Here is a 121,712-nt window from a genome sequence, read left to right as displayed (position 1 = left end):
TTTTTTTGTACATAATGCATAGTCCCTCCTTGGATATTGGCTATATATTTGTGTTACCAAAGCAGTTGAACAAGCATACCTAATAAAGTTGCAGGTGAGTATATGGCATATATCAGACACCTTTACGGTATGCACTGGCACTTCATATTCTCTGTTTTCTTCGGGATTGTTTCTCTGTCTCCAAACATCTTTCTTTTTTTCTTACAGTTGTTTTCTCATCCCATATTGTCTGCCTAACTCTGCGGCGGCCGGATCTTTCTCTCTCAATCTCCCTGTGACACACTGAAGTGGATGTGCCAAGCCCCGACTTGTTCAGAGAGAGGCACCAATTTATTACCGCCAATCCGCTGTTACTCTAGGTTTGTACAACAAAAAAACACCCTTAGGTCTGTAGCACTGAGGATGCATCTCTCACTGCAGTTTATTGAAGGGCAGTGACGTCAGGAGCCTGAGGCCCTCAAGCCAAATAGATAAAATCAATGTGCGAGGTTGTTCAGTCACAGACTAGACATGTTGCTCTTGAACATTTTAAATTGACTGCACTTTTTTTGTGTCTACTTCAGTTAGATCATTAGATGGTTTCTACGGGCACCTCTGTGCTCCTGCCTCCTATCTGCGAATTAAGTGCTAATCAACACAAATGGTGTCATCAGATTGTTAATTATATTTCTTGCGTGTGAAAAAAAAATGACAGTGTTAGAACTGATGTTGTCGTCATTGTGGTTTATGTGTTGTGACATTAAGAATTAATTCACCATTCAAACACATTTAGCTGTTGTGCTGTAACGCAAGACCGGTGTTGGGTAAGTTATAGGGATGTAACAGTATCAGAATTTCTCGGTACGATAATACCACGGTATGAATGGCACGGTACGGTATTTATTGAATAATTTACAGGAAACACAAAACTAATGAAAAGACTCGAAAAAAGTGCCAAAAGTGTTTATTTACCTTAGCACTGAACATATCAATGGCATACAAATTAGCCGTCTATCTGTAAGTTTAGAAACAGGTACTTCAATTTTTCAATTTTAATAACAAAAAACTATTAAACCATAAAAAAAAAAAATCAAGTTTCAATTTAGTATTGTTGAAAACTCATCACATTTAATCACTCAATCACTTAGATAGAGATGGGTTTTTAAGGAAAATTATCATATAACTATAATCTGGTAAAAGCTGGGATCTCTGGGCATGTCCCCTGCAACAGAAAAAAAAACCCTCTCATTTGGGACTAAGGTTTCTGGGACAGAGAGATATGATTTAGCCAAGGTGGACAGCAGTGGGTCACCCTGTGCATTGTCTTTCCACCACTTGAGAGGACAAGCCATGAGTGAGATAGAGGTCTCTTTGCGGTACAAGTCAATGTCTGCATCAATCTAACAAGTGTGCTGTGTTCTGCAGTCCCCATGACTGTTTTTAGTCATATTCCCCGACTTATATTTCACCACAGTCTGGCAGTGCCTGCATACTGTTTTTTTCTTTGTCTGTCACCTTTTCTACTTTTTCATATCTTTTTAGAAAGAAACCGAAATGCTTCCACACATCCCATTTAAAACCCGCTTTAGGTTCCATCATTTCCAGCTCTTTTTCTTCCCCGCTACTAGCAACACACTCCATTTCCGCATTACTGGATCTGTAGAGACAACAGACCGCAAAGGATGATGGCCACGCCTAGGCTGATGAGAATTGTAGTTCCCGCTACCTCCCGTTCGCTTCATTCGCCTAAGCAAACTTTTCTCAGAAATATAGTTTTATTGAGTCATGCGCCTATGGTAATATTGAAAAAATTACTATTGCGGTATGACAGTATTTACAATATTGTTACATCCCTAGTAAGTTACTTTAAAAAGTAATAGATTACAAATGACTGATTACTACTGGAAAATTGTAATCTGATTACATCACTAACTACTTCATGTAAAAAGTAATCAGATTACTAATGACTTTACTTTGAAGTTACTTTTAAAACAAAATAAATCTATAAAAATACTAAATAAACTGCAGCTCTTTCAGTCATTTAATTGTAAGAATGGGTTTTAAACCACAGCGGTTCGAACTGTAGTTCTGCCGACTAAAAAATTATCAGCATGGTGGTAAAAAAACTGTACATTTCTAGTTAAACCATTCTTCTGCAATCTCATACCAAAAACGGAAATAAGGGCATTAATAGCTATAAATGTGGGAGAGCGTTGATATTATGTGATTGTATTGTATTGCAATACACAATTAAATGTTGATGTTAAATCAAAGGAATTCACAAATACTTGGAAATAAGATGATTTAATGACAATAATTCTCTATGGTTCCAACTGAATTAATTACAAAATAATTGTATAAAATGATCAAATATGAAATGATAAAACATATGATATAAATTGTACCCAGCTTAAATGTGAAATTAAAGTCACCAGAGGTCGAAGTAGAGACACGGGGGTGAGGGAGAGACAAAGAGAGCAGGCCCAGAAGTTAGCCTGATTGCAGTAGAGTCATGGACTCCAGAGGAGGAGAGGAGTAGAGCAGGAGAGAAGCAGATCAGGAAAAGACAGGGCAGGCAAAGAGACAGAGCAGAGTTTTACACCTATTTTGTATCTTTCTTGACCATGTGACCCAAATGCTGAGACATTCAAACTGACCAGTCAACATTTGACCACATAATAAAACCCCTAGAGTCAACATACCAGGCCCTGATCTTATCAGTATCTGCCTTTGGAGTCAGTATGGACCTTCTTGATGAAAAAAGACATGTTTTGTCATATAAAAAAATGCATATGATAATTCAGCCTCTTACATAATATTTAATGAAAAACATTACAAAGTGTTGATCACAGCAGCTTGAAGTATTAAAAAAAAACTTAAAATTCTCTCATTATTTACTCGTTCCACACCTGTTTGGAAAGAAAACTGGATACCTGTAATCATTGACATCCATAGTATGAAAAAGCACTGCATTGTTTGGGTGTTCTGTGCTTGTCTGAGTAATTAGTCTACCTAAATGTGTACAAACCCGATTCCATAAAAGTTGGGACACTACCAGTTGTGAATAAAATTTGAATGCAATGATGTGGAAGCTCCAAATTTCTATATTTTATTCAGTATAGAACATAGATGACAAGTCAAATGTTTAAACTGCGAAAATGTAAAATTTTAGGGAGAAAATAAGTTGATTTTATATTTCATGGCATCAACACATTTCAAAAAAGTTGGGACAAGACCATGTTTACCACTTTGAGGCATCCCCTCTTCTTTTTATAACCGTCTGCAAACGTCTGGGAACTGAGGAGACAAGTTGCTTAAGTTTAGGAATAGGAATGTTCTCCCATTCTTGTCTAATACAGGCTTCAAGGTGTTCGACTGTCTTAGGTCTTCTTTGTTGCATCTTCCTCTTTATGATGCATCAAGTATTTTCTATGGGTGAAAGATCTGGACTGCAGGCTGGCCAATTCAGTAACTGAATCCTTCTACGCATCCATGATGTTGTAATTAATGCAGTATGTGGTCTGGCATTGTCATGTTGGAAAATGCAAGGTCTTCCCTGAAAGAGACGACGTCTGGATGGGAGCATATATTATTCTAGCACTTAGATATACCTTTCAGCATTGATGGTGCCTTTCCAGATGTTTAAGCTGCCCATGCTACATGCACTCATGCAACCCCATACCATCAGAGATGTTTACATTGTTTTCCAGTTACATTTAAGACATTTTTTTCTGTTATTTATTTAGAATAATCATTGTTTGATAATAATATTAATAACAATGTTATTTATAATAAATATTAATATATTTAATAACCCCAATTTTGGTTTGTCCATATTTTACCCAAAGTTGGGTTAAAACAACAATTTAAAAAAATTAATTGTTTAATAGACTTGTTTTTATAACTTGATGTTTTTTTGGGTGGTGTTGAGAGGTGTATATTCAATTCAATTCAATTCATCTTTATTTCTGTAGCGCTTTTACAATGTAGATTGTGTCTAAGCCACTTCACATAGAATATTCAGAGAATTGAAACAGTGTAGTTCAGTTCTTACAATTTAAGTTCAGTTCAGTTCAGTTTAGATTAGCTCAGCTCTACAAATCCCGAACTATGCAAGTCAGTGGCAACAGCGGTGAGAAAAATACTTCACCATTTTGAAGTAGGCCAGTAATTAGCTTGGTTGCTATATGGGGTAATTTGCCCAGAGTGCTGTTTATTCTAGAACCGCCACTGGTGATGAGTATTATCGTAGAATGCTTTCTATTCAAGTGCTTGAAGAAGTTGCTAGTTGAGTTAAAAGCAGTCAAAAATGTTTTAAAGACTGGACATAGACTGCATTTCACAGAAATTTTTTCAGTTTTTGCGCTCAATGAAATCAAAGTAATGTCTGTATTTTCACTTGAAGAAGCAGCTGCTCTTCACAGCAAGCATTTTAACTCACGTTCACCAGCAATTTAAAAGCATATGCTTATTAACTAACATTGCAGCAGAAAACACGATTTAAAAGAAGCATTTTTTTCCCCAAAAGATATATTTGTAATGCAAGTAACGCAATTGACTTTAGTAACTGTAATCAAATTATTCAAATGTAAAATGTAATTTGTTACATTACTGCTTTCCTCTAAGTGTAATGAGAATACAGTAACGCATTACTGTGGAAAGCCCTACACACAAGTCTACCCAAGACACATACAAGAGCAACTGCCCTGAACTGATCTGATAGTTTCTAACATTATAGTGATAGTTTGATTACTAAACCACATTTTTATTACTATACCACAGTACAGCAGGTACAACATGGTGATTTTGGTAGCCCAAATGAAACAACAATAGCCCCAGGACTTCGGACTACCTGATTTTGCAAGCCCTGTGATGGCTGCTTAAAGTTGATGGTCCCATGGGGAAATATTGTTTCTGTAAATCAACAGTTATCCTGTCCTTCAGCAAGACACTTAATCGAGAACTATTCTTGTAAAATGCGGAAGTGTGCCTGTTTTCGCGATCGTTTTAGAACTTCTCAGTCGCCTATGGGAGAAATTACTTGGAATAATAAACGTCAGAAAACGGTCAAACTATTTGCTCTACAAAGAAATGTTTGCATGACTATACAAACCAAGTAGAATGATATAATAAGAAAATATCAGTTTGCAATATCAAACAGCAAAAAAAGCCGTTTTTAATGTCTAAAAATGAATGGAAGTGAATGGGACTGGAAGTCTCGAGCCAAAAAGATTGAAAAGGCTGCGCCCGCTCGTCAGTGAAGAATAAGGTGAATAAAATTAACTGTAAAGTATATAATACATTTCTACTGGGAGTATTATAATCTACTTAGAAGAAAACTGTGCTAAAAGACTACTTTGAAAAAAAAAAAACGTATTTGCATTTGTGTGTTGTAAATACAGACTCATGAGCCATGATTTATGAATTAGGCAGCTATGGCCCAATGTATAGACAGTTGCACTTGTGATCCAAAGGTGGCAGGTTCAAGTCTCAACACCGGCAGGGATAGTACTTGGAGTAAATTTTAGGGGGAGTGAATAACCAGCACTCTCTCTTTCATCCTCAATACCAGGGCTGAGATAATTCCCTTAAGCAAGTGACTGTACCCCCAACTGTTCCCCGGGCAGCCCACTTCTCCGACTGTGTTTACAGATGTGAGTCACTTTAGATAAAAGCATCTGCTAAATTCTAAATGTAAATGAGCCTAATTATTATGACCAGACAGAGTTGGTGAAAATAATTACTCATCTCCTAACAGGGCCACATATTAAGGTCTAGAAGACGGATGCAGGAAAAATGGACAGGAAAAATACTTAGGGTCCAATTGTTATAGCAAAGCTGACTGGGGCTGAAGTTTGTGGGTTGCTACTATAGTCAGAAATGACAAAAAATAAATAAATTCAAGGCAAGGTCACACCACAAACTGATAACAGAGTGTTGGTTGTGCAGTGCTCATCTATGTGTGAGGGCAACAAAGGCTATCCCATCTAGCTCAAACCAACAGAGATTCTACAATGTCATAAGTCACAAAATGTCAATGGTTATGTGAGAAATGGATCACATCACAATCTCATTTCGTTCAATTCAAATAGCTCATCACTATGCCCTAATCCGTTCGAACAGGTTTACTATCTAGAGTGAATCTGTGTAATACAGTGTTTGATGCCAAACAACTACCCTGCACAAAGAATCATTGGGGCTTGAAGTGTTGTACCCTTTAGAATCCTTCATTCAGCAGGGCCTTTTGAAATGGCCAGATTTTAACACTTTGGTTTGGAATGACCGTGCAATATGGTGGCCGTAATTGTTTCTAAAGGAACAAAGAGTCTGCTAGTTATGGGGATTGTACTGGACAACCCATCAGAGTGCCTACGATGACTCCTGTCTCTGTTAGAAGGTGCCTACAAAGGGTGCACAAGCTTTGGCAATAGACTTTGGAGCACTGGAAAAAGTTTTTGTTTTACGTCTTGTCGATGATCATGTATGTGTGCTCCACATACCTATGGAAGTGATTGGAGCAGCTGGGACAGTGACACGCTTGTTTGTGTGATCCCCTCTGAGTAGTGTTCTGCTGTAAGACCCTGGGTCTGGCCATTCATGTGGATGTAAATTTGACATATGGTATATGAAAATTCAGTCTTCAGGTGGAAGTGGTCGGGATTATAAACCTTGCCACACTGCACAAATTGTTCAGGATTGGTGCATGATGGAGGTTCACGGTGTTGCTCCTGTCGCCAAATTCAATCTCCAAATCTCAACCAACTGAGCTTTGGGGTGCGCTGGAACAACAGATTCAATCCTCAGTGCAAACCTTTAGGATTTGCTGCACACATCCTGGCGCAAATCCCACAGTTTACATTCAAGAGTCTTTTGATGTGCATGTTGCGCTGGGTTGGCACATTTTAGCTATCCTGGTTTAACACCATGGCATAATATTTTGGCTCACCTGTGTATAGGCACATTAAAAACTTTACATGCGTACCCACTTAAACCACTAAGCAACCCACTTAGATCAATAAGCAACTGTCTTGTCTGACTTTCTTTCATACTAAAGTGAGTGGATGAAGTAGATTCTGGTCTTTTGACTGAGAGATGAGTCACAAATTCTGATTTTCATGACCTTTGCTAGTGTCTTCCTCACTTTTTTTTTTTAATTAAAAAAAAATTTTTTTTTTGTTTAGTTTATTTGTTTACAGGGTCAATGCACATTAATAAAAATTACTGTAACATGTGCCAGAATTAGCCAAGAATGGCTATTTTTCATCCGTAGACCCTTTACAGAACGTTAAAAAGTCACACCTAAAATAGAAGCACAACATTAAACATTAAATACACTTTCATATAAAAAATACAGTTAAAAAAGTAAAAAAAAAAAAAAAGAACAGACTGAATGGCAGCAGAGGACAAAAAGCCAAAGACAACAGTACAAATGTGTCAAGAATACAGTACAAATGCTGACAATGCTGATTTGTCAAAAAGCAATTTTTAACATGAGACTGAAAAGAACGAAAAGTGCATGATCTTCTAATTGTTGGTGGGATGGAGTTCCATTCCCTAGCAGCTTTTACTGAAAATACAGATTGACTGAATTTACTTTTTTTGAGAGGAATAATGCAGTCCCCTCTGTCACCTCCTAGTAGTTTGGTGAGCAGTCGTTCTAATATTTAATACTCTGATGTCCTAGCAGGAATATGGGATATCATGGATGCTTTTTTCTGATTTGCTGTTTTTGGTTTATAGCAAGGTACATGAGCCATAACTGTTTTTAATAACAGAACAGTCCTCTCTGTACATACAGTACAGACACCCACACAACTGGACACAAAATGAACACTGAGATCCCAGCTGGCTCTTTGTGCATCAGAGCTAGGGTATTATATGTGTACATCAGCAGAAAAAAACTAAGAAGAGGTGTTTGCTTACATAGATTTTGGTGAAAGTGTTTGTTAGTGTAATACCCACACACTGCGACCAGAAGAATCATTTGGAAACTTAAAGGGATAATTCACCCCAAAATTAAAAGTCTGTCATCATTTACTCATCCCTTTCTCGTTCAAAACCATTTCAAGAGTGCACTTGATGATTGATAACAAGGCGTGTTTAGCACGCTGTCCTGAGAGAGCCCTGAGCTCAGAAGATCCTCGAGCCCGGGGCTCCCACCCATTTCGTTGGTCGAGATTGGATTCTGTGCTCAGGTAGGTCTTGAGAGCTTCCCTGAGTTTGTTCTTTGGGTCTATTATTGATTACTGAAAGTGTAAATTCGGTGACTCCACACAGAAAAGGCAACTGGCCTGGCCGGAACTCGAACTGGTGACCTTCTTGCCTCATCCTGGATTAGTCTAGGAAAGAGGAGGGGTGGATGGGGGGATTCTTCAAGATGAAAATAACTAAGGTAAGAAAATCTTGTTATTTATAGTGTGTTTGGATTCATCTGATTGGCAAATCATGTGATAGCTAATACCATACCAGACAACACATTTTTCCCAGGAGTCTCCCGTATTTCACACCTATCTCCTGTATTGTTCTGTCTCCCGGAACAATTGCAATTTTTGGGTGAACTTTTTAGGGGTGCATTTAATGCAGATAAGGCGACGCAGTAGGTAGTGCTGTCACCTTACAGCAAGAAGGTTGCTGGTTCAAGCCTCAGCTGGGTCAGTTGGCGTTTCTTTGTGGAATTTGCATGTTTTCCCTGCGTTCGCGTAGCTTTCCTCCGGGTGCCCCGATTTCCCCCACAGTCCAAAGACATGCAGTTCAGGTGAATTGGGTGGGCTAAATTGTCTGTAGTGTATGAGTGTGAATGAGTGGATGTTTCCCAAAGATGGGTTGCAGCTGGAAGAGCATCCGCTGTGAAAAAACATATGCTGGATAAGTTGGTGGTTCATTCCGCTGTGGCGACCCCGGATTAATAAAGGGACTAAGCCGAAAAGAAAATGGATGAATGAGTAAATGCAGATATTGACATTCTTAAGCTGTTGTATGTGTGAAAAGCCAAGATGTGCAAGGCAAAGCCTTAATGACAGTGAAGGTGTCACAGTGGACAGCTGGATTAGCTGTTTTGCTTTGAGGCATGTTTTTTACCTCTTTCCCAGACCCCTCCAGCTTGAATGAGCGCTCCAAGGCTTCTCGTTTGGGTAAACAGAGCTCAATAATTCATCTGTCAGCATATGGGAGAGCTGCCAGGCCTTCATTCACTCCCTGGGCTCGGCTGAGGCAGCATGCTCATCTCCCGGCCCTACCTTACCTCACAACGTCACATTTAGATGAATGAGAGCAGCCTGTTCCAGAGCGCTGATGGCGAGCTGTAAAATCATACACAATGAGACAGAGAGTGACTGGAAATAAGTTGTAGAGTTGTAGTAAACATTACATGACGGAATCTTCAGAACAGCCTATATATTCTCTAGATACTCCAGAGCAAGGATGGACAATTCTGTATCTGGAAGGACACCCTTCTACTAAGTTTAACTCCAGTCCACCCCTCTGATATTGAAGTCCTCGATTCACATATTCAGTTGTGTTTAATTAGGGTTGGATATGAACCACTGGTTGATGTCCGACCAGGGGCAAGGTTTGACTAATCTAAAGCAAGTATGTCCACTCAAAGCAATCCTTCCTGCAGAATTGAACTTCGGCCTGCTCCAGTACACCTATCTGGAAGTTTCTAGCGATTCTGAAGACCTTGTTTGACTAATGGGGCAGGGTGAGTCAATGCTCTGAGTGGTAATGAGTGACACATGCACCTGTGTCCAACATAGGAAAGAAGGAACAACAGTGAAGACAGAGAAAAGACTTATTTTTGTTTTGTTGGTTTGTTATAATATTTTCTTCATTCTCTGGTTCCTGACTGCTTCCCTTGGTCAAAGTCCCTTTAAGGCAAGTCATTTCACTCGGACACCCTCTTTGAATCGCTCTCAGGCAGTATGCTCGGGCATTTTTTCTAAATTTCTAAAACTGTTTGCCAAGCTTCGATTACATTACGTATTTGTAATCACTAATAAAATTAAACAACAACTGTCTCATAAATTTAGTTTCTAAACATTCAGATCAAACAAAATCTTCATATTTTCAGGTTGCTTAAGCTAACGTGCATGCACACTCAAAATGAACAAGATCACAACACCAACGTCATGTATGTACGTGTTACACATTATCATTCTCTGAGTAATGATCGTCTAATCGCACTGATCTTCTGAAGCAATCAACAACTTGGTCTTGATGGAGAATCTCCTCCAGAAATGACAGCGACTTTTTGTTTACAAGTTTGTGGGTGTTTGAGTAGTTGCTGTCATGTGACGTGTGTTTGACAGGACGGACTGTAAATCGCTTTCATTTCATACAGATTACAAAACTTATTTCAAGATTTATGTGGATTTATTTCTTATGTCTGTGAAGCAAATATTTGCTGAGATTCCAGTGTGTTTGTTGACCACAAAACTGTCGTAAAAGCTCACATCTGGTCTGAGCTTTTCCCCCGGAGAAAGTCTATAGCTGGAACGATGACTTCGGTGATTGACTCTCGGATTAGTTGGGGCTTCATTTGTCATATTGACCGTTACACTTTTCTCCATTCAAAAATATACGAGTGACAAGTCTTGTGTATTCTAGAGTCTTTGCTTTGGTGCAGTACAGTTGAAAGGACGTTATTTGTACCTTACCTAAAGTACCCATAATAGGTGGAACCTAGGGGTTTACTCACATTAGATACAGATGGCTTGAACTGTATGAAAGCGCGATTGTCCCCCATCCCCTCTCCCCCTTAGCCTGCACTCACTTACCATTTTTTACCTACTGGACCTGAGCAATCTTACATCATCGATGATGCGACTCATTCAGTTTACATGAAGAGAAACGGTCTCACTCAGCACAGTGGAGATTGCTTTTGTTATATCATTTTGTATTGTTTTTAGTTGTTCGAAATGCAGTGACACGCAGCGAAACACTTCGCCTGACAGTTCCACCACTTCTGACACTCATAAATTATCATAAATGTTCTCGTGTTCCAGGTATAAGGAGGTTTCTGAAGCTGCAGTGAAGGTTCTGCGTCTTTAATAATCTATGACAGTTTGCGTTTAATTAAAATTAAGAATGATTAATAAATCCATATGAAACAGTCCCCTAAAAAGGATGTTGCGTCTTCAGTTTCAGGCTCAAGCACTTTGCACTCAAACTACAAGTGAACCGCGCCCGAAACAGAGCACTCACACTTCTCAAACGAATCGGGAAACGCACCTGAGCACGTGAGTGCACCCTTAGACCAGTTTTTCTCCATTCTGGCTCTCAGTATCTACTTTCCAGCAGGTTTGAGCTTATTTTATCCACTTTCATAATCGCCATCTTACCAACATGCTATTATAATGAATACAATTTTGCACTTTTACCAAGACATGACTTGACATGGTTCCATGGCTTTGGAGGTCCTCAGCAGTCTCAATCCTGCATCTTGCTCATCATTCGGCTCTGTCATTTTTAGATCAGACATAGGGGAATATAGTTGTTCTCCAAGATAAGTTGCTAACTTGCTGTACCCTCAAAATGGTTAAATAAGTTTAATGCAACAGACCTTCTTGTGTGTCAAATCTCCTTGTGAAGTCCACCTGTTACTTTAATAGCTCTTGCCAGTGTTGTTTTTTTATTCCAGCCAATTGGCTTTGAACTCCTGAGTACAATTGGTGTGTGCTCCCATCATTTATCTGGATCTTTATATAAATATTACTGAATATAATGCATAATTCATAGAACTTTTTGCAGTTACAATATGTGTACATTAGTATTGAACACCCTTCTCCATCTGTCTCCCACATACCTTTACATATCATCCTCCTCCCATCTCCATTCTATTGTTCTCACACACTCTCTCTCTCTCCTTTTCTCCCAGCTGTTCCATCCCGTCTCCCTCCCTCCTTGGCAGAAATCAGGCCACGTGGTCGCAGCCAACAGCAGGAAGGGGTGAGAGAGTGTAAAGCAATAATCTCCCTGCAACATGCATCATTCTCCTAGAGCCTCATGTCATGGTGAGATACAGGCGCCAGCCAGTGCGAATATTCACACATGAAGCACACACACAAATCATGCCACTGTTTGTCACCGTACTGTAGCGTTCAGCTATTGCGGCATGTGCCAAGGTGAAACAAGGAGCTGATAGACATGAGACTCACGTACAGTTCGAGGGCTCCCTCTCTCTGGCAGGATAATCCAGCAGGCACTAATGGTGCCCGTCTCGGTGCTGCAGCACTGATGACATTGCCGGAGTTGTTCAGAAAGGGGCACCAGCTTCAGACGCTCGAGGAGATTAACACATACTGGACATATTAGGTGATGTTTGACCTTTGGGGCTTAGGCACGATCGAAAAAGATTTTGTTAAGAACTATGTGGGAAGTTCAGAGAAGCCATGAATGTCAGATTTTCAAACGCCATATACAGTTACAAACAGTTAAAGACTGTTTCTGTTCCATTCAATTGTACCCTGTCTATCTGTTTAAAGTCCATATGATATTGTTTATTTTACACAATATTATAGGGCGGCTCATTTGGCAGTTTAGCGCTCCCAAGTGCCCTTGATACTGCCTCACGCCAATCCTGATTTAGTTCACAGTGGACAGTCCTTGCAGCGTCTAGGCTTGGAGAAGGATTATGGAGTCTAAGGATGCCATTTGAAAGGGTGCCAGTGGTGACGTAATTTGCTATCTGATGAATTTTGATCATGAATACGGATGCTATAAACACTGAGGCTTGAGAGTACTGATGCTTGAAAATCAACGCAGGTCTTTAGTGTGTTCGTGTAACTTTTGAGCTGAACATTGCAGACTGGTTTTCAGTCTGTGCAATATCTTTAAAAGTCATTCAGTTGTGTTTTTAGGATTGATCACTGCTGTCACTTCTCGTGCCCATCCCGGGAGTAAACTTGTTAGACTGTAACCTAAGCCTGACAGGACTTAAATGTAATGTCTCGCACTCATTGCTCTATTTATTTAGTTGGAGCCTGTGAAAAATCTGTGCATCTGGGTCTACTCACTTCGAAATTAAAAAAGAAAGATTGATATAAGGATCAGCATTATTGGCAGGTAGGGAGGAGGTTTGGAATATTGTAGGCCTAATTTTAAGTGTTTGGACACAAGTTTAGACGCAATCCTTTTTGTGCAGGTTGTGGTGATTTGTAAATGACAAGAATGTCTGGATGTAAATTATGACCGTTTTAATGACATATGGTGTGTCATAGTGCTTAATAACTGACATTATGATAAAAATACTAGTATGTTTCATTGTTGTGCCCCTCTAACATGGGTTTTGTCACATCAGTGACTTTGTACAGAACAGCTCCAGTGCTCCTATTAGTTAAAGTGTACAAGCATGGTGAACCATGAGGAAACAGTGAAGGAATAGTTCATGGAGCTATGACAAAAATACTCAATTTCACTAAAATTGGTGTCAAAAAAACACATCAAAAGTTGTTGATTTTCAGACACTACATTAAACTTAATGATACACACAAGTTTTAAAATTGTGCAACCGAAACCTTGATGTCAAAACGACTTTTTTTTTTTTACTAAACACAAAAATCCAAACCTATTTGATGTCAATTGACTACCTTGATGTCAAAACAACATCAAATTGACATCCAAAATTGGTGACAAAAACGCATCAAAAGCCCTTGTTTTTCAGTCATTACATTAAACTTTATGACATCCCACAAGTTTTAAAACTGCCTTGCCAACACCTTGATGTTAAAACGACAATAAATAAATAAATAAAATAAAATGTTGAAAAACACAAAAATCCAAATCAATTTGGTGTCAATTGACTACCCTGATGTCAGAACAACATCAAATTGACATCTAAAATTGGTGATAAATACATCAAAAGTCGTTGTTTTTCAGTCACTATATTGAACTTAATGACATCACACAAGTTTTAAAGCTGCGCAACCAACACCTTGATTTCAAAACAACTTTTTTTTTAGTGGACACAAAAATCCAAATCAATTTGATGTCAATTGACTACCTTGAACTTAAAGCAACTTCAAATTGACATTTAAAATTGGTGTCAAAAATTCCATCACATTTTTTTTACTTAATGACATTATGCCTGTTTTAAAACTACCAAGCCTACACTTTAATGTCAAAACAACAACAAAAACATACTGACACCAAACACAAAAATCTAAATCAACAGCTTGAAAGCTTAAATTGGATAGAAAACACATCAAAAGTCGTTGTTTTTTAGTCGCTACATCAGTTTTAAAACTGTGCAGACAACATTTTGATGTCAAAACTTTTTTTTTGCTATACCTAATCATCGCAATCAGTTTGATGTCAATTGAATACCTTGATCTCAAATCAACTTCAAATTGACATCTAAAATTGGTGTCAAAAACCCTCACAGCATTAAACTTAATGACATCAAGCATGTTTAAAAACTGCCCTACTGACCACTTTGATGTCAAAACGACAAAAAAGTTGCACAACATAAAAATCCAAATCAATCTGATGTCAATTGACTATCTTGATCTCAAAACAACATCAAATTGACATCTAAAATTGGTGTCAAAAATACATCAAAACATTTTTTTAGTCATCATATTCAACCTAATGAAATCATGCCTGTTTGAAAACTGCCCAACCTACACTTCGATGTCAGAACGACAAAAAAATAAATGAATAAATAAATAAAAAAATGCTGCACAACACAAAAATCCAAATTAATTTGATGTCTATTGACTACCTTGATCTCAAAACAACATCTAATTGACATCTAAAATTGGTGTCAAAAACCCTTTAAAAGTCGTTGTTTTTTCAGTCACTACATTGAACTTAATGACATCACACAAGTTTTAAAACTGCCCTGCCGACATTTTGATGTTAAAATGACAAAGAAATTGTTGCGAAACAGAAAAATCCAAATCAAATTAATGTCATTTGGCTACCTTGATCTCAAAACAACATCAAATTGACATCCAAAATTGGTGTCAAAAAAATCATAGATTTTTTAAAGTGCTGGCATCAAGGTAGTTTACATGCATTGTAGGAATACAAAATCTAGTGTCAATTTACAATTGAAGCTTTCAGATGAATAAACCATTTTCATATTATACTTTTTGCTTTATTATTTTGGAACTCAAAAAGGCATCAAAGGGACGTCTTTTTCAGATCTGATGATTTTCAAATCTTAATTGTTTTCAAATTGTTTACATGTTTTTGATGACGTTTTGACATCAAAGTGTCCATACTTGTCAAACTAGTATAATCTGACAGAGTTACTGTCTAAAAAAACGATGCAGTCTGAACCCAGCATTATGGAACTAATTTGGGATGTCATGGCATTAGACAGAAGACACGAAATAACCCAAAAACGAATGCTTCCCTCTCCTAAAACGTTATTTCCAGACACTCATACTTTTTAATTGTGGCTCAAGTACTCAAATTCTGAAACAAAGAGAAAACAAAGGCCTGCCAAGAGCAAAGTCATTGAGTCCTTGTGGCCATGAATGAGAATGACAATTTGGATGAGATTTAGATTCTCATTTAGCTGCGCTGACCTGCAGTAAAAATCCCCATAACTGAGGCAATAATCCTGATGGTATCGAATCGATGGGGCTGGGGTGTGTGTGTGTGCGCGCGGATGTATGTGTGTTTGCGTGCTTCGCCTTTTGTCCATTTGTCAGTCTGAATCAGAGTGCTGGACTTTAGTGAATGTGAGTGTTTAACCTTCTCTGAAGTAGTCATTGTGCTGCCGTCTGAAGGGTTCTTTGTTTTCGCTCTCCATTCGGCTCACTATTTAGCAAAAGGGCACTGAGGTATTATGTATATAAAGCTAGCTAAATGTTCACCTGTCGAGTCTGCTTGAATAAGGATTATTATAAACCATTAATTTTCACACTTTCTTAGAAAAAATTGTGATTATTATTTTTATTATCTTAGAAAAAAGTGATTGCTAGTCTAAGATTGTTGTTGTGGATGGTTGCTAGGTTGTTGCTTTTTGGTTGCTAGGGTGGTCTGGGAAGTTCTTTGTTCATTGGTTAAAAGTTTATCAAAAGACATTGTCTAAGATATGCCTGGGTTTGCTTTTGCAATATTAGAATATTCATTTCATTTTCGCCAGATTAAAAAAAATGTACCTGGCAAAAATCAGTCTTTCTGCTCAGAAACGTAATAGCAGGTTTTACTTAAAGGTGTTCGCAAGGAAATTAGATTTCAGAGCTGTAGTGGGGGAAGAGTTCTCAGCAAATTACTTGCAGTTTAGCCTGTTTCTTGCATAAATCATATGGCATGACTATTATGGTGTTTTTTTTTCATTTTTAGAAGTTGAACAGCACAAATCATTTGTTTTTCTTACTCAATGAACAAGAGCAGACAGAAAGTAACACAAGGCTCAGCACACTTACATGCACAATATGTTACGTGCACATTATTACATACACACTTATTGAATACTGTTGTCCTGGTTAACATCTAAAACAATTGGCCCTTTTCACATTTCCAGCTTTCTCAGCAACAGACTTCATCGTAATTGGGTAAGCATAGAACACAGTGAATATGAGAGGACAAAAGTATTTTTTTTACAATCCTATTTGCTCAAATAATGAAAGAAAAACCCAATGATGGTGTTATCAAGACTTTCAGAAAAAGCAAAAAAAAAAAGATTTTCGAGATTGATTATGGTAGCCAAAAGAAAACAACGTCAAATTAACGTCCTGCCTCATAGACGCTGAGTTAGAAACACCTCACATAAGCAGTCATTAGTTTTTTGTAATTTGATGCAAAGATGATGTAAAACATACACAAATACATATAGATGTAAATAGTTAAAAAAAAAAAAACGAAATATTCAAAACTTTCAAGGGTTTAAGATGCTGATAACCGTTAAATGTCTTGTGAAAAGGGTCCCTTACATGCTTATTAACCAGTCTGGGCTCAATTATCTCCGAGCTCAGGGTTTTCACCCAAGACAGCATGCAAAACCGGCTATTAACATCAAGCAATATCTAAGTGTCAACTCTTGAACTTATATTCACGTATACAGATATTTGTTAAACTGATTTCCATGACTTTTCCAAAACTTTGTAGGTTTTTCTGTTTTTCCAGACCTTTAAAATGTCACGTCAAAATTCCATGACCTTTCCAGGTTTTTCATAACATATAAACCCTGGAGAACACACATTTTAATCATTTTTTGGGGTATATATGAGCATTCCTATCACATGCACTTCGGAAAACCAACAGAAAGCGTTTTTTAATACTGGCATGCTTTTTTAGCTTTTTAGGCATTATTGCATTACAAATGTACATGTAAAGTCACGACACTGTAAAACCCAAAAAGTTAAGGTACAGTAACTCAAATCATTTGAGGAAATCGATTGCAACAAGCCAGTTAAGTTCAAAAACCAATCCTAATGAGAACTGTGAACTCAATCCATTTAATAAACTAAGGAATTTGAGAACAGTAAAACCCAATAAGTGAAGAGAACTCAAACCAACTGAGTACTGGAAAACCCAGAAAAATAAGGCAACTCAAACTGTTTGAGGAAACCGTTTGCTAAACCATTTGAGTCCAAAATATGAGTACTGTGAACTTACTCCACTTAAGTTGAAGTAATGAGGTATTTAATTAACTCATAACCTTCAACACTGAGTTCAAAACTGAATTTTTATTCTGGGATTAAACTGTTACTTTGAATAGAATTATAAATAACTGCAAGTGAACAACTCTAAGCCATAAATAACAACTGTCCATTAAAATGTTTTCCAGCACCACGGGGTGCAGTTGTTAAATTTTGTGGTCCTTCTGTTTTCGTCATTCCTCTGTGACTAAAGCTGGCGATAGTGACAGGTTTCAGAGGAGAAGGTGGAGAGTCGGGGGTGTGTGCATATGACTCAAAAGAGTATCCGGGGGGATCTTGCTGTAATTATCTGTTTAATGATGTGTATATCCTGGCTTTCTAAATAAATCAACACCGCTGCCTCCTTGCTGTAGTGTCATCTGGAGAGTGAGACCGTATATGTGGCTTTTCCTGTCACCCAAAATCACTTATTTTAAATAAATTTCTGTTTAAAATAATAATAATAATGCTTTCTTCTGCATCATTACCTTTTCATTACTGGCAGAGCTGGGAGTTATGCTGATTCTGAAGCGATGTAAGCTGACCTACATTGCTAACCAGACTATTCAGTGTTTTATTTTCTTTCCATCGGCTCAGTGGAATATGTGTCTAGCCACACACCCAAAGCGCTACACAATCATGGGGGGTCTCTCCACACCACCACTAGTGTGCAGCATCCACTTGGATGATGCATTGGCAGCCACAGGACAACAGCGTCAGTGTGCTCACCACACACCAGCTATAGGGGGGTGGAGAGACAGTGTATCATATGATAATATAAATATTATGAGCGCAATAATTAGGTGGGCAGGTTGCATTGTAACCCTGTGTTCTAACAACACGCTTCATGATTTGCAGTGATAAGCATTTTGGCTGTTTGCAACAGATGAAATGCAACATAAATTTAAATACAGCCATTCAGCACAGAATATGCACTCACTCATGAAGTTTATAATGTTATTAATAAATGTTAAACATCTTTAAAATTATTTCAAGAATTTATATTTAGCTCATGATTTATACATAGCTTGTTTTGCATGCTATCCCGGGTGAGAGCCCTGAGCTCAAGGGATCCTTGGGGATTAATCGCGATTAATCGCATTTAAAATACTGAAACTTGTAATTTTGCCTATTTAAATGTAAAATTAATGTAAACGCAAGAAAAAATATTTAAATTCAAAATATTATTGTTTAATAGAATTTTTGTTTAACTTGTAACACAGATTTTTTCATGTAAACAACATACCCACAATACACCATCAAGATCTTGGCTTGACAGCCATATTGATTACAGAAATTAAAACACAGGCATGTTAATGACATTTAAATTTCAAAACAATCAATGCCAATAATGAAAACATTGATTTCCATGTTGGATTCTAAGTGGACTGCAAAAAATGCCAAAATACAGGAATTGCAGATATGGAAAATGAAAAATTATAATAATAAACTATAGAATACAAACTCTTGCACTCATTGTAAAGTTTTATTGCTGTGAGTTGAGAACAGTAGTTATAGAGTAGAAACAATTTTGCTTAATCCTCCTTTACATTCATCCAATTGCTAAGACTAGGAATATCCCGCAAGTGCACAGAGACTCCCAAATGCCCGCAAATGAATGATAATTTCTTGCAAACCGGTCGTTCAATACATTGCACACGACTCTCGCCCCTACTCCACCCCTGACACCTCTCAACGGGCCTGACACAGACAGACACACACAACGACCTGCAGACGTTTTGTCCCCAACGGCCTTCCATACTGGAGCGACTCCCCTCAGATTCAACACGCATGATCACGTTTATCAAATTTGGTAAGCGTCCTAAACTAAGCGTCCTAAAGTGTTACTGTATTTCACAAGGATTCTGATACAACAACGCGAAGCATACACTTTCGTTTCGTTTAATGAGGAAACACGCTAAACTTGGAGGGCTCATGCTGAAAGGCAGAGTAATGCCCTGTCTTTGACAGCTCGCGACTTCATCAGACGTTCTGAGTACATTTACATAAGACACCAATACTCTGATTTTAATATGATTAAGATTATACTCTTATTAAAATTCTACCGTGTAGCCTTAAAAGGAACCTTACCTTAAAGAAACACTGAGTCACGAAATGCGGAGGATTTTCTTTCTGTTCGCCATGCGGTATCAACTTACAACAGATGTCGAAAGTTAAAAATGAAACACCCGGAATTGCATGAAACTCTGGATAACTTGTGATGCAAGTAATTGTTTTATACTGGAAGTTGCCTTCAAAAAGTGCTTCCTTGGTCTTATCCACATTTATTGCATGTTGAACACACGTCCACCACAACAGGAAGTAAAAAAAACCTGAACTGCGTTAATTGCGTAAATTTTTTAACGCGTTAATTATTTAAAATTATTCGCATGCGTTAATGCGTTAATTTTGACAGCACTAATATATATATATATATATATATATATATATATATATATATAGTGGCTTGGGATCCTTCGATTGGAGGATCGTGATTAGCTAATGTGGGCCAGCTGGGTCAATCATGAGCACGTGCTACTTTCGAAATTAGTTTAATAATAATAATAATAACAACAATTCCTTACATTTATATAGTGCTTTTCTGGGCACTCAAAGTACTTTACACACAATGGGGGGGATCGCCTCATCCACCACCAGTGTGCAGCATCCACCTGGATGACGCGATGGCAGCTATTTTGTGACAGACCGCACACCACACACCAGCTGATTTGTGGAGAGGAGACAGTGATGAAGCCAATTGGAATATGGGGATGGTTAGGAGGCCATGATGGACAGAGGCCAGTGGGCAGATTTGGCCAGGATACCGGGGTTAAACCCCTACTCTTTTCGAAGGACATCCTGGGATTTTTAACAACCACAGAGAGTCGGGACCTCGCTTTAACGTCTCATCCGAAAGATGGCGCTCACTGAGCAGTATAGCGTCCCCGTCACTATACTGGGGCATTAGGACCCAAACAGACTGCAGGTTGGGCGCCCCCTGCTGGCCTCACTAACACCATTTCTGGCAGCAACCTAGCTTTCCCATGTGGTCTCCCATCCAGGTACTGACTACTTAGCTTCAGTGGGCGACCATGTGAGAGTTGCGGAGAGCTAGCTGCCGGCAAGTTAGTTTAATAGTAAACTTCAGTATATCAATAAGTGAACTCATTTCGAGAGGATCGCATGATTATGATTGAACACGGCTGGTTTTGGATTAACTATGTATGATCCACCAATCAGACGATTCCTAACCCACTATAAAGAGCCGGGGTTTCTCACTACAGTCATCTTGAAGAATCGATTTGAAGAATTCCCCCTTCCACACCTACTCCTCCACCCTTCCCTTCATTGGGCGGCACGGTGGCCCAGTGGTTAGCACTGTTGCCTCACAGCAAGAACGTCACCGGTTCTAGTCCTTTAACAGGTTGGCTGTCATTTCTGTGCAAAGTTTGCATGTTCTTCCTGTGCTCGCGTGGGTTTCCCCCGGGTTCTCCGGTTTCCTCCCACATTCCAAAAACATGCTCTACAAGTGAATTGATCAATCTAAATGAAGCACTACAGTCAAACTCTCATCCAGCAGTATATCTCTTCATAGCAAAAATTTTAGTCATCAGCTCTTATCAAAAAGAGGGAGTTGACGACATCTACCAGAGCTCAAAGCTCCCCTCTCGCCCTGCAAACGAGAGGGAGCCCAGGGCTCAATGACCTTTTGGGCTCAGGGCTCACTCCCGGGACAGCATACCAAACTTGCCTATAATCAATCATCAGCTGAGTGTGAACTCTTGAAATGTCATGTAAAATGCCATTCAAACTCGCATTGTTAGCATTTAATGCAGAATGAAGCACATGAGGTGAATATTGTCAGTTTTCTGTTGTTCAGGTGCAAGAAAAGAATCTATCTATCTATCTATCTATCTATCTATCTATCTATATATATATATATATATATATATATATATATATATATATATATATATATAAATTCGAGGTGTTGGTTAGGATAAAAACTCCTTTTAATATGTAGATATGTTCCCTCAATCGCTTGCCGTTACTTTGATTTAAATCACTCTTAAGGCTCTAGTCAGACTCGCTCCTGTTGGTCCTCAATCTGGCAATCAGCGCTGGCCTTTGATTTGATCCAGGAATGCAATGCCTAGTTCAACCACTGGGTATCAAACTACCTATTGGTTGTTTATTAGTACTTATAAAATATATAAATATTCTGCATGATCTCATTCTACATCCTTAATGCTACCCAATACCTAATGACTATTAATAAGCAGTAAATAAGAAGCTTATTGGGCTAAAATGGTTAATCAATGGTTTGTTAATAGCGAGAATTGTACCTTAAAATAAAGTGTGACCATTTTAATTAATCATTTGATTTTTCTTGCAAAAATGTCCAACCAGTCTACAGGCTTTCAAAACTAAAGGCCTCTTTTCCCCTCAAGCTATTCACAAATTAGCTATAAAAGCGATTAATGCATGAGACATTCTTAAATATGGCCTCTTCAAATTACTATGATGATGAAACGAAACTAATTATTATTTCTCCAGAACTTTTCCTGAAACAGACCCTGTGACAATCTGCTTGAGATCACTTCCCCCGTTGTACCTACATGATTACCAATTATTGTATTATTCAAATGAAGTTTCAAATTATGCAAATTTGAAAAGCGGCAAAGATAGCAATCTCTCTGTTGCAATTATCCCAGCAGGTTTTAAGGATGGCTTTCCTTGCTGGTGTCAATGGGAGTTTATGAGATTTTGCGTGCCGTTATTAGCGATTGTCAATACACAGATGTGATGTAGCAGAGGCGGGAGATCTGGCACACAATGAAACAGTGGCATAATGGAATACGAGTGTTTTGGCTGACCTTGTTGGGTTATTTGTGTTGAAACAGACAGTGAGTGATGGGAACAGCAGTGCCCCCCTCCAGAAATCATCCAGGTGTTTTGTGCAAGAGCCCAGAGCACAAACAGGGCATCCTGTCCGGAAGAACATGTTGCTTCGTCAACTAAAACAATGACAAAAAAAAACACAAATTCAATGTCAAAAAATCATTTTGTGATGCATTAGATGATGAGCTTGTGTCAATTTTCATTTGTCTTTTCAGAGGATGTTTCTTACTAACACTGAAAAAAACAATCGGTGAAATGTATAGAAAAAATAAAACAGCATATGAGGTTGCCAGTGTTTTACTGTTAAAAATATTGTACAAACCTTAAAATAAATTGACCAATATAAGTAAATATTTATAAAAAAGTAAACTACTGTATTTCTGTATTTTTTAAACCGTAAACAACAAGATTCTTCTCATTTATAATGTTAATACAACAATGTTTTGAAGTTAACGCGTGCGTGCGTGCGTGCGTGCGTGCGTGCGTGCGTGCGTGCGTGTGTGTGTGTGTGTGTGTGTGTGTGTGTGTGTGTGTGTGATTGTCACAATCAAACAAACGGACCTCCAGGACCGAGTTTGAGAACCCCTGATATATATTAAGGAAACGTACTGTTCACCAGGTTACAGATTTTTGCAGATTTTGCATTTTTATTTTTGCAGCCAAATTTAACAGTAAAAACCTCAGGCTTCACAATAGACAAGATGTTTTATTCAGTTAGCAAAAAATGTCAATTATGTGGAGTTTTTAATTTTAATCTGTAACGCTTAGCTGTGCGTGAGGTGAACATGCGCTGCAGTCTGTGTGAGAATAATTAACAGATTCTGTGGGCTTTATCATGCTGTACACAGCGCTGCACTTCTCTGCTCACTGTTAAAGAAAAGGGCATTTTGTCATTCTTTCATTTCTGTTTTTCCTCCCTTCATCGGCAGTCACACCACGCACACTCACAGCCCTGGGCTACCGTGGATTATTTACTTAAAAAAATACCATGAGCTACAGAAGGAGGAAAAAAATAGCTGAGAAGCTCTGTGATATATTGTTCTTCAATCCAGCTGCTTTCCATCTGCCTCACTATATGACACAGAAACATGAAATGCAGCTCTTCAGATGATCTTACTGTGTAGTTTCTAATTCATATGTGGTTTAGTGATGCTGCTGCTGCTGCACTAAAGCCCTTGTTTTTCTCTTCTTGTTTGTCTAGCCGTCCTACAGCAGAGGGACGCTTCGTCTGTTGTGTGTCTGCTTCAGTGAGGAAACCGCAGACAGTTAACAGGCTGTTATGGAGCGAGGACACACTGCTGTACTCCAGACACGTGTGTGTCTGTGTGTGTGTGTGTGCACACAGTGGTACAGTCTTTTTCATTGTACTGAAACCCTGTGAAGGTACTTATGCAAATGTGAGGTGAGGAATTGTATTTTCAACAATTAGATAGATCAATGAGCTATTTGTCCCTGATTTAGTGTAACCTAATATTTGCATGTTGATTATGTTCATTCAATATGATTTTTGTTTTATAGACTTGATTTAGATTTGAACCATTTGATTTCAAGAGATGGATGAATGGATGAATAAACATATAGGTGAACTGACAAAATGATGAATGGATGGTTAAAAGGATGGACTAATGGATGATGAGATGTATGGATATAGAGATGGATGAACTGATGGATGGCTGGAAGGATAGACTAATGGATAATGTGATGCATATGAAGATAATGGATGGATGGAAAGATGAAAGGATGGACTAATGGCTGATGAGATGGATGGATGGATGGATGGATATATAGATATGGAGCTGGATGGATGGATGGATGGATGGATGGTTGGAAGGAAGGATGGACTAATGGATGGATGGATGGATGGATATGGAGATGATGGATGAATCAATGACTGGTTGGCAGGATGGACTAATGATTAATGGAATGGGATGTATGGATATGGAGATGGATGGGTGGAAGGATGGGCTAATGGACGATGAGATGAATGGATATGGAGATGGATGGACTGATGGATGGCTGAAAGGATAGACTAATGGATAATGTGATGTATATGAAGATGGATGGATGGAAGGATGGACTAATGGATGATGGGATGGATGGGGATGGATGGATGGATGGATGGATGGATGGATGGATGGATGGATGGATGGATGGATGGAAGGATAGGCTAATGGAAATTGGGATGTATGATATGGAGCTGGATGGATGGATGACTGGTTGGAAGGATGGACTAATGGATAATGGGATGTATGGGTATGAAGATGGATGGATTAATGGATAGGTAAACTGACAAAATGGTGAATGGATGGTTGGAAGGATGGATAAAAGGATGGATTAATGGATGATGGGATGGATGGAGATGGAAGGATGAATTAATGGATGATGGGATGGATGGATATTGGAATGGTTGGATGGCTAGAAGGATAGACTAATGGGTGATGGGATGGATGGATATAGGGATGGATGGATGGCTAGAAGGATGGACTAATGGATAACGGGATGGATGGATATAGGGATGAATGGATGGCTGGAAGGATAGACTAATCGATATTGGGATGTCTGGATATTGGGATGGAAGGATGGACTAATGGATTATGAGATGTAAGGATATGGAGCTGGATGGGTGGCTGACGAAATAGACTAATGGATAATGGTATGGATGGATGGCTTGAAGGATGGAGTAATGAATAATGGGGTGGATGGATATTGGGATGGAAGGATGGACTAATATATAATGGGATGGAAGGATATGGACCTGGATGGGTGGCTGAAGAGATGGACTAATAGAAAATGGGATGTATGATAAGGAGATGCATGGACGGATGGATAGATGGATGATTGGAAGGAGAGACTAGTGAGTGATGGATGGATATGGTGATGGATGGATGGATAAATGATGGATGGCTGAAAGTATGGACTAATGGATAATGGGATGTATAGAGATGGATGGATGGATGGGTGGATGGATAAACAGATAGGTGAACTGAAAAAAAATATGATTGGATCTTTGGAAGGATGGACTAATGGATTATAGGATGGATGGATATGGAGATGGATGGATGGATGGACAGATGAATGAATGGATAAATGAACAGATGGATGACAGGACAGACTAAAATATGGTGGACAGACGAACAGAATGAAAAAGATGAAGATGGTTTGATAAACATACAGGACATACAGACATACAGACAGATACTGTAGATGTATGAAAGTTTGGATGGATAAACGGATGAATGAAATGTAATTGGATGAACAAAGGACACTGTTGGACAGACAAGTAGGTGAAAGTTTGGGAGGACAAACAGATAGATAGATAGATAGATAAATGGACAGACTGAAGGATAGACAGGCAAGACAGATGAATTGATGTAAGAATAGTTGAAAGAATGAATAACTGGTGAATGGATAAATGAATTTAAAGATGAACGGATAGCTCAATGGCCTTATTTGGAGTAATCCAAAATAAGGAGAATTGGAGAATTTGGATAATATTCACTCATCCTACAAAAGATCACATGACTATCAAGTTAATTTGTTAACACATTAAACATATTAAGTCTACAAAAGAAGTAACAGTAATGTTACAGAGCAAGGTCATATTCGAAAACGACGTTCCATCCGATTAATGAAAGCGGGAAAATTCAGCCAATCGGAGTTTAAAACGACAAATCTGCAGCGCGCGCTTATATTGAACAGAACATCAATGCGCGCGTGGCCGCCAGTACGTTAGTTAGTCTATTTTATAGTTATGGGGTTTGTTGTGGAGTGGACGCACCTTAATTATTGCACCATTTTGAAGAAATCAATTTGGTGATGGCTATAAAGCATTCTGGTTCTGGTAAGGGAGGTAGTTTTGCGCGTGTGTTCCGGTCAGTCCAGCTCATTTTGTACCTGACATTAGCGCTGGACCTGCTGCACGGGAGTGGGTGGAATTGGAGGAGTGGTCGCTCCATATATGGTTCCCACAGGGCTTCCTGTCTGGACCCTCACACACTCCCACTACCATAAACACTCTTCAAACCATCGTGCCTTTCTCATCTCAATGAACAGACATACAGAGAGAGAGAGAGGGAGAGAGACGGAGGAGGGGAGGGACCTGCTTGAGCGTGTGTTTTTTCTTTAACTAGTTGACACTGGCAGGAGGAGACGGCAGCATCCTCTGTCCCGCATCACCTCCTGAATTTTGCGTTATGACACAAAGAGACCTTAACGTAAACGCAAAAGGATCCGCAGTCTAAAAGCCATCTGTTTCATCGTATTTTTCCACGCGTTTTCATCCCATGCTTTGACATCTGGAATGTGTGGTTTTCCTGCAAGCGTTGTTTCCATGCCAGCATGGGAACTGCAGTGTCCAAAAGGAAGAATCTGAGAAATGATGCGATTTCTTCGGTGGCAGCCAAAGTTAGGTGAGTGACTGTGTGTGTGTGTGTGTGTGTGTGTGTGTGTTTTTCTGTGAACTCGTTCTGGGTCCTGCACTGCATGAAGCCCGTCAGCTGCATTCGTACGTGTGGCTTCAGAGCTTTAAGTTACAAAACGGCGCATGGGGGTCTGAACTCCTATTCATGTGAAAATTCGGGTCTGCCTAAACATATATATTTTTAAAGACCTGTCATTTTGAAGAATGACGTCTTGAGCGCGAGTGTATTTGTTAACGGGTCGTTTCATTTGTAAATAATGTAAAGATTTAGTGTGCTGATATCAACATGTTAAAAACGATTGCAAAAATATAATTCATATCGTCGTTTAACTTTTTTTATGTTATTCCAAATCTCCTTAGCTATAGTATAGTGCTCAGCATTGAGTACACCCCATTTTGAAAATGAATATGAATTTTATCAATTTCTCAGTGACTATAGGCAATGTATTTTGGTGCATTTAAACAAAACAGATTTATTAAACATACATTTATTAAAATCCTATTTTAGTCACCAAACATATTTTGAATTTAATTTATTCATCTTTCAATTTCTATCAAAATATTGAAAAAAAATACAAACTACAAAATTTCAACAAATTTTTAAAAATGTTTTGCTTCTCTTGATTTTTCCTCTTTATTAAATTTGTATTTAATATTTTTCTATAGCATATACATTTGGGTGTACTAGTTTTTGGACCAGTATCGTAAGTTTGGCTTTAGTACTGACTAATCTAATGTATATGCATAAATATAATATTGTAAAGCTTCCTATTAAAAATTGTGAATTTAAGAGATAGATTTGTGAGTGCTGTATATATCTGCATAAAACAATAAAGGGCATTAAATGGCATATTATTGCCTCATAAAAGTATCATACAAGTCTAAATATAAATCCGGGGGAAATAAAAAATGTTTTTCACGTTGATGCTATATAAAAACATTTAGGTGTACAGTTCTTCAAATAATAATATATTTCTTAACAATTTGAAAATCCTTTCCCACTACAAACAGCTTTTTGTGGCATAAAAAGTTTCCATGGATGTTAACTTTTGTTCGTGGAACCATCGAAGCCAAAAAAGAACCTATTTTATGTGTACATTCTTTTAAGGAATTAAATTATGACTTGGCCGATAAACCATATTATTTTAAATCACAATAAAATTTATGTCATTAACTATGACAAGCTCTGGACTTTTTTAGTCTGTATTGATCTAAGAGTCAATCACATAGAAATGTGCAACAGTGGGAATCTTAAAGTATGTTGATATTAGAGATGTACCAAATGTTCGGCTAACAAAATTTATCGGCCAAAAATATGATAGATATATTTATATATGTTAATATGACATTTAATGGACCCTCTAATTCTTTTGTGGCTTCAGGCACTGTTGGTTTTAATCTGTTAAATCTGGAAGCAGTTAAACATGAAGCAAATATTAAATAGGAAGCAATGAAAAATACATCATTATCGTTCAATATGGAAAATAAGTCGAGATCGCCTGGCCCTAAATTAAATGCTAATTTAGTGAAAGTCCTCCTTCAAAGTCCTTGATCAAATTTGAAGTGCCAGATTTCATAGAATTGACAAAACTGAATTATTTATTAAAAGTAAGCTATAGTTCACACTAGGCATGGGACGATAACCGTTTACAAGTTTTTCAACTGTTTGGAAAAGTCAAGGTTTTAAAACCGCCAAAACTTTCTATAATACCGTTCCTAGCATATGTGTACGATTTTTTATTTATTTATTTATTTTTACTTTTTTTTAGTTTTGTTTTTAGGACAACAGTATCTCCAGCAGAAAATTTATCCATTTTAAATCATAAAGAAATCTGTGTTTTTTAAATTAACGAATACAGCAGAAATGATTTATTTGAATTATTTATTCAGACATGTTTACTGCTCCAAAATATTTAAAATGTTTCTCAAAATAAAATATATTGTGTTCAAAGGGGGAAACGTTGTTTTTTACCCAGACATTTAAAAATAATATTTCTTAGACCAGTAATCCCAATACCGTGATCATTAAAGGTCATCACTCCGTCAGAATCTTATACCGGCCCATGCCAAGTTCACACACCAATGAAAATGTACTTTTCATTTTCTCACCCTAAAGTGGTTCCAACCCTTTATTAATTTCCCTTTTTCTGCTAACACAAAATAAAATATTTTGAAGAATGTTTGTTTGTTTAGACTTTATTAATGCCAAAGGGAACTTCACATCAAGCTCTCTATACTAAAAAAATAAATAAATTACATATGTAAAAAGACAATAATATTAATACAATTACATTCAAATACTGCACACCTTAGTTTCAAACAACAAGTAAACAATTATTCCATAACCACAGTATTAATGCTATTAAAATTCAGCATAATTTATCTTCTATGACTTTGGTTATACAATCTGATCCCTATTGGTACACTGTAAAAAATCCTGGTTGACTAATCTAACTAACCTAAGTTAATCTAAGTTAGAGCATAATTATCCTAGTTTAATAAGTTACAATGAACTAAAAAACATGCTGTCAGGACTAATTAATCGTATAATTTTTTATAATGTAAAAATTACATCCTGTATCATTTCTTGAACACTGGGGCTGAATTAATATTGAGCTAAAAGAGCTTGCACATGCTAGGACTATACAAAAGGGAATTTTGGAAACTGGTAGCTGTTGACTACCATAGGAATGAAGTCATTTTTTACCAATTTTTGACATTCTTCAAAACACAGCATCTTCTTTCAAGGTCAATTGAAGAAAGTAACTCAAATGCAACGAGGGAGCAACGAGGGAATTATGTAATGAGTAAATATTGAGATTTTACATTTTTTTAACTGTCCCTTTAAGAATCTGAAGTTTAAATCTTCAGTTCAGTAGAGATTATTGATTAAACATTTTTAGAGCTCATGTTATGACACAGTTAAGGTGTTTTAGCATCCCTAAAGTAATAGTTACCAGGACATTCTTCAAAATGTCTCCTTTTGTGCATTTTGAAAGGACATTTTTTTATTTTAAATCTTAAAGAGTCCAACAGTTTAATATATTCAATTTATAGCCTAATTAAAATATTATTAATTCTGAAATGTATTTAGTTCCTAATGACTTTTACATGTGTGAGTGCAGTTGAAAACTTTATCCTTGACCACCAAAAGCTGTTGCATGTGTGAGCTGGTCAAGCCGGTGCTAATGATCATCTCAGACCATGTTGCACCAGCTTAAACTGTATTTTCCAGCACACTGCATCAGCAATATATCAAAGCATTGACAGCGTCCTTCACCGCTGATGTGCTTGCAACAGGCATGTATGCAAGACACTGACTCCATCTGTCAATCATCCTTGACAGTCTGATGCTGCCCCTGGTGTTCTTGTGCCACAGTAAATTATATCATCGTATGTAAACTGACTGGCAGTCGTGTAACCAAGAAAATGAGTTCGTCACCACAAGCAAGAAATCAAGACAATATTCTAAGACAGCATAATTGAGGCAAGTTTTCATTGTTCATTTGAACGCAAACCCATATTTTCCGATCACTTGTCTTGACTGCATATTCTTATGTAACTAGAGCCTGTTTAGATCTCGAGTGTATCATCATGTCTGTCATAATTTATAAGATGGCAGGTGCTTTACCTTCTCACCCTCATGTCTAGGCCTCGGGGATGCTGTGAGTCATTGCATCCTGAATGTTTGCATATGGATTGTTGCATTCGAGCAGATAAACTTTCCGCTGTAAATAGAGGTCATTGTAACGACCTTGTCAAAGCCTGCTGTAGACATGCAGCATTCAGCCACGGATGAATGTGATGAATGGGATGGCATTCCTTTACCTTGGTGCATTTATGTGTGTGTGTCATAAGAATGAACGAGCGACTGTTCAGTATTCAGGACAGGTATATCTGTGCAAACGGCTTTGCATGCTGAGCAGAAATGACCGATGTAACAGAGACAGCATCCTAAACAGACGCGACACATTAACTGCAGGAGCAGACACACACTAATTTTTACAGTTTGCACTAGTTATACACTGATAAATATATTAAGAGTAATCTGCATACTGTGTGCTGTATATATTCATATTTTTGATTAATTATGACCTATTAACTAGTAAAAATCTCTACAGACTTGCTTCAGGAGAGTGGTTTTCACCAAGGGTAGCAGGGGGTCCTCTAGGGGTCTTACCTCACCTTTTCAAGTTAGCTATAAAAGAAGAGATATACGTAGTGTTGCAGTGAAATCATATTTATTTAACAATTGTGATTTTTAATTTTTCTTATTTAGGAATCATGTACACTCACCAGCCACTTTATTAGGTACAACTTACTTGTACAGGGTTGGACAGTCTTTTGCCTTCAGAACTGCCTTAATCCTTCATGGCATAGATTCAACAAGGCACTAGATATATTTCTGCGGCTCACTGGATATTTCCTCTTTTTCAGGTTTCTGTAAATCCTATAGATGGTTGATCAGCAGTTTCTGAAATGCAGTTTCTGAAATGCTCAGACCAGCCTCTGGCACCGACAACCATGTCTTGTTCAAAGTCACTTAAATCACCTTTCTTCCCCATTTTGATGCTCAGATTGAACTGTAGCAGATCACCTTGACTATGGCTGCGTCCGAAACCGCATACTTCCATACTATATAGTACGGTAAAATCAGTATGCGAGCCGAGTAGTATGTCCGAATTCATAGAATTCGAAAATCAGTATGCGAGAAGTACCTGGATGACTTACTACTTCCGCCGAGATTCTGGAGTGCGCATCCCATGCACGCTGCGCTATCCCATAATGCCCTGCGAGAGAATTCATGAATGGAAGTGAGGCGACGCAACTGACGCAGGTAGGTCACGTGATTATGACAAAATGGCGGATGTAGTACGTCCGAACTTCATTCATACTTTTCACATTCATACTGTATAGAACGTACTTTTCTAACGGCCGAGTAGTACGTTTACATTCAAATGCAGTATCGACTGAGTAGTAGGCGGTTTCGGACGCAGCCTAAACATGCCTAAATCCATTGAATTGCTGCCAAGTGATTGGCTGATTAGATAATTGCATTAACGAGCAGTTGGACAGGTGTACCTAATAAAGTGGCTGGTGAGTGCATTTATTTGCCTGATGTAGTTCTAAACCTTTATGAGTTTCTTTGAGTTTATTTCTTCTGCTGAACACAAAAGAAGATATTTTGAAGTAGGGCTGCACAACATATCGTTTCAGGCTTAACTAGGTTAATTAGGTTAACTATTCAGGTTAGGGTTATTAGACAAGTTATTGTATAAAGATGGCTTGTTCTGTAGACTATCAAAAAAAGTTGCTTCAAGGGGCTAATAATTTTGTCTTTAAAATGGTGCTTGAAAAATTTAAAACTGCTTTTGTTCTAGCCAAAATAAAACAAATAAGACTTTCTCCAGAACAAAATTTTTTATCAGACATACTGTGAACATTTCCTTGCTCTGATAAACATCATTTGGGAAATATATAAAAATAAAATATTCAAAGAGGGGCTAATAATTGTGACTTCCACTATCTGTAGATTTTGAAGGGTGAGTAAATCATGGCAGAATTTTCTTTGGGGAATTTCCAATTTTCTTGCAGCCTAAAATGTTTAGGTTTTGTTTCTGTCAAATAAACTAAAGTGCCTTAAATTGAAATGAAAAGAGCAATCAGACAGTTTCCAGACTTCAGATGTGGACTCTTTTAAATAAGCTGCCCTGCAGGAAGAAACCACTCATTTGCAAAGGAATTAGTCATTGCCCTGTGGCAGTTGTTACTGTTATTATAGACTAAATTATAGTGTTTCCGAGCACAGAAAGAGTTGTTGTGCTGTTGAACAATTGTCAGGCAAAGCCCAATTTAAATCACAGTCACATTGTGATTAGACATTTGTCAGAAAAATGACTCTAATGTCGTAAGTTAGTTTTTTCCCCAGCACAAATTGGAATAATTTGCATGCATTGTGCTGACTTACCATTGAACGTCCCTTTCAGCAGTTCAGCCTCTGAGTTGGCATTGTCCGGAGGACTGTTGCTTTATGTGAAGGCGGTCTCTGGTATAATCTGCTCTTTCTCCAGACACTGGGTCATGAGCACTGAGGTGTTCAAAAGCTCAATCTGTAGGTGGACCATGTGCTGTGAATACAAACGAGATCAATAGTACTCTACCCCACTCTACACAGACACACTAAAAAACAGGAAGTACTCTAAAATCATTTAAAGTTCTTTTCAAATTTGCCACATCATGGATATTGTAATGGTTTTCTCTGTGTAACCCTTAGATGTGTGGGGAAAAACATATTTTTTGGCTAAGATGCACCCTGAGAGTTGAAAATCTGAGCTGGCAGCTGAAATATTGGAGCTGTAAACCCCTCAAGTGGTCATCTTTAAAAGGAGCAATTCACTGAAAATATATATATACAGTCAAGCCAGAAATTATTCATAACCACAGGTGTATGAATCATTTCGGGCTTGACTGTATATACTATACTCACCAACATGCCATTCCAAACTTGCAATGCATTTCCTCCATGAAAATAAGATATGTTGATGAACATCCAAAGAGCAGAAGACCCTAAACAGCAACTTTACCTTTACGGAGAAAATAAATCAAATAAATGTTGAGGCCATTTTCTGTTTTACAGAAGAAAGAAAACTACAGATCTGTGACGATTTTTCAGTTTGTTAGCTCACATGGTTTGTTTTGTGGTGAACAGTTAATCTGTGCATGTCATTAACAGAATAAAAAAATCTTTTCTCTTGCAATCTGAGACTGAAATCTGAAAATGCAACAAGCAGAAATGGTGAGAAGGAGGTGTCTGAAAAACCCTTTCCCCGATATTTCTAAATAAAACGCCTACTTTACTACATCCAATCAGCTCACAGTAGAAAACCAAGCCACACCCACTGTTTTCTCATTTATCATTCATTTTATCTAGGAACTGCGTCATGAAAAAAAAACAAAAACAGTTACAGTCTCTGTTTCATGCAGACTTTAAAGTTGTTGTGGACTTACAACACTTTAAAAAGCTATTAGTTACTTTACTTAAAAAGGGAGCAAATCTGTTGCCCTAAAAGTGACAAGCTGACCTTTTAAGTTACAAGGAGTTTATTTCATAGTCCCCAGGTAACTAGGTAGATAGGTGGATCAGAGTGGGACCAAGCTGGAGCGCTCACTCTGATGCCCTGGGCTCTGCAACGGTTGAAGAAATTCCAAATTAAACCAGAACAACTGATTACAATTGGTTTAAGATTGGAAATGAAAATTAGGGAAATGAGTCAACCAGCAGAACCTGGAAAGTTTGGGGAAAAAAACTAGGAAAAAACTAGGTAGCTAGGTAACAATGCTGCATAATATTGCATTTACTGCAGCGGTAGCAACGTTTTTTAAATATTACCCTAGAATGAGAGTAGAGTTCCTAGACACCTTGGCCTAAAAAAACATAATGATGTAAGAATTATCAAAAAAACATTTGGAAACTCAAGGGTGTCTCATTCATCATTTTAGCTTTCATAAGGCTGCTCAGGAGAGCCCCCTTTGCACCTGTTGTGCACTCTTGATGGACACTATTGCTGACTTCAAGCAGATTCTGCCCAACATTTAAAGCTGCATTATTTCAAAAAATTGTGGACTAAGACTGCACATGTTTAGGATGCCATCTGAGACTGGGTCACTGCTACATTCCATTCTAAAAGTCTCATCCTTGTGCCCTAATCCACTTAAAAAGTTTACCCTCCAACCAAAAAAAAAGGTCTGTTAGAACTCATCTCTGCACTATATTGCATCGTCTGTGTCATAAATTGAAAAATGTGCATCATCATGGTGAGTAGGAGGTTAGGTTGTAATACCTCCCCCCAAACCCTTTTCCCAATATTTCTGAATGAAACTTTACTACATCCAATGAGCTCACAGTAGAAAAAACAAGCCACGCCCACTGCTTTCTCATTTAATATTCTGTATCTATAGGAACTAGTTCCCAAGTAACTAGCTAGCTAGTTGGATCAGGGTGGGGCCAAGTTGGAGCGCTCACTCTGATTCCCTGGGCTCTGCAATGGTTGGGTAAATTTCAAATTGAACCAAAGCAAACGATTACAGTTGGCTTTAGTTTTTTCAATTAAAAATTCAGAAAATGCGTCAACCAGCTGAACCTGGGAAGTTATAAAAAAACAACTAGCTAGATAACAGCGCTGCATAATATCATTGCATCTACTGCAGCGGCAGTAAAGTTCCTTAAATATTACACTAGAATGAGAGTATAGTTCCTAGACACATTGGGCTAAACAAGCATCTTAGTACATGATATAAGAAAATCCTCAAAACTCTTTTTGGAAGTTTGAGAAAGATGCTAATGGTCTAATCAGATGCAATGATTTATGCTAAGCTAAGCTAAAAGTGCTTCTGCCAGACCCAGAGATTGGCTGATTAGATAAAAAAAATTGGCAAAACTCAGCTGTGGGTGACTTGTAGAATGAGTTTATTTCCTAAAATAGTAAATGGCAATGAATTTACTCACTTATTTGAAAGTAAAGCTAATAAGTTTTTTACAGTGAAAGATCATCATGTGCGTTTGTCCATCTGGAAACTATAGGGTGTCTCATTCATCATTTTAGCTTTCGTAAGGCTGCTCAAAAGATCCTCCTTTGCACCTGCTGTGCACTCTTGATGGACACTATTGCTGACTTCAAGCCGATTCTACCCAACGTTAAAAGCTGCATTATTTCATAAACTTGTGGACTAAGACTGCACATGTTTAGGGTGCCATCTGAGACTGGGTCACTTGCTACATTCCATTCTAAAAGTCTCATCCTTGTGCCCTAATCTACTTACCCTCCAACCTAACATATTGTCCTTTAGAACTAATCTCTGCACTATATTGCATCAGCTGTCATAAGTTGAAAATGTGCATCATCATGGTGAGTAGGAGGTGTCTGTTAGGTTGTAATAACTCTCTCCAAACCCTTTCCCCAATATTTCTGAATGAAATGCCTACTTTACTACATCCAATGAGCTCACAGTAGAAAAACAATCCAAGCCCACTGTTTTCTCATTTAATATTCTGTATCTTTAGGAACTAGTCCCCAGGTAACTAGCTAACTAGATGGATCAGGCAGGGCCAAGCTGGAGCGCACACTCTGATCCCCTGGGCTCTGCAATGGTTGGGGATGCATTAACAAATGCATTAACCAGCAGAACCTGGGAAGTTCACTCCACTTAAAATGTTTACCCTCTAACCTAAAAAAGTGTCATCTCTGCAATATATTGCATCATCTGTGTCATAAACTGAAAATGTGCATCTTCGGGGTGGAAAATGTCCACCACTTACCCATGTACCCCTAAAATCCCTGATTCCAAAGGGGCAATTGTAGTGGCCAGTTTTAACTTTGCTTCAGATCTAACTTTTAATCTGATTGTTCACACTCGGAAGGCAGATTTATCGCGTTTGTAATGACTGCGAGATTTACGTCTGACTGAGGCAGTTTCTTGAACGAGAAGAAAAGTGCAGACCTTGATTTTGTCCATCGGGAACTGATTGAACCATTGTTGTTTGCTATCGGTCTCCTGTGATAGACAGGTTTTGCCAGCTATTGAGCCGGAAGAGATGTTGAGGAAGGAAGGGAAGTTATTTTGAAGAACGACGACGAGGGCACATGCATTTTTAAAAAATAATGATGTGCGTGGATAAATCATTTATAATAAACAGTGCAGTATTCCATAAATAACTAAATAACTGTCTATTTTGATCTCATAATGACTTTAACATTTGGATGAACTTTCCGTTTAGCTTTCGCCATTGTACTCTCTTACTGTTTGTCCTGTTTGTGCAGCAACAAACATTCTTATCTTCTCAAAATCACTTCTTTTAGCTTATGCAATCGGTTGGCCTTTTTTTTTTGTGTGTGTCTTTTTTTTTTTCGTCTGAGTCATTTTTAGGCTGAATGCTTTAAGGGCCAGTGGGTCAGTGTGGAGAGCCTGGTCTGTGCAGCGTTGTATGCTAATCATGAGCGATCCACAGAGTTCCACTTGATGATCATCCACTCTGATTTATGAGCTGAGAGGCTGAGTCACCGCTATGCTAACACGCCGTCTCATCTTCAGAGACACATGCTTATATCTGTTTGGTGAATCTTTGGGGTTTATTTAAGGCTTGAACTCAAGTTTTGGCAGTGTACCATCCATTTATTAATTGTGTTGCAGTGTTAGAGATGGCAGATTAAATAAAGATGTTGTAAAGGGATAAGGAGTGAGATGTGTCTTCGCTGCCAAGCTGAATGTTGTGTACTTGCTGTTCAGTGAGATGTCGTGCTGTTATGAGGGTGGATGACTGACCGACTGCAGTGTGGTGTGAATACTTTAACACAACAAAATATTTGAAACGCATATTTTTATATTGTTTTCCTGTAGAATAATCTAAGAAGCAAATAGCGTAATACGAGATATTAGGACTTGTTTTTGTGGGTAGCAAGAAACTCACTATTTCGAGTCCTAGCAGGAGGCATTTCTGTGTGCATGTTCTCCCAGTCTTTAAGTAGGTTTGATGTGGTTTCCAAAGACATGCTTTATAGGTGAATTGGATAAACTTATGTTGGCCGTAGTAGTATATGTGTGTGAATAAGAGAGTGTATGGGTGTTTCCCAGCATTGGGAACTTCATGAGTAAGTGTAATATCAGTGCTGGGTTGCAGCTGGAAGGACATCTGCCACATAAAACATATGCCAGAGTACTGTAAATGGTGGTTCATTCTACTGTGGCGACCCCTGATAAAGCAGGGACTAAGCCAAATGAAAGTGAGGGAGTGACTTGTTTTTGTGAGATCAAACACTGGGTACTTTTTTAAGTTACAGCTTGCTAGTACTAGGTTGGACTACAGATGTAATGGCATAAAAATTTCATATCACAATCATAGTGAATAAAATAATCACTATTATTTGATGTATTATCATCACTGTTTTGTTAAAATGACAAAAACATGTTAAGGCATGCCACCAAGATTTGTATGTAAAAATCAATAAACAACAAATAGCATAATTTGCAGCTTTATGCTGTTTCACTACAAACAAATCTAACATGGATGAGTGCATTTTGTATTTGTTTACTTGTGTTTGTATTTTATCATGTACTCTGTTTTTTAAATGTGTTTTAGATATATTTATTATGGGCTTTTGATTTTCTTATTCAATGCATTGTTTGTTAAACCTGCACTTGGAATACTACCTCACAAAAACATATTCATGTTTACATTTTATTTTTTATTATTTTTTTTTTTTAGAAACATTGCATAAAGTTGCTCTATAACAGCTGAAAGGAATAGTGTGATTTGCAGAAAATTTATGTTGCAATTAGATTTAATGTTTGGAAGTCAAGCAGGACAATATTCTCAATAGTTTGCTGTAAATGAAACTTTAAACGAAAGGAATACAATATATATTATGTATACATAAATAAATATATATGAGCAGTATCACACGAGCAGTAGTGTGATGTGGCTGTATATTGGCACTGGTGGCAGCCTAGGCCATAGGCTGAGTGCCTTAGTGTTCCACTTATTGTTCCATAATCGTGTATATACAAAAGAAAAACAAACACAGAGTGTCAAAATCCTTTTATAAGAGGAACTACTTTCTCCTGCCATTTATTCACATCTGCAGCTGACGTCAGAACAGGAACAGTTGTTCAATTACAAACGTAACTTTAGAGCTAGTGTTTGAATGATTCTTTAGCATAATGTCTAAAGTGATGACAAAACAGCTGATTTTGCTGACTTTTTAAGATTACAGGGCTAAACTGCATGACATGTCATCAGTCTACAGAGATTTCCCAGTATTTCTCTGTTGCAATCGGAAGAAACCAATAATTAACCCTTAAAAAAGCAATGCAATCTCTACTAGATTACTGTTGTGTTTGTGATAAAGAAAAAAAGCTAAACACGTGGGTATTTCTTCTTTTTTTCTGTTTACTGAACTAGTCTGCAGTAACGAAAACAGGAGACTCATTAGGAACAGGTGGCCATCTCCAGTTTTAAGACTTAAAGATGAGTTCAATCTCAGACAATTACTATGGTATAAATACAGCACTACAACATACAAAAGAGAGGAATCAACTTAGAAAGTCACTTACAGTACCTGTTTAGTAATGATTTGATCGGTTTAAAATTATGCTGAATTTTTCCTCGTCTAAGGGCTTAATATACTGTCTCTGTCGCCATCTTGTGGATGGACAACGTCAAACGTCTTTGGCCTGCTCAATGACAGGCTAATGGCTGTGGACGTGGTGTCTCTCAGAAATTATAAATATTTTAAAACATGCACTATCCTTATAAATAAACTGCATAGTTGCAATCTGAAAAACTACGTTCTCGACTAAAAAGCCTCAAAAATACATTATGTTGTCCAACACCTGCAATATTTGTCAAACTGTAGAGTGTCCTCTGCTTGATGCTGTATGTGGGCAGAGTAATACACAAGGGTAAAGGGTTAAGAGGCGGTACCAGTGCTGTTACTCGCAGAATATCGCATGCAATATATATATATATATATATATATATATATATATATATGTTATATAACTATATATATATATATATAATAATATATATAATATAATAACTCTTTATATATAAGCATGCATTTACATTGCAGCCTCTTAAGATTAGCTTATTATAATGTTAAAGGATTTACCTCAGTTTACCTGAGTTTTTAATTTGTGTTAAAAAGATTGTGATAACCAAACACGGTTTTAATGATAATCAAATGTTCGAACAAAATTTTAGCTTGGTTTACCTTGAAACCAGTAATTGTGACAGCACTCGCTTGAACCCATTTCTCCCTTCAGATCTGCCTTAATGTTGGCTGCGCATGCATGATGTGAATCTCCCATTTTGCCACATCCCGAAGGTGCTCTAATGGATTGAGTGACTGTGGAGGCCATTTGAGTACAGTGGACTCATTGCCATGCTCAGTCTGAAATGTTTTGAGCTTTGTGACATGTTATCCTCCTAGAAATCGCCTTCACAAGTGCACACTGTGGTTATAAATGGATGAACATACTCAGCATCAGTATCAAAGGGACCCATTACACTACCACCAACAGCCTGAACCATTGATACAAGACAGGATGGATCCATGTTTTCATGTTGTTTTGCCCAAATTATGATTCTACCATATGAATGCTCCAGCAGAAATCGAGATTCAACAGACAGTTTTTTTTCAATCTCCTATTATACAGTTTTGTTGAGGCTGTTTAATCTTAGTTTGCTGTTTGTTGACTGACAAGATGGTCATCACTGTTCTCTTCTTCTGCTGCTGTTGTAGCTCATCTGCTTCAAGGTTTGTCATTTGGTGTCTTTATAAATCCTAATATGGCTGTGCGTGTAAACCCCGACAGTTTCTTAAAAATTCATATCAGCCTGTCTGACACCAGTAATCATACCATATCAGAATTCACATATATAACTTTTTTCTCCATTTTGATGCTCAGTTTGAACTTCAGCAGATCATCTTGACCACTTCTAACTTCTTCGAGTTTCTGCCATGCGAATGGCTGATAAAATATATTTCCATTGTTTGTTCAACTCGTTTCAGATAAATCTTATTTACTAGTTAAATCCACATGAACACCACCACAAAATTGTTATAAGTGGAAAACTCAACATTTTCTTTAATCTCAGAGTTTCCCAGTTGTAATGTGTCAGTGAGAAACGTCAAAATTCATGGATGCAAAATCAACTTGTGTTGTAGGTGACCTTTTTTACTCTTTCTTTCTTTCTTTCTTTCTTACTTTTCTTTCTATAACAGTTAACACGGCTGTATTTTCTTTTAATTTATCAGATTTTTTAGCTGCACATCCATGATGCAAATCTCCCATTCCACCAAATCCCAAAAGTGCTTTATTGGATTGAGTTCTGGTGACTGTGGTAGCCATTTGAAGTTCAGCTTTCATGTTGTTGATGCCAAATTCTGACCCTACCATCCAAATGTTGCAGCAGAATTTGAGACTAATCAGACCAGGCATCGTTTTTCCAATCTTCTAATGTCCAATTTTGGTGAGCCTGTATGAATTGTAGCCACAGTTTCTTGTTCTTAGTCGACAGGAGTGGGACCCGGTGTAGTCTTCTGTTGCTGTAGCCCATCTGCCTCAAGGTTGGACGTGTTGTGTGTTCAGAGATGCTCCTCTGCATACCTCTGTTGTAAAGAGTGCTTATTTAAGTTAATGTTGCCTTTCTATCAGCTCAAACCAGTCTGGCCATTCTCCTCTGACCTCTGGCATCAACAAGGCAACAAGGACCATTCTCTGTAAACCCTAGAGATGGCTGTGCGTGAAAATCCCAGTGGATCAGCGGTTTCTGAAATACTCAGACCAGCCCGTCTGGCACTGACAACCATGCCATGTTCAAAGTCACTTAAATCACCTTTCTTCCCCATTCTGATGCTCGGTTTGAACTGCAGCAAATCGTCTTGACCATGCCTACATGCCTAAATGCATTGAGTTGCTCCTATGTGATTGGCTGATTAGAAATTTGCGTTAACAAACAGCTGGTCAGGTGTACCTAATAAAGTGACCCGTCAGTGTAATGTTCACTGCTATAAATATAATTTGCCAAAAGTTGAGATTTTCTAGGCCGATATGGCTAGCAACTAAACTTTTATTCTTGCATAATAATCAAAACATGTTGCTGCCCTACCATATCTGCAGCAGGTGCAATCATATTACACCCGAAAATACTCCCCAGCTAGGTCATTTTAACATTTTCAGTTTACATATGTTCCATCAGTCTGAGTGTGATGCTAATGGTCTAATCCGATTCATTGATTTATGCTAAGCTAAGCTAAAAGTGTTCCCGTAAGACCCAAAGATATGCTGAATGTATTGAAACTGCCAAAACTCGACTAAATTAGCCTATTTTCAGACAAGTGGGATGTTCCTTTAACCATAATGAGTCATATTTCAATACCCTTTGAATTGAACATTCTTCTTTTGACCTGGAATCAGAATATCCTACGCTGTCCACTTCTCAGGGCTCTTACCTGAATGGAACGAACCTCTTAAGCAGGAAGAGAAACTGACAAAAGCAGTGGGTCACGATGACCAGGATTGAAAAGTGCTATTCTAAACTAGTGAGAGATGCTTAAAATAGAAATGAGAGATGCTTAAAATGTTTCTTTGCAATAAACAAAGATCAAAGTTTTATTTTATTTTTTATTGCTGGCTGATGTAAAGCACTTGGCTATCTTAGACGGAAATAAAATCAGTTTGGTTTTCAAAAGAAACATCATGAGAAATGTTGAACCTGACTTCCCTGGCACCCTCGAGGCTGCTGTCAGCTTTGCAAGGCCAGTGCTGCGTAATCTCAAACTGTGCCACTTAAAACAGAAATGCATTGACCTGTGTGGGACCTTTAAAAAGGAAGCATCCCAGATATTCTCTCATGCTTGCAGTATCTGAAGAGACTGCCTTTCTTTAAGCCCAAGTCTAAGATATGTAGTTGAATGTGTGTTTTTATTCAGCACGCTGAAGTCGGATGAGATCTGACTCATTGATCTTTAGGTCTCGCGGAAATCTGCCGAATGCTGGCATTTCAGATGTACTCATAGTTTCTCAAACAGGATATACAGCCATAACCCTGTTGTCACCCTCCTTCCAGCATAGTAAAAATAGCATGTATACTCATATAATATATCAAAGCAGAAAATTTAGGAGGGGTTCATACTTCATAAAGTAGTTTTTCTTTTTCATTTATTATTTATTATTATTTATTTTGATAGCTTCAAAAATAATAGTTTTTATTGAGTCAAGTACAGTACATGTTGTGTAAAATAAGTTTACTTAATTTTTTTTAAAATAATTTATTATAAATATATAACCGTTATTTATTATTATAAAAAAGTGCCAATACTAGCATTAAAGTTCATTTGTATTAATGTCCATGTTGAATGAAATAAAACAATAATTTCCATAGCAAACATGCAAAAGATATAGCCATTTTTAAAATAATTTGCTGTAAATGTTCTTATTTGATTAATTTCACAATCCGGCCCTTGCAGAGACTTTCCAACACTGTCAGAAAAAAAAGGTACAAAATTGTACCTTTTAGGGTACAAGTATCCCGTCACTTGGGTGGTACCCTAAAGAGTACAATTTTGTACCTCTATTTAGCCGAGACCCGAGAGTCAGACAAAATCAACAGAACACGGCTTCACATGAAAAATGAGACTGGGAATATATCATTATTACATGTTTACCTGAAAAGTGCGGACTCCAAAACAGACTTTTCTTTAAAAATCATGCAAAGTTCTGTGTGAACAGCCAGGATAATACTCGACCGCCTCAGACTCAGAGTAACAAACACTACCAACGTCTCAACAAGCCCAATTCTTAAAGAGACAGCAACATCACTACTTAAATGATGATGCTGTCACTCTACATGGTCCTTATTCTACATCCCATTTAGGGTCTTAAACAATTAGTTAGCAAAGACCAGTATTTACATTTTTAATGATTAAAAGTACATTCAATTATGCATTAATTTATTAATTTTTTTAGGAAAAATTTTATTTGAATACATGAAGTAAATTAAATTATTAAAATATTTAATTCAATCAATTTATTAACTTTATATTTTTAAATTATGTATTTTAGAATTAATGTTTAGTAATAATACATTTAAATTAGTGTTATATAGTGTCTTGATCTTATCATGAGCTGATTTTTTTCCTATAGGGGAACAAAATATATAATTTTACCTTTAACGTGTCAAATTCGTCCTTTACGGTAAAATTTTGTACCCAAATGTGGTATAAAAGGTACAAAAATTTACCTTTCAAACCTAAATCTGGATGTTTGTACCTTTATAGTCCATTTGGGTACAAAATTGTACCCTAAGGACCAATTTGGGACCTTAAAAGGTGCAATTATATATTTTGTTCCCTCTAGGAATAAGAGAGCACTTCACATCATTTTGGATCATTCACTTTCTATCCAAAATTAAAAAGGGCATGTGCACTGCACAGGTTTAGCCCTATGTGTGCACATGCCTGTTCACAAAGCAATTCTGAATACAACATATTACTGTACATTTTCAAAGTTAAATACTGTAAAGTGATACTAATGTAATTCACTGTGAAAATTACAATAACGTGAAAATCTGGATTTTTTTACTTTTTTTTTTTTTTTTTTTTTTACATTTTTCAACAGCAAAATCATATTGGGGTGGCCACAAGGGTGGCCAGAGTTGAGGGGCGCCCCTGTTTACATGTGATCCTTGTTTGAAAAAAAAGCAGCTTTAAAATACATCAAAATTTCTCCTTTCCACAGAAAAATAACAGCATACGGATTTGGAATGACATGAGGGTGAGTAAATAATGACAGAAATTTTTGTTTTTGGCTGATGTATGGCTCTTTTTTCCCAGTAGGTAAGACTTAACTAATCCTTTTTTATCCTAATGCCAAAAGAACAAATCCTAGATAATACCTTCCACTATGCAAAACGGTTAAATCGTAACAGCCTTACAGTTTTAACTTCTTTAATTGCAAAGAGAATATCTTCTTAAATACTCAAAGTCATTCGGCATGTGCTGCGTCTTCCCCCTTCACTTCCTACTCTATTTATTATCTGCTGGCGGAGATGAGCCCGTGTCCTGTAATTAGTCTGACCGTTTGAGATAATGCAGATCTCAGGATGACTCTGACACTCTGCCATTACGCCTTTGACATTGTTGTCTCTGCTGTTATGCAAGAGAGAAAAGGACAGAGCGAGAGAGGGTTTGCTCTGGGTGAAGGAGGGCTCCAGGCGTCATTAAGCCCCGATCTCAAAGCGTAGAAGAAAGAAGGAGGGTGACATTTTAATCTGTGGTCTGTGCTGAAGCGCAGGTCCCATACGCTGCTCTACGAAAACATGCCATTATCCGTGCTGCTGTTTTACTGCCTCGTAATATATCAGAGGATATATTTGAGGATGATTAGTTATGCCGGACTGTTCGGTTGTCCCTGGACTCATATTAAATGCATGTTATCCACTCCTCACCTTTTAATTGTTCTCAAGGACCGAACTGAATTAAGTGCGTAAGGATCTCTGGGAAATATGCCAGTGTTTGCCTTGGAGAAGTGTTTTAAAGTGAAGATGTTGCAGGCTAGGCAATCAGTTTACTTAAATCATTTACTACATAAGGTTGTCCGTCCGTCCGTCAATTCATTCATCCATCCATCCATCCTGATAATTAGCACTTAAACTTACACTTTACAAAGAGACCCACGAAACCATTGGGATGACATTACAGAATTAACTTTGTACTTGAATTTGTTTTTAATTGAAAAATAAGTTAAAGATGACGTTCAATGCCCATTTTACACAGTTCAAATGATTCTTTTGGGTCTGAAAAGGCTATAACTTGCTGTTCACACTAATGCATTTTCATTTTAAAATGCACAAGTTTTGTTGTGGTTACACCTGGAGTTCAAACACTCCATCATTTTCAAATAGGGCTGCACAATTGATCTTTTAGCATTGATATCACAACGTAAGCATCTCCCTACAGTCACATCGCGGGATCTGCAATGTCAAATATGATTATAGTTGACCAAGGGCCATAGTTGAATGTGTTCGTGTTTTTAAGGAGTGTGATTGTATAAGCGTTAAAAACTTTTGTGCACAAGAAATGATAATGTTTTTAACTTTAAGAAAGATTAATTGTATTTACGTATATATAGACACAACGAAAACTACACTGTTATGTAGTGAAGTGAAATATCCACCTAAGGCTTAAATCTGTAAGTTTACAGTGTTTAAAACTGTCGATTAATCTGTAAAAGAGTCAACTCATAGTGTCATAGTGCTTCAAACGAGTCATCTTGATAACGAGTCATTAGGTGTTTCGCGATGACACGGCTACGAAACACAAGCCCCGCCCAGTAGTTGCGCGCGAAAACCTGGGAGAATTGAAACCTGCGGCCCCGCCCACTAACACAGAAAAAAAGGATAGACACACAGACGCCAGTTGAATAAAGTCACGCTGTGCTCAGCTGGATATTATTGAAAGTCTCTAGTGTGTGCTGTGCTGGTAAACCTCACTCCTCTGACCTCTAAGGCCCCGTTTACACTAGTGCGTTTTAGTTTTAAAACGGCGTTGTAGAATGAAAACGATCCGCGTCCACACTCGCGTTTTACCCAGCGTTTCTGAACAGCTCTCCGTCCACACCAAAACGCTGAAAACGCACATCACGTGACCACACACACACTCTCGGGCAAGCGCTCCAGCATTTCTACCCAGATGAGAGCTCTGCTTGTCGGACTGCTCATCACGCATCTCCCGCTGGATCTAATCTCGCTATATTTGCTAAACGTGATATTTCATTCATGTTGTTGTCTTTATCTAACGACATAGGCCAATTCCCTGACTTTGGTCATTGGAATCTATTAAGTTACTTGTTCACGGGTAACATGTTTTGGTTAAGTGCAAAGATAAGTTAATGATTAATCCAGCTACATTGACTGATCGCTCGTCTTTATTTCCTACAATGTATAAACTTATTGTATGTTATACTTTTATAATTATCGATTATTAAAACTGATATTCAGCAAAAGAGAGAGACCCGTTTCATATTTTCACTGAAATTGAAAGGAGGCAGTTGTTATAGGCTCCGTTTTGTTATAAATATCCACACAGTGAAGATGACGCTCATATATGCAGCACTGCGCCTCAACATTTCTGCTGTCTAAGTTGCTAATATTAAAAAGAAAATAGGCAGTTCCTTAAATCATGTTTACATTTTATTGTTGAGAAAGTGAAACAATGTAGCCAAGGTGATGTGAATGAAGTTATAAAGTACACTGTTCCCTTTGAAGATTTACCCGTGTCCTCGGTATGTTTTCCATATCAGAAGGGGGAGACTGCAGCCTTGATCAAACTTGCGAAGTCTTAACTTACAAGAAGATGATGCGAGACTGAACTGTGTGTGGGCTACTTAATATTGAGGAAAAGCCCCAATCAGATAGGCGAACGTTTGCAGCCCCGCCTCCGTTTTCAGATGTCTCCGTCTTTCCCCATCCACACTGAGACGGAGCAGCAGCGTTTCAGAATGAAAACGGCCTTTCCAGCGTTTTCGAAACGCTCCGTTTTCGGTGCTCGAGAACTCCGGCGTAGTGTGGACGGATGGCGTAACCGTAGCAAAACTTATGCGTTTTCAAACTAAAACGCACTAGTGTAAACGGGGCCTAAAGGTGCTCTAGCGACAGACACTAGAGGCCATGGTCCTTAGCCTCCATGGTAGAGCGCCCGATTCCCATGCGGAAGGTCGCCGGTTTGATCCCAGCTCGGAGCGAGTTGGGTGGTGTAGGACCGGCAAGGTTACATTGGTGTCGTGACCCGGATGAGAGTGAGGTTTAGGGGAGTGAGTGTAACAGAGGCCAGTATGTGCTGTGCAGGTAAACCTCACTCCTCTGACCTCTAAAGGTGCTCTAGCGACAGACGCTAGAGGCTATGGCCTTTAGCCTCCTTGTTAGAGCAACCGACTCCCATGCAGAAGGTCGCCGGTTTGATCCCAGCTCGGATCGGGTTGGGTGGTGTAGGACTGGCGGGGTTACACATGCTTATTAGACTGTTGTTGGAGACCCTTACAAACAAAATATGACCCTATTTCATGTATAATATGGGCTCTTTAATGCAGATGAACTCTACAAAATCATTGTAATCAATTATGTAAATTCTTTCCAACTAGAGCTATTATGTCCTCTAGTAAAATTTTTAACAATGTATTGCATCAAAATAAAATATTGCTGTCAATTTTTTTCCAATATCGTGTAGCTCTTTTTTTCAACCCATAAAAATGGAGCAATTTAAAAACACTAAAGACACCATTTTCATTTGGAAATGTTGATGTGTCCAGCAATGTTGATGTGTCCAGCATAAACCACGGCGAATGAAGTTCTGCACAAGACTTTTGGCCAGTGGAGAAATTAAAATGGTCGTGCCCAACTGAGTCTGGTTCTCTCAAGGTTTTTTTTCTTCACTCCCATCAGGTGAAGTTTTTTTTCCCTCTCCGCTGTCGCCACTGCCTCGCATGGTTCAGGATTGTTAGAGCTACGCATCGATGAATTGACTCTTCAGTGTTTGAACTCTCAGTAATGATTAAATCACACTGAACTGAGCTAAACTGAACTGAACTGAACTTAAACACTAAAACCTGAACCACACTGTTCCAGTTACTATGACCATTTATGTGAAGCTGCTTTGACACAATCTACATTGTAAAAGCGCTATACAAATAAAGCTGAATTGAATTGAATTGAATGTTCTTCTTCAGTATTGATGGACTGAAATGTATTGGCTAGCCACAAGCACTCTCTGATTGGTCTTCTGGACTATTTCGTATCATTCCCAAATTCGTCATGTCCCGATCATATGACCATTACACTAGCGGTAGACTGTAATTGCAGATGCCAGAAAAATGCTGATTTCTGGGACACAATAATAACAACAGTCTGGACAAGGAGCATCTCATTCTATAAACACTATTTTAGAAATCTTAAAAAGCACTAACCTGTTAAAAATATCTATTACCAGTTTCTGTATTTTGGGTTTTGTGTTTATTTCCGGTTGTGAATTGCATTATGGGATGTTGATCTCTGCTCTGTCGTCTTTTGGTGTTGAAAATTCAACTCTGTCATTTAACAAAGTGACTTTTATTGCCATTTAAGTAGTTTGAGACAAGATATTGTTTAAGAAATAAGATATCGAGAAATAAGTCTGTAAAATAACAGAAAATGTACTGGCAGCTTATTTCCAGGTTTTTGCAGCAAAATATACAACACCAACCCAGACAATATATCACTTTAAACTGTTAAACATTTTCATAAAAGACACTTTTTCTAACTTTGTAAGGTCAAAAGTTGTTGGGGGAAAGACTAAGGTCCCATAATGCAATTCAAAAGCCTAAACAAGTGGGGGAAAAAAACAATCACAAAATACAGAAAAAAGGCAATTTATAGATACTTTTTACATTGAGCTTTCTTCGACCATTTTTACCCTGTCAAAACACCTCAGTTCACAATGACCCATTTCATTTTATGTTTCTTCAAACCATTTTGAGCTGCTGCTCACACCGCCCCTCTTGATTACAGAGAAGGGAATAAACGAAGGTCCAAATGGGCAGGTCAGCTCCAAATAGGTGGGACTCGATCTCCAAGTTGGCTGTACACACCTTCGGGAGATTTAATTAAGTTATTTAATCTCTTGTACATGACATGAAGTCCAACCTCTTGTGTTTTATTAATGTCTACACTTACCACAACCCTAAACCCAACCTCACAGTAAACTGCTGTTTTATTAATGTACATGGCAAAACCCAAGCAACTTGTGGGGTAACTCCCTCCCACTTGGAGGTCTCAGGGCTGCAGCGATACCTACTTGAAATTTTTTCAATAGCACAGTAAATAAACACTCTTGTTACCCTGTTAAAAACACCTCAGTTCACAATGACGCATTTCACTTTAGGTCTCTTTAAATGGTAATGAGCTGCTGCTCACCCCACCCCTCTCTGAGGCTGGTTCACAAATGGATGGTAGTGATCCTTTCCTGAGGGAGCAAAACTAGCGCAGCACAAACAGCCCTTAGCCGAGCCTCGAGTTACTGCTGAGACTAGGCCAATCAGAATAGAGTTGGGTTTTAGAAAGCCGGGATTTAGGGAGATCAGATCCTTGAAAAAGAGCTGCTTTTTAAATGTCTTTTTTTTTTACCTTAGATGGTTGTAAACCTCTTGTTGTAGACCTCTAAACCTTTAAAACAGCACAACAGGGTTTTTCTTAACAACTGCTCATGCTGTTATGAACAATTGATGTTAAATTGTGTAAATAGCATGTGATTCATTTAAAGCACGTAAACAGAAGTGTAGTGCATTATGAAAATGCAGTGTTGGAGAGAGGCTTCCAGTAAGAATTTTGTGCGTGTGCGTGTGCGTGTGCGTGTGTGTGTGTGTGTGTGTGTGAGTACAGTGTCATGGATTCTGTCTCTCCTACTGTGTCTGTGCTTTTATGTGCTGCTTCGGTTGAGTTGCGCTACAGAAAGCAAAGAGAAAGAAACAGCAGTGCTCTGGATTATTCTGTTGTTCCACACCTCTGTGACTTACTTTTTTGTGACATAATGTACAATGAAAGCACTTTGAGTTCAGTGTTGTTTTGGACCCCACTGATGTTCATTTTATGGATAAAAACAGTCATTTCATTCATTTATTCATTTTCTTGTCGGCTTAGTCCCTTTATTAATCCGGAGTCGCCACAGCGGAATGAACCACCAACTTATCAGCACATTTTTACGCTTCCAGTCGCAAGCCATCTCTGGGAATCATCCACAAATTTACACACACACACTCATATCCTACAGACAATTTAGCCTGCCCAATTTACCTGTACCACATATCTTTAGACTGCGGGGCAAACTGGAGCACCCGGAGGAAACCCACGCGAACATGGGGAGAACAGGCAAACTTCACACAGAATATAAGTATAAGTAAGAATTATAATTATCAATTTCTATTATTATTATTATTATTATTATTATTGTAGCACAAAAAAATATTGTTATATAATAAACAAATAATTGTTATCTCTAATGATTTACCTTAGTTAATATGATTATTGACCATCACATGCAATAATAATAATTGTCCGGATACATTATAGTGATATAGATTATCATAGTTGTATTATTAATGAAGTTTAGTCTGTGGAGGAAGTAGTTGTGTTTCTGGCTCTGGAAATGACTGAGTTTCCAGCATCTTCTCTGACCGCATTTCATACGCTTTCATGTTTAATGTTCCTCTCAGCGCTCATGTTTTTCACCTGCCATGTTTCTCTGACCCAGTGGAATTAATCCTACACTGGAGCTTCAAAACACACACACACACACACGTTTCAGATATTCCTCTTCTTGTTCACATTCATCTTTTTGAGTCACGTGTGTGGAAGCATGTTAAATTCCTTTTTATTGTTTCGTCGTCACCTTGTGGCTCCTCTTTTTTTCCCTCTCTCTCTTTCTCTCCTTTCTCATTTTCTTCCCCTCCCTTCTTCCCTTTGGCTCCCCTTCCTTCCCTCTTATCTTCCTGTATTTCTTCTGATATTTTATTAATATGATAATTCCCCCAGCTTGGGATGTCTAGCTGATGTTAATCAAAGACCCAACAGAAAAAAAGAAGCTGTGTAAAAATGTATCATGCGAGAGAGGATGGATAACTTCCTAAAATTTTATTTTAATTTATACAAGCCTTAAAATCAGCATTACCAGCTATACCTATTGTGTATATACTGTATATTACACAGGGCGGCAGTGTGGCTTAGTGGTTAGCTCTGTCGCCTCACAGCATGAAAGTCACTGGTTCAAGTCCTGGCTGGGTCAGCTGGCATTTCTGTGTGGAGTTTGCATGCTCTCCCCGTGTTGGCGTGGGTTTCCTATGGGTGCACTATTTTCCCCCACAGTCCAAAGACATGCAGTATAGGGGAATTGGATTGACTAAATTGGCCATAGCATATGTTTGTGCATGGGTGTGTATACCCCCATATTGGATTGTGGCTAAAAGGGCATCTGCTGTGTAAAACATATGGTGGAATAGTTGGCGGTTCATTCCGCTGTGGCGACCTCTGATAAAAAAGGGAATAACCCAAGGGAAAACAATGAATGTATCCATTTAAACCAATAAAAATTCTGGGAAATATTTGGTGTGTGTTGTTTCATATTATTTTATATGAAGTTGACAAAATGATTAGCTCTTTTTCAAAATATTACCTAAGAATTGTTTAATTCAGTTAATTTAGTTCGGTTAGATTATTTTAATTAATTCAGTTTTAATTCAAATTTTTACAACTATTTTTTTTGTTTTTGCTATGTTGACAGTACTTTATATTTTATAATTCAATCTAAAGTGCAAATAAAAATAAATAAATTAAAAAAAATTTTTTTTTACATTTTAAACATATTTTTTATTCCAGCCAAAAAATAAATAAAATTTTCACCAGAAGACATATATAATAGGAAACACTGAAAAATGTCAACATCACTATTCAGGGTATATGCAGGAATCCTAACTGTAATTTCAATACCTTTTAAAGACTTTTTAAAGACCTTCTCAGAGTATTCACAGACCTCATCGTCACTTCAAGTTCTAATCAGCATCAAACCAATAACTTAACAAACAGGTGTTAATAAACAGTTGTCGTTAAATAAATCAACGGAGCTCAACCATGCAACAGAACTCAGATAAGCTCCGAAGAAGCAAAGCTTGAGAGAATAAATTACACGGTTGTTTTCAGTGACAGGCCACTGTTTAAACTCCTCTTTCTCCAATCAGGAGTACGCAAACTTACATTTTCCCATTTTGCCATCTGTTTTAATCTATAGTTTCGATACATGTGGAGAGCGTCACATGACTTTCATGTGTTTGTTGCAAATTATGTGACATCACCCAGACAGAGAAGCTTGGCCGATGTGCCCTGGCCCGAACCAATTGCGTGGTTTGAGCATGGCGTTGTTAATATTAGGAGGAAAATAAATATATTTATCGAGTCAAACACTTTAGACAAGGCTTGAACAAAATTTAAGACCTCTTAAAAACATGATTAAGACTTTTTAATACCTTTTAAGGGCCTTAATTTCCTCATAATTGATTTATCAACTTTTAATACTTTTTAGGACCCCGCGGACACCCTGCTATTTAAACATCACTTCAAAAATATTTCAAAAGAATACAAATTTTAAATGTTTGCACTGTAAAAATATCATGACAAGGCAAGTGATATTTTTATGTTGCTTTAATTTGTTTTAAAAAGTTATTAAAGTTTCAACAATATTTTTTAAGTAAGACAAAGTTTACTTTTTTAAAACATTTTCTTTATTATATTTTTTACATCTGTAGAAATTATAGCTTTAACATATGTATAATTTTCTCTTTTAAACAAAAAGTTGTTTAAAGGGGGGAGTACTAAATAGGGGGGGGGGGGGTTTCAATCACTGCTGTCTTGTTAAAGTACTCAACAAATCTTTGAGATCATCTTTGAATTGCTTTCTGTCTGAATGTGGAAACATCAAAATCTCCAAAACTGTTTGCTAAGCTACAATTACATTACATATTTGGAATCACTAATAAAATTAAACAACAACTGTCTCATACTTTTTAGTTCGAAACATTCGAATCAAACAAAATCTTCATTTTATCAGGTTGCCTGAGATGGTGCTAGGGGCTCAATTTGTTTCCGGAACACGCCGGATCCAGCACCCCTGAAATCTGATCCGGCACCTCCTTTTACCGATCCCCCTCCTCAACCGCCATTCTCCCCCGTCCGCTGTTTACTTTCGCTTTCTTCCGCGAATACCCAACCGTCTTCACTGTCGTCCGCAGCACATCCGCCCTGCTCACTTTCGTCCATAACACCACATCTCATACAGATTACAAAACCAATATATCCTTTATTAATATATTGATTTGCTCAATTGAACATTTGATTTTGGTTGATTTTGGTTCATTTGATTAAACCATGCATTTTTTAAACTTTTTTTTATTTAATTGAATTATTTGAGAAACTGTAGTGGGATTTTCTACCCCTAGCGCCCAACCCATTTTATTAGCCAAATGCTGCTTGGCTTTGTTGTTTGTGGAAGTCCCAAGCAATTTTTGAGCAGGAAAATAATTTTTAAAAAAGAATATAATTTCTGAATTCCAGAAACACTAAAACATTAAACTCTTCAAAACAATTCTAAATTTGTTGCGACAATAAACACAGTAAAAAATGAAGGGTTTCACACAACTCCATCATGTTGTCCCAACAGAAATTGAATAAATCAAGTGGATTGAACATAAAACAATTAAGTTTCCCCCAAAAAACTCAAGAATTGTGATATTTCAGCCCATTTTTGATAAGTAGTTTGAACAAGCAGCATCATTTTTGATAATTTTTGATTTTCATATTTATGAGTGAAGTATTTCAGTAGCAATCCAAAGATAGCATGGAAAAGTATTGAGCAGTATACAATATAGTACTGTAAATAATAACAACATGCATGTAAAGCGAGTTGAAAACAGAGGTGTTTGTTACGGCAGAGACACCATGTCATTAGCTATTTATCCACCCTCAGGTAGAGTACCACCAGCCCCTGCTCGTTTCTTCTCTCTTCAAGTCAAGCATGAGGCTCTTCAGACTCGACCGGCTCTCCAATTAACCCTCCTGTACTAGAGCATGCTTGTTACCGATGACCCGATTCACCACGAGCTGTAATGGTGAAAGTGGATCATTTCAGGCGCTGTCGCAGGTGTCGCATTGTTGAGCGTTACGTCAGGAGAGCTGAAGGCCGTCAGGGATTCCTGTAGGACCATGACAGTTTCTATGGAGGTGGATGCTAGATTGAGATGCGAGTGGGCTTTCCGTGTGTGTGTGGGATGGTTATTGTGTGGAGCTAGATCATTAGATACATTAAAGGTGGATGCATGTGATGGTGACTGCATATGGCAAGTCTTTTTAACATTTAGCCTAAAAACCAAACTATTTACATGTTACCGATTGCTACTGGCATGGTGGCTCAGTGGTTAGCACTGCAGCAAGAAGGTTGTTGGTTCGAGTCCCAGCTGAGTCAGTTGGCATTTCTGTGTGGAGTTTGCATGTTCACCCTGTGTTTGCGTGGGTTTCCTCCAGGTGTTTCGGTTTCCCTCTTGTCCAAACTCATGCACTATAGGTGAGCTGTGTAAACAAAATTAGTTTGAAAAAAATAGTTTGTTTAATGTGTTTACATGTCTGTATTGCACCTCAATAATGCGACTACAATCGGCATACTCCACATGTCTTAATCTGATTTCTGTTTAGTTCGATTATGACTTTAGTCGGATTAAGGTCATCAAAAATCACTGTTTACATAGTAGACTCTTAATTAGAGTACAGTCTTAATCATATTAAAATCGGATAATTGGTGTCCATGTAAACGTACTCAGTGACATTTTAAGAATGTCTATTTCCAGCTAATATTTGATCGTTTGAGTATGTTTGTAAACACAGCTGATTTGCCATTGTGTTCACGTGCTCAACAGGTATGACTGTGATTGGCTCTGACGGTCATCACTTAAAGCCTAAACACAGTTACCCAGATAATGGAGCATTTAAAATCTGCGTCCATCAGCTGATCCGTGAGTGTATAGCTCATATATCTGCTCATATAAGCAATACCAATATAGGCATTAACCCCTTATTTTCACCACTTGTATACAAAATTCCATTCATTTTTGTCTAGGACGTCATAGAGCCACGAGTCAGCTCTGTGTATAGGTATTCAAAGGGGATAATGTACATCCAGCCGGTTGTTCTCACAGAACCCAATAGTCGAGAGGATTTGAAGTACTTGAATGAGGCTGTGTTATTAGTTTCAGGAGCTGTCACAATAGCATACCATGAAGTGTCACGATTGACCAATCAGAATCAAGTATTCCAGAGAGCCGTGTAATAAAAGGGAAAAATCACTAATAGCTAATGAATAAAGTGCTAGTGCTTCATGGGAAAGATAAGTGAGCCAAAGAATACAGTATTAGGATGAAAATAGACACTTCTACGTTTTTATAGATTGAATGTTAAAACGGCCTGCCATAGACTGCAAATATTAGTCTGTGTGGCGAAAATAGGTTCAGCCGGAGCGTATTAAGGACTCATTCGTCATGTCTCCTACAAGATTGAATCAGCTTCCCAAAAAGCAATGACTCACCCAGAGATTTACACTGTTGCGAGTGCCAGAGCCACCGTATGCTGAACAGAATAAGCTGTTGTTCGCTTATTATCAAGGCGTCCATTTGCGCTTCTGAAAGTCTCTTCAGTTATGCAGGCCTCATTATTTATTTAAATGGCAATCGGATGTTCTGATTGGTTAAGTCATTTCCCGTGATTCTCAGCTGGAGTCATCGATTGTTGCTGATGGTCTTCCCTTCAGGCTCGAACTAATTAGTGTTTCTCTTTCTGTCTCTTTGATTCCTGCTGTTTACGAGGGGCCAGTGGTGACAAATATTTCCTTTGGGAAGCGATGTGACGTTCACTTCTCAGTTTTTATCCGTCTTCTCGCTCTCTCTGTTTCTGACACTCTCTTTATAGCTGCCTGTGAATTAAGTGTCAAATTAGTGCTTGTTTTGATGTGCTGGTATGAATGAGGTTTTAGAGCATCTCTCGGGGTTATCGAGCTACATCATATGAGCCTTTAATACAAGGAAATCAAAGTTGTTTTTCCTTTTTACATTAGTTCATACAAATATGCAAACCAATGTGATGTGCCATGCTATGCTCATTTGAAACAGTTTTACATTAATTTGTTCATTTATTTATTATATTTGCTGAACCACATACAGTACTTGTCATTTAATATTTTACACTTTTTAATATTTATTTTAGTAGCTGAAGGATTTTTGTAGTTAAATTATACTTTAATTAGTTTTTTTTATTTATGTTATTAATATAGTTAACATGACATGTTGAATTTTCTTTTATTTATTGTAGTATAACATTGTAGTTTTATTTTTATTATAGCTCTCAGGTAGTAACAATACTCAGGTAGGCTGTGGCGATGACACAATGCTCAATTGGTACTAATGGGCTCAAAGTGTGCCAAGAAAATTTCCCCCACACCATTACACCACCACCAGCAGCCTGAACTGTTGATACAAGGCAGGATGGATCTATGCTTTCATGTTGTTGACGCCAAATTCTGACCCTACCATCCGAATGTCGCAGCAGAAATCAATAATCATCAGACCAGGCAACGTTTTTCAACTTTCTATTGTCCAATTTTGGTGAGCCTGTGCCAATTGAAGCCTCAGTTTCCTGTTCTTAGCTGACAAGAGTGGCACCCAGTGTCTTCTGCTGCTGTAGCCCATCCACCTCAAAGTTGGAAATGTTGTGCATTTAGAGATGCTCTTCTGCATACCTTGGTTGTAACGAGTGGTAATTTGATTTGCTGTTGCCTTTCCTTCAGCTGGAACCAGTCTGGCCATTCTCCTCTGACCTCTGACATCAACAAGGCATTTGCGCTCACAGTACTGCCGCTCACTTGATATTTTCTCTTTTTCAGACCATTCTCTGTAAACCCAAGAAATGGTTGTGCATGAAAATCCCAGTGATCAACAGTGTACTCAGAAAATACTTAGACCAGCCCTTCTGGCACCAACAATCATGCCACGTTAAATTACTTTTCTTCTCCATTCTGATGCTCGATTTGAACTGAATATACTGTATATACGCATGTATTTGTTTATGTAATTGTTTTATTCTTGTCTTTTTCAGTTGTACCTCTCTCATTTGTCTTTTTCCTTCTTTCCACTTCCGTTTATCGCCATGTCAACATTTGTCCCTTTCTCACCCTTCATTCTCCCACATTCTTCCTCTCGGCCTGAAAAGATAAAAATGCTCCATCTGAATCTGTGGGTGGCACTGAAATACAAAGCAACCAATTACATTTACACAGCTCTCATATCTCTGTTCCTCCTCCAGCTCATCCTCCTCTATTTCTCCCTTCCTCTCCGTCACTCTTTTTTCCACCTTTCCTTCTACCATATGCCCTCTTTTTTACAGTCACATGCGTTTCCGCATGCCTGCCCCTCATTTCAGCCTTCACTCTGCAGAAATCCAGCCACGTTCTCCAGTTTGAGAAGTCCAGCTTTCAGAGCTCTCAATGCAGTCGGAGAATTACTCATATCCCTGAGAAAGCCCTTTATACCCGAGGCTGGTGTCAGCTTAGCAGGTGACATTAAGAAGCTAAGAGTAGTCCGCTCTGGGCCTGTCATTGCTCAAATTGAAAACGAAGTGAGAGAAACTGACAGCCCGATCCGGGAGGAGGAACAGTTAAAAGACATTTAAGGAATTGTCGTCTATCTTCACTGATCTTTTCCTTTTTTTGTTGGTTGAGTACATTTAAAGGTGGCCATATTATCAGACATGTAATTTGGTTGATGTCTTTGTATGTAAAAGAATTTAATGTGCCAGTTGTGAGCAAAGAAAAGTGTTGAAACATGTAGGACATTTACATAAAAGTCTATAAGGCACAGCAGCAAATGAACTCTCATGCTTTTCATGGACATTTTCATGCAAAAGCTACACTCAGAAGAACAACCTGACTGATAAATATTGATGTGTTTTCTTGTAGTATATGCATGTTTTAAAGTGCAAGCTGACATTAGTGGTTGGTTGAATGCTCTGTGGTTCTTTTTAAAGAGACAGCGTGATGGGTTTAATTCATTAAAATAGGATTTAAGTAATGAAAGGGTTGCAGTAAATGTTAAATGTGATCAGCTGCTGACAGGGTCACTGGATTATTTGGGGCTGGATTACACTGTGTGATGCTTCTGTGGTTTTTGTGTCCCAATGACTAAGCTGATTTCAGGGGATCTGTGGGAATCTATTGAATAGATTTCACATAGCAAAATGTTATGCTTTAATTAAAATATATATTTTACTTGTAGAGCGACACGGTGGCTCAGTGGTTACCTTGCAGGCAACATGACGTCATATTTGGCGTTGTACCCCAATGTTCCCCTAACGTCATAGGGACGTTGGATTTTGCTTGGAATTGAAAATCAGGTTGACGTCAGAACCCAACGTCAGGCTGATGTCAATTTCCAACTTAAAATCAACCAAGTATCAATGTCTAATCATGTTACACCTTGACGTTGTGTGGATGTTACCAATATGACATCTATTAAACATTGGATTTTAGTCACTTTCCAGAAAAACCTAAAATCAACCAAATATCAATATAATTTGACATCATTATTGGACGTCAAAATAACGTTGTCCTTAGATGTTGGCTAGGCATTGAATTTTGGTCACCTGATGTCATAATCTAAGTCTAACCTAATATTAACGTCTTATGATGTTGGTAGCACGGTCACCTCATAGCAAGAAGGTCACTAGTTTGAGTTCCGGCTGGGCCAATTGGAATTTCTGTGTGTGAATTTGTGTGTATGAATGTTTCCCAGTACTGGGTTGCAACTGAAAGGGCATCCGCTGTGTAAAACACATGATGAATAAGTGTCACTAAGTGACAGTTCATTCCATTGGGTGACCAATGATAAATAAAGGACTAAGCTAAAGGAAAATTAATTAATTTTACTTGTACACTTCCAGTCAGCCAAATATACTGTTATGGTAATTATGAAATTAGATGAACGCAACTGCTGGTCCTCCATGGACAGGTTTGGACAACCCTACCATGAAGTAGATAGTTTTAATTAAAGTAAATGATTAGAATGATTAGAAAATTTATTCATCGTAATGTCGTTACAAACTTGTATGAAAGTTCAGAATTAAATTTTTTGCACGAAATTGTTCTCAATCAGTTTTACAATGTCAGAATTCTTCCACCTTTGGTCTTGTTAATTTTTGTTTTGATGGCAGAGTCCAGACACTAGTCCTGTCATGTCTTTTATGTTGTGCTCGGCTCGAGTTTCCTCGGGTTGAGCACTCATTTTTTGTCATTGTGTGCTGTCTTGGCCTCGCTTTTGCTTGATGCGGGTGCTTGAGGTCCTGGCAGGCTTAGGATGCGCGTTCCCGTCCTGGTGTGTTTGTTGTTTTGTTCTTGGCATGGTGTATTCATTCACAGAGCTATGTCTAGTTGCTTTCGGTTTCGTTTGGCACTTGGAATCGTGGAATGTGTACTCATGTCTTGCATTTAGTCTTCTGTTGGTGTTGTTAAAACGTGGCCTGGTTTGTTTAAGTGTCGTGTCTCACAGGATAACAGTGCTATATAATTTAATCATAAATACAAACACAACACTGGACATAAGAATTATTTTTTTTAAACTTAACCTAACATATACTAAAAGATACTTAACTATGCACATAAGACCAGCTATACAAGTGCTTTTACATGAACACACAGCATAGAACCTCCAGACAATTGTGTAAGAGCTGGCTAGGGCTAAAGTCTGGAGGAAGCCTGCATCCATGAGGAGGATTGGGCACCCTTGTTTTAAACAATTCATTAATAAAATGACTCATTTTCTTGTGACTTCTCAGCATGTCGTTCCTAACACCATCCTTCAGCCGTGACTGTATTCTCAGTGTGTGGCCGGCATTGACCAGTGCGTGTGTGCTTTTTTGCAGAGCAGCTCGTGCATTTGGAGAGTACCTTCACACCCATCCTGAGAACTGCAACGGATCAGGTCAGACATCTCCATTCCTCTTTCTTTCTGCTGTTAATCTTCGTACTTCTTATTTCTGATCCACCTATAGATTGTGAAATTTGTTAGACTCCAGGCGCATTCATGTTTCATGAGGAACTGTGCCACTCCTTAACAAAGCATTTGTTACCTCATTCGTCTTTTTTCTCTGTGCATCTCTCTTGTTCTTCTTTCTTTCTTTCTTTCTCTCTGCATCTGTCCTAATGTTTGATTTGAAGATCACTTACTGTCTGACACCCTCGTTGGCCACGACTCTGACTCCCCAGACAGCCTGTGTGCTCAGAACAACAACCACAGCTGTACCCTCCAGGGCTCCCCCATCAGCACCGACGCCAGCCTGATCAACCCCGCCCTGGGTCTTCTGGAACCACCACCCCCTACAACATCCTCCAAGAGCCGGTTATCCCTAGAGCGCAGCTTTTCAGCAGAGGAGGACCAGCAGAAGTGTGTGGAGTGTGCCCTGCAGCCTGCTCGAGTCTACACCATCACCGGAGAGAGCGGAATGCTGGGAACCAGTCGGGGAAGCAAAGAGAATCTGGAGCTTGAGGTCTTGAAAGAGGCTCTCTCCCAGCCCTCGACATCATCCAACACGTCATCTCCAACCCAGCGACACCACCACCATGGAGGCGGAGGTGGAGGCGGAAACCATCATCACAGCAATCACCATCATTCCAACCACCATCATGCCAACACCAGCGGTAGCAGTGGAAATAGCGGATCAACCCCCCAGAATATCTCTGGAGCAGGAACGTCACACCATCACCACGTGGTGTCCCATCACCATCACCACCTTTCCCAGCCACTCCAGAGTTCAGTCAGCGCACACAATCTTCGTGGCTGGGGAGAGGGAAAGGAATGCGGCCTGGCATGTGAGAGCTGTCCTGGGGCTCCATCACGCAGCCAGGGCTCCCTGGACCTGGAAAGCAGCACCCGAGAGGCAGGCAAGCAGCGCCGGCCCCCTCTAGAGCGGATGTGCAGTGTGGACCGCGTGACTGGGCTGGAGCGAGGTGAGAGGGGGAGAGCGACAGAGGAGAGAAAGAGTGAGAGAGGCTCTGGCCGAGGGGAAGGGGTGGGGTTCAGCCAACAAGGGGGCGTCGATGTGTTCGATGTGCCGTGGTCTGTATTTTTCCCAATCTCCTGTGTCTCTCTCCTCTCTCCTCTGTGTCTCTTTTGTGCTCTCTCCCTCTGTGGAGTGGACTATGTGTGTGTGTGTGTGTGTGTGTGTGTGTGGGTGTGTGTGTGTGTGTTGTGGATCTGCACACAGTGGCCCCAAAAATATTTGGACACTTAAACTACATCTAAATGAATGTTTCAGGTTCAAATCTAAAGCTCAGAAGTCAGTATGTGGGCTTAATCTTGATCCTCTAGACCAGGGATGGGCAAACTCGGTCCTGGAGTGCCGGTGTCCTGCAGAGTTTTGCTCCTACACTATTCAAACACACCTTAAACATGCTAATGACTGTCTTCTAGATCACTAGAAAGTTAAAGGCAGGTGTGCTTGATTAGGGTTAGCTAAACTCTGCAGGACACCGGCCCTCCAGGACCAAGTAAGGTATACATTTTACCCATACATGCTTTCCTTTAGAATCAAGCCTATGACTTGGCATTGCTAGTCCCATTGTATAGTTCATGGAATGGGTTTGAGGGCCAGAATCTAGTTCAGGGATCACCAACCCTTTTCCTGAAGATCTACCTCCCTGAAGATTCAGTTCCAACCCTTTTTAAACACACCTGAACCTATTAATTAGGACCTACAGGTGTGTTTGGTCAGGGTTTCAATTGAAATCTGCAAGAAGGTTGCTCAACAGGAGCAGGGTTGGTGGCCCCTGGTCTAGTCCAGTCTGATCTAATGCAATCGCCTGGAAGTTCCTTTCCTTGTCTGTCTGAAGACCTTGATTAGCTGGTTCATGTGTGTTTTTTTTTTTTTTGGTGGGGGGTGGGGGGGGTTGGGGTAAAACTAAACTCTGCAGTACATTTGCCTTTCAAAAGCAAGTTCGAACACTTCTTATCAAGGGGTCCCAATCCAAGTGTTAAGGTACCCCTAATTGCTCCAAATAAAACACATCTGATTCAACTGGCAATTGGTCCATATTCTAAATTTCTGTCCAGGGAGTCATGTTTTGATTTTAGATTAGTCTTATGCAGTCAAGTGATGGGATTTCGCAGGTCAGAGTTCACCAAGCTTGAACTTTGCACTGCAGTGAACTGCGAAACTTGCCACATGAGCTTGCGTTTCCAGTCTGACACATTTGCGTGCATATGAATGGAAGTCCGTGGGGAAAAAAGTGCAGTGTGACAGCAGCTTTACACGCTATGCGGCTTACAAACTCCAGACAATTTTTCATGTCATAAAAGAATTTGTGTGTACAGTCAAACAAGCAAATCTGTCAATTGATCTGAAATTGACCAATCAGGAGGAATTTGCCAGTATATCACTGCGTCTGAAGGGTTTTCACATAAACTCACTCGTTTATAGGGACAAACAACCATCAGAAAACTTTTGCCCATCAAGCAGAGATAAAGTTTTTTTTAGTAGTCTTAATGTCTAATCAAATTTTGCATCAATGTTTTGCATTTTGCAGACTTTCTTTGCATTAATTTATGGGTTACCCTAACCCTGACAACTGAAACCAGACAGAAAACACACTTAATCTGTTCTGTCCTTACCTGACAATGCGTCTTTGTTGATGTACTGACAACAGACCACAGATACACAAATGTCTTTGATGAATAACTACAAGTAGAGGAGACCAGCAGACCTTTCACTCACTGAAGAAAAATAAAAGCAACATTTTTATTGTTTTTTTTTTGCTGTAACCGATTGTATGCAATTGAGCTTGAACCTAAAACATTTATTTAAAACTGTAGAAATTATTAAACCAAATGGCATTTATTTGTAAACAAAACAGCACAAGGGTACTTTTCAAGCCAAAATGTCAGACATTTGATAGGATTTACAAAAGAATAGTATAACTACCATTATTTGGATGCTGATTTGGTTTGATATTTTGTTGTCTTTCATGGCATACATGTTCAAATAGATTTTGGGGCTACTACATAATATATATATATATGTTCAGTTTATATATGTTCAGCTATCTTTAAAACCATACTAATGTGATCCATTATGTTTGTTTTTAACCAGACGATAACAGTTGGTTCCCTAAAGAGAACATGTTCAGCTTTCAGACTGCTACCACAACTATGCAGGCGTAAGTACTCACTTCATCTTACACACACACACACCAAAGCCATCTATATACCAACCTAAAGTACAGATGGCACAACAGGTGTCTCACCACTAACACACTTTCATTTAGTGACATTTACTGTCAAACTGACTCACAAAGCTGACAAGTACACGATGACCACACAGTTTTTTTTTTTTCCAACATGGTTGTTATCTAAGCTTTCTGTCTGTCTTTCTCTCTTCTTTTTGTCTGCCCTGCCTCGCCACTCAACAGGATTTCGTGAGTATCCCCCTTTTGTACCCTTTAAATGTCACAAAATGACAGCGTGTGATGTCAAACGCTAGCTTCCGCACCACAGCTCGTCCCGCCATCCATGCAACTTTACCAGTTTAGATTTATGTACAATATTCAATGTTTGAAAGGGAACAAAAAACAATCACAGCAATCACTGATGTTCCTGTCTGAATAAGATTACATTTCTTATTTCTCTTTTTTTTCTATAATTGTGTGAGAAAACGCAAACCTTGTTTAAAAATCACATGACATTTATTGAATGTGCCCAGAATGAATGGCTCTGTTCAAATAGGGTTTGTGTGTTTGAAGTCACAGAGGAAGCTGTCGTTTCACGGCCGTCAGGATGATGAAACTGAAGTAAAATTATTTTACCTTGATGTATGAATGAATCACAATGCGCTTGATTTGAAAACCTGAGGCAAAGATGGATGATGTTGCTTTAGTGGTTTGTAATGCAGCGGTGCGTTTCCATTCATGAAATGGCTTTGAGAAGCATCTGATAGGCCGATCTGGATGATTCTGATTACCTCAGCCAGAGACACAGATGTCGTTGTCTTGGATGGTTTAGAAATGCTGACAGATGCTGATCATTTTAACAGTTAAGTTGATTATCTAGAAATGTTGAGTTGGAATAATTTGGTGGAAAGAGCTTGTTCAGTGCTCAGTGTCTTTTCATATTTTATTAACATTTTTTATTTAATTGTAAGGAGCAATTAAATCTCTAAATGTGGACTGTAATTCAGCTCTTAGGTGACACTGTGACACTGAGTTATTCTCCAATCAATACAAAATCATTGTCTGCGCAAGCGTGTGTCCGCATGAATCCTGTTCATTTATATTTTAATCTGACCTGAGGCTCTGTTGATAGCTGAACCTTTATTTGTGTGGAAGGAGCTGCTCCTGCTTAACCCCAGGCTAAAATGTGTGCTTCATGAGCATGGCTCAGGCTGTAACCTCTAACCGCACTCAAACTCGCCCTCGCCCTCTCTGCGATTAAAGCTATGTCGCACCCTGGCAGGGTTTTCCGGAGTCTAGCTGAGAGACAGAGGAAAAAGAGCGAGGTGGAGTCAGCTGCCATCATCCAGAGGTACTTTGTTGCAGGATTGTTAATTCTGCCTTTATTCTTCTCAGATTTGGCAGAACTGTCTATCTTGCATCAGTCTGGCCAGTTACTGCACCCATCGTCCCTCCATCCATCCATCCATCCATCCATCCATCATGTACTATCCATCCATCTGTCCTTTCTTCGATCTAACTATCCAGCTAATGTTTTGTCTCTCCAACCTTCCATCCATCCATACATACATCATGTATCCACATTTATTTTTATCTTTAAATATATTTATATACATCTGCCTAATGCTCAGGCATACATCCTTCCATTCATCTATTCATCAAATGTTTTGTCTATTCAACCTTCCATCCATCCATCCTTCTATCTGTCCATTCATCCATTCATATATGTTCTGTCCATCTGTCCTTTCTTCCATACATCCATGCAAAGTTCTGTCACATTCCATTCAACCATACATAGATCGTTCTATCTGTCCATGTATCCATGACTATACATCTGCCCATTCATTCATCCATCTATCAATCCATCTCTATTCATCCATACATCTATCCATATATGTTCTATCCATCTGTCCTTTCTTCCATACATCCATCTGTCCATACAAAGTTCTGTCTTTCCAACATTTTATCTATCTATACATAGATTGTTCTGTCTGTTCATGTATACATGACTATACATCTGCCCATTCATTCATCTATCCATCCACCCACCTATCCATCCATCTATTCACCCATCTATCCATATATGGTCTATCCATTTGTATTTTCTTCCATACATCCATCTGTCCATCCAAAGTTCTGTCTATCCAACATTCCACCCATCTATACATAGGTCATTCTATCTGTTCATGTATACATGACTTTACATCTGTCCATTCATCCATCCACCCATCCATTTATTCTTCCTTCCATCTCTATCCATCTGTTCATATAAAGTTCTGTCTATCCAACATCCCATCGAACCATACATAGATCGTTCTATCTGTTCATGCATTCATGACATCTGCCCATCCATCCATCATTTCATTCATCCATCTCTATCTATCCATCTGTCTATAAAGTTCTGTCTATTCAACATCCCATCGAACCATACATAGATTTTTCTATTTGTTCATGTATTCATGACTATACATCTGCCCATCCATCCATATTCCATCCATATCTATCTATCTATCTATCTATCTATCTATCTATCTATCTATCTATCTATCTATCTATCTATCTATCTATCTATCTATCTATCTATCTATCTATCTATCTATCTATCTATCTATCTATCTATCTATCTTTCTGTCTGTCTTTCTGTCTGTCTGTCTGTCTGTCTGTCTATCTATCTATCTATCTATCTATCTATCCATCTATCCATCTATCCATCTCTATCTATCTATCTATCTATCTATCTATCTATCTATCTATCTATCTATCTATCTATCTATCTATCTATCTATCTATCTATCTGTCTATCTGTCTGTCTGTCCATCTATCCATCTATCCATCCATCCATCATCCATCCATCCATATATGTTCCATCCATCTGTCCTTTCTTCCATACATCCATCTGTCCATCCAAAATTCCATTTGTCTATCCAACATTCCATCCATCCATACATAGATTGTTCTATCTCTTGTATCCATGACTATACATCTGCCTCTTCATTCCTTCATTCATCCAACCATCCATCTATCCATTCATTCATTCATTCATTCAGTCAGTCAGTCTGTCCATACCTCCATCAATTTATCCATTATTCCAGTCGTCCATCTATCTACGTATCCATTCATCTATGTGTCCTTCTATCTATTCACTGTAGTACCTATCATATTATCTATCTGAAGCTGAGAGCTGTGCATCCATATCAATATGAGTTTTTCTGTGTGAGGACTAAGATGATAATTGACACGTTCATTATTCTTGGACATGAACCACCCTAAGCAGTTTAGCCTCCTATTTGCTGTGTGGTTGGGTTCAGACGAGAGTCAGATTCAATGTCTCACCTCCACAGTTACAATACACCCGGAAATTGCTTTTTGCTTCACAGCCACAAACCGACTTTTCTACTGTTGTGCAACTGAGGCGTGACTGAACTATGCAAGTTGAGAGGAAAATTGCTATTGTTTTCTAACTTCAGAAATTGCTAGTGGCCACTTACCTGCTTTTCAGCAAATCAGCTACGACTTGTGGATGAGCATTACATCATCTAATTAATATTCATGAGGCATGCTAATAAGATTTATAATCCCCTCCACACACACAGGCATTTTTATCATCATTTCTAAGCCTCAGATTTACTTAGCTACACAAGGGAAAATCGCTACATGGTATAGATATATCATATGAATGATGTATTAGCGTATTCTTCATATAATTAATGAGGTCATTTTTACATAGGATGTTTCCCTTTTTGTTTTTAAGTCAGCATGTTTCATTAAAAAGTCCTCTCTAAGGATTGGGGGTAATTGAAACAGGACAGATGGTCGCAGTAGCAGTAGATGATTCAGGAGTGTATTGTTAGAGAGGGGTGGTGTGATGTGCCTGTGTAAAGTCAACCCTATGAGACAAATGATACACTGCCATCATACTTTCACGAGGCGGCGGCAAGGACATAGAAAGATAATGAACCCGAGACATGAAAGGAGGAGAGTGAGAAACTGAATGAGACGAAGACAAGGCAAGCAGACGATTGCGTAATCAGAGTTGCGGACGAATAGGAGGTCATATTGGACAGCAGTCTGGAGCAGTCGGCCAGATGTCTCCCACAATGCACAGCTGCTGTAGAGAAAAACAATATGGTGAGGAAAAAACACCTGCATAATTGCTGAAAGCAGAGGTGACCTGAAATAACAGAGTCTCTGACCCTGATGACTTCCCTTTAAAGAGATAATTCACCAAAATCAAAGTCTGCAGTCAGCTACACCTCTCTTTCCAAACTTGTATGACTGTCGTAGGTAGAATGCAAATAAAAACTATTTTGCAGAATGTCCAGGCTGCTGCTGTTGGTACAATGAAAGTGAATTTGGTTTGTCAGGGTGCACAAAATGTAATGGAAAAGCATTATTAAAGGGGGGGGGTTTACCCAAAAGTTTAAACTGTGTGATCATTTACTCACCCTTCACTTGTTCAAAACTTATTTGAGTTTCTTTCTTCTGTTGAACACAGAATAAGATACTTTGAAGAATGCTGGTTGCTGGGACCCATTGACTTAATACATAGATTTCTTTCATCCTACTATGAAAATTGATGCATACCAGCATCCAGCATTCTTCAAAATATATTCATTTGTATTCAACAGAAGAAGGAAACTCATAAAGATTTAAAATCACCTGAGGGAGAATAAATGATGAGTTTTTTTTTTTTTTTGAACTAATCCTTCAATGTAATAATTCACTTAACTTGCTTACAGGTTTTCTGCTGTTTAAAAGCTTTTTTATATTGTAGAAAAAGTTATAATTACATCAGATTTTAATTAACAATGAAAAGTTGTGTTAGTTTCATTAGAACTGTTTTTGCCACGTCAAAGAGACCAGTTTTACATTCACAGACATAGCTAACATTACAATAACTTTGTGTGTGTGTGTGTGCGTGCGTTTGATGTAACCTTATGTGTATTTGACACTTGACACAAATGAGAACGGGAAAGTTTAATAATTATAAGATGTGCCTTCTGACAGCTGGCTATCTGCACATGTTATTTTATGTTCAGAAAAGCATTTATCAACAGACAAAATGGGATGTTTGCTGGCATAACTGTGGCATGTGATGTAACACATTTCCTCCTCTGGAAATGGAACAGTGCTCTGCAGCTAATTTGCATTTAAAGAGACATGCCTGCTTATTATTAATGTTCAGAGATATAACTTTATCTCAGGAGTTTCCCTAAATGAGACAATGAATGTAAACATTAACATGAAAATCTTAATAAAGGCATAAACACATTAAGGATGTTTATTTGCTGAAATTCATGTTAAAATCTATTTTATTTTTATCGTGCTAAATAAATTTGTACAATTTTTGTGCATGGTACATATATTGAAAGGGGGAAACACAATAAATCATTGTATGAATGCTGTAATGTTTAAATAATTTTTGGGTAAAGATGCGCGAGGGTCATGTGACCATCAGTAAGAATGCAGCATCACATTTCTCTCACGATGCATTCTCTGTTCAAGCGGTCTCCCAAGTTCGTTCTTCTGAAGTGACCTGGCAGGAACAGTCTTTACGAGAATGCAAGTCCGTTCTCTGCATTCTTGGAATTGAGAAACAGCCTCTGTCATCATTTACTCACCTTTGACTTGTTGAAAACCTGTTTGAGTTTCTTTATGCAGTTGAACACAAGAGAAAATATTTTGAAGAATGTTGAAAACCAGTAAAACTATGGAAGTCAGTGGTTATCCAACATTCTTCAATATAATCTTCTGCGTTCAACAGAACAATAAAACAGGTTTGGATCAAGCCAAGTGTGAGTAAATAATGACCGAATTGTCATTTTTGGGTAATTTCTCCCTTTAATTAAAAAAAAAAAAGGTGCTAAAGTGTTAATGATAGTCAATGCGTTAACTAATATCCCCTAATAGGAGCGCTTATTATTATTATCATAATGCTCTTAATACATGCTTAAATAGCAAAGAAAAAAAAGTTCCTTCGATGATGTACTGCAGAAAGTCACATGAGTTTGGAACAACAGGGTGAGGCAATGATGACAGAGGTTTTATTGTGGGTGAAGCCTTCTTTTAAATTAGAAAAGGGACATGCAGAATTATTTAACAGCACAAGAGAACTGGTGCTGATGAAATTAAAGAGCTAATAGAAGAGCAGACAAGGGACGAAGAGAGTGAGAGAATGCAAAGAGAGACGTTGGAGAAGAAAGCCTCTGACTCATCCTCAGCTGCGGGGGCGAGGGAGGTTTCTCTCCTTCTCTCTCTCTTTCTAATGCATGTGGGAGTAAATAAGCCGTAAGACGGACAGAAAAGGGAGATTTCTCCATATCTTCTTCCTCTCACAGGTGGGCACAGCTCTGGCACGTGTGTAAACAGAGGCCTTTTCTGTCCTCCTCCTTTGCTTCTGCCTCTCTCTTCCTGTCTCCTCATTGCTTGCCTTGTGATTAATCATGATCCGCAATGTAATTATGCCACAAAACAGGACACTTGGAGAAAAACATATTGAAACAGACTCAATAAAATGCCGAAATTAAATTTTCATACACAATTCGCCAGCTAATGAGGATACGCTTCCCCTGGTGTGCTAGCCATGTGTAGCGCTGCGTTTCTGTAATGATTGTTGTTTTCTTTGAACCAAGGAGCATAAGGCGTAAAATATAGATTAGCACATGAACAAAAATGCAAAAAGGGGCAACACGGTGGCCTCAAAGCAAGAAGGTCACTGGTTCAAGTCCCGGCTGGGTCAGTTGGCATTTCTGTGTGGAGTTTGCATGTTCTCCTCGTGTTGGCGTTGGTTTCCTCCGGTTTCCCTCACAGTCCAAAGACATGCGCTATATTCTTGCCTAGCAGGTTTCTGACCTAAAAACACTTGTCTTCTCATGTGTTGATTTTTCCTATCATCTCTCTCTGTCACCTCTGTCCACCCCTTATTAGTGTTCTCGGGCATTATAATTAAGCGTCCAGTTGTCATGGAGCCGTGTTAGAGCTGTGGGACAGACTCTACTGCAGTGGCATTTTTCTCCGTCGGCTTTCTCAGTCGGATGGAGAGATGCCAAATGGCTCAAAGAAAGCACACATTTGCTGGTTCAATACCGCAACACAAGCAAGGACGTCTGCTGGTGTCTCCGACAGCCTACGTGGTGCAAATATTTAGCAGTATACCAAAATAAACAAGCGCTTCAGTTTTATATGGCCTTCAAATATGCTTGCGCTTTAGAAAAACCAGGGGAAATCTCGAAGCGTGGATATAAGATGAGTGTTTATTGACTGCAGCGCCAAAGGGGTTTGATGTAAGGTCACACACAAACATGCTGTTTCTTGTTGTTTTATCCAAGTGATTAGTCTTCTAGGGTTGGATACTGAAACCTGAGTTTTAATCTGCAGAATCTCCAGAATTGGTATGTACTGATATGTACGGTCCTAAATCAGAAAGCAGAAATCAATACCTCATTTTGGTGCTACTTAAAGTTCAACCAAAAGTTAATTACTGACCCATGTCATTCCAAACCATTAAGACCTTCATTCATCTTTAGAACACAAATAATGATATTTTAGATGAAGTCCAAGAGCTTTCATCCTCCAAACAGACAGCATTAGTCCCAAATATTTCAATGTGCAGAAAATTACCAAAACAAAATCCTCAAAACACTCCATATGCCTTTAGTGGTTCAATCATTGTATCATCAAGCTACAAGGATACTTTTGTGCGCTATTGTTTTCCTCAGTGTCAGTATAGGGCGCATGTTCACAAGAGAGATATGCTCTGTATGTTTATCGCACTTCGACACACTGCTTTACTTTACAATAGTTGCATGATAGTGAATACGACCACATTAATGTATATGCTTGTCTGTCAAGCTACTGTTATTCACTGTTTGGTGCCACTATGTGACTAAAAAATATGTAGGTTAATGAATGCTTCATTCAGCCGTTTTTGTTTTTGTCCGATTTGTGTTTAATTAAAAAAAGTAAAAATGATTATGGATCAGAACAATCTTTTATGTCCAATTCTTTGCATTTTGTTGCAAGGAGCCCTTTGTGTACTTAGCTTTGGGCTGCTGATAAGCATGTTGGGCTTTATTCTGCGATAACAATAGTCTGGATGTACTTAATCCCTTACTTATATTATAGTAGCTGGTTTAGGTGGCTTAGGTTTATTGTGAATTTGTTATGTAAAGTTGTTTTGTATTTTTCGTCTATTTTTATACTTAATAGTTTAAGCTTTAAACACATTGTTTCTTAACCACGATCACTGGGAAAGAGGAGAGTTTGAGCTCAGGTAGGTTTTTAGAACTCCCCTGCTTGTGAACGTGTAAGGAATAGCTGAGATATAGCTGGCTATGAGTTTGTCTTAAGATGCTACTTTGGAGTAGTCAGTTTACTTATGATGCATGTCTTTGGACAGTCAGTATTTATCTGATTGCCGCAATATGTTATAGCTGATGCGGGACCAGGCGTGATTAATCATAAGCATGTGTTCCTCTCAAAATTAGTTTATAAATAAACCGCATTTAATATATTGTTTCAATTTTGTTTGTTTTTTTATCATTTTTATCAAAAGTATCACTTCAGGCATGATATCGCTTTAAAAGTTTTGATTTTGGTCGGTGGCACTAATGCTACATTAGTCAATACACCAACATTTATAGTGCAACTGCATTGCAGGCGTCCTGAGTTTCAGTCCTAATCAGGTCCCATCGAAATTCACTTCCTGTCAATATCTACTGTCTACTATATTACTAGAATAATAAAGGCCAAAAATACAAGTTACACACACACATACACACACACACACACACACACACACACACACATATATATTTATATTTATATATATATATATATATATATATATATATATATATATATATATATATATATATATAGTTGAAGAATAATTAGCCTTCATGTGAATTATTTATCTTTTTCAAGTATTTCCCAAATGATGTTTTACAGAGCAAGGAATATTTTGCAGTATTTCCTATAATTTTTTCTTCTGGAGATAGTCGTATTTGTTTTATTTTGGCTAGAAGAAAAGCAGTTTTTAATTGTTTTAAAACCATTATAATCTCACTATTATTAGCCCCCTTAAGCAATTTTTCTTTCGATTGTCTGAAAAACAAACCATCGTTATACAATAACTTGCCTAATGTCCCTAACTTAGCTAATTAACCAAGTTAAGCCTTTAAGTGTCTCTTTAAGCTGAATAGTGTCTTAATAAAGATCTAAAATATTCTTTACTGTCATCATGACAGATAAAATAATTCAGTTATTAAAACTATTATGTTAAGAAATGTGTTGAAAAATCTTCTCTAAGTTAAACAGAAATTGTGTAAAATAAATATACAGTGGGCTAATAATTCAGGAAGGCTAATAATTCAGACTTCAACATAGTAATTTTACTACCGCTATTGTACAAAATCATACAGTAACTAACCATTTTTTGAGACATGTGTCTTTTCATAACTCTTTTTTTCCCCTCTTTTGCAATTTCCAGAAACTTCCGGAAGCATTTACGAATGGTGGGCAGCAGACGAATGAAAGCACAAAGTGAGTCTCCGTGTGAGAGTGTAGTACGGATAAATGCACAGCTCCATTTGTGTTTGTCTTGTGTGTTATTATTTGTACACATGATGCATTGTGTTGTGCAGCAATGCATGTTGACATGTGCATGGAGGATGATTGACAGTTCTGAACAAAAATAAATCAACGGTTGAGGACAAGCGTTGGTCCATTTTGCTTCTGTGTGTGTTTCCAGTGTAGCAATGGAACTAAATACACATTGAAGCTTGTGAGAAATGTTTGTGTAGCTGGTTGGTGGTGTGGTGTGTTGGTGTGTGTGTGCTGAGGCCCTCGGTCTGTGAGGATTATGGGACGTTGCGCGTGTGCGTGCGTGCGTGCGTGCGTGCGTGTGTGTGTGTGTGACCATCTCTCCAATTCACTAGCATTTGCAGAGCGCAGGGCGAAGAGTTTCAACCGATCCTGGAGCGATCCAACCCCTGTCAAACAAGACTCTCTAACCGACTCAAAAGACAGTGAGTCCACCTGTACACACACACACACTCACACACACACACACACTCACACTTAGAGTTCCCATATCTCAAGATGACTACATAACATGCGGGAAAACTCAACATTAGTTAGTTGATAAGCAGTTGTCAGTTCATATCTGATTATTTGTGTATCTGATTGGAATCTGATCTAAATGATTGACAGTTCATGTTGCTCTTTTGTTTTATAGAATATCGACATGATTTTCTATGGCATTAAATAAGTATTTTATTGGTATTACTAACTAAAATTCAACGACAACAATGGTTGCAATATACAATACCTGACAAAAGTCTTGTTGTCAACCCCAGTTGTGAGGGCATCAAATAATATAATTTGGTAAAGTGGCAGAAGGTAGATCTTTCTGATAAATCATCTGTTGAACTGCATCCCAATCATCACAAATACTGCAGAAGACCTTTTGGAACCTGCATGAACCAAGATCCTTATCGAAATCAGTCAAGTTTGGTGAAGGAAAAATCATGGTTTGGGGTTACATTTAGTATGGGGGCGCGCGAGAGATCTACAGAGTTGATGGCAACATAAACAGCCTGAGGCATCAAGACATTTGTGCTGCCCATTACATTACAAACCACAGGAGATGGAAAATTCTTCAGCAGGATAGAAGTAACCCATACTTCAGCTTCCACATCAAACTTCCTGAAAGCAAAACAGGTCAAGGTGCTTCAGGATTGGCCAACCCAGTCACCAGACATGAACATTATTGAGCATGTCTGGGGTAAGATGAAGGAGGAGGCATTAAAGATGAATTCAGGGTGTCTTGATAAACTCTGGGAGTCCTGCAAGAATGATGTCTTTGCCACTCCAGATGACTTTATAAATAAGTGATTTGAGTCATTGCAGAGATGTATGGATGCAGTCCTTCAAGCTCAAGGGAGTCATACACAATATTAATTCTTTTTCCACTGAAGCATGACTTTATATTCTATACTGTACATTATTTCTATTTAGTGACAAGAATTTAGTTTAAGAAAAGTCTGATCTTACTTTCCTAATTAAATAATTATAAATCAAGGCATGATTATATTGTATTTTGGTAAAATAAGCATTGTCTAGAGGTCTTTGACTTTCATATAAGCGACTTCTGATACCAAATGATCAACTAGAAGTCAAGTTATTATTTGTTGTTCCTAAAACTTGGATAGGCGACAAGACTTTTGTCAGGTGGTGTACATGTCCTACAACATGACAAAATATCATAGTTGTGCTGGATTATTGTCATATAAGGGGATCACAAAAAATGTAGCATTCAAAGTGTTGTGTTGTTGAACTGTGTTGTGATGTCTTTTATGATTTTTTTTTCAATATTAAACAATGTTTGAGATTTAAACAGTGTTTTAGTGCTGGTATCTTGGCTAGTATCTTGCCTTACGTGGATAAATCATTAAAACACTAAAACCAGTGTCATATAGTGGCAAGTCATGTCTTAATAAGTGATTCAAAGAATAATTCTTTTAAAAAATGTAAATCACTGATTCATTAAGTAATGTCACTGTCTTGAATGGATCATTGAATCATTCTCAATATGTGTTTCTATTTTCTTTAGTTTTTAGATAATGTAAGGTCACACATCTCTAAAACAGCAATTATGAGATTATTGGATATGATATACAGTTGAAGTTAGACTTATTAGACCACCTTTGATTTTTCTTTTTTTAATATTTCTCAAATTATGTTTAAAAGAGCAAGGAAATTTTCACAGTATGTCTGATAATATTTTTTCTTCTGGAAAAAGTCTTATTTGTTTTATTTCAGCTAGAATAAAAGCCGTTTTTAATTTTTTAAAAGCCATTTAAAGGTCAAAATTATTAGCCCCTGTAGGCTATATTTTTTTCCGTTAGTCTACAGAACAAACCATCGTTATACAATGCGTTTGCCTAATTACCCTAACCTGCCTAGTTAACCTAAATAACCTAGTTAAGCCTTTAAATGTCACTTTAAGCTGTATAGAAGTGTCTTGAAAAATATCTAGTCAAACAGGGGGCTAATAATTCTGACTTCAACTGTAAATTTCTTTTCTTTTTTTTTTTTTACAAAGGTTGTGCTATGTGTAACGTGTTTTGAAGAAATCAGTCAAATTGAGCAGTCAGAACAAACTGAAATCTAATTCAATAGTTCACACTTAGATATTGCATGTTGCTATTTGCAGATTTTGCATGCTGTCCCGGGAGAGAACCCTGAGCTTGGAGATAATCAAGCCCAAGGCTCCTGCCTGGTCAATTAGCACATAAGGAGATCATATCGAGAGCTCCTGGTAAAGGGAGGAAATGGGGTGGAAGAGGGTTTCTTCCAAAATAAAGCTAAAGCAGTAGGGGGAAATCAGTCTATTTATTGTATAGGCTTCAATCAGTCTGATTGGATTATTGCTGATTACAGATGAGAGGCCAGTCACGATCAATCACATGCTTCTCTTGAAATTAGTTTGTAAAACTTCACTAAATGTGATTCGAAAAATATTCCAAACCACATTCAGTATGAGTGTAGGATTTGTACATTTCTTTTGGTTATTAAGCGCTTGATAAGTATGATTGGATTCCATCCAGATATGCACAAAAATCTGATATGGATTTACAGTCTGAGCAAAGGTACATTTACACTACTGTTCAGAAGTTAAGGGTCAGCAAGGGTTATAAATGTTCAACTAAAATTAAGCACATTTTGCTTACCAAGGCTGCATTTATTTGATCAAAAACATAATATTAGAAAATGAATTAGGTAATTAGGTAAAATATTATTATAACTATACAATGAAATTGTATTTTAATATGTTTTAAAATGTCATTTATTCCAGTCATTGACATATTCCATGTCAAAGCTATATTTTCAGCCTCACTACTCCAGTCTTCACTCCTCGGCAATCCAATATGCTGGTTTGTGGTTAAAAAACATTTAATAATAATAATAATAATAATAATAAGAAGAAGAATTATTATTATTATTTTTTTTTTTTTAAATTACAAATCTGCTTAATATTTGGCGACAGGGTGGTGCAGTAGGTAGAGCTGTCGCCTCACAGCAAGAAGGTCGCTGGTTCGAGCCTCGGCTGGGTCAGTTAGCATTTCTGTGTGGAGTTTGCATGTTCTTCCCGCATTCACGTGGGTTTACTCTGGGTGCTCCGGTTTCCCCCACAGTCCAAAGACATGCAGTTCAGGTGAATTGTGTAAGCTAAAATTGTCTGTTTGTGAATGGGAGTGTGTGAGTGTTTCCCAGTGATGGGTTGCAGCTGAAAGGGCATCTTCTGCATAAAACATGTGCTGGATAAGTTGACGGTTCATTCCGCTGTGGCGACCCCAGATTAATAAAGAAAATGAATGAATGAATGCTTAATATTTCTTAAAGTAGATACTTTAAAAAGCATACTTTTCTGAATTCTTTGATTAGAAAAATCTAAATTATTTTGAAATAGCAACATTGTAACTTTACTATTACTTTTTTTTAAATTCTTATTTTATTGAACATTTTGATTTTGAACTAAGCCCGAGATCCACCCAACAAAATATGTAAAATAAAAATAAAAAACAGTAATATCGTATTAATAAGTACAAAATCAGGATTGAAATATAAATGATTCAGTCTCTCTCATATTTGACCAGAGTTTTTTTTTTACTGGCTTCATTTATTTTGGCTGTGGTGTATTCCAGACTAATAATGTCCAGTAGATAGAGCCTCCAGGATAGATCAGTTGGAGCAGATGGATCCAGCCATAGTTTCAGGATACTTTACTGTTACTTTTGGTCAATTAAATGCATCTTTGCTATTTATTTTCTTTGGATTTCTTTTTTTTCTTTCTTTTTTTAATCCTGCCCCAAACTTTTGAACATTTTACATAAAGATAAAACTCAATCCCCAGTAGTCAGAGGTGTTGTTGTACAGTCTGGCAGTGTTAAAGCTGATGCTGTTTGTCTGTGTTCCTCTGAGCTTCTTCTGTCCCGAATCTGTGCCCCTCTCTTTCTCTATCTGTGAGTATCTGTCCCGCCTGGAGCGTCTGGACTCCGGAGACACCACTGTTTGTGTGTGTGAGAGTGTGTGCGTGCGCGAGTATGTGTGTGTGTGTGTGTGTGTGTGTGTGTGTGTGTGTGTGTGTGTGTGTGTGTGTGTGTGTGTGTGTGTGTGTGTGTGTGTGTGTAATTCTGTGTCAGCATGTTAACTGTGTATAGTAGTTTGTCTTTGGACTTATTTTTGTCTTCATGTTTGTTTTTGACACCTGTGTCTTCGGGGAGCGTGGTGAACGATTGTGAACATTTGACTTACAAGTGTAATATTTGTGTGTTTTCTCTGTCTGTTTTCTCTCTCTCTCTCTTTGCAGCTGGAGTTTTTCTCTGCTTTTTAATCTCTGTCGCATTACAGTCTCTTGTTACAGTTTAATATTTATACGCTATAGTTATGTATTCAAATGGACTGCAGTCAAACAAGTAATTGGGGATTCATCGTTTATTATTTTATAATTGAAGTTAAGAGGTTTGTTTATCAGTTAAAGGGTCAGTTCACCCAAAAATGAAAATGCTCTCATCATGCTCTCATCATTTTCTCATCATTCCAAACCCCTGTTGTTTTTTTTGTGTGGAAATTGTTTCAAACACCGGCTATTTAGTTGCTGGACAAGAAGGACAGCTTTTCTGTTAATGCGCAGCAGTTACAATGAAAAAAAAACAAACCTTTCTTTTTCTTTGTAATTCAAACAAGATTATGAGTGTTTGTTTTTATAGGCCTATAATGTTGATTATGAGTGTATTGTTTCTTGTCAGTTATTATGTTACTTTTTGCGCAGGTTTTACTTATTTGAATATCATTTTATTATGTTTTTTTTCCCTTTAATTTAATTAAAAATATTTAATTTTTACTTAATTTAAATGAACAGTTAAATTTAATTTAAAAAACATGTAATTTAAGTTAAGAGAATTTTTACTTTCTAAAATGATGGAAGTATATTGCACAGTTTAAGTCAATTATTATCCCCACTTAGATTTTTTTTTCCTTTTTTAATTATTTGCTAATTGATGTTTAACAGAGCAAGTACATTTTCACAGTATGTCTGATAATATTTTTTCTTCTGGAGAAAGTCTTATTTGTTTTATTCCAGCAAGAATAAAAGCAGTTTTCAATTTTTATGAACCATTTTAGGGTCAAAATTATTAGCCTCTGTAAGCTATACAGGTACAGTGTTTTTCGACTGTCTACAGAACAACACTGTTATACAACACTGTTATAAAATAACTTGCCTAATTACCCTATCCTGCCTAGTTAACCCAAGTAACCTAGTCATCATGACAAAGATAAAATAAATCAGATATTAGAGATGAGTTATTAAAACTATTTGGTTTAGAAATTTATTAAAATCAATCTTCTCTCCATCAAACAGAAATTGGGGAAAAAATAAACAGGGTGGCTAATAATTCAGGGAGCTAATAATTCTGACTTTAACTATATATTCTTTAAAAATAAGTGACCTTCACAGCCCGATGGATATATTAAGTGGTTCTCAGAGCAGACAAGAAGTATTGCATTAAATTCTATTTTTCCCTGCCATCTCTTTAAAATATGAAAATGTATTTTCGCCTGCTGCCACTGACGGCGCTAGAGTTTACACAATCTATTTTCTTGTTTTATGCTTGAACAACTAAATCAGGGGTGGCCAACCCTGTTCCTGGAGAGCCACCTTCCTGCAGATTTCAGTTGCTACCCATATCAAACACACCTGAACCAATTAATTAGGACCTGAACACCACATGATAATTACAGGCTGGTTTGTTTGATATGGGTTGCAACTGAAATCTGCAGGAAGGTGGCTCTCCAGCAACAGGGTTGGCCACCCCTGAATTTAATGAATGTTTAAGTTTATTTAACTGTTAATAAAATTGCAACGTTGATGCTGTAAAAGGAACTTTATAAAAATAAAAAAAATTAAATCCCATTAACCTTATAGCAGAAGTTGAGAAAAACACTAGCTTTTCATAAAGCCCATTGCAAACAATATAAAAACAACATAATGCTATAAAACAAACATGGTTGTGTTTGACATATCTAGAGCAAACTATCTTTCAACGGGACTTTCTCAAACATTCTCTTTACATTTTTCCACGTAAAAAATAGCAGCATGAAGGTCTGGAATAACGTTTTTAGGTGGACTCCTCCTTTTATCTGGATGTTTTTTAGTGAGCAGAAGCAAAACTAAAAATAAAAGCCGACAGTCCATGTAGACAGATCTGTGTCTGTGTGTCTTCTGATTGCATTGTCATGTCTCTATGGTGATGGTGTGTGTGTTGTGTTGCTGTGACAGGTGGAGAGCTGCAGGGCACCTGCTGCACCCCAGATGAGGCCAGATGTGAAGACATGGACTGGGAGGAGGAGAGAGAGATGGAGAGACTGGCCTGTGAGGGAGACGACTTCATCCCTCCCAAAATTATGGTGCAGTATTGATTTAAAATGTATTTTATTGTATGGTCTAGTGTTCATTCATTTGACTCTTGGTTCATTTGTTTTTATTTGACTTAAGCTCAATTGCATTTAATTTCAAACTTTTTATGTAAATAACTAGGGGAGAGGGTGTCGGTCTAGGTTTTTTATTTTTTAAATGCTTATTTATTTTTAAAATAAATTCATAAAAATGTATCATTTATATTTTCTAGTTTTATAAACTGTTATACAGTATATTTACTTTTATTTATTATTTTATTTTATTTTTACTTATAACAACTTATAAAGTAAAACTTTTTTTTAAATTTATATTTACTTTAATTAAAATTTTCTTTTTTTTTTTAGTAGGGGAACAGCTGCATGCCATCTCCATATCCATTTCAGAACTTTTCTAAGCATAATAGTTTTAAAATCATATTTCTAATAACTGATTTATTTTATCTTTGTCATGATGACAGTAAATAATATTTTACTAGATATTTTTCAAGACACTTCTATACAGCTTAAAGTGACATTAAAAGGCTTTACTAGGTTAATAAGGTGAACTAGGCAGGTTAGGGTAATTAGGCAAGTTATTGTATAACAATGGTTTGTTCTGTAGACTATTGAAAAAAAAATAGCTTAAAGGGGCTAATAATTTTGTCCCAAAAATGATTTTCAAAAAATTAATAACTGCTTTTATTCTAGCCGAAATAAAACAAATAAGACTTTCTCCAGAAGAAAAAATATTATCAGACATACTGTGAAAATTTCCTTGCTCTTTTAAACATCATTTGGGAAATATTTAAAAAAGAAAATAAAAATCAAAAGGGGGCGAATAATTCTGACTTCAACTGTGTGTATATATATATATATATATATATATATATATATATATATATATATATATATATATATATATATATATATATATATATACAACAGTTCTGTCTGGTTCTTGAATCTGATTGGCTGATAGCATTGATATATTTAAGTAATATCAGCACCCGTACAGCCTCTTTACCCTTTGTGTATTACTCCGCCCACATACAGCCAGCAAAAAGCAGACACTACAGATCTGAAGTTTAAAAGATGCACGCTCAACTGTTTTAACTGTCAACTTATGATTTGAATCCAAGGCAGAAGAAAGTAGTTCCTCATACAAAAGTGTTTTTGAGACTCTCCATGTTTGATTTTGTTTTTATATACACAATTATGCTGTCAAACTGTTGTATAAATGCAATATCACACTCGTAGCAGCGCAATATGGCTGTATATCGGCACTGGCCATATTGCACTGCTACGAGTGTGATATTGCTCATATATATATATATATATATATATATATATATATATATATATATATATATATATATATATATATATATATTCATTAATTTTCTTCTCGGCTTAGTTTCTTTATTAATCTGGGGTTGCCACAGCGGAATGAACCGCCAACTTTTCCAGCATATGTTTTATGCAGCGGATGTCCGTCCAGCTGCAACCCATCCCTGGGAAACATCCATACACACTCATTCACACTAATACACTATGGACAATTTAGCCCACGCAATTCACCTATAGCACATGTCTTTGGACTGTGGGGGAAACCCACGCGTACGCGGGTAGAACATGCAAAACTCCACACAGATACGGCCACTGACCCAGCCGAGTCTCGAACCTGTGACCTACCTACTGCCACACCAAAAATTATATATATATATATATATATATATATATATATATATATATATATAAATTAACTTATTATTCTAATCTTTTATTCATTCATTTATGTACTGTTTGTTATTCTAAATTTAATGTACTTTATTTCTATAGATATTTATTTGCTGTTTTACATTTTTTATTTAATTTACCCTAATTAAAATTTAATATCAATTGTTATTAATATCCAGTTAACCCGTATACATTCATTCAATCATTCATTTTCTTTTCAGCTCAGTCCCTTTATTGATCAGGGATTGCCACAGTGAAATGAACCGCCAACTTATCCAGCATATGTTTTACACAGCCAATGCCCTTCCAGCTGCAACCCAGCAATGGGAAACATTCATACACACCCATTCACACACATACACCATGGACAACTTACCTCACCTATTTAAACTATTGTATAGCACATGACTTTAGACTGTGAAAAAGCCGGAGCACCCGGAGGAAACCCATGCAAACACGAGGAGAACATTTAAACTCCACACAGAAATGCCAAGTGACTCAGCTGAGGCTCAAACCAGCGACCTTCTTGCTGTGAGGTTACTGTGCTACCCACTGCACCACCGCGCCACCCTAATTTACCTGTATATTTATTTAAATATTTAATTTAATTTACATTACAAATGAATTCCTAGATCCTTTTTCATCTTTTTATATAAAGAAAGGTACAACCTCCATCTCTCCATCTCTTTTCAGTGTAAGACCTCTCCATCTGTCACTCTCATATTTTCAATGTTTATTTGTATGTTTTACAAAATTTCCCTATGCTCATTATTTTCATCTCTACAATTTGTATTTTCAGCTGATCTCATCTAAAGTTCCCAAAGCCGAATATCTTCCCAACATCATCAAAAGAGACGATCCTTCTATTATCCCCATTCTCTACGTAAGCCAAGTTTTTACTCTACATCGTTTATTGTCATGATTGATCATCCAGATAAATATACATGATACAGTTTCCTTGTCAATTTGTAAAGCTTGTAAAGTGTTTGTTTTGTCCTGTGCAACAGTATACAGTTGAAGTCAGAATTATTAGCCCTCCTAAGTTGTTACCCCCCTTGTATGTTTTTGCCCTAATTTCTGTTTAGATTTTTTTTCAACACATTTATAAACATAATAGTTTTAATAACTCATTTCTAATAACTCATTTCTTTTATTTACTGTCATGATGACAGTAAATAATATTTCGCTAGATATTTTCAAGAGACTAGTATTCAGCATAAGGGGACATTCAAAGGCTTAATTAGGTTAATTAGGCAAGTTAGTGTAATTAGGCAAATCATTTTATAACGATGGTTTGTTCTGTAGATAACCGAGAAAAAAAGTATTGCTTAAAGGGGCTAATAATTTTGACCTTAAAATGTTTTTAAAAAATTGAAAACTGCTTTAATTCTAAAACAAATAAGACTTTCTCCAGAAGAAAAAATAGTAAAGGAAATACTGTGAAAAATACCTTGCTCTGTCAAACATCATTTGGGAAGTATTTGAAAAATAAAATTCAAAGGAGAGTGAATAATTTTGACTTCAAACTGTAGGTTGAGATACAGCAGAACACAATGCATCTCTTCAGAAATCCAACCGATGGTCAAACCAATAGAAAATACAATATGGGGTTGTTTACATCTGCTCACTTGATGTGTTTTCTGCGATCGTATAGCTATCTGATTCGTGAAAATGTTTCCATTTACACTTGACCACATAAAGACACTCTCCGTTAAACAGATATGATTCTGATCTTCAATTTCCGTGCTATATGCAAATGTAAGTTATGTTGATTAAATATACCTTATGTTTTTTTAAATAATATAATTTTACAGAAACGTAAGCTATATATTATTTGCTAAATTCGCATGATTTTACATGGCTAAAAGAGGCTTTGTAGGCTACCTCAGTCACGAGCACACATATGGCTAGTTCCATGATTACTGTCATTAGGCTAAAAGTAGCTACATCTGTTTTTGTTGTACATGCAAGAAATCATTTAAAACTGTAAAGGGTTTACGTTTATTTTTGTAGAATCTAGTCTCCCAAAAAACAAATGATTCTAACTGAAAAAAATGCTTTAGCTTATTTTTTTTATTAATTTTCTCTATGTTGAGAGAGACTCTACGTGTGCCTGATGTGTATCTGTTGTTAATGCTGCCATCTGATATTAATGTAACATTATAATTTGATCATTTAATGAAGAGCTATAATGAAAATAAAATAAAATGAAAAAAATGTATCAAAATGAATTGAATATTCCAAACTCTCACATCACATTGTGTTTTGCATTAGCAGTGTTGTATCTTTATGTACTGTTTATACACACCATAACATAGTCTAATGTGTTAATTTTGTTTTACATTTTGGGTGGACTAAAATTGATGTGTTTTCAACAACCAGGCGTTTGGTCCAAGACCTGTTTTTATTTATCTGGAAAACACCTCCTGATGTGGATTGACGATCGGACTTTCTATTTTTCTCCAATGTGTTTCAGAAATACACATATGAAGTGACCAGGTGTAAACAGCCCCATTGACACAGAAAAAGTTATCTGAAGCACAGAGATTACAGCAGAATTCAGATTTAGTGTGTTAGATGTAGCCTTATCTGTGCGTGTGTATTGATGGCTTTTATAATTTTTTTCTCCAGGATCATGAGCATGCCACGTTTGATGATATTTTGGGTATGTACAACAAAATCTGTGTGTGTTTGAATCTCATTATTTCGGCATGTGGGATGAAGGCGAATTTACTATTGATTTTTACATTAAAAAAACGAATGGGGTTTCTGATAAATGACACTGGATCAGAGAAAAAAAATGAATTTTTTAGTGTGGCTATTTTTCATTCATAGTGTTTTTAAGTCGAAGAAAATACCAAATTTATCATTTAGTTCTCATTTTTTTTATCAACAGTGGCTATAGTATTAATGATTATTTGACCAAATGACATGTAACAAATTATGATAACTATAAAAAATCGTTCATTTTAAGAGCCAGTAATAGATTAAGTAATATTAATCAATTTTGTTTAGCATTGCATTGTAAGTAATGGTTCTTCAGTGGCTTGTCATGTGTTAAAGGATTTTAAATGCACAATATGGATTTAAAATGCTTTCACACATGACAAGCCGTTGATTATTCCACTTGTACCATGGTCCTTTGCCAAGTTAAACACAAAAAATTAAACCAATGTCCTGTCAAAAATTTTCCTAAGTCCTAAGAAAAGGGTGTACAAACTCAGTCCTGGAGGGCCGATGTCCTGTTAGTTACAACCCCAATTAAACACACCTGAACCAGCTAATCAAGCTCTTACTGGGTATACTAGAAACTTTCAGGCATGTGTGTTGAAGGAAGTTGGAGCTAAACTATGCAGGACACCGGCCCTCTAGGACCGAGTATGGGTGTATGGGTGTTTCCCAGTACTGGGTTGCAGCTGAATAGGCATCCACTGTATAAAACATATGCTAGATAAGTTGGCTGTTCATTCCCCTGTGGCGACCTCCCTGACAAATAAAAGGGACTAAGCTAAAAGAAAATGAATGAAATAAACACTGAAGGTACACTGTAAAAAGTGCTACACTCACAAAGTTGGTTCTATCTACTTTAAATAATTGCAATCTAGTTAATTTTATTTGTTTTATACCAAAAAAATTTAATTTGCTTCCTCTTTACTTAAAATATATCAGTTTTTATATAACTGTATATTTTGAATAAAACTAATGCAATTTATTTGAGTAGATTTTTTTACGTGGTTATTGTGTAGAATAAATGTTATAAAAGTGAGTTGACACAGACAATTTATTAGAGCAGCTGTCGATGTGGGCAGGTGTTCATAAAACGTGATTTTTATAGTTTTGCGTGACTCCTTTTTCATTGCCCGGGATTTAGCAGGCAGACGCAGCTTCTGCAATGATCGACATTAACTGCTCCCAGCAGCGGATCTGATTAACACGGTAAGTTGCAAATTTAGCCAAATGATAATTGTAAAGTCATGCAAAACTGCTGTCTTCGCTAGGCAGGTGAGGTTTTAGCTTTGTAAATTGTACTGTAGCCTCAGGTATGTTAACAGTTAGACTGCTCTCACATGGAAAGCTAAGTTGGCTAACGCTAACCAACGCTAGTTTATGCTAATGATTAAAAGTGATATTATTGAGAAAAAATAGTGAAAGTAGTTTTAAAACACTTAGTAGGTATAACTAACGTTGCAGAACCGATTAACAAGGTCACTGGTGGGCGGTCGGGGTGTGGGGGTTCAGTTTGCTAGCGCTAACTTAGCTAAAGTTAGCTCACCTAAGTTATAGCAGCACATTAAGGATGGATATTAAATGCAGAAACGTATGCAACAGTTAAGTAGTTTGTGTTTAACGTAAGAGAAAGTATAACTTAAAGTTTGTGTTTTAGAGATTTAGTCCATAAGTTTTTTTTAATGCTGCATAGTGAATAAATTACAGATTTACAATTTATTTTAACTTAAATTACATTTACTACTGATGTTTACAGAACCATTTAAACTGTATGCACCTCATTCTAAAATGCATGTTCTTGGTCTTTAGATACCAAAGTGATTTTGTTACCTGTGGATCTTCAAACTTCACATCCAGGTAAGAAAAACATTAGATACAACTACAGCTATAATTATTTGCAGGCAAGTAAAACATTGGTAAAATTGCAAACAATAGTGGGCTCCATAGAATTAACTTACATTTGATATCTGAAGTGCAACAGTAATTTTTTACTGTTTTTTTTACACAGATATTATGTGTGCAACAGTAAAAACAGTATAAAAATATCCTAATGCAGTTTCTTATTATCTGTCAGTCTTTCAATAAAGCTAACTGATAACACTGAATCACTGAACTGTCATTTGCCAGTGACATTAAATTTGAAGAAAAAGTCAATTAAATGTAGCTTTAGCAAAAATTTAATGTAAACCTTAATGTAATGTGTAAAATGGCAATGTATTTATTTATTTATTTAATAAAATTTGTATTATGACGTGCAAAGTTTGGTGCAAAATGAAGATGACATTTAAATTATAGAACTTGTATTCTATAATTTTCATATAGCCATTTTCAAACAGTTTTAATATCTAAATTAAATACACATTCTTATGCTTTATAAGTTGCCAAAATAAACAAAAAATGTAATACCTAAATTTTAACAATTCTTTGATTGACAGGAAAACACAATGACATGCACTGTTACACTGAGTAAAATCACAGTTTTCTTTAAAATTTGATAACTAAAAACACCTGGAATAATGTAATTACACAACCTCTATAACCTTTTTTTCTTTTTTAAATAGAAGTTAGGTAATTTTAACTAAGGTAATTTTTAAATGATAAACTAAGGTGTTTCATCCATGCATCATTCTCACTGGACTTTTGTAACTTCACTTGTAGTTATTTCCTATTCAGTATTTAGCTATTTAATGTTGTTTGGTAGCAACCACCTGAACTCCTGTTTCTTTTTGTCTCTACCAATAGAGTTGTGAGGAATCAGAGGTGCATGCGGCTGCCCACGGGAAAAATTTGCCATCAGCCCAACACAGTTTGGATTATCATAGGACTGTCAGAGGTTTGCCAAACCTGTCAAATGCATGATGGCTCCTGTTTGGACTTACCGATGTCCTCGACTTCAAGTATCCATCAAAACTGTATACATTTGAGATATATTAGAGACTCTTTTTGGGACTGGACATTATGCATCCTAAATCTTCATCAAAATATGCAAATCTCCTCACTGAGTTGCCTTGGATGATTTCTCAATAGGATCTGGTATTATTAATGTTTTTATTTATGTATTGTGTATGTGTAGCCACATTAATGGCCTATTTTGTAGTCACTATTAAAAGGAACATCGATTGATATTGAATACATGTTATGGTCTTTAATCCATCTTCCCATTCTTATTTAATTGTTATTGACAGGAAAGTCTGTTTATCTGTGTTTACTAGTGTATATTGTGCTTACAATATAGAAACGAAGATTTATTTTCTGAGGTTACAGCCTGAAGTCAATTAAATTAGTTTTAAATGACATATGCATGGTTAATTTTATTTAGATCATTAAGTTCATAATACTTAATTAAAATGAGTACAGTCAACATATAGCAATGTATAAGTAAGTTAAGTTTAACAAAAAAAGTAAGTTTATCTGATTTGAGTATTTTTAGAAATATTAGTTGGCTCAACTTAATTTTATTGCATTTGTTTTAAGCAATGTTTTAGTGTTTAAAATACTTAAAAAAGGCTGGAAGTTGAATCAACCTAAAACGTCCGATGCAACCACTTGCCTCACTTTTTATAAGTTAGATCTAAGTAACATTTTTTACAGTGTATTAATTAAGTTGTAAAAAGATTGATTTTGTTTCTGTAGATAATATCCTTGGTTACAATTTAACAACAATCCTGCCAGTGTGCTGCCATGGGAACGAAAACAGAATAAGTCATAAAATATTTACGATTGGTAAAATTAAATGCTTCAATGCAACCATATAAATATAATATATGGAACATTTCAAATATTTTACCCACAGAATAAAAAACAACCCATGTCAAGTGGATAAAAGTACCATGAGAAATGTTAAAATACTTTTTTAATGAACTATATAGTACAGAAGTCTGCAATTTTAGACGCAGCCTGACTAGATCTACTGTTCATTAACAAATTTATTGCACACCTTCCAGCCAATCAGAATCAAGAATTTCAACAGACCTCGAAATAAATATAAATTATCTTTAGAAAAATGTTTGAGAGGGACAAAAATAGCGTATTTTGTCATTGTCAAAGTGTGTTGATTCTCTTCAGATTTAATCAATCCAAATATTTCTGCGTTATATCATACACTCTCAGAAATAAAGGTACGCGAGCTGTCACTGGGGTGGTACCTTTTTAAAAGGTACAAATTTGTACCTAAAAGGTCCATATTAATACATCAGTATTAAAGTACAGCAGTGTTCCTCTTCAATTTTTTAGGTACTAATATATACTTTTGAGGCACCAGTATGTACCCTTTAAGTACAAATGGGAACCTTTTGAAAAGGTACCACCCCAGTGACAACTCATGTACCTTTATTTCTGACAGTGTACTCATAGGCTGGATTAACCTTTATTTTTTACTCTCAGGAATAATTTATTTATGTGTCATATTATTGTGTGTCATGACTATGAAATGTCATGGTTGTCAGCATTACCAGTACACTCCGACACTCCTAATTAACATTATAATGATATTTCTGTCTTTTTTTTTTAATTTCACAATGCCAGTACACTACCGGGCAAAAGTCTTGTCTGTGATCATGCTTGTAAGAGCAACAAATAATAACTTGACTTCTAGTTAGTCATTTGGTAAAGTGGCAGAAGGTAGATTTTTCTGATGAATCATCTGTTGAACTGCATCCCAATCATCACAAATACTGCAGAAGACCTATTGGAACCCGCATGGACCCAAAATTCTCACAAAAATCAGTCAAGTTTGGTGAAGGAAAAATCATTGTTTAGGGTTACATTCAGCATTGGGGTGTGCGAGAGATTTCCAGAGTGGATGGCAACATCAACAGCCTGAGGTATCAAGACATTTGTGCTGCCCAACACATTAAAAACCACAGGAGAGGGACAATTCTTCAGCAGGATAGCACTTATTCGCATCCTTCAGCCTCCACATCAAAGATCCGGAAATCAAAGGAGGTCAAGGTGCTCCAGGATTGGCCAGCTCAGTCACCAGATATGAACATTATTGAGCATGTCTAGGTAAGATGAAAGGGGAGGCATTCAAGATGAATCCAAAGAATCTCAATGAACTCAGGGAGTTCTGCAAGAACGCTTTCTTTGCCATTTCAGATGACTTTATTAATAAGTGATTTGAGTCATTGCAGAGATGTATGGATGCAGTCCTCCAAGCTCATGAGAGACATACACAGTATTAATTCTTTTTCCACTGCACCATGACTTTATATTTTTTACTGTACATTATTTCTGTTAAGTGACAAGACATTTGTCTAAGCAAAGTCAGACCTTAGTGTCCTAATTAAATAATAAAAAATGATGGCATGCTCATATTTTATTTAGGTAAAATAAGCATAATCTAGAGGCCTTTGCCTTTCATATAAGCCACTTCTGATGGCAAATGATCAACTAGAAGTCAAGTTATTATTTGTTGTTCCTTTGTTCTTGTTCTTAATGTGCAAAACATAGATTTCAATCTGCATTTAAAATTCCACAATCTTTATCCAATAAAATATGTTATTTTTGAGGAAAAGGTCATTTAAAGGCCTTAGATGTCAACTCATGCATAATTCCTGTAAAATATCATGGTCATCCTGACAGTCTGTTTGTTTCGTGTGCAGAGGAGATTGAGAAGAGATTGACAGCCTACAGAAGGGGCTCTAAAATCTGGCGAATGCTGATCTTCTGTCAGGTGAGAGATAAACAAGGCGTCCAAACCCACACAATGACAGAAAAGAAGACTGTAAGTGCATTTGAGTGAATCGGCAGCAGATAGTCATGCACTGCTGCGTTTGATGTTGGTAATGGTTTTGTGTTCAGGTGGACAGCAATTCACAAGTCTCTGTTTCTCAGTTCATGGGTTCTGATCTCCTGTTGTTTGAGTTTGATGTTATGTAAGGTTGTCATTTTCTGTCTCAGGGAGGCCCAGGGCACCTCTATCTGCTGAAGAATAAAGTGGCCACGTTTGCCAAGGTGGAGAAAGAGGAAGACATGAGCCAGTGAGTGGGGTCTATGCTTTTCTTTTCTGTCACATTATATTTCTTTAGTGTTTCAAGGGATCCTAATATGTTCTTTTTACAAGATGTGACATATGAAGTCTCGAGTGTCTCCAGAACACACTTTTGAAGTGTCAGCTCCAAATACTTCCTAGATGATTTTTAAAACATGCTTAAATGCAGCTTTTTGGGTCAAAGCAAAACAAGCTGCTTTTGTGTTTGGACTGGTGCATCGTCAAGGATATGCATGACAAAAAAAAGAATAGATTTAGTATTGTCATCATTCAGAATGCAGGAAACATTCTGACATTTACATTTGACATTAAACATTTATTTGTTTTCCATGGACCTCTTGTTATAAAAACTGCAGTGTTATCAAATCTGTTACATTTTTGAGCCAAATCTTAAAATTGTCCTATGATGTGACTGTTTTATACAGAGACCCGGTAGGGACATGGAAAAAACTGCGTGGGAGAAAAAAACTGTGATAGGAAACTATATTTTTTATAGTTTTTGCGTTCCCTTGCAAAGATGTTTTGCGGTATCTCGCAGAACTGTTATTCCATAAACACGTCCTGTTCACTTCATACATGTCAACCCTCCAGTTTTTGCCAGGATTCTCCCATAGTTTACCACTCTTTTCCGCTATCATCCTATCATTAAGTATTTTCCCATATTTCTCCCATATTTTTAATCTTGAAAGCATGTTGAAATTATTAGAAAAATGTCTGCATTCATTTTATTAAAACTTTTCGCCCTTTATATGCAACCTGAATTGCATATGAGTCTGAATCAGCCAATGCATGAATAAGCGCTGACTGACTTATGTGCTTCTGTTCCCAGATTAGCTTCTTTAAGTGAAGTTTATTTATAAACTACTTTCGAGAGGATCATGTGCTGATGATGGAACACAGCTGGTCATGCATTATCCAATTCAAGATTCACCAATCAAACCATTCCTAAGTCACTATAAATTTCTATAAAGTTCCATGTAACAGCCATCTTCGTTTTGAAGAATCCCCCTTCCACCCCTACTGCTCCTTTTTTCCTGGATGGGTGGCACGGTGGCCCAGTGGTTAGCACTGTTGCCTTACAGCAAGAATCCTTACCAAGGCAGCCAACGCTTCTGTGCGGAGTTTACATTCTCCCCGTGCTCACGTGGGTTTTCCCCCGGGTCCCCCTTTTTCCTCCCACCGTCCAAAAACATGCAACTTAAGTTAATTGACTAATCCAAATCTGCACCATAGACATGCACCTACACTCTCAGAAATAAAGCTATGCAAGTTGTTACTTAGGTGGTACCTTTTCAAAAGGTACACATTGGTACCTCAAAAGGCGTGCCCAACCCTGTTTCTGGAGATCGACCTTCCTGCAGATTTCAGTTGCAACCCATATCAAACACACCTGCCTGTAATTATCAAGTGCTGTTCAGGACCTAATTAATTGGTTCAGGTGTGTTTGATCAGGGTTGGAGCTGAACTTTGCAGGAAGGTCGATCTCCAGGAACAGGGTTGAGCACCACTGTACCTAAAAAATTGAAGAGGTACACTTTTGTACTTTTCAGGTACTAATTTGTACCCTTGATGTATTAGTATGGACCTTTTAGGTACAAATTTGCAACTTTTGAAAAGGTACAACCCCAGTGACAGCTTGTGTGTCTTTATTTAGAGTGTTGTAAGTAACAAGCATGAATTAGGATTTGAATTTAGTGTGTCGACATATTAGCACCAAGGTACTCACAGAGACCCAAGTTCAATTCCCGGCTTTGAGGTCCGTTGCCGATCCTTCCCCTCTCTCTGCTTCCCATGATTTCCTGTCAAATCTCTACGCCAGGGGTCACCAACCCTGTTCCTGGAGAGCTACCTTCCTGCACATTTCAGTTGCAACCCTGACCAAACACACCTGTTTGTAATTATCAAGTGCAGCTTTAGGTACTATTAATTGGTTCAGGTGTGTTTGATCAGGGTTGATACTGAATTCTGCAGGAAGGTAGCTCTCCAGGAACAGGGTTGGTGACCCCTGCTCTACACTGTTCTATCCATTAAATCACAGGTGTCAAACTCAGTTCCAAAAGGGCCGCAGCTCTGCACAGTTTAGTTCCAACCCTAATAAAACACACCTGATCAAACTAATTGAGTAATTCAGGCTTGTTTGAAACCTACAGGTAAGTGTGTTGGAGCAGGGTTGGAACTAAACTGTGCAGGGCTTCGGCCCTCCAGGAATTGAGTTTGACACCCCTGCATTAAATATTGAAAACCCCTAAAAACAATAAACAAATTAAAATGAGATAAATACATGTATTGCTCAGTATCATTTTATGTTAGTCAATACATACTAGTGTAACCTTATTGTATATTGTGACCAAAAAAGCACAGTTTTATTCTATATAATATAATAACTATTATTATCTGAGGGTTTTGCTCTTGTGTTTGTGGTGTACATGCAGATTTTGGAAACGCCTGAGCCGGTTTATGAGTAAATTAAATCCAGCGCCGAACCTGATCCACATCATGGGCTGCTACGTGCTGGGCAATCCGAATGGAGAAAAGGTACAGTATTTCAAGTTCTGCAGTATTTATGTAGTATGTGTACCTTGACTTTCTGCATTATATTTAGAAATGGTCCCTGTGGGCCCTGCCGAGGCCATGTTCAGTGCTCATCTCTTTAGACACAGACATGCACTAGCTCCATCTTTCCATTTTTCTATACAACACCTCTCTGTCTGTCACTATCATGCCTTGACAGTCTTTTTCCCCAGTTATGTAACCTAAAATAACTCGTTCCTGTCCAGCACAGTATATATACTTGGGCTAAATAGCATAGACTGTAAAAAAAAAAACAAAGGATTCCTTCCATTGTGTAAAAAAAAGTGACACCTTGGTGTCAAATCACAACCAAACTCCAGAGGACTCCAATCGCAAACATTTTTGTTGCATTAAAAAATGGAATATAAGCAAATGTATTTAAACACAAACACACAAATACATCAATGTAACAGGTTGTGGAGGAATAAAACATTTTTTAATGTTCTTTATCATAAAATAATCATTAAAATGCATCACGTTTTACTTAAAATATCGCACACAGAGTTGGGTTTAACGTGTTACTGTATTCCAATTACATTTTTGAGGAACGCAATAATGTAACAAATTACATTTTACATTTGTGTCATTTGATCAGTTACTAAAGTCAATCTAATTGAGTTACTTACGTTACAAATATAGTTTTTAGAAGAAAAAAATGCTTAAATAATGTTTTCCGCTGCAGCATTAGTTTGTATGCATGTGCTTTTAAATAACTGGAGAACAAGAGCTGAAATGGCTACAGTCGAGAGCAGCTGCTTCTTCAAGTTGAAATACAGACATTACTTTGATTTCATTGACCGTAAGAACATTAATATTGCTGTGAAATACAGTCTCTAAATAATTTTGGACTACTTTAATCTCGACCAGCAACTTGTTCAAGCATTTGAATAAAAAGCATTCTATGACAATATTCATCACCAAGAGGAACACCCCGGCTCACCCAATTGAAAACCGGGAGTCATGTGACAAACACTGCAGTGCTTTTTCATACTATGGATGCCAATATTTACAGTTATCCAATTTTGTTCTAAATGTCAAAAAAGAAAAGAAAAAAAAAGACAAACAGGTTTGGAACTAGTGAATGATCAGAGAATTTTAAGGTTTGGGCGAACTGTCTCTTTAAGTCTTTTGAATATGTCAAGCTGCTATTATCAATCCATTATTTTTAGTGAATGTTAAATGATTGAAAGTGCTGCAGTTTATTTTGTATTTCTATAGGTATATTTTATGTTTTAAAAGTAGCTTCAAAGTAAAGTAATAAGTAATCTGATTCCTTTTTACATTGATTTATTAGTAGTGTAATCAAATTACAATTGTCCTGTAGTAATCAGTAATTTGTAATCTATTACTTTTTAAAGTAATTCACTCAAAACTAGTCGCGCATAGCTTTTATCATTGACAATTAGGGTTATTGTTGTGAATCACAACTGTAATTAAAACTACAATAATTAAATGTTTACTTTAACAACATTTTTTTTTACAATATTTAATTATTTTATTTCAGTTAGTTGCTGAGGTCTAAACCAAAGCTGAAATAAAATGTATATCCTGTATATATTAAAAAAGACTTTAAAAAAATTCAAAATGACTAAACCTTTAAAATTAAGAACACGACAAACATATACATTTCTAATGTTTATAAAAACCAAAATGGGAGATTGTACAAAAATAGTAAACTCATACAATAATAACACTGATATAATACTGAATATTTAGAAACCTTCCTTGTGCAGCAAAAAAGCACATTAAAATGATTTTCGAAGGCTATAAACATTCAGTCATCATTGGAAAAAATTACATTCATAAATATATTAAAATTCATTCATTCATTTTCTTTTCGGCTCAGTCCTTTTATTAATCAGGTGTCACCACAGCAGAATGAACCGCCAACTTATCCAGCATACGTTTTACACATCGGATGCCCTTCCAGCCAAAACCCATCACTGAGAACACAGATACACACCCAATCACACACATACACTACAGACAATTTAGCTGACCCACTTCACCTACAAAACATGTCTTGTGGGGGAAACCGGAGCACCCTGAGAAAACCCACGAGAACACTGGGAAATATATATTAAAATTCAAATTTTTTTTATTAATTGTAATTAAATTTTAGTTAGCTTTAATTAAATAAATGCAACGTTGACGAGCAGAGGAGCACATACAGACCCCAATTGTACAGCATTACACATGAAACCTAAAATGTTCAGCTGTCAACATAGGAATAAATTACATTGGGAAATATATAAAAATTCCAAATGGTTATTTTACAATTTTACTGTATTTTTAATTAAATAATTGCCACGTTGATGAGTAAAAAAAAACAAAAAAAAACAGACCCCAAACATATCACAAGACACCCAAACTAGTTCCTGTGATCGCTAACATCTGATCTGAGACGCTCTGACTGTTGGATTTGAGACGTCTGCGTCAGTCCTGTAGGGTCGGCCTTGACTTTGAGCTCGCTCCGTCTGTTCGGTGGCCTGATGAGTGTTTTATGACAGGAGCCCCGAGATTAAGCCCCGAGGACACATTCATGCTGCCCTTGGAACCGAATGTACGATAGCACTTCTATGGGGAGACGGGTTCAGCGTAAATCTCATTCGCCGTGCGTCATTGCCCGACAGGCCACCACCGTTCCTGAGAAATGCATTTATATGTGTTCTTGTGATTGACACACGGATGACTGACTCGTGTGAGTTTGTGAACATGTTGGGTGATCAACCGACAGAAATATGGCTAAATATGACGAGCTTTAGGAATGTTTTAGCATCAGGTTTGTGGCGTCCTCTTAATGTGGTGGTTACATTCTCGTCTTTATTAGTTCTAAAAAATTATTCATTGCATTTACTATTATTCTTTAAAGGTAAGTGGTTGCAAACAAGAAATATGGGCTGAATTTAAACAAATTAATTTAATTTTGTAATGTTCAGCTTAATTTGTTTGCTTAAATTCAGCCCATATGAATTGTTTGCAACCACTTACCTTAAAAAATGTAGTATATCCCATGAATATTTTTTTTTAAATGTATTGTATGTGTGAGCCAGAAGAGAAAACCTGTGTATATAAACTCATTCTTAAAGGGAAAGTTCACCCTTCGCTTCTCACACACCTGTTTGAGTTTCTTCTGCTTTAGAACACAAAAGAGAACATTGAAAAATGTTGAAAACCGGTAACCATTGACTTACATATTATTTGTTTATCCTACAAGTGACGTGAACATTTTTCTACTGTATCAATTCATGATTTGGTGACACAGTGGCTCAGTGGTTAGCACTGTTGCCGAGTCACAGCCAGAAGGTTTGACTCATTTTGTACTAGTTTTGGTGGTTTATAAGGACACAAATTTGTATAATGACATGGCCATAACTTACAAAGTTGAGGTGGTTTATGAGGGGATGCTCTGTGTCCTCATTATTCAAAACACTTAAACATAATAATTAAAAGGTTGGTGTAACGGTGGCTCAGTGGTTAGCACTGTCACCTCACAGCAAGTAGGTTGTTCGCGTGGGTTTCCTCCGGGTGCTCCGGTTTCCCTTATGACATGTTTTCAAAGACATGTGGTATAGTTGAATTGAATAAATTGCACATAGTGTATGTGTGTAAATCTGAGAGTTGTATCAATTCTGTTGTTTCCCAATTCTGGGTTCCAACTTTAAAGGCTATCCACTGCGTAAAACATATCGGTTCATTCCGCTGTGGCAACACCTGATGAATAAAGAGACTAAACCAAAGGAAAATGAATGAATGAATGAATTTATGATGTCAAGCAGGAAAATACGCTCTTTTTACACTTTGTAAAAACAAGCTTTAAAATATTTTTGTCAGTAAATCCAATAGATATCATTGTTTGATTGTTATTAAGTATATGTATTTTTATTTTTGTGTGTTTTTCAATTGTTGTTTAATATACAAAATTGTTAATAATTTTGCACCTTCACCATTAAAGGATTCTGTTTCTGACTACAAAAAACTAACTAGAGCTTCATCAAGAGGTGATTGAAGAATTTTAGAGAGTACTGATTTTGGTCATTCTGCTTTTTCTGTAAGAGTTGTTAATAATTAGGATAATTTACCAATTAACATTAAACAAAGTCTTACTTCAGCACAGTTCAAGCTGCATTTGAAATGCTGGTTAAACTGCATTAGGTGTGTGAGCATTAAGTGGGAGCTTATCGTTTAAATTTTTGATGTAATTTATTTTATTTTGATATTGTGTTGATGTTTTTGTTATGTGATTTGTATCTGTATTTGTATCCTGCCCAGGGGCTGCAGATGAAATTTAGCTAAGATCAGATGTGCTCCAACAAATTTTTTATCTGTTATCTTGTTTCTTTTGTTTATGTAAAGCACTTTGAATTGCCATTGTGAATGAAATGTGCTATTTAAATAAACTTGCCTTGTCTAAGTAGGTAAATCTGGGGGAGTTCTCTGACCATCTGTAGTAATGAATAAATTAAAAATCATTCAGGGCTGCACGGTAGCTCAGTGGTTAGTACTGTTGCCTTACAGCAAGAAGGTCGCTGGTTCAAGTCCCGGCTGGGCCACTTGGCATTTCTGTGTGGAGTTTGCATGTTCTCCCTGTGTTCATGTCGGTTTCCTCCGGGTGCTCCGGTTTCCCTCCACAATCCAAAGACATGCAGTATAAGTGAATTGAATAAACTAAATTGGCCATAGTGTATGAGTGTGAATGTGAGAGTGTATGGGCATCCGCTACATAAAACATATGCTGGAATAGTTGGCAGTCCATTCCGCTGTGGACCCCTGATGAATAAAGGGACTAAGATTTTGGAAACTGAATGAATGAATTAAAAAAATCATTCAAATCTGTTATGATTACCAAAAAAGAGAAAGTCATAAATATTTGTAACCACTTTAAAGTGAGTTAGATTTTATTTTAGGGTGAACTATACCTTCTGTGATGAGTTCACCAAAAAACCAAAGCTGTTAACATTTACTCACCCTGCACTACTTTTCCTGCTCTATATGTTTAATCTATAAATGCTTATTTTCTTTCTGTAAAATTCTGCCATTCATATTTTAAATATGTGCATATGACAGAACAAAGCTTTCAACTTTGGTTCCACTTTCTTTTTTCTGTTGAACAAAAAAGTATTTTGAAGAATGTATGGGTTATTTTATTTTTTATTTTTTTGAAAAAATATCATCTATCGACCATTTGTGGTTTCTGGGTGAACTGCCCCTTTAATCCCAGAAGGCTCTTAGAGCGGCACGTGGATGTTCAGATTTAACAGAGTTCTTTTGAAGGGTCTCGTTTGCCCTTGCAGTTGCCCGTGTGAGATTTATCCGGGGCCACAAAGACTGAGGCTGTCATTATCCCTAACTAACCTCCTCGAGTCCTAGGAGAGAGTGTGTGAAAGCGAGAGATGTGCGAGGGGGTGAAAAAAAAAGAGGATTATTAATGTCTGGGCTTATCATGTGCCAACAGCTGTTCCAGAAACTGAAGAACCTGATGAGGCCTTATTCTGTCACGTTTGAGTCACCGCTGGAGCTCTCCGCTCAGGGTGAGACCAAACTGCTGAAATCAGCTTATGCTCACACTCCTACACACTTACAAACACATGAATTGAAATCAAGTGTTTGTTAATGAAATGTATGGAAAATGTACATGTTTACTGATCTGCATACTGTACACTGCATGCTAAATTTTTCACCAACAATGTGAGTTCTGATTTTTAGGTACCTTTATGACATTCCAAACTTAAGCAAGCTTGTTTCCAACATGAAATAAAAATATATATATTGGTTTATTACATGGGAGAAACAAGCTGGCGAACAGCCATACAAACAAAATTGTACATCTTTTGTTGTTGTTGTTGTTGTTGCTTTTTTATATATATATTTTCTCATACATAGCTATTATTAAATCTAATGTACTGCATGTATAAAAATTTTTTTTATAGTTTTATTTATAGGTAGGTTTACTGTTTTTATCTTAGTGAGGTTTCAAGACTTGTATGACATGGCAACCAGTATGACAGATTTGTACTTTTATAATAAACTACACTCACTGGCCACTTTATTAGGAACACTTTACTGGTACCTGGTTGGATCCAGTTTTGCCCTCAGAACTGCCTTAATCCTTCATGGCATAGATTCAACAAGGTACTGGAAATATTCCACAGAGATTTAGGTCCATATGACCATGATAGCATCACACAGTTTTGACGCACACTGCAGATTTGACAGCTGCCCATCCATGATGCGAATCTCCCGTTCCACCACATCCCAAAGGTGCTCTATTGGATTGAATCTGGTGACTGTGGAGGCCATTTGAGTACAGTGAACTCATTGTCATGTGCAAGAAACCAGTCTGAGATGATGATGAATGGGATGACTGTTATGATAACTGTATGGCATGGTGTGTTATCCTGCTGGAGGTATCAGAAGATGGGTACCCTGTGGTCATAAAAGGATGGACAGCAACAATATTTAGGTAGGCTGTGGCTTTGACATGATGCGTTGGTACTAATGGACACAAAGTGTGCCAAGAAAATATCCCCCACACCATCTCCACCAGCCTGAACCATTGATACAAGGCAGGATGGATCCATGCTTTCATGGTGTTGATGCCAAATTCTGACCATACCATCCGAATGCCGCAGCAAAAATCAAGAGTTACTTTGAGTTACTGTTGCCTTTCTATCAGCTGGAACCAGTCTGGCTATTTTCTTCTTACATCTGGCATTAACAAGGCATTTGCGCCCACAGAACTGCCGCTCACTGGATATTTTCTCTTTTTCTGACCATTCTCTGTAAACGCTAGAAATGGTTGTGCGTGAAAATCCCAGTAGATCAGCAATTTCTCAAATACTCAGACGAGCTCATCTGGCATCGACAACCATGCCACATTCAAAGTCACTTCAATCACCTTTCTTCCCCATTCTGATGCTCGGTTTGAACTGCAGCAGATTGTCTTGACAATGTCTACATGCCTAAATGCATTGAGTTGCTGCTATTTGATTGGCTGATTAGAAACTTGCTTTAGCGAACAGTTGGATAGGTGTACCTAATAAAGTGACCGGTGAGTGTATATGTTTATAGCAATTCATTTTAGTGCAGTTTTACAACTAATTGTGACTAATTGCGTACAAAATAAGCATTTATATTTACATAATATATTTGCGTCTACTGTGTATATTATTATGTGTATGTAAATGTACACATATATACTGAAAAATAATTAGACATTAATATTTCTATATAATTTATGGTATATGTAATTATTTTATAAATAAATAAAAAAACTTTCATCCATATATATAATATTTAAATATCCACAGTACAAACAAGATTATTGTGTAAATGTGAACTTTTAATTCATCATTTTAAATCGAATTAATCGATTAAACAGCGCTAATCTATTTAACAACAGTTTCATTTTTTTTATCTTAATTTTCCCTACCTGTCCTGATCTGACATCCCCTCTATTCTCTGACTTTCAATTTTCTTTATCATTTCTTTCTCATCTACATTGTCTCTCACATCATGCTGTTTTCCAATTACCAGCAGAGCGAATCTGCGTGGAAGTGTCTGTTCATCACAGAAAGAGACGTGCTCTCATTGACATGTAGTTCAGAATCATATCTTCTTCTCTATTCTACCTCTCTTTTTCTTTTAGGCAAAGAAATGATTGAGATGTACTTCGACTTCCGCCTGTTTCGACTTTGGAAAACCCGACAGCACTCAAAACTCCTCGACTACGAAGATCTCTTGTGACCCCGCGCAGGTCTGCGTGTAGCATTCCGGGCAGGACGTCCCACTGTAAAACTCCATTCCACCAGCTTTCATTTCAGAAAACGGGAGGAAGAGGAAGACGAGTGGAAACGGACGCAGCCACTTTGCGTCTCAAGTCTTATTTCAGCTCGCCGTTGTGGATTTCAGCCACCTCTGGACGGTAACACACAAAAACAACTGACAAACGCTCCAAAATCCAAGACAAACCGGGATAGAGCAAAGGGAAGGTGTTCTTCTGAACTAGCTGTCAGTCTGTTGACTGTTTTTAAACTAACATATCGCCTACAGCTATTGATCACTAGCCAAAACAGTTGTGCTTTTGAACAAGTCCTGCGTGCAATATCGAGTCAAGCGTACCAACCAGAACCCACGGAAACCGTCATATACGAAATAACAACTAATATATTGGTATACATACAGGATAAACATCTCATGAGTATATAGAGTAGCTATAGTCATGCAAATAATCTAAATGTCAATGGTACAATGATGTACTTTTTCAATGTTTATTGTTGTGGTCTTTCTAATGAACTATTTGGAATAACTCAGGTTTTAGCCTTTACGAATATGTTAGATATTCCCTCCTTTATTCCAGTCATTTAGGTGGAAAGAATGTACATTTTGTCGACCTGCTTATATGTGATTGCTTCTGAGGTTTAGGGTTCTTCACGTTTTGACTTGCATCTCCTTATTACAGCAGCGGAAATAAGTACCGAACACGTCATGTTTTTTTCCTGGGAATAATATTTCTAAAGGAACTGTTGACTTGGAATTGAACCAGATTTTGGTAAAAACCCAAACAATACAAACATAAAAATAAAACAAAACAAAAAAAAAATCTGAACAATGAGTTATGTGTAATAACAATGGAATGACACAAGGAGAAAGTACTGAACTATTCAAATGTATTTAATACTTTTTATCAAAAGGCGTGTGATGGCGGCTTAAAGGTGCCTCTCATAAAATCTTGATGATTCTGTGGGTCTCGTCTATCAAATCTGATCTATTTTTCTATTTTTTTTTTTTTATCTATTTTCTATTGGATTCTAATCAGGTGATTGACTGGGCCATTCTACAGCTTGATTTTCTTTCTCTGAAAGCATTTTGAGAGTTTCCTTGGCTTGATCATTGTCTTGCTGAAATGTCCACCCTGTATTCATCTTCATCATTTTGATAATGTACAGTAGACATTGGACTGAAGCAGCTTAAATCCATTTACAATGAGGAAGGGCAGAGGGTAGCTGAAGAAAAACTGCAAGATTTCAGCTGCTGTCTGGACTTTCTACACCTCAGTTTCTTTATGTGTTCAATACTTTTTCCCTGTGTCATTTCAATGTATTACACATAACTTAATTTGTAAACTAGGTTAGTTTTATTTGCATATATGGATTTCTTTGGTTGTTGCCAACATATGAGGAAAATTTCAAGTCATTAGCATCTTTAGAAATGTTTTCAGAGAAAAATGGTAACATGTCAAATACTTATTTCCCCCACTGTAAATGCCGAAAACACATAGATCCATGTTGCAAACACAGTGCCCAAACTGAAAAATCGTGACTTACAGTCGTACAATAATAGAAACACTGACCTCAATATAGGCAGACGTCTTTGCCAGGTGCACCTGGAGCGTCAGCAGGATTACAGCGAGGTGTTACAGATTTGCTCAAATAAGCGCTTATGTCAGTGTGTTCATAATAATTAGGCTGTTTTCATGCTCGCTTTGATTGATGGTCTCAACCTGTCCTTCTTAAAACATAATATTTTGCTCCAGCACTTTCACTGTGTGTGAAACACATGTGGTACCAGTCAAAACATTACTCTGTTTTTAAAACATTAAAAACTATAGGGTCAGTAAAATAGGACTACTCCTTGTTTATGACCCAAAGACAAATAGAGCTATGGGATAAAAATTAGACCCCAAAAATTCTGTTTCTCTGAATTCATGATTTCCAGTTATGTTTTTGAGTTAAATGCATTGTTTTATTATGTAAACTAATGATTGAATTTCTTGTAAAATAAAAATGTTTACTGTTTTCTGGTCAAGTAAATATTGTATCTGAGAACATCTGAGACTTTTTAAAATAATCCAAAACCTTTGAACAGTTCACTGAAGGCAAAAGTATTAGCCCTTTTGTGAAAGTGTATTTATTTCCGAAGTGCTGTTTAACTGAGAAAGTGCATTTTCACAATATTTGTTGTTTTGTTTTTTCTTCTGTAGAAAGTGATTTGTTTTAAATCATTTGAATATTTTTATTTTTCACAAAATAATTTAATGTGAAATAAAAGCATTTTCATTTTGTTCATATTTTCATTTTATGAATATCATTAGCCCCTTAAGTAAATGTTTTTATTTCCAATTGGACACAGAACAAACCACTGTTGTCCAATGACATGCCTAAATAACCTAACTTCCCTAATTAACCCAATTAGCCCGGGTAATGCCGCGGTCACACTTAAATTTGTGCATATGAAAAGAGGCTAGATTAAACAAAATGATTAGACATTTAAAAAAGCGAGCGATTGGTCCATATTTTAAATTTCTGTCCAGAGAGGTCATGTTTCAATCTTCGATTGGTCTCACGCACATACCTGATGCAATTTTGCAGGTCAGAGTTCACCAAGCTTGAACTTTCAAATGCAGCGAACTGCAAAACTTGTCGCACGAGCTTGCGTTTCTGGTCTGACGCTTTCGCATGCATATGAATGTAAGTCTATGGGTCGAAAAGTCCAATGTGACGACAGATTAAGCCTTTTAATAGAATATCTAGTAAAATATCAAGTATATCTTCTTTATATCAATATATAGTATATCTTCTCTCCTTTAAACAGCACTGAGGAAATTTTTCATAAAGAATGAAAATTTTACAGGCAGTATGGTGGTGCAGTGGGTAGCTGTTGTTGCCTCACAGTAAGAAGGTTGCTGGTTCAAGCCTCGGCTGGGTCAGTTGCCATTTCTGTGTTGAATTTGCATGTTCTCCCCGTGTTGGCGTGGGTTTCCCCCACAAGCCCAAAGACGTGCTAAAGGTGAATTGGATAAGCTAAATTGTCCTTAGTGTATGTGTGTGAATGAGTGTATGGGTGTTTCCCAGTCATGGGTTGCAGCTGGAAGAGCATCGTTGCGTAAAATATATGATGGATAAGTTGGCGGTTCATTCCGCTGTGGCGACCCCTGATTATTAAAGGGACTAAGCCGAAAAGAAAATGAATGAATTTTTGACAGGAGAGCTAATAATTTTGTCTTCGACTGCATGTACATATATATGTCGCCAATAGTTTTTCATACTCACCAAAGAGACTAAATAAAATCTAACTTACTCATTTTTTTAACTTGGGAGTGTTTTCATGATGTCAAAATCTCCCTGACCAAATATATCGACTCTAGTATGAAAACAGCCTTATTTTTCCCTTCATTTACTCAAAGCCATTGGTGCGGTGGTGTCATGAGCGGCCATTTTTCTGAAGGTCACTGTTGCCTGAGGGGGCAGGATGGTATTTGATGGCCATATACTGTATGGATAATAGAATGATGCAGACCGTTTAACTGCGGCCTGCAGGTGTAAAACTCTATGCATTCTTCTTCTTCCATTAGTAGCTTTGAGCAACTCTGGAGTTGTTTTTTTCCATGTGTATCTTTATGAATGTTCTAATGTACTCAGCTAATAAGCCATGAACTCTTTCATAAGCTGCTCAGACTGACGCTTCGTTGATGTAAATGACTTCAGGCACTCATGATAAACTTCCAGCTGGTTGAGCGATGGATTTTTCTTTTGTCTTGTTTTTTTAATGCTCCAACAATGCTAATTGGCTGCTCCCTTGGTATTGTTTAGGCAATCTTACACTTAACTGATAGACAGAATGAAGTTTTGCCCCATGGAAATAAGTGAAAGAGTCAGTACAAGCATTGCTTGTCAGAAGAAATGCCTGTACCTTGTCAAGATGTGCATTATGTGGAATCTCATTTGATTTAGAGGCAATTTAAAATGAGACACAACTAAATATAAGGGTTTGTTATGCAGAAAAGTATAAAGGCCACCGTATATTTAAGGCAAAATTGTCATTTTGAACAAAATTAGCTAAATTTTATTTTAATTATATTTCAATATCTCATTTTTACTAATAAAAGTTGCAGTATTGGAATCTAATATTATTGGATGCCATATTTAACGTCTCATTACAATATTTGATGGTAAATTAGGGATACAAAATATATACAAATGGCCATATCCGTATCAACCAATAATGTTTATTTTTTAATATCATCATTATTAGTCAGGTAAAAAAAATTAAGCAAATTAAAATGAAAGTAAGGATTATTCATCATTAGTCATTTCTCACCCTAAAAAAGGGGGGGAAAGAAAGATCTAGATGTTTCCTTGCTGTTTTCTATAGTTTAGATTTTAAAATAAGATCAGTTTTCCACTATTCATTCGATTTCAAGACTGAGATCAGAACTTATTTTCATTAAACTATAGTATATATCAGCTATCGGTTAACAAAATGTAAATGTTCCTGCATTTGTGCTAAATTTTAACTTTCATTTTGAGTAAACTTTGTAGTAGTTAGGATGATTTTAAGGGTCCAGGCAAACACTACACTTCGCTTAAGTCAATAATGGACGTGAGCTGCTGACTCTGGGATGCTGGGTTGCTGCTGGAAGGGCATCTGCTGTGTAAAACATATGCTGGAATAGTTGACGGTTCATTCCACTGTGGCTTAGCCTAAAGGGAATGAATGAATGAATGAATAAACGAACATGAATTCCTAAAATTGAAACTAATATTATAAAAACTAATTAGAAATGTTTTCACAAAATAAAAACTAAACTAAAACCAACAAAACCGTCAGTTAAACGAACTAAAACCAAACTGAAATTTACAGTAAACTTAAAAAAGGCTTCAAAATAAAAATAATAAAAAATTCAAATAATAAAAATTCAAAAATAAAATAAATCTATAATAACCTTGGTTAGCAAAGTTTTGTCTGACTTCAGAAAAATATTTAGCAAGGCATCTAAAACCCCATTTTCCAGTGAATGCACATCTTGACAGCATACGTGTGCTACAAAGACACATCAGCCATTCACGACTTCATGGTGATCTAATATGGCGGATATGCAGAAAATCTAGCTATGATAACCTTTAATTAGTCTCCTGTTCCACTCAGAGTGTGTCCGGATATCAAATACAGTAGGGTTTTTACCACAGGGGCAATTGCTCCTCGGCAGCCGCTCGCTCGCTTCTCCTAAAGGGCTGCACCCCGGCCAGAAAACAGGCTGCAAATGAATTGGACCGATTCTCTAGCAATTTCAGTCATTATGGGGCCATCTGTGACTCACAGTAGGTGTCAGGGATCCTGGCATGTCAGAGAGAAAGAGAGAAAATCCACATTCACTACAGACGGCAACATCACGCTAGTAGGAACATTCAGTGCTGAGAGCGAATGTCCAAAATGAGCAGAACGCATCAAACGGAGGGCATTTAAACCACTCGTGTCAGTTTGCAAATTGATTGATTTACATTTCAGTGCATTAGTGTGGTTTGTCAATGTACTGTAGCAATATATGTAACTCTGCTAAATGTTAACGTTGAGAACTTTTTACTGATTTGTTATATATTTATGCTATTTATTTGGTCTCTGTGCTGGACGGTAATGGCTGTTTGTGCTAAGCTTGATTTCTGTTGACTTATGAAAGAATTTGTATTTTTTGTACACAAAGCTTTGGCAATGTCTGAGTTTACTTTGTATTGCATTTAATTAGCATCAATGTGATCTGCTAGTAACACTTCACAATAAGAGTCCTTTTATTACCGTTAAGTGGAATTAATTAATTACTCTTTTATTTATTTATTTTTATTTTTAATAATAGTTTAAAATATTTTTTAATATTTAATATATATATATATATATATATATATATATATATATATATATATATATATATATATATATATAATTTATTATTTAATAATTTATTTATATTTTTTATTAATTTATTTTTTGATTCTGCTTTTATATTTTATTTATCTTAATAGAATGTTTTTAATTATTTAAAAATTTGTACAAAAATTATTATAGTCACTTAAATTATTTTATTTTAATAAAAACAGGTTTAATTTAATTAGAAAAATATGCAGTTTCATATTAACATAAGGTTGCACTGATTGCCATTAATGACATTATTTCAGCCATATTTTGACATTTTTTCACAAAAATTATTTGTAACTTGCATTTAATGCACTTTTGCACATTTAATTTGATGCAGACGTCATTAATATTAATCACTCAATGTCAACTGAACAATTGGAACCTTATTATAAAGTGTTACTAATTTCACTTTATGCCATCTAGCATCTATTTGATGTAAACAGAAATGGTTTCTAGAAGGCTCACAAGAACAACTCCAGCCCACTCCAAACCATGACACAAACTCGAACCCCTAATCCCAAAGATTTGGTGGTAGAGACTGATTGATTCTAAACCAGCTAACCAACAGAACCTGCATATGTGTAAACTGGCATTATTTGTCAACCTTGTTTGACAGGCGTAAATGAGAAGTTTCAGCCATGATCAGAAGATTGCCTCAGCTTTAACAGTGTTTAGCCATTTAATGTATTCCCTTTGTTGTTGGGCCTAAACTAATTATGTGTAAAAAATGTATTAAAGGAGCGGTGCTGTAATTTTTTTAGATAAATGATTTATTTATTCAAACATACAAGGTATTTTTATGAGACTTTATGGACAGCAGTGTGTTGGCGTTTGTTTTATTCTCTATTTAAGTAGCCTTTATTAGGCAATATGGTTGAGATTGTCTGTAATAACTGTTAGCATTTTCATTCTTCCTGGAAAAGTCCCTACTGCAAAAAATGTATTTCTTCTTCAGTATTTCTGTATATCTAAAGATTTTAGATGATAAATATTGGTAGTTACATATATAATACAATATTGGTAAAAAAAATTATAAAAAATCGTAATATTCAAAACTTTTGGCTACAGTCACTAATCTGTGAAAAAATATTACAAAAAACAAAAATAATTTAGCATTTTTATGCATAAAAATATTTGCCTTTTATATAAGAAACAGTAATCTTACCTTCTCATTAAATTTATTTGTTTATTTATCTATTACATCACTGGGATATTTGTTTTTCTCATTGTTTACCTTTATAAGTCATCGTCCCGATAGTGGGAAGTTTAAGTTTACTTCACTAAATTGCAATTAAATCCAAATCTAATCATGATAAACTCTGTCAATTTGGAAGGGTCTAACTCCTCTGAATACATATTGTACTGTTGTTTTCACTTTAGCTAAAATCCAACAAGTGTCTTCTTTAAAATGAGACCAAGCTTAAATCTATGCACCAAAGCGCTGCAGATTGGCAATCAGTTAAGTTGAATGTTATTTTCTATGTTCAAAACGTGGAAGGAGTTAAAGCATAAAGTCACTTAATTATTTCATCTCTCAAGTAATCTTGATTCTTAAGCAAATGTATCTTGATTTAAGAATGTTCGGACAGTTGTACCGTAAAAGATACAGCAACACTAAGGAAGAAAATACTTTTTTTGCAGTGCAGTGCTTTTCTGAGCCCTACTTAAAGGCTGTTTTTAATGCATCTACCTATAGTAGGTTACCTGATCATCCACTAGCTGAACTTTGAACTCTTCAATACAACATTTATACTCCTCAATCTTGCATTGGTCAACTCCAATCAGCAAATCAAGCTGGTGCTTTCTATCAGAGCACAAAAAAAATAAAAAGAAAATCATTGTATATAAGGTACTTGTTTAAATTTCATGAATATATTTTAACCACTCATAATCATTCACTACTGTACGCTTAGTAATGCAGTTAAATGGTTCTCCAGTCAACGATGTAACGGGATTCATTCAGCCAAGGCTCATTGAAAATATATGTCTCAACCTATGTTTTGCGATGTGTAAAATACGTTGCTACCTGTACGTTTCGTTGCACATTTCAGATGGCAAATGCACTAGGAGCACTGTGTATAATTTTAGGAATCTGAAAAATGTTACTTAAGGTATGTTTTTTTTTGTACTATGTGTTGTACTGTAAGAAGGTGGGGCTTGTAGTACAGCTCACCTAGGCTGTATCCAAAATCCAAAATCGCTTACGTACTGCATTTGAATTTACTACTCGACCGTTAGAAAAGTATGTTCTATACAATATAAATGTGAGTAGTATGACTGGAACTTGCATGTACTACAATAGCCATTTTGTCATGGTCAGTTGCGTCAACTTCTATTCATGAAGTCTCTCGCTGTGTATCATGGGATGGTGTATCGTCCATCACATGCGCACTTCAGAATCTCGGCAGAAGTAGTAGGTCATCCGGGTGCTTATCGAATACTGTTTTTTAAATTCTATGAATTCAACTCTCATACTAATTTTAGCATAATATATGGTATGGACGTATGCGATTTCAGATTTAGCCTTAAGACTGATTCATACATCTTAGTCAAGTGATCGCCATGACCCACGGCGACTGCCTTGCGTGTAGTCTTGCATTCATACTTCTGCATGCTGTTTGTGTTGCTATGCAACAACACGTAATAACAACGCGCAATGACAACGCTAGCTGGCAGCAGGCTTTTATGTGCCTCTGTGTCGAGATTCTTCGTGGGTGTTTCATTTTTTCTGAACACTACCTTAATGTACAAGTAGCTAAAACTCTCAACAACTTTAATAATAAGGTAAAAACAAAACAAAAGTTTCCATCAGGAGCTCTTTCAAGAGACTCGACACTTGTAAACAAACACTCCAACAGGCTCACAGCTCTTAGCACCACCCACCCTTGTCACCACTACCAAGCCGACCAATCACAGAGCTTGCACTAAGTGTAACTGCGACGTGTAATTACATTTTTGGGGATGTGCGCGTCAACATCGACATCAGCCTTGACAAGGGCTATGTGAAGTATAAATCAGCCTTTAGACTAGCGAACCACTGACCTAAACCCAACCAATAGTGTTTTCAAAAGCAAACATAAATGTTTAACCTTGATTTTACTTTGCTTTTATCTGTTTTGCGGAACCATGCTTCACCGTACCCAAACCCTAGCTCTGGTTCATAAGTGCAAAACTGCACAAAGTAAGTTCCCAAGCAAACTGACCATGCTAGAAAAGTTGTCTATATGGAGGTAGATAGGTGACTTTAAGTTATATGATTACAAATCATAGACACTGTTAACTTGTTCTATGTTTTTTTTTTTTTTTTTGGTGTTGTGCAAAGAACTGCATGAAAATAATCATTTATTCGTCGATAATATGTGCATGTATATATCATTAGTGTGAAAAGGACCATCATATTACCCCATAGCGTTTATTTTATCTAAAAACGGTTGCGTTTTCACGTAGGCTGAAGCACATATTTTCAACGAGCCGGTGTTGATTCATTTCTAGTGGCCGCAGTTACAGGCCGGCTTCTCAATTCACGAACCACTCAAAACACCCTTGAGTAGCATTAATATCACACAATCTCTTCATAGACTTTCATCTCCACACATTTTGTCTCCCTTTCTGCTCATCATCTTGAGCGGGAAAACTAGCATGAGCGCAGGTGCGCCAGAGCTCATTAGCTTTATGAGAGACTTGATGGATAGTTTTCTTTGCAGAGCATTACACTCCAACCCTCTTCGCATCATATGAGATTGTGTTTTATAATTGAAGAGTATGAATATTCAACAACAAACATATCCATTATGGTCTGTTATTGAGTAAAGAATAAGAATGAACATGTCCACTCGAGAGGCGTGTGAAGTGTGTGTACCATTGAGGAGAATAGATTTTTTTTTTAACTCTCCCATGAATAATGATGGCGTCATTGTTTTTATGAGTATGTGTTGTAGATATGACTTGCATAACAGATATATCTGGTGTTGATTATGTCATTTGAGATATCTACATCTGCGGATTTGTGTCTTGTGCATTTCATTGTGTAACTGAATGGTTGTGCTGGAGGTTGAACTTGTGTGCGGTCGCTGGACCCGCGGCATCTTAAATACCAGATAATTCCAACATGCTGGCGCCGAATGGGTGCAAAGTGTTTCTAATGCTTTTCTTTATTTTAATAAAATGTTGTTTCGGTCATGCTTTTTGGCCCTATCATCTGTACTTTAACTTTCTTTTTGCTTCATCTGTAACTTGATATGTCAAAAAAACTTTTAAAATAAGGGGAAATTAAAGGTGCCATAGAGTATAATGGAGTTCAGTACATGGAAATGACACACTATGAGCCTCAAACACCATTGTTTCCTTGTTCTCATGTAAATTCCTAGAAGGTAGGATTTTATGTGGGACTCTTATTTTGAAAACAGCAAAAGCGGGAAGACTAAAAAAAAGAGCATTTTTACTGCTCCATGTTAACTGCTCATCAGAATGCAAAATGCAGGATATACGGATTGTAAATGTATTCAGTGCCACCCAAAAGTGGCATACGGTTTCAAACGTGTATCAGGGCTCGAAATTAACCTTTTTGCTTGGTAGCACCGGTGCTCCTAACTTGAAAAATTTAGGCCAAATTTAGGCCAACAGCCAACAGCACCTACCAATTATAAGCACCGTGTTTTATACAAACAGATTTATTGCATTTGAAATCAACACTAATCAAACTAATATGTATATATATATATGCATGTGTGAGGAAAATATGTCTCTACGAAATCCCGTTATCAGAAGAAAATAGATTTTTATAACAAAACTGAGTGACCAAAGCATACATGGAGCGCTCACCGGCCCTGCACGCACTGCTTGACATGAATGAATCTGTTAACGGTATAACTGTGCTGTTCTCACGGGTGCTGTCTGATATTGCACTGATGCTTTTGACATATACTGTACCTTTTTATATGCATACATCAGCGCAAGCCCATTTGCGAAGGTATGCGTGGTGTTAAAGTTTACATATAGCTACCACTTGCATATTGGACAGCATTTGGCGATTAAATGAAGGATTAAAAAGAACCTCTTGTGCTAGATTTGGCAAACACAGTTACCTGAAAATTTTATCCCACAGACTTTTTATAGCAGACTTGAAGCAAATGCAAGTCTTTTATCCACTCTTCGAAAAGTGTAGAGGGTGGATTATTATTCACCACATGATCACTAATCAGATGTGTCATTATTTGTAACTTTAGATGGTTTCTAAAACAAAATCTGTCAGTTATTTTCATTCTCATTTTCAGCGCTTTACATTTTCGCTGTAGTAGCTCTCCCTGTTATCCCAAGCCAGAAGGCATTGACTGAGTGATTGACAACTGATATTAACCAATCCATTCGCGCTCAGTTCTAGAGCAGTGGGCCAATAAGAAGAGCGTGAAGGCTTTGTTTACTGCAGCTAGTTGACATGACAATTGTTTTAAACCATTCCTGAGCGCTGTGTTTCGTGTTTCAAATGCAAAGATGCATTTTGCGTATATGCCTCCTAAATCTGTGCATATAGTGAACATTTTGCAGTAAAAACTGGTCGCACACAACAATTTTATGCACTCACACAAATGCTTCCAAATATATTTTGAGGTCGCATAGATAAAATTTTGCGTGCATATGCGACCAAAATGGGTGCAATTTCGAGCCTTGTGTATAGTTACATTGAGTAAACCGTGGTGAGTTCGGTGAACCGATAACCTTCACGGCCAATCACAGTAATTTCTGTTGAGCACATGAACACAATGGCAAATCAGGGCAGTTTAAGAATGTGTTCAACAGCGCTCAAATGTTCGCAGGAAATGGACATTTTTACATTTTCTGTACTGATTGGTATCGAATTCCAGTATCATGACAACCCTACATGTTTGTAATGAGGCAACAAACACTTGTAAATGGCAGAGTATGTGTTTATTTTGAATTTATTGAGGATTTTGTTGAGGATTTAGCCTGTATTTCTTCTGCAACACAACTTGCTTTACCTAATTTGTTAAAATAGTTTTTGACAAATGTAATATTTTGTTTGTGTATTTTAGAGTACATCACACTCTCTGTGAATGTGTGTAAGAGAGCAGCGTCATTAATATTCATGACCATTCCAAAAATGGTCAAAACTGAGATTTTTATTTTTGGGGTAATTTCTGTGGTTATAAATAAGTATATAAAACTCTTTCAGGAGATTTTTTTAACTTGCCAAAGTCCACATTATGTAGCTATCAGAGAACACCTTTTTTTTCGATCACTGCACTTATGGCACCCATTAAGGCCATTATTAGGTACAGTACCATTACCAGGGTATTAGAACTAAATCTAAAATCTAATGGCAACCTTTTGCAGATGCAAATGCACAATCAAGTCTCAAATTTGATTTAAAGTTGGCATGAAATAAAATGTCAGCCTTATTTATATACAGTTGAAGAAGAATAATTAGCCCCTCTGTTTTTTATATATTTTCCAAATGATGTTTAACAGAGCAACACATTTTTTTCTGAGTATTTCCTATAATATTTTTTTCTGCTGGAGAAACTCTTATTTGTTTTATTTCGGCTATAATAAAAGCAGTTTTTAATTTTTAAAAAACATTTTAAGGTCAAAATTATTAGCCCCCTTAAACAATATTTTTTTCACTTGTCTATAGAACAAACCATCGTTATACAATGATTTGCCTTATTACCCTAACCTGCCTAGTTAACCTAATTGACCTAGTTAAGCCTTTAAAATGCATGTTAAGCTGAATACTAGTATCTCAAACAACATACTGTAAAATATTATGTACTGCCATCATGGCAAAGATAAAAGAAATCAGTTATTAGAAATTAATTATTAAAATTATATGTTTAGAAAAGTTTATTAATATATATTGGTGTATATCTTTTAGCTCTGACTTGATCTGTGAAATTTGTAAGTGAACTTTATATAAAATTAAGTAAAAAAGTTATCAAATATGATACAAAATCTGCTCTGTGACTTGAAAAGTACCTAATTGCTCTTGTGAAGGCCATCTGGCCAGGCGATGTGCGAGCGGACAGGAGCAGTCGTGATCTGCTGACCTTGCTGAGCTCAAGGCTGTGGAGAGACACTGATGGCCTGTCAGAGCCGCACATTTATCACATATACTGTTGGTCTGATGCCTTTCCTGACTGCTGACCACAGGAGTCTGGATCAGTGAACTCTCCCTCTTTATTGCTTTATTCATTCACATATAAGCGAGCACCTGTGGTTTAACATAGATCAAAACACTGATTAAATATTTAGCTTGGTGCTATTATGTAAGCCAACACATGGTAGACTCATTATTTCTAATGAGGCTTGACTCTTGAGTGTTGAGCTTCAAAACAGAAACAGCCATATTAATTAATTCTTGTAAATAATTATGTATGTCCACAGAGTTTAAGAAAGGCAATGTTCAAGTCATTTAATCGGATTTCTTTACTACATATAAGCAATTTTTTATATTTATTAATATATATATATATATATATATATATATATATATATATATATATATATATATATATATGCAAATTTTTTTACATTGACCAATTGTTGTTGCTGTGAATATTATAAAAAAAAACACCGCGGTTTTTAAAAATATGCTTTAATATCTAACTTCTTTTGTTGTTGCCCCTACTGAAAAAAACAGCTTAAACCAGCCTAGGCTGGTTGGCTGGTTTTAGAGTGGTTTTGGCCATTTCCAGGTTGGTGTCCAGCCATTTCCAGCCTGGAAATGGCCAAAACTCCTCTAAACCAGAGTGGTCAACCAGCTAAAAGCAGCCTAGGCTTTTTTTTTAGTAGGGTGAAGTCCTCAAAATGACAGACCACCTCTACAAAGGCAAAAGCAAATGGTCAGATTTTGATTGAAGATAGCCAAGTTAATCTTTTTTTCAGTAGATTAACTTGCACAGCTTAATAGTTCACCTAAAGAATAACAATGTGCGCTAACAAAATAAACATTGTACATTTCGATTTCACATGGACATTAAAGGGATAGTACACCAAAATATTTGAAATTGTTATTTTAATTTATTCACCTTCAGAATTTTTTTTTGAAGAAAGCTGAAAACCTGTGACCATTGACATCCATTGTACGAAAACCAAATAAAGGCTACTATGGAAGTCAATGGTTTTCTTCAAAATATTTTCTTTTGTGTTCAACAGGAGAAAGTAACTTAAACAGGTTTGAAACGAGTAAAGGGTGAGTCAGTAAACGACGACTTTGGGGTGAACTGTCTCTTTAAGCGTTTTAATTGTGTTTCTTGGTGAATCACGATAAAATGCTAATCAACCCTTATCGTCACTTTGGTTTGTTTGTATGTGCTTTTTACTCTCAAAGTGAGCAATAGGTTCCTGGAGTCTTATGAAACAAAATACACAGTCTGTGCAAGAAACTGAACATCATTTATTACCTCATTATAAAATTATTAGGCTCGTTCAGAAAGTGGCAACCGACCTCCACATGAAGACAAACATTACAGCCTGTTTGGCTTTTTACCTTATGAATATTTTGATGCTAAAATAAACAACTGCAATAGCATACAAATGACTAGCTTTTAGCGCAAGCCTAATAGACCTTATGTCTATATATAGATAAGTCTGGAGTGACAGATAGCCAAGGTCTCTGCAGTGTGATAAAAGTTTACCTGACTGAACGTTTAAGTGGCGCGGTTATGTGAGAGCACATATATGACTATCCTTGAAAAAGATGATGCAGTGACTGTCCTCCGCAGACAACATCAATCCATACAGCAATATATGCCGAGAAACCTTCGGCTGTGACAGCACTGGTAAGATATGTTTTCTCGTCCATCATCCACTGACCTAGATGAGATGGTCCTTTGTATAATGTTTGTCTTGTAGGTCTAAAACGCTGCTCTGGTCAGTCTGATGGCTGAAAGTTTGACTGTACCGCCATCTAGAGGACAGGATCAGAATGACACGCTTTACGGTATTCATTCATTCATTTTCTTTTCGGCTTAGTCCCTTTAATAATTTGGGGTCGCCACAGCGGAATGAACCCCCAACTTATCCAGTCTATATTTTACACAGTGGATGCCCTTCCAGCTGCAACCCATCACTGAGAAATACTGTAGCCTATTTTTTTGGTTTGATTATCGTGTGAACAATTTTTTTAAAAAAAGGAGAGGTTAAAATTTAGAAACATTAAATATTTGTGATAATTTACCAACTTTGAGTTCTCATAGACCTTGATAAGACTGATGATAAGTTTTGACGTTTCACGTTTATGACATGGGTCAAAGATTAAAAGGAGCATCAGAGCAAGTGTAATACAGATTTTACATTTTATATTAATGTTATTATTAAAAATCGCCTTATGAACAAAACATGTTTATTGTAGTTAAACCACTGTAAACAAAATAAAATCTATATAATTTGTTACAATAACTTTTCCTATTTTGTAGTAAAATGATGATTATTCAAATGGTAATAAATCTGCCTAAAATCTTCTACATTTGCTATAATCAAACCATGGTTATATATTGGCTTTCTTACCATATTTTACACAATTTACTTAAAGTCTATTTACTGTAACAATACTAGCTTATATGGCAAATACCTCATCAGGCATTTAGAGCAATTTGATTCAATATTTTATTGTATTGCTGCCCCAAAAGATGATTTCACTTATGTTTTGACATTTTTATTTTATTTTTACAAAACATATTTTAAAGTGGGGGTGGTGGGGGGTGTCAAGGGCTGAAGGGGCACTTTTTTATTCATATGGGGTCATTGTTATTTATTTATTTTCTTCAAAGATAAAAGGGCAGAAAAGGTTGAGTCCTACCTGTGCACGTGCCTGTATAAACCAAGCGGCAGCCTCCCGCTCTCCTCGTGAAGCAAGCATGGAAGTAACTGAAGATGCAATTCATTGAAATTCTGCTAGTGCTGGCTCCATGATAGAGCAGATTTATATTGTACACACTATTAAAACGGCCAACTTTACAGCAGAAAAAAGGTGTTTACAGTCTGGTACAAAGAACAGTTTTGGTTCATATAGTTAATATTACCCTTCATGACAACTGTGAGGGGAGTGAATGTTTTTATAACTTATCTGTTTTGTTTTTATTGAGTTTTATTAATTCTGCATAATTAAGGGCGTGGCCACTTAATTTAGTTAGGTCTCACTGATCGCCCTCACTTCACCTCAGCTGATTCCGGCTGATTAACCGCTGAACTCGGCATATACTTCATATTTTTGTTTTGTTTTATGTGGCTTCACACAGTCAGTTGCTTTTTGGTGTTGTTTCTTACAATTATCAGCTTATATGGCATGCTGTGTGCACTTAATTGTGCTCACAAACCATTCACATGGCCTTCATTTCCCAGGTGAGTGAAATTATATAGTTATATCCCATCTCTATAAATGCATTTGAATTGTTTTATTTAAGATCCAGAATCTGACATTGATTAGCTGTAGGCTACACAACAGTCATCTGAAGTGTTGTCATACAGTTTTATGTCTGGATTTCATAAATAGCCTTGCATTTTGTTAGCACAGACTATATTTGAAGTGTTTGGAAGTAATTTGCGTTTTCCTCCTGTAGAAAAACATCATAAAAACAATGCTTAGTGGCTCAACAATCTATTACAACAGTTTTTAAAAGCCTAAACATTTTATTGATATAGTTCAATACCAAACACAGAACACAAACGAGTCACATGTAATAAAGATTTAAGCGTTTCTCCCAAAGAAAAGCCTGTCTAAGCAAAATGCTAGCAGTCGTTTGTAGCTCAGCTCACACTCCGCCTCTTTGCCCTTGTTTGGTATCACCAGGTTGGTGTGATGACGCGCGAACAAAACGGCGACGGTTCACAATGCCTACTTGTAGCCTTTTTTGCGTTCTTTAGAAACCTAAGGCTGATTTCACAGATACTACATCCATATCTTTTACAGTCTATGGCAGGGGTCACCAATCTCGTTCCTGGAGGTCCAGTGCCCTGCAGAGTTTAGCTCCAACTTGCCTCAACACACCTGCCAGGGTGTTTCAAGTGTGCCTAGTAAGACCTTGATTAGCTTGTTCAGGTGTGTTGGATTAGGGATGGAGCTAAAATCTGCACGACACCGGACCTCCAGGAACAAGTTTGGTGATCCCTGGTCTGAGGTATAAACCCATAAGAAAAATTAGTCATTGTAGTAAACTTGTTGATTACCATCTTTATAATCAATTTCTTCTTCTTTTTTTTCCTAAAAATACCATGATTAAACTTTGGTTACTAAAGATTACATTTCTAAGGGTTAAATCCCTCATCATTATCACGGAGTTAATAGTTTTTAAGATACTTGTGAGATGATTTTTTTGCGAGGGCACATTGTTATTCTTTAGGTGATCAATTAATCTGTGCAAGTAATACACTGGAAAAAAGTTTGTTTTGGTAATCTTTGATTCAAGTCTGGCTTCTGCGGTTGGAGTGACAATGACGTCTGATGCTTCAGCTGCTATCTTAGCCACATTCCTTTTATCATTAATTTACTATGAAGTAATGATATGCAAAAATAAACCCCGCCCCCTACTCAATATTTCTCTTTCAGTTGAAAGTACATCAACATACTGATATACTATAACATGCTCATCAACTTCAGTTTTGTTTCACAAGCTACCCTTTCCTCCTCCAGTTTAGCTTATTTCTTTATTTGTATTAGAGAGCTGAATTGAACACATTGGAAGAAAACCTCTGGAAACAACAAAACACACTCTTGCACCTGCGTTTGTGGAGAGCTGATGATAATCCTTCTTGTGGTGTGTTTCTGCACCTGGTCTCTGAGAAAACAATTAAATATGGTGTCTGGATACAAACCTCTTCTGAGATCAGCAACTCTTGCTTGCTGACTCCATGATCGTGTACCGCTGGGTTCAACACCCATATGGACCCTAAAAAAACAGCTTTGTTGCCATTTCTTGCCATTAAAGCATAGTCTGATGTGCCATTTCCAAGAACCACCCAATTTTTTTCTGAAAGCTCTTTACAGCATTGTTTCACAGACAGTGTAAGACACTATCTACATTAGCAAGCATGGCTGAATCAACAGAATACTGACACTTTCAATTTAGTGTATGAACTCCACTCTGAATCAGGTTGTGCAATTTCAGATGGTTCACCTTTCTATGTATATAGATAGTGTGTAACAGAAGGCCATTACTCTTTCTGCCGGAAACATGCTGACCAGAGTGAACCAAATAAATTTGCTGACTCCTAAAACCCCACGTTCTTTACCTCTGAGCAACTTATACTTTGATTTGCGCAGTGCTTGTCACGGGCTGACCTGCGAGTATATGCTCTGATTCTTTGTACAGTTCAAGTCAGAATTATTAGCCCTCCTGAATTATTTCCCCCAATTTCAGTTTAAGTTTTTTTTTCAACACATTTCTATTCATAATAGTTTTAATAACTCATTTTTAATAACTGATTTATTTTATCTTTGCCATGATGACAGTAAATAATATTTCACTAGACATTTTTCAAGACACTATTCAACTTAAAGTGACATTTAAAGGCTTTACTAGGTTAAGTTAGGGTTATTAGGCAAATCTTTGTATAACAATGTTCTGTAGTCTATCTAAAAAATATTGCTTAAGGGGGGAAAAAATATTGACCTTAAAATGATTTAAAACTGCTTTTATTATAGCAAAATAAAACAAATAAGACTTTCTCCAGAAGAAAAAAAATATTATAGGAAATACTGTGAACAATTCTTTGCTTTGTTAAACATCATTTGGGAAATATAAAAAAAAGAGAAAATTCACAGGAGGGCTTATGACTTTGACTTGTATATATAACTCTGTATATAGACCCACTTAATGAAAAATGCACAAGAATGTCTTTTGTGTGGAAGTTGTGCATGTTTCTTCTAGTGATGATATCAGCTTAGGGAAGAGGGGAAAAATAAGTGAATAAAAGCTACTGACCTATCATGCATGCAGAACATTCAAGGTAAACTTGGGGAGTAATGCATTCAAAAAGTCATGTATAGTCTACAGTTTTTGCTTTAATGCACCAGTTTAAGGCATTCCTAATCAATCAGTAATATTTTGGTCTGTAAATATTGAGTAACAAATCTAAAAAAAAAATTAAAAAAAATTATTCAAAGGAGAAAACACACTGAGGGGCCGATCACACCAAACACACTTTTCCAATCTGAAAACCTGAGGCCCACAGCAATGCCTTTTTTGTTCACATTTTTACAGCAGTTTAACTTAGTGCATGAATTCATCCCTAACATAACAAAGGGGTGTCCAGAGTTTATTTTTGAGTTTTTATTTTTTATTTAAAGCATTTACCCAAAATGTCAAAATAAGATGCGTCACCAAAAATTATTCCACTAGCTGAAACAGGGAAAAAGTTACGGCCAAGTTAAGACTCAAAATCACCCCAGAGTGGATGAATACATCCCCAACAGTATATACAGATGAAGTCAGAATTATTAGAACAAAATATTAAGTTGTCACCACTAGGGGGAGCCTATTGAACACAAACAAAGGTGCAGTTTGTGGAATCATGGGAGTTGTAGTCCATATCCGACATGACTCGGACAGAAATCATCCTTATTTTAGATGAGCTAATGTTTCTTAACTTGTGGGTCACTTAACTATTTTCAGTGGGTCATTGTGTTCTTGTAATGCACAACTTTGATTCTAAAAGATGTGTTAAAGCTTTTATTCCTCTAAGCAAACACTGTTTATGTGCATGGACAACACGTTCTCCTGACACTTCATTCACTCTTTTGCCTGACTCCGCACACAGCCATGAGTTGTGAAGGGATTCAGAATTAACCTGGGGCCTCATGTATCAACGCTGTGTATGCACAAAAACTTTGCGTACGCCAGGTTTCACGCTCAGAATCGCTCACGTTTGGATTTACTAACAATGAACTGAACGTGGGAATGTGCGCAGCTTCACGGCAGCTTTCTGGCTGGCGTACGCACTTTTTTTGTGCGTGTCTGTTTTATTTCCATTGGCGACTCCTAGAGGCAGTTGTGTTAAATTGCTCTCTACAAAGTGTCTGAGCCTTGCAATGGCAGCTGTATAAGATGGGTTCATCTAGCAGGTATATAAGGTTTCCATACCATACAGTTGACCAGCTAAACATTAAAGCACAATTTGCAGCAGTCGCCTGTTTTCCCAATGTAATCTGAGCAATCTACCGCACGCACATTGCTATAAAGACACTATCTGAAGATGAATTTGCATGCGTGAATCAGAAATATTTCCATTCAATAAATGTGCAAATAAAATATGATGGTTATTGATATAAACTTATTGATGATTCCTTCTTGTCCTTCTCGTGATAAATAGTTGGCAAAATCTGATATGTAGCGGGGAAAAAAAGAAGAAAGAGTTCATCAGACGCTGGATTCGAGCCGAGTTCATGCTCGAACGTGTCAATTCATGATCACATGTCTTACGAACTGCGCCACTGAGACTGTTAAGAATCCTGCAACATTTTACAGATATTTTACACTATTTCTTTTTTTTAATGCACTCAGTGCGATATGTTCAGACCCAACTGTGTTAACCGCATCAGCTAAACTCTCCCACTCTATTTTTTTCTTTTGTTGTTAATTCCGGAGAACAAACTTGCAAATAACACCGCTTTTCTCCGGTCTACCTCCGAAAGTAGCACATACAATTCACATTCTGTTCAAAGTTTCTCTTTTTGCTTGCTTTTGACATTGCTTTTTCGTTGGGTTTTGCCATTAGCATAGTCATTAGCATATTCATACGGGGGAGGAGGCAGGGAGGGGTTTTGTGCTCGCGCATGTTGCGCTCAGTTTCACGTTCATTCGGATGTACAAAAGAATATGCGTGAGATTCGGCGTACGCAGTGTTTCATACATCTGAATTTTTATGTACGAAGACTTGCGTGGAAATCTTACTAAAACATTTACAGCTTTGTGCGTACGCAGAAAAAAATTCAGATGTATGAAACACTGCATACGCACATTTACAGCTTTGTGCGTACGCAATGTTTTAGTAAGATTTCCACGCAAGTCTTCGTACATGAGGCCCCTGGTGTTTGTTGTACTATTATTTGCAACAACATAGGGCAACTCCTGCAGGATTTTTTAATTTTTTTAAAAATATACTGAATGCATACTGATTGCATTTTTAGACATTTATTCAACATGTGTAGATGACAATTATTTTGATGGTTTCTTCTGTAAGCTTCATTTTTCCAAATCTTTTCCAAACTTGTTTTTTTTTAAGTTAAACAAATTTGAACT

The 121,712-nt window shown here is 37.0% G+C and overlaps 1 protein-coding gene and 1 long non-coding RNA gene across 13 annotated transcripts; one reads left to right on the top strand and one right to left on the bottom strand.

Annotated features, from left to right (window-relative positions):
* Positions 1-26,527: 26,527 nt before the first annotated feature.
* nsmfa (NMDA receptor synaptonuclear signaling and neuronal migration factor a) lies at positions 26,528-105,465 on the top strand. Of its 11 annotated transcripts, none has more exons than XM_087300910.1 (14): positions 26,528-26,884; positions 59,989-60,042; positions 60,327-61,001; positions 63,206-63,276; positions 72,772-72,824; positions 73,220-73,309; positions 79,627-79,754; positions 82,279-82,362; positions 84,111-84,144; positions 89,810-89,880; positions 90,108-90,187; positions 92,631-92,733; positions 98,225-98,300; positions 100,418-105,465. In XM_087300910.1, the coding sequence occupies exons 3-14, from the start codon at positions 60,681-60,683 to the stop codon at positions 100,513-100,515; spliced, it is 1,209 nt and encodes a 402-aa protein (XP_087157036.1). In that variant the 5' UTR covers positions 26,528-26,884; positions 59,989-60,042; positions 60,327-60,680; the 3' UTR covers positions 100,516-105,465. The 11 variants fall into 11 exon arrangements, with proteins under 11 accessions (XP_087157036.1, XP_087157037.1, XP_087157033.1 ...); XM_087300911.1 differs by having other exon boundaries at positions 60,279-61,001; XM_087300907.1 differs by having other exon boundaries at positions 59,984-60,042.
* Positions 52,744-115,355, bottom strand: LOC141379820 (uncharacterized). 2 transcript variants are annotated; one of them, XR_015520070.1, is made up of 6 exons: positions 115,113-115,355; positions 108,163-108,262; positions 105,733-105,885; positions 57,173-57,272; positions 56,811-56,962; positions 52,744-54,595 (listed from the first exon to the last, which is right to left on the bottom strand). It is a non-coding gene; the product is annotated as an uncharacterized LOC141379820 (long non-coding RNA). The 2 variants fall into 2 exon arrangements; XR_015520069.1 differs by lacking the exon at positions 52,744-54,595 and having other exon boundaries at positions 56,220-56,962.
* Positions 115,356-121,712: the final 6,357 nt, after the last annotated feature.

The sequence above is a fragment of the Danio rerio genome, chromosome 21 (genome assembly GCF_052040795.2).
Source record: "Danio rerio strain M-AB ecotype USA chromosome 21, GRCz13ab, whole genome shotgun sequence".
In the NCBI taxonomy this organism is placed as follows: Eukaryota; Metazoa; Chordata; class Actinopteri; order Cypriniformes; family Danionidae; genus Danio; species Danio rerio.
Note: the sequence above shows the minus strand (reverse complement) of the source record. Positions and strands in the feature narration are given on the sequence as shown.

Excerpts from the sequence above, each read along its gene's own strand:
- nsmfa (XM_087300917.1), top strand. The coding sequence starts at position 26,814 with ATGGGAACTGCAGTGTCCAAAAGGAAGAATCTGAGAAATGATGCGATT. Across the intron at positions 26,885-59,983 it reads TCGGTGGCAGCCAAAGTTAG|AGCAGCTCGTGCATTTGGAG; the intron begins GTGAGTGACTGT and ends GCTTTTTTGCAG. Across the intron at positions 92,734-98,224 it reads GCAATCCGAATGGAGAAAAG|CTGTTCCAGAAACTGAAGAA; the intron begins GTACAGTATTTC and ends ATGTGCCAACAG.